We start from the raw sequence: 121,896 nt of genomic DNA on the forward strand, positions 1-121,896 counted from the left end.
GCTCTCACCTTTTGGTTACCAAAGATTGGAAAGACAAGGACTCTAACACTCTATCCAACCAACAAATATTTACTGGGCACTTCTATGCTAAAGGATATGTTAAGACCTGGAGATTGCCAGTGAAAGATAAGTTGAATGACTGGATGCAGGCTCTGGCCTCTGCTTTCTTCCCAAATCCCAGTGAAATGACAGTTACACGGATTTATGTTTTAAAGGCATAAAACCACAGGGACAAAGAATGAGAGAGGAAACAATGGCAACAAAATGTTGGAAGCAGAAGAGCAAAGGGGCAAGTGGTAAATGACTCAGCAGATCCAAGAAAGCTAAACCTTAAGCTGGTACAGGGGAAGGCTGAAATGCATCCTAGGTCATATCACAGGAAAAAAGGCTTTGGAATCATGACATCACCAAGCACATCGAGAAGTGGGGGTGAAAGCAGAAATCTAAAAAACAAACTAAAGAAAAACCCAACTGAAAGTCTATTAAGAAGCAAATGGATTCCTGGATCCCCTCCCTTGCTCATCCCCCACAAGTAGAACTTTTTTCTCTAGAGAAGGTAAGACAGAGAGTCCCTTAGCTAGGGAACACTAAGCACAGTTGAGGGTAGGGGGTACCATATTAAAAATTATATGTGTTTGTGTCCTTGGATATTAAATAATATGAAAGCAAAACAAATTTTAATTCATTATGAGTTAAAGAAAATCTCACAGGAAAAAGAATCAAAAGACAAAGAGGTAGAAAATGAGAGAAAAGAAAATTAGAGGAATAGTCCAAGAGATTAATAGAATAATAAGACTCTCATAAAGTTAGAACAGAGAATATGGAGGGAAGAAAACAAAAAATAATAATTCAGGAACATGTTTATAGAACCAAAGGATATGAGTTTTGGAGGTATGAGTTTAAAGGACCCATCAGTGCCCAGCACAATGAATCAACATGGACCAGCATCAGATATATCAGATCACTGAGGCAAAGAGAAGAGCCTCAAGATTCCAGAGAACTGAGCAGGTTTCATTATAAAGGATCAGGAATCAGAAAGGCATCAAGAAAGAAAGAAAGAAAGGCATCAGACCTTTCAAAAGCAACTTAGGGAGGTTCAAGGGAATGGAGTAAATCATTCCATATCCTGAGGAAAAATGATGCCCACTTAGAAGTATGATTCCAACTGGAGTATCAACTGGGTATGATGACTTATGAAAGACTCTTTTGGACATGAAAGACTCCTTCTGTCTCTTCTCAGGAGGCTGCTGGAGGAGAACACCATGAGTACAAGGATTTAAACCAAAGAAGCAGAGGACATGGGATCCAGGAAAGGGTGGATGCAGTCTCGAGAGAGGTGATAAGAGTCCTTATGGTGAAGGGGACATAGGCCCCTGTGCAGCAGGGCTGAGGGTTGACCAGACCAGATTACAGAAGCTAGAGGCTTCAGAAGACATCTTCAAGATGAAATTATTCGATTCGCCAAAAAGTTCATTCAGGTTTTTCACCATCTTACCCAAAGAACTTTTTGGCTAACGCAGTAAGAATGTGTCTGAATATACAGAAAAAAAAGATTCATAGTTTCAGTAAAGTTTTCAGACAAATTAGTGATAAATGTGGGCTTCCCAGGTGGCTCAATGGTAAAGAATCTGCCTGCCAATGCAGGAGACGTGGGTTTGATCCCTGGGTTGGGAAGACCCCCTGGAGGAGAAAATGGCAACCCACTCCAGTATCCTTGTTGGGAAAATCCTATGGACAGGAGAGCTTGATGGGCTACAGTCCATGGGGTCGTAAAGAGTCAGGCACGACTGAGTAACTGAGCACGCACACACATATAGGGATAAATGCACAGAAAATTGAGGAAATAGTCATAGATGAACTGTGGGGAAATAAAATGATACATAGAAAAGAAGTATGGTAAATCACAGGTGAATAATACTGCATAATTATAACAATGTGAACAATGAGTGCTGATCTAACCACAGTACCTGGTCATATTAGGAAGAAAGGACATATTAGGAGAGAGAGAATGTGTCTATGTGTGATAGGGAGAAGGGGAAGATGGGCAAGAGACCTAAATACTCATCAGACATGCTTAAAACTCAAGAGGTAGCAGACATATGCATGTCAATTAAAAAGATAATGGTAAAGGGACTTCCCATATAATGTTGAATACGATTGGTTAAAAGTTTTAAAATGTCAATTCTGGGAAGCAGGAAATGTAATGGGGGTTATAGGCCTTGTAGAACTATTTGATTCTCTCAATGATATGTTCATGTAATTTTTATGTGTTCATATAATTTTAATAAATGCTAGATTTTAAATGAGTTTTTAAAAAGAAACTTGAGTGTTTGATATCATCCCTGCCAGCACAGATGTGGGGAGCAAGCATTAAAACCAGTTAAATGTGCTGTGTATTGTTCATGGTGGTAAGGGAATTTCCAGGAAGGATTTCACTGAGTCTGTGGGTCAGAATTTCAGCTGAAGTGTGAAATAGGAAGAGCAGCTAGCAAGGCAAAGAGATGATAAGGAATGGTGGAAAAGTGTTTCAGCAAGAGGGAACAACATGCACAAAGACCCAGAGATAAGTGAGAAAGCAAAGCACAATGAAGAGGGTGAAAGGTGGCTTTGGGCATCCCCTGCAGGGCCTCAGGGGCCATGTGAGAGGACAGATTCAGTTCAGTTCAGTTCAGTTCAGTCGCTCAGTCGTGTCTGACTCTTTGCGACCCCATGAATTGCAGCACGCCAGGCCTCCCTGTCCATCACCAACTCCTGGAGTTCACTCAAACTCATGTCCATCGAGTCAGTGATGCCATCCAGCCATCTCATCCTCTGTCGTCCCCTTTTTCTCCTGCCCCCAATCCCTCCCAGCATCAGAGTCTTTTCCAATGAGTCAACTTTTCGAATGAGGTGGCCAAAGTACTGGAATTTCAGCTTCAGCATCATTCCTTCCAAAGAACACCCAGGGCTAATCTCCTTTAGAATGGACTGGTTGGATCTCCTTGCAGTCCAAGGGACTCCCAAGAGTCTTCTCCAACACCACAGTTCAAAAGCATCAATTCTTCAGCGCTCAGCTTTCTTCACAGTCCAACTCTCACATCCATACATGACAACTGGAAAAACCATAGCCTTGACTAGACGGACCTTTGTTGGCAAAGGAATGTCTCTGCTTTTCAATATGCTATCTAGGTTGGTCATAACTTTCCTTTCAAGGAGTAAGCGTCTTTTAATTTCATGGCTGCAGTCACCATCTACAGTGATTTTGGAGCCCCCAAAAATAAAGTCTGACACTGTTTCCACTGTGTCCCCATCTATTTCCCATGAAGTGATGGGACCAGATGCCATGGTCTTCGTTTTCTGAATGTTGAGTTTTAAGCCAACTTTTTCACTCTTCTCTTTCACCTTCATCAAGAGGCTTTTTAGTTCCTCTTCACTTTCTGCCATAAGGGTGGTGTCATCTGCACATCTGAGGTTATTGATATTTCTCCCGGCAATCTTGATTCCAGCTTGAGGATAGATTAAGCAGTGTTAAACAGAAGAGTGACACCTCCCTCTAGAATGTTGTCTTGGCTTCATCCAAGGAGATAGACTGAGCGGAAGCAAGACTGGAGGCTCCTCTCCAGTCCTCATTAACTGTTCCCTGTTCCTGGACACTAGCCTACATTTATTTTTAGTTCCAGGGACAGATTTGAAATTTTTCCTTCTGGTTTTTAACAAAAGTTCACAGACTTTCAACGGGCATTATTGGGAATCCCACACAGTACATAAAACTTGGCACCGTTGCCTTCCTCAAGTGGTCAACTGTAATAGAGCATGAGCTTATGGCTAGAGCTGTGCCTCCAGGTGTCTGCAAATGCTGAAGACAAAATGAAGATAAGAAATGACAGAGAGGTGGGCAGCCCTCAGGTCCCTGGGTTCCAGCATCTGGTCCACCTATCCAGAGCTTACTCAAGGAAACCAGACTCAGAAGAGATTGATGAAGGAACCAGACACTACTTCACTCATTGCTGCCAGTGGATAGCCTCTGCCAGCAAATATAATGCTGATTCTTAGCTCAGTCCATGAACTCATTGTGAAAGAGCTGCTCAAAGCACAGCATCCTTTGTTGTTCAGTTGCTCAGTTGTGTCTGACTCTTTGCGACCCCATGGACTGCAGCACTCCAGGCTTCCCTGTCCTTCACTATCTCTTGGAGTTTGACTGAACTCATATCCATTGAGTCATTGATGCCATCCAACCCTCTCGTCCTCTGATGTCCCCTTCTCCCCCTGCCCTCAAGCTTTCCCAGCATCAGGGGTTTTTCCAAAGAAAAGGTTCTGGAATAAACTCATTAACGACTGAAGGTGCACGCTATGCCCCAGTATCCACTGCTTTACCTGCATCAGGCCTGACCTCTTGCCAAGCTTCTCATTCAGCCCAAAGGCAACCACCTCCAAATCTGGGGGACTCTAGTTGTCCTCCCCAAGCACATGGATTCCTTGGAGAGTACTAACCTCAAAAGCATTGGTACTACAAGGGCTTTAGATTCTAAATTCCATGAAAGGCTGGGAGCAAAACACCTTCCCCAACTGGGGTCCCTGTCCCTGAAGGCATTGCCTGATGATGATGAGGAGAGAAGGGCTTCCAATTTCACTTTGTTTCTTACTGAGGCCCCTCCCCAGGGCAACACCCTGAGTGTTGGGGGCTGGGGTAGCTTTTCCTGTGACTTCAATTAAGCAGTAGATCTAATCTACCACTTTTAATAAGCTCAGTAATAAGCAGGATCCCGAGAGACTTCTACCTCAAACAGAAAAACATAGACAGTGGTAGTTAAGTAGAACACTGCAAGCATAAAGCAGGTAGTGGGAAGACTAAGTTGATCATGAACAATTATTAAGCATGACGCGAACACCCAAGAAAATCATGTTTAATGTTTTCAGACTATGAGCTTGGCCTGAAATGATTCTCTACTTTTAAAGAAAGGTTCTGGTATAAACTCCTAATGTCTGAAGGATTTGACTCAAAGATGTCAAAATAAACAACCTCTTTCCATGTTTGAAAGGAGTCGATAATCCCCTCCCCCATTAAACACCCCACCCCCAACCCCAACCTCGAGTGTTCCCATGAGCCTGGAGGGCCTGGGCCGATTCCAGGCGGGAGCGGTTCAGGGGTTAGAGTTAACTGCTGCTTCTGAAAGAACTTGTCCCTTCAGCCGGAAAAATGCTCTCCAAGTCTCCTCTAAAAATAGTGCTCGCTGGGATTTTCCAGTTTGACATTCCTTCAGTTCCTATGACCAAGGACAACCCGGGCCAAACCATCTGCACCCCTCATGGGGGCCTCCAGTGGAATCCCACCCTCGGTGGGACCCCAGTTTGTGGTACCTGCCACCTCCACACCCTGCTGGCACCTGATGATTCAGGGGAAGATTGGCCTGCTCAGCAGCTGCTTGGCTTCTCCCTGGCTGCCTTCCCCCCTCCCCTTCTCTTCCCAGGGCAGGCGCAGGGGAAAGGTTTTCTGGGGAACAAAGAGGAAAGTGTGGCTACAAGGGAACGGGGACACTGCCTACACTTACCTCCGATACCTGTGGCCCCCACCAGCCTGGGCTGGCTAAACTAGCCTGTGAGCCTCCAGGAGCTGCCCAGGTTAGCCAGGAGTCGAGACACATAAAGTAAATCTTTGCTGATGGCCCACCCCCCACCCACCCACGCCCGGTGCCCAAACCACATGCTGGAGCTTGGAGGTTCTCTGAAAAGAACTGTGGAAGCATAGAGGACTTCTGTCTGTCCACCACGATCCCTGCTCCTAGTAACAGCAGCTTTCATATTCCGGGGCCGTTCCTTTTCTACTCCAGCATCCACCTTCCACTTTCCAGGTGATCCAGGTGATCCTCACCTGGGAAGAGTCAGCACATGACCCAAGAATGACCAATCAGGGTTCCCTTTTACCCTAGACGGGCTCAGGGTGGGCCTGGGACCTAGGTTGAGCCAATGAGAATGCTACCCTGGGATTTTTGTCTCTAGAAAGCAGGCGTCTCCAGACTTTAATGTGCACAGGATTCACTCAAGGGGTAGATTTTCAGGACGTCCCCCAAGAGTCTGATACTTAGGCCCTAAGGTGGGGAACAGGAATCTGCTGCTACCATATATACAGGACTACAAGGCCAGTACAGTCGCCCAGGGTGAGAGAGGAAGAGAAAGCTTCGCGGAGTTACACTGCGTCTCGAAAGCTGAGGAGGAGTTCCCCAAGCAGCATGTGATCCTGCCAAATGCTTCTGCCTTCTTGCGACAATCTCCCTGCATGGCACAGACAGCCCCAAGCTCTCTTGATTTTCCTCCCATCTCTCTGGTGGCTCTCGTCAGTCATCTTTATGGGCTTAGCTCCTAGCATTCGGCGTTCCTCAGGGTGCTAGCTTCATCCTCTTTCCTATGACCTTTCTCCCACTAGAAGTCACCCTTGTGTGTCCTGAATTCCATTAGGCCAGAATGTAACTCATAATCTCACCTGCTGTGCCCCCTTCCACATTAAAAACATCCATTCCTTTATAAGGCCAAGAGGAAGAGGAAGAAGAGGACGGGAAGAAGGAAGTGGCACTCTTACCATGCTTTCTACATGCCAGATACTACTCTACTTGTTCTCACATATTAAAGCATTTAAACCTCAAAACAGCAGAGGGCTATGTCCCGCATATCAGGAACACCTTCCTGCATTCCCCGGCTGGGTCAGGTGCTCCGGCCCTGACTTCCATGGCTCCTTGCATCACAGTGTTTATAATACTGTGTTATGACTCACTGTTTACCCATCGGTCTGTGACCGTGAGCTCCGAGAGGGCAAAGGCCTCTCTGTTGTATCCTCTGCTGGCTCAGGGCCAGACGTGGGGTGGATGTGCAAAGAAGCATTTGTGGAACACAGGATTGTATTCACTGGCTGCATGACCTCAGACAAGTTGTGAACATCTGTGAGCCTCAGTCTCCTCATCTGTACCTTGTAAAGGCTCTAGCATCGTGTCTGAGACAAAGGAGGCACTCAGCAAATGTTTACTCTTTATTGTTGTCACCATCCTGAACAAGCAAGGCATTCTGGAAAGAGGACCCAGCCTGAGAAAAGGCCCTGATGGAAAGGCTGTAGAGGTTCAGAAAGGGGAGCGGTCTGGGCTCTTGTTCAGACAGAAAGGGGTCAAAAGGTATGTGAAGGGCAGGGGCAAGGGCAGATACTGCAGGCCCCTGCAGTCAGGGGAGCCATCAGAGCCGCACTGTGCTCTTTAAGCAGGGAGCTGACGTGATTGGATATGGGTGAAAATGAAGTACCAATGAATAATTCAAAGTCCTATCTCTGCTGTATCAAATGGGTACTAGAGCTTGTTATCCTGAAAAATGTACAGAGCTCTTTGAAAGAAGAAAGGTCTCAGAGGCCCCTAAGAATACTTCTCTGGATGCCTAGGGGGTCTCCAGTTCTTTGACCTGGTTCTTAGAAGGGGCATGGAGGCCTCTGGATCCACGGGCAGGAAAACAGACGGGACTTAGGTAAACGACCAGAGTGGGCAGGAAAGCATGATGGTAGGACATGCCAAGGGCAAAGTGTGGAAAGCCAGGAGACTTGGGGAGGAAGGATGAAATGTGAGCTGAGAAAAACAGAAAGAAGTGGAAAGGTTTTAGGAGTTACTATGAATGGCCTGAGGAGAAGGCAATGGCACCCCACTCCAGTACTCTTGCCTGGAAAATTCCATGGATGGAGGAGCCTGGTAGGCTGTAGTCCATGGGGTCACTGAGGGTCAGACATGACTGAGCGACTTCACTTTCACTCTTCACTTTCATGCATTGGAGAAGGAAATGTTAACCCACTCCAGTGTTCTTGCCTGGAGAATCCCAGGGATGGGGGAGCCAGGTGGGCTGCTGTCTATGGGGTCGCACAGGGTCGGACACGACTGAAGCGACTTAGCAGCAGCAGCAGCATGAATGGCCTAAATGTCATACCACCTGACTCTTCAGTCCACATACATGGGCAGACTCAAAGGTGGTTTGTTTGAATTAAATGTATTTGAAAACAGCCTCCAGAAAAGTTGTAAGTACAGAACAAAGAACTTCCCCCTACCCCAAACTATTTGAGAGTAAGTTGCCAACCTAACACTACAACACCTCAAATACTACAAACAGATGTTTTCCTGCTTTACCAAAATACAACCATCAAAACCTGAAAGTTACTCAAGATACATTACTACCATCCAACTGTCAATGACATTACTTTGCTAACAAAGGTCTGTATAGTCAAAGCTATGGTTTTTCCAGTAGTCATGTAGGGACATGAGAGCCGGACAATAAAAAAGGCTGAGGCCAAAGAATTGATGACTTTGAACTGTGGCACTGGAGAAGACTTTTGAGAGTCCCTTGCCTGATGCTGGGAAAGATTGAAGGCAGGAGGAGAAGGGGACGACAGAGGATGAGATGGCTGGATGGCATCACTGATTCAATGGACATGAGTTTGAGCAGGCTCCAGGAGATGGTGATGGACAGAGAAGCCTGGCGTGCTGCAATCCATGGGGTCACAGAGTCGGACATGATGGAGCAACTGAACTGATACTGACACTTATATTACTAATGGCGTTTACTTCTAGGGATTAGGCTTGGGTCTCCCAGGCTTGTTCTCCACTGTTACTCTTCCCCACCCCCCTCTTGTAATGAACAAATAAATCTGTGAGCAATCAAATTAAGTACTGACTGTAATGAATTATAACCCACCAAAGAAATCACATCCATTGAAAATTTTGAGGAGGCGGGGAATGCTGTTTCTTATTAAACTTTGAACTAATTTATATAAATATAGGCTCACGACTTCCTTTTTTTTTAAATGGGTTGCAATCCATTACAAATTTTGTTTTTTAATGCTCAAATTGCCCCTCAAACCTGGCCACTGGACTGCTGTTTTTTTTCTTTTGGGACACGTCTCCATTGCTCTGAGCCTTTTCTGTCTGGCATACATGTCCAAGCTCACTTATACTTTCCCTATTCCAGCCCTGACTTTTTTGGAAAAAGCTACCTCGAAAATGAATCTGGACCTGAGGTATGTTCAGTGGGCTGTTGCTGCTCCCAGGCCTGAGCTATCAGTGCAACCAGCTAGGGAATGTGTATGTATATAAACACACACACACATATGCACATACTTACATCTGTATTTGTTCTCTCTCGGCATGAAAATGAGTTCATAACACTATGTCCAACTCCAATTCAACATTCTAGTTTCCTCTTTTCATTCTTTGTAACTCCCTTCTCCGGTGGTGAGGACCCTGGCTACTCTTTCATCTGGTAATTTGCTTGATCCATGCCTCTGTGTTTATCCATCCCCACATCACTCCCTCCCCTACCCAGATGCGCCCCTACCACGCAGCCCCACGCCAGGCCACCTTCTCCTGTGGAGGCTCCCTTCACCTGCCTCAGTTTCTGACACCTCCTGTGGATGCTCTCCTCACCCCACCTGCACTGACAGCCTGAGCCAGGTCAGCTCCATGCCACCCTCCCTCTGGCAGGCTTGCTCTCCTCACCTGACTTGGGCTCTGACACTGGTGTCCCGCCCAAGCCCTGCCCTGGGCAGGTAGCTGCCTTCCTCTGCCTGCTCAGGTTAATGCTCCATACCAGGCCATTCCCTCATCCTCACCCACGGGGACACTCTCATGTTCCAAACCCAGCCTGGGGGTCACCACTCCACCCCACCCTGACCTACCAAGTTCTGCCCACCTAAAGGCTGTAGGGGCAAGTCAGTGGGGAACAGGAAGACCACAAAGACCTCAATGTTTATTTGGAGCAGAGCTGACTGTGGTGGTAGAGACGGCAGGCGTCTGTTGCTCCCAGCAGACTATAAGCCCTGCGGGGAAGGCTCACCTTGTTCCCCTCCATCACCAGCATCTTGAGTCACCCTCTCTTGCCCACGGTTCCCTGGGAGAGGGCAGTGGTAGCTGAGGAGGAGCAAGGAGGAGGCCCCAGGAGACCCCATACCTCACCATGTATTCAGGTGCCCACGCACACAGATGGTGGAGTGCTGCCTTGCCCAAGAAATCAGGCAGTTGCCCAGGTGATGGAATTTATGGTGTGCTGAAAGTGTGCCTGCCCTAAAATAGCTCTCTTGCTCACAGTCTAAACTAGCAATTTCTTTCTTTGGATTTAAGACCTGGTGTTTAGCTCGGCTGTGTGGGGAAGAGGCAGACAATTGTGTAGAGGAAGCAGGGACGGGGCAGCAATGACTCTTGGATTCTCAGTCACAACTCTGCTCTCTTCTGTGTGACCTGGACAAGTCATTTCCCTCCCTGGCCTTATTTCCCCACCTTGAAAGTTGCGATTTCTAAGACCTGTTCAAAAGCTAAGGTGTGTCTCTCACACAGCTGGTACAGGTTGGCTGTTTCAAGACGGTCTGCACACCAGGCGCTGTGCTGCATGTCCATTTCAATGCATCCAGCCTCCTTGTGAGGCAGGTGAGAATCTGCTCACCGCTTTCCAGATGAAGATGCTAAGACTCAGAGGGGTTAAGTGACTTGTCACCCAAGTCCTCCTGTCTCAGGGTTCACAGCTGAGACCGCCCAGGTGTCCAGACTGGAACTGTGGGCCGTGGTTTCCTCGTATGTCAGAGCAGCTCCAGTTCAGCTCAACGCCAGAAACACTTCTGGTTCCAAGTGTGGGCCAAATGGCTGGTCTGAGGCTGTGCTGGTGATGCTCCCCCTTAAGGACCCACAGCCAACTGTGTCTGCTGTACTCCTTTTGTGCCTAGGACCACGATGGCTGTGAGAGCCACTGGAGAAACCTACTCCCAGGGGGAAAACCTCCCAGCAGTTGTCCTAGTTATGACAAACTCACCAATCTACAGAAGCTGATCCCCCCTGGGGCAGTGAGAGGGAAAAGAAGGTGGGGCAGGAAAGAGGATACCGAGAAGCCACATGCAAAGATCACCAGCATCCAAATTCCACAAGTCATGAAAACATGGACCTTGACCCAGCCTTACAAACCCTGCATGTGGATGTTCTCAAAGGGCATTCTGTGGAACCTGGAGGTTGTCCAGAGTCATGGTCAGTTGGGAACGCCCACACTTGAGCCTTCTGAAGAGTCACACCTACCCAGTCCCCTGTGAAACAAGACTGAAAACCTGTTTCCACTGAGTTAAACCTGAGTCTTCCAGTCCTTCTTGACTGCCTATACTATGACATGGCCAGAGGACACTCTGGGAAACCTAGATCTAGGCCTTCACAGATGCAAAGAGCAACGTCAAGAGCAAGGCTGCCCGAGAGGGGCAGGGCCTGTACCCCAACTCGGGGCCGTACCAGCAGTCGCTTTACTATAGAGCAAAGCCTTGCCGCCTGCTGGCCTCCCGCAGCTCTGCTGGAACAGAGAACGGATCTGCTCAGATGGGCCTGCAGGGCGCAAAGCCACCTGATGCTAATTGGAACCTTGGAAATACCTCCTCACCACACACATATCGTCTGTATACATAGTTTAAACAGTGACACTGTTTCGTTTCCCATGGACTCCAAGGATTCACTCCAGGCCAGCATTTGTTAGATGATTCTGAGTAGGTCAGAAATGGATTCACAGTAAAATGCTGCCAAATATTTTAAGTATCAAGGACAGATGTAACATGCCACAGGCTGCTGACAGATGTGCCAAAGCACCCCCCACTCTTTAAAATAAATTACTGCCTTCAACAGGGACATAGTTTAAATTGTTAAATTCTTCCCCACACGAAACTTAAGATGCTTAAAATCTGAGGTTCACATCGTGTTTACCTTTCAAGGACTTTAGAACAGTCCCACAGAGAAGCTGATGGGGTGGTGGGTTTGTGCAGAGGCAGGCTGAGGAAGACAGTGAAGGCTGACAATCATTTAGGAATGTTAACTCAGTCCTACACCCAAAGAGGAAGCTCAGTTAAATGCTCCAGGAAAACATCTTTGACATAAATGAATAAATCATAAATGAAAAACATAAATGAAAACATCTTGTATTGCTCCTGTGATTTATCTTGAGCTGCTTGATGAGAACAATCAAGATGGAACACAAAAGTTAATTTTAACTTTACCCACATAGAAATTTCTTCACAAGATTAGAAACACTTTAAAGGTTAGGTTCTTCTTGTCTGAAATGCTGGCCAAGGTTGGGGAAAGGACCTCGTGACTTCTCAACCCTCCCACACAGCCACCCTGGTTCCCAGTTATCTGGTGGCCACCCCTGCCCCATTCCTGGCCTCTCAACCCCCTGCTGCCTCAGCAGTGTCTCCTCTCCCATCAAGCTGCGAGTCCCTCAGTCAGAGCCCAGGGAGAGACTTCTGGGCTATGCCTCAACCGGAGTCTGGCTCTGTGTACCGGCAGGAAGCAATGTCCACCCACAGTGGGAGTTTTGGCTTCTTCCTCCTGCTCCCAACAACCCTGCCACAGGCTTGTCATCTCCGTCTCCTCCTAGTCAGAACTCACCATCTGTGCCTCCCCCAGCAAGTCAGAAAGAGCATCGAGACAGCACTCCGCATCCTGGTGCTTATCTGCAGGCCTTCACAGGGGAAGGCACACAGCACCAAGTACCAAGCAGTGTCCTTGCCTTCAGAACCCAAGGCTCTGCTGTGGGATCCCATGGGAACAGGACCAGACAAGCGGCTACAGGATATCCATCCCTCCAACCTCTATTTTCTTCAGAGATGAGATGATCTTTAGACTGCTGCTGCTGCTGCTGCTAAGTCGCTTCAGCCATGTCTGACTCTGTGTGACCCCATAGATGGTAGCCCACCAGGCTCTCCCATCCCTAGTATTCTCCAGGCAGTAACACTGGAGTGGGTTGCCATTTCCTTCTCCAATGCATGAAAGTGAAAAGTGAAAGTGAAGTCGCTCAGTTGCGTCTGACCCTCAGCCTTCCAGGCTCCTCCATCCATGGGATTTTCCAGGCAAGAGTACTGGAGTGGGGTGCCATTGCCTTCTCCGATCTTTAGACTACTAACCGTGAAATCCCACAAATGGATAGGGTAGATTCTACAGGGATACAAAGGGGTTACTGGAACAACATTCACTGGAGAGTTTCCTAGAGCTATTTTCAGGGCCAACCATCACACTGAGGACCTACCACATTCCAGGCACTTGTGTGCCTCCTCTAATGTTCACAACGACTGGGAAGAAATTTTATCCCAACTTTACTATGAAGGCCTAAGAGGGGTGAAGTTCCCCAAGCCTCATTGTTTTCTTGTTCTACTTCTTGATCTGCCTAACCTGTTACTTGACTGATTCAAAAGTGATGAGACTTCCATAAAGTCAGAGGAAACACCAGGATTGGAATCTACTCGCCAACATTCTAGCTGCCTCACTGCACGTGCTGTCCCCAGTCCACAGGTGGCTGGAGAGGGAACGGGGGTGGTGGTGGTGGTGGCGGCGCGCAGTGTGTGTGAAGGCCACCAGGCAGGCAGACAGGCAGGCTGGCCTCTCCCATACATTCCAGAGTATCTGTACTGATGAAGGTCTACATCTCAGGGCCTGCCAGGAGCCCTTACCACTTGTGACCCACCAAATCACTCATACCTAAGAGGCAGAGATCCTTCCAAGGGGAGCAGCAGGCATTCCAACCTGCCTTTCTCAGCGGTAACTGACTACAGCCCCGCCCCCTCTGCATAGGTGTGCTGTGTGCTTTTCCTTTGGGTGCATTCTCTGCCATGTTTTTCCCCACCTAACAAGGACTCCTTCATCCCCGACAGGAAAGGGGAAGGGCCACAGAGGAGCGCCATGCATGCTTACGATGACGGATGAAAACACTTTCAATCGCTTTTATTTTCCCCATTTGCTTTAAAAATGAGCACAATGAATTCAAGCATAGCTCCGCTGACTGGGTTCAAATTCTGGCTCTGACCCTGGTAGCTGCCTAACCTATCCATGTTTAGTTTGATTCTAGAGGGTTTTTGTAAAGATTAAATCAATTTACATAAAACATCTAGAGGAATTACTGGCATCATCACATAAAGTAAACTCTATTTACAAACTCTACTCACAAAACTTCCTAAATTTTAGGCTAAAATATAACATGTTAATAATTTCCACAACTGCTGACAGGTGTACAGAATGATGTGATCTTTATGAAACAGAGGACGCTGAAACATTTAACAAAAACTACATTTACTTGGGGATTTCCTGGCAGCCTAGTGGTTAAGACTCTGAGCTCTCACCGGCAAGGGCCTGGGTTCGATCCCTGGCCGGGGAACTAGGATCCCACAGCACAGTTGGCCAAAACAAAAAGAAACAAGAAAAGGAAAAAAAAAAACGAGTAATGCAGTAAAGGAAGTCACATAAAATTTAAAAACAAAACAAACTACATTTACCTTTTAACGAGGAAGAGCCACAACTAGGAATTTATCCTGAAGATGCATCTCCACAGATAAAAGTAACACACGCACAAGGTTACCAGCTGCAGCATTATCTAAAAACAAAAAGACTGGAAATGTCCCAAATGCCTGTCTACAAGAGACTGGTTCAATAAACTACGGTACATCTGCATAATCAAGTACTGTGTAGCCATAAACAACAATCATAAACTGAACTGATATATATAAACAACTTTTAGGTGAAAAAGTACACATTCTATGTCCACTGAAAGGGCCTAGAGGCAACAGCATCCGTAACGTGAAGCATGCCCACAGTCTAGATCTTGGTTTCTAAATACCAACCCTCCCTAAAGGCACCAGGACTCCTTGGGAAAATGGCTGATGCCAGGCCAGGGGAAATACAAGGTGAGCTTGGAATACCTTTTTGTGGCAGAAAGTAGAAAAATGTTCAAAGAACAATGATGGGGTCAAAAGGACACAGCTCTGTCTTTGAGAGTCTACTATCCAGAATATATAAAGAACTCTTACCATTCAACAGTAAGACAAATAGTTTTAAAGTGGGCAAAGGATTTGAACAGACACCTCTCCTAAGAGGCTATGTAAATGGCCAACAAGCAGATGAAAAGATGCTCAACATCATTAGTCATTGAGATACCATTTCACTCGCTAGGAGAGCTATAGTCAAAGCAAACAAAAAACTCCCAAAAAACAAGTCTTGGCCAAGATATGGAGAAAGAACATTATACACTGATAGCAGGAATAGAAAGTGGTTCAGTTGCTATGGAAAAGTTTGGTGATTCTCTGCTAAAACAGAATTACCGATTTAGCCCTTCCACTTGTAAGTATCTGCTTAAAGAACATATGCTTACATAAAAACTCACATATGAATCTTCAAGTAGCCTTATTCATAATAACCAACAACTTGAAATAACCCAAATACGCATCAACTTATGAATGGATAAAATATGGTCTTCCATGCAAAGGCACATCATTCAGTCATAAAAAGGAGCAATACAATGTTACAACATGGATGAACTTAGAAAATGTGCTAGAATGAAAGAAACCAGATACACAAAGGCCACATGTTGGATGAGCCCACCTATGTAAACTATCCAGGACAGGCAAATCCGTAGTCAGATCTGTGGCTGCTAGGAATGGGGAGAAGGAAATGGGACTAACAAGTGTGGAGTTCCTTTTTGGGGTATTGTATATGTTCTGGAGTTTGATGATGGCAATAGGTGCATAATATAATGAATATACATACTAAAAACCCCTGAATATTCTAAAATGATGAATTGTATCTCAATAAAAGGGAAAAAAGGACACAGCTGGTTGAAGAAGTTCCCACTCAACAAATCTAGAGCAATCTGAGCATCAAAAAGAATGAGCTATTAGATTACAATAATTCGAATTAAAAAAACAAAACTGTAAATTCATAGTGAAAACAAGAAGGGTAGAGGGACGAAAACTTTTTTATAGATGAATGCCAGCTGATACAGGCAGGGAATGATGGGATAAGAAAATTACCATTTAAGAACTTCTAGTGTGGTAACTGATTTAGGAAACGATCATCAGTGGATGCTACAAATGATGTGTAAAAGGTGGCTGAGAGCCAAGATGTTCAAGGGCATCACCCCAGTTTGACAGACGTGGAGGACACACGTTCATCAAAGCGTCACCAACACAGCAGTAACCTGCTGTGCCACACCGGGGCACAGACAGCTTCACTCAGGTAGCGGTCTCACAAAAACTGTTTACCCTAAATGAAGTCACGAGGAGACACTAAGGCAAATCCAGACTGTGGGATATTCTCACAGGACAACTGGCCTGGACTCAGCTAATACATTTAGGGGTGAAATACCCTGGGGTTTAAAACTGATTTTAAATGGCTCAGGGGAAAAAAAGTGAGACAGATATAAGGAAGGAGGGAGAGAGGAAGAGGGAAAGAGAAAAAAATATGGCAAAAAGTCAATTACTGGTGAATCTATGTAAAAGAACACAGGTATTTAATATATTCCTCTTTCAACTTCTCTGTTGAAAATTTTTTTCAAAATAAAAAGTTGGGGAGAAAATTTCTGTAATCAATCAGCTTAAAAAGAACAGAAAATTCAACATGCTTAAAAGTGTAATAATCAGAAACACAATTCATCTCTAATATAAAGTATCCAATTTTCTTAAACATACTTTACTGTTGCCCATTTCAGTAAGTGAGAAACATTATGGCTCTGAAATTCCTCTATGAATCCTCAAGGTTTCTAAATAAGTTAAGCAAAAATTTCTTAGCTCAATTCTGACAATCAAAAATTTACCTAAGAGGCAAGAAACTATGCTGGACAACTCACAACCCTTGCCCTTTACCCACAGCCTGGAATTCCACATACCTCAGAATATGGCTTTAAAATGTTCTTTAATAGAATTTCTGATATTTTCAAGTGAGAGAGGTATACATTTTTAGCTACATGGTAGACACCCCAAATATGACTAGTGGACAACTCAGTGTATCTCCAGCAGGATGATTTATCATAAAGAAAGTCACCAAAAATTGTAAGCAGTCTGGATTCGTGTTTATTGAAGCCAGTAATTAGAGACATCTTCTTTTCAGCACTAGAAAGCAAGGTTCCACATGACCGCATACTGCATCCAGATAGAGTCACACCCCTGGACTAAGGCTGGTGGGGGAATATATCTGCAGTCCTAATTTTTAAGTTAAAAACACCAATAAACTTAGTATAGAGACAACAGTGAACTTTCACTTACAGCATCAACATTGTTAAGGTCATGATGTACAGAGCAGTCACTTTCAATTAACTAATAAAACACATCTTCAGTTTAAATACTGGTTTAAAAATGCCAATCCAAAAAAAAAAAAAAGTGCAAACAAAATTAAATAATTCTAGCAGCATACCCGTTGCATTTTTAGGAAAGACCAATTCATGGCCTTTATCATGGCCATATCTTTAAGGTTGGGCTTGTTTCTTTGATTTTTCCGTTTTGAAGACAAACAGCAGATGTAGCCACTACAATGTATATAAATAGTCATAAAATTATCTTTAACAGTCTACCATACAAGTGTATTCTGCAAATAAAATGAATTTTACTTTAAAAAGTAAAGGCTGTTTATTGTTTGGCCTTTGGTTCCAATGCTTGAAAACCCCCAAAATAACAAAAAATATGCCCCCTCCTCCCACCCCCGCTAAAAAGAACCCTGCAGCTCCCCAAAGTTGGTAGACTTTGGCAACCACTGAGTACATGACACTATACATCAGCTTCTTCTGATCCTAGGAGTAGCCACTTGTCCCAAGAAACTAAAAGTGATTGCCAAGAAATCCTCCTTCACAAGACAGGTGTCTTGGCATTTCTTCGGTTCTAGTACATTTTATACTGACACAAAAAGTGCTTATCAGTTTAAGTGATAAAAGTAAAGTCTTGCGTTAAAATTTAAAATCACACTGTCTCCCTCCTGGATATGTGGCCTTTCAAAGAATTTTGTTTTATTTCTGAGGTCACTTATTTTGTGCCCCCAGCCCACCCCTGCCAGATGCTAGAGAGGGATAAAGTGACCCCATCACCCGTGTGGCCGCAAGCTGTCTGGCCTCTATTGGTCATTATACCACAACTATCATTCCAAGTCCGTTTACTGTCATCACCCGGACAATCTGGTAACTGGAAGCCACAATACATTAAAAAATTAAAAACAAAAACAAAAACAAAAAAGGGGGGGAAGTGTATCTTCAACAATAAAACTGGCACGAGAAACGTATTTTTATGTTTGTCAGAAAGGTAAGTAAATACTCAGCTTTCTCCTTAACAGTGTTCAGACCTTTACAAAAAAGCAATTCAAGACAGTCTTAGAGTCTTGTTATATAACACAGGATATTAAGTTACACCCAGTACAGTTAGTGGTCAGTCAAATCTGGTATGTAAAAGTAATGATATTAGGGAAGTTATGCTCAGAAACAGTACAACAAACATTCATATAAAAAAAGTAAACTCCACAGAAGTGAACTGTGGTTTTTCCCTTGGTTTGACAACAAAGGTTCTATACATTAAATTAATGGTAGTGTTTGCATTTCAACGTTTTGTGTCATGTATAAAATTAAAAGTGCTGTTTTAAATCCACAGAAGTCACTTCCAGGATGATGGTATGACACGACAATGTGCATGAATTTGCCCTAAATGGAAACACCTGAAACACTTATTTCCATAAGAAAAAAAAATGCTAGTTTATGAAAGACATAAAACAAGAGAAATGCATCATTTCCATCCTCAATACAAAACATTCATACTAATCTGTTTATCTGATAGCACTGATCAGACCAGGGAGCTAGGACAAAACCCTTTTGCATCACTGGAACTCCATGAAGGTTTCCAATGACCTTAAGGCAGAGACAGTGTAAGCCAATTAATCAGAGTGCAATTACATTAAAACCTCCCTCATGCTTTCTGTAGCACACTGCATTATGGTAAAATGAGAGGTTGGTCACCCATTCTCTACTAATAGGCCAGCCTGTGGTCGTAAAAAAAAAAATGAAATAAAAAATGACAAAGCAGAAGCTATTCAGAAAACACAATTCAAGGTAAACTAATGTTGTAACTGCTGACTTTAAACACACCCCACAGTGACTGACTGCCCCACGATGCACATGTGTGGAGCCCAACACCTCCCACGAGGACACGGCCTGGGCCATGCACGTGAGCCCTGGGCAGCTGCCATCTTTCCCACCCCCACATCAGCTCCACCTGCCTCAGGCATCCCCACACTTAACACATCTTCCACAAGGTAAAGATGCATTCAGAACAAGTCCAATTCTTATTTTGCTTAGTGTTTAGTTTGGAAACACTTCTGATTTTTAAGTTTTAAAAATGATTTGACTTCTACTGAACACACAGTATTTACTAACATTGCTCATCTCCTCCTCCGCCTCCTGCAACGTTCAGCTTCCCCAACACTTTTCTCATTCTTCCTTCCAGTCTTTCTCTTCCCTGGACTTTCTGCTACTTAATGTGCTTCCCATGAAGAAGTGAATCTGTTAACATGCAACTGGTTGGACTAGCCACCATCTGATCAATGACTTCCCGGTCTCACTGGCTCCACCCTAAAAGAAAGTGGGCCCTCTTTCTCTCCATCTATCTTCCCTTCCACAAGAGGCCCAGCTGCACTTGCTGCCCACAAGAAAGCCACACGCCTGAGAGTCCAAGGGTTATCCATCACAGAGGGGTCTGACACACAACCTTCCTAAAGGTGCATTTCACACTCGGACAGCCACTGAAGTTTTTTTTTTTTAAGTTCATCTCCCCTGCCCCAAAAAACTGATAGCATGTGCCATATCAGAAAAATCCTGGTCTTAGAGAAGATCAATATACATAGTTATTTGGTCATTTTACATATGCACTTTTTAAGGAGGATCAGGCTTCATTTTCTGTTGAAGAGTTTGTTACCATGGAGTCTGGCTTTCGAGTCATTCTATCCAGTTCTTCCTGAACATTTGTCAACACAGTCTTTTGTCCTTAAAAAAAAAAAAAAAAAAAAAAAAAAGCAGTGATGAGAGACCAGGAAAAAAAAATTTTTTTTAAGGAACATTTAAAATAATACAGATTTCTATAATCATTTTTGGTGATAATTCCAGTAAGAACGATAAAAGTCTTTTTTTCAATGTATTGTCTATAAGGAGACAGACCGTATTTCAGCCCTTCTTTATTCCAAATGCCACAGTTCTGGGCTCCCGAACTACATTACTGTCCCCTGCCTGGGGATGCCTTTGTGCCAAACACAAAGGCCTTTCTGAAAACCCTCTGAGCCCTATGCAGTCTCATCACCATCTTCCGAGAGGTGGTATTTGAGTTTCTGGCATGCAGCAAACTACTCTCTGTGCCTCAGACAGATGTTTATGTTTTGTTTCTAATACAATGGACTCATATGGAATCCTGGAATCACCATATTTCAATAAGAATATTAGACTAAGGCTGACAATTTCAACCTTGCACAAAGTTGGTGCACACATTATTGAACACTAACTGGGGCCTAAAAATGACCCCTATTTCCTCCCAGGAAATACCAGCTTATAGCCTGGGCCAGCAGACCAGACTCCTGAGTCTCCAAGAACACAAGAGCCCCTGAAGGCCCAGGCTGACTTGAGGATACAGTGATTTCCCGAGGGCTTTGATCAGAAAATACCAATTAAGGAAAACACTGTATTAATTAATATTCCTTATAGCCAATGGAAAAGTAAAACCCTTCTGAAATGGCCTCAAGCTTCCTGAGAAAATGCATAATTTTTGAGGAAGCTGGTTCTTTTGTTTCAGAGACCTCCAAGTCATAGACTTGCCCCACCTGCCCATGTGGAAGAACAGATAAGTGGGCGGTCACAGAGATGTGTATGTGTGACAAGACAGGGAGCTTCATGGAGGAGAAATGCCTGCAGAGTTCACAGGCAGCTGATGACAAGACTAGGGGGCAGCAGAGTGAACAAAATCCTTATAAAGCAACATAAAAATTAAAAAGTAAATAAAATGTCAACAGTACACTCTAGACCATGCTTTCAATGGACAGAGCTTCTACACCTGGGCCATATGTTTAGGATCTACCTCAATCCACCCAGTACTCGGTTCCTGAGAACCAAATACACATAAATCCCACCTCAAATGTGCCAAGAAACATGCATGGTAATATGGTAATTCTGTTGTAAAGTATACTGCTCAGTATAAACCAAACACCTGTCCAGAACATCAAGGGTCTGCAGGTCAGTGGAAGCAGACACTCCTGTCTACCACCTCATCTTCCAGCACCCCTCCATCCCAGGGGTCATAAATCTTTGGGGCCCTTCAGTACCTGACTTCTTGGATGTGCTCTGCACCCCACCAGCACCAGGACTTCCAGGAGAGCCTGTTTTTTTACTCAATAGACTATTGAAGAAGCTGGCCAACACCCCTTCACTTGCTGCATTATCTAAGGAAACATTAAGGAAAAAAGCATCACACAAACTGGATGACTCAATTAAACAACAAACTATTTTTCAGCTTAGAATTATCCACCTGTGGTTATGATCTTTGATACTGAGCACATTCCTTCACTGTGATGCCTTATATACTGCTACTGCTAAGGCTGATTACATGTTAGCATAATTAATTAAGTGAAACTTGTTTATATTTCTCACCTGAACCTGTACTCGAAATCATCTCCCTGTCCATGAGGCAGAAGTTTTATAAGCCCATGACATTCCAAAGGTGCTGTGAAAAACTCTCATTCAGAATACAGGCATCAAACATGCAAGAACTAAATACAATTTGAGCGTTTTGCTAAAGCCAGTATCTTGGGGTATTATTAAGTCACTGGGATGAGGGCCAAACCAGTAAGGGATGGAGCTTGACAAAGGAAGTGACAATTCATAATTGGTAAAAATATATACCTATTAAGAAGTAAAACCAAGGATTCAAAATATACATTTTAAAATGATTTATGCTGTATTCTTCCCTGAATACAGAGAGGCCTAACCAAGGCCTTTACAAAGCCAGGCGTGAGGGCCACCAATTCCAGCGAAGGAACAGGCCTTGGTCTCTGCCAACCCATGAGCTCCCTCTCTCTAAGACAGGAAGTGGAAAAACAGCCCTTGTGGGGAAGAAAACAGCTCAGCTGCCTTAAGATTCCACCTACCAAACCCACCGACTCAGCCCCTAAAGCAGGAAAGAGGCCAAGGACCCTCCAAGGAGACAGGGTACATACTTTTGATATTCGGGTCCGGCTTCTTTACTGACGTGCCTGGGGAGGCACTGGGCACGCTGGCTGGCCCTCCCCGGCCCTGGGTTCTCGGAGAGCCAGAGGGTCCTCTTGCAGGGGATTCCTAAGTCCAAAACCAAGTCGAGTCACACACAGACATCAAAATAACAGAAAATACATATTCCCAAAACAAAGACATGCCACTGTGGGATATTTTTCATAGTCTAGGGAGATAGGTGGCAGGAATGAGAGTTTGTGCTCAGCTCAGTTTCTTTTTAGATCCCAGTTTCTCCTGAAAGAAGAAATATCAAGATAACAAAGCCTGTTCACTCCAATGCCCAGAACTCTGTATTCCTTCATCAGACATTTTCTGATTTTCTACCATGCTTCTGGCCCTGGGCTTTTAGGGGGGCAACATTCCCTCTGAAAACATAAAAGCCCACATAAATATAAGCTCTCACAAATAATGGTATAAAGCTTGGCCACCCATGACACTGGCCCTTGACCCTCAGCTTAATTTAAGGTACTTACGGAGGCTCTAGTGGGCGTGGCTGGCTGCTTGGCAAGGAGTGACTGCAAAGAGAGGGATACACCGGCCATTAACGCACGCCTGCAGAGTGCACGGGTCTGGAGAAACACTTCTGAGTATTCCACTAGAGGGCACCATTAACAACAGCCAAATCATAGGGTCTACACTATAAATGCAAACATTTTAATTGATCGATGGTGGGGAAAAAAATACTTCCAGGAACCAGTTTTTAAGCTAAAGAAGTAAAGAGAGCACAGAAGGGAGGAAAAGCTGGCAGAGGAACTATCAACTCCCTCTGCTGACCTATCTGCACCATGGGGTCTAACAACAGTCTCAGTGAAACAGGGGTGGGGCGGGGTCTGCAATCTGAACCGCCAGCTTGGCTTTACTCCCCTCACCTACAAAGTGTGTCTACTGGCTCACCTCCTTCATGCACATGGCTGTGTGGGGGCTAGGTGACATACTGGAAGTGAGGTCAGGGCATTTGGTAAACTGTTAACATGGAAAATGCTATGCCAGAAAATGTACATTTACAGACAGAACAGGCACTTAAGGACTTCCCTGGTGGTCCAGTGGTTAAGACTCTGAGCTCCCAATGCAGGATGCACAGGTTCAAATCCTGGTGAGAGAGCTAAGATCCCGCATGCCACTCAGCACAGCCAAAAAAAAACCCAGAAAGGAACAGGCACTTAATAAGGTTGTAAGCCTATCGCTGCAGGAGAATCTGCAAGGCAGGTACTTTGTACTAATCCGACAAACGAGAGGGAATGACGAGAACTGGTAACAACCCCTTTGTCGCCGCAAGCTCTTTGTGGTATCCCTTAACCGTGCCCCAGGGAGCTGGCCTTCCACTCACAAAACGCCTCTGTTCCAGCCTCACTGGACTTCTTACCTGTTGCTTCATTAGAAACACCTGCTCATCCTCCGCTGCCAACTCTTTGTCATGGACCAGCTGTGAAGTGAAGCAACACACTCATTTGCAGTCACAGGCCAAGAACACCCCAACTACTTGTCAAAATTCATGCTGAAAGGAGACTCTTGGGTTCATGTCTCAACATGGGTTTCGGGAGTCTTTGCAGAGGTAGGTTTTTCTAGCCTAGCAAAGACCCTGTTTCAAGGCCAGCCCTGGCATATGGGCAAATGATATTTTAAGTCTGGCAGGTTATAAACAATACCTCCCAGCTCAGGGTCTGCAGGTGATCTCAGGAGCAAAGGGCATCTATGAAGAGGCACTCCATCCCTCATGCCACACCAGCCAGAACCACTTACATAACACCAGATTTCATCTAAAGACTTTTTAAAGGCCCTTGGATTATTATCTATTTTTTACCCCCTAAGTGGTTCAATGTGTAAGACATCTATCTTTATAAGTTAAAAAAAAAAAAAAACACAAAACCACCTACAACTCTTAAATGATTGATTCGGGTACCTTTCTCACAGGAGGTTTCACAATAAAGTCTTCATATGCATCTTCTGGCTTGACAGTTGTGAAATTTTCATGTAAAATAGCTATTTTCTTTTCATTGTCCCAGCCTGCAGGTCTAAAGGCAAAGAGACAGAAACTGACTTGCTTCTCCTTAGATGCATTAGAGAACACTCCGCACACTCCGGGTTAGAGGACCTCCAGCTGACACCCTTTTCCCCCAAGTTCTGATACGCAGTTGCTGGGCTGGCTGGTAGTCTCTGGCAGACAAGCCAATATTCACTGCAGGTCCAGTTCCATACTGAGGTCACAGGGCCAAGGCCTGAGGAGCCAGCAAAAGATCTCTCTGACTGTACATGCTGACTGACCCACAGCAAGTGTTCAGAGCTTTTCCACAACTCCACCCAGAAGGACAAGGACACCATGAGGCCCTATTCTGACAGGGGAGAATACAGAGCAACACGGAGGCCAGGGTGAAACTGTCTCTCTTGGGATCTGGCACGGAGACCCACCCATGAGTAGTCTGAAACCTCTTCTTTCTGACAATGGTCCTCTTATGGCTTGGCTAATTTTACTGATGTGTGAATATGTACCCTGGAGCAACAGGGAGTGGTAGGACCTGCACTACCCTAGGCCCAAAACCAGAGGAACACAGGAGTTTTTGAGGATCCTAAATGGGTGCTGCCCAGCTGGACATCGCAGGGCAGGATGGTACCCAGGTTCCATTAAGTTAAGCTGCAGCCTAAGGTAAGGAGCAACTGTAAAATGCCCTACATGACATACTTTTGTCTAGGCTTCCCATTCTCCATCCAACTCTAGCTCTACAGCTCTATAACCAAGGAGGTGCTTAGTCAGAGTGCTCCCCATGAATGGCTTTGCTGACTTTACCAGCTCCTGTTGGGCAACGACCAACAGGACCCAAGGTGCCAAAGACACTGCCACGACCCATGTCACCCTCAGAAGCTCTGAGCTTCTTCTCTACTCCAGACCAGCCCTGAACACGACCAGTCTCCCTATGTCTCCTCCTCCTGAGATCTTAAGTGACTTGGGTATTGACTGACTCCAAAAGCATACCACTCACTGAGAGCTTGTGGTTTTGGTGCTGGCCTGACTGCTCTGGACAACGGTTCTCTGAAATCAGTCCACGTCTCTAAGTTTGCTGTCTGGGAATCTCCCAAGTGAAGCTCTCCCTAAATGTCAAGGAGACAGCCTGTTCAGTCCCCCGAGAGCTCTGTGCTTCCTCACCTTCAGTCTTCTCCAACACCGTCCCTCCTGCCCTTCCATTCCTTCTGGCCTGCACACTCCACTCCCCTCCCAGCATCTCCCCTCTGCTCTCCCTGTGGCATTGCCTCTACTACCCCACCAGAGACCTACCCCCTCAGCTGTGTCTCTTACAGGCCACACACAGGGACCACATCTCGTTCATTTCTGTGTCCTCAGCAAAGAACGCGGTCACCTAGGAGATGCTCAGTGTTTGCTGGATGAACTGACATTCTTTTTTAAGTCAAGAGGACATCTAAGCCTAAAAACGTACAAGGCCTCTCAGAAACCACACCTTCAACATTTATTTATGCATCCACCATACTTCTCATTCTCCAGTGAGGGAATGACACAGGTTCCAAGTCTCTGCCCAGGATGGTCGGCCCCAGTGGCTCCCAAGTGTGAAATGTCAGAAACACAACAGACATTCAGTATAGCCTAAGCCCAAGCTGATGAGATGCCAGGGAGGGCACAGGCAGTCATCCTGCCAACAGATGCCAGTACACCAGACGTTGCAACAGAAAATGTCCAGGATCCCCGAAGCGCCAATTCCCTATGCTGCCACTCCTTTTCTCAGCCAGTATTTTACCAGAATTGACAGTAAGTGGCAAAAATGTTTTGACAACTTGCTTTCAATGAAAAGAGGCAGCACACCTGACCTCACTCCACCCACTTCCTTCAGACAGGAGGCAGAACGGCAAGTAATCTGGAAAGCAGCGGAGAGGTAAAGTTGGGTGTATCTACGCCCTAGGAGGTCCAACTCCAAGAACTTTGCCAAGCAAACTGGCTGTATGAGAGAAAGAGAAGCACCTCACTTGGAAGGATAAAATGTAAAGAGCAAATGTACCATAAAGAGAAGCGTTCAAAAGCATCACTCTGCCCTCTTCTGATGTCTATGTCAGTAGCTTCTTCTGTCCCTTTTTCACTGTAATAAAACTCTGCTACACACACATGCGCACACACACACACACACACACACACACACGTACACACACGCACGCACACAGGCATCACCTGTAAAGAACTCACATAAAAACTGCTTCCTTTTCCACAACTAAGGCAGGCGTGGTAAAGTGGAAACCGTATGTTTTATGAACAATGTACTTATACAACAAGTCGAGGTTTTTCTCTTCTTTAACTGATGTGTATATCAAAGCTGCTCCATCTGATCAATCTGCTTAAGGAAAACCAATTCACTGCAGGAGGAGACAAAAACAAACACATACAAGCACAACCCTCAAAGTATTAGTCACAGGTTGCTCATTTTTGATCAATACACGACTAAGACAAAGTGTTAAAATTTTAACAACGAAAAAGGGAATAGTAGCAGAGGAAGCAAGTCAAAAGCATAGAGCATGTCGATGATAGCGGGCCACATAGGCCTTTTTTTTTTTTTTTTAAACATGTAAACTGCCATCTTCTGACCGATTAGGCTGTGTCCCAAGCAGTCAAGTTACTGGTTCTAAGGCTATAGCCTGGGAAAACCCTCAGCCCCGCCAAAGCACACAGGTTCTTTCCCAGACAGATGCCCACATGTGATCAAGTGTGCCATTAAGCATAAAAGAGATGGGCACCACCATGTTACTGGCCCTCACCACTGAGCTGGACAAGCTGAAGAGCCTGAAGGAAGCAGTGGAACCCACCTTTACCCTCCCCAGCCCAGGACGTGGGGCTACTAGATTTTCACAGAAGTAAGACTCAAAAGACTGTTGACAAAGCATCTCTCTCATTGACAGGACAAAACATAATACAGGAAACCCAGAAGCATCTAAAACACTGTCATTTGGGTAATTAACCTTTTCTAAAAACAAAAAAAAGTGAAGTTTAGAAAGATTTCCAAGATACAGTAAAGATAATTTGTAATAAAATTATCACGTATCAGCTTTCTTCTTAATATGAAAGCCTAAAAAAAAAATGAAAGCCTATCATACGTGCACCATTAAAAATAGAAAGCAATAAAAAACAGGCAGAAATTAATAAGTTTCAAATACCAACACTGTAAAATTTTAAAAACTAAAAACATGTATACAGTTTCATCCTGGCATGAGACCGTTCTGGGTTGAGGAAGCACTTCACCTCTTTGAAGATGCCCCATCCGGAGCAAGCCCGGATCAACACACAGAGGGAAGCCTGTGCCCCTGGGCCCCAGCTCAGCGCCCCAAGGATACACTGAAGGCAGAATCTCCGTAGGTGTGACTGGATGAAGTCAAAGTGCTCGTCCCTGTAATCGTGCTCCTTCTCCAGGACGCTCACTGCATCACACTGCAGGGAAGACAGAAAGAGAAGGGAGTCACCCTTCTGCCTCTCTGCCTGCTGAGGTTGGGACCACTGGCTGCTTCAGAAATAAAACTATCATAGCTTCAAAGAAGGAAGCCACAGCCCAGAGTCCACGCGTTAACTGACTAAACAGACAAGAGTGAAAAGCAACTGGAGATTTTCCCCTTCATCCTGGGCCTCAGCTTCCTCACGTGTAAAGTGGGATAAAATAGCCCTGATCATCTCACAGTTGCTCTAGGAATCAAACAAGGGCACACCAGGAAACAGGCCCCCTGGACATGACTGTGCACCGCACACTCCACAGGGCTGATTCTCACAGGGTATGCTGTGAACAGCTCATGCTACACTTGGGCAGCCTACCAGCTCTGACTAAGATCACAGAACTTCTGAACCCGAAGTGTTTTTACAGCTATTTCCTTTTCATTTCTAAGAGACACAACTTTATGTCTCTATGACTACCCTTAATTTCTATTCCTACCTCATTATTTTACAAACCCTGAATCCACTTTCTTCTTTTTCCAGGGTTGCTATGTTCTTTTCTGAAAACAAGTCCAATAGACTTTAGAGACCAAAAGCCAAAAGAATTCTGCTCTTCTGTGTTCCTTTTTCACCACTAGTTTGAGCTAAATGAACTGGTTTACACAGCCTTAAGAAAACTACTTTCAGTTCCGAGTCTGCATCCCTCAATAAAGCTGACAGTGCTCCATGAGAAGATTAACTCAAGCTATAAGTAAATGTCACATTTCTAGCAGCAAGGTAAAATGACAATATTTTCTATACTGATATATTCAGTGTACCTTAATGAATCCTGAATTAGCCCAACATCCCTTTAGGAAGACACCTAATTAGAGCTTCTCCAAGTTTTTTACAGATGGTGAGTGTTCACTGACCAAACCCAGCCAACCTTACGGCTCCCACCTTTGTGCACACCACCAGCACTGGGATCCCGAGGTTATGAGTCAGCACATTGTCACCGAGAGGCAGGGCAACATTTTCTTCATCAGGACCTGAGGTCAGAGGCCCTCTTCTTTGTGGGGAACCTTGACAACCTTCCTCAGGCTCGACATAGTCTTGAAAATCTTTCACAACTACAGGTAAAGAAGGAAAAGAAAATTACACACGCATTCACACAATAAAAAATGCACAAGCCAGCTTTAGAAGACTGAAAGAGGGCGTAATAAGCACAAAATATTTAGAGTTGTGACAAACTTCCTAACTGCATCCGACTTAACTGCAGTATTAGGGACTTAGGGGTACTGATGCAAAAATCTCAATTCTGTCAGTCTGAGCAGTGTAACCTCAGAGCGGCAAAGATAGTGCCCTGGTCATCTTCAACTGTATCCAGCTCTTAACAATTAAACAGGTTTTTAAAAATCTCCTAAGGCTTCAACAGTTCCTACTCTGAAAACAAAAAGCAAACACTTCTTTTTTTGGTCCACACGGGGAGGCTTGCAGGATCTTAGTTCCCCAATCAGGGATTGAACCCGGGTCACAGCAGTGAAAGCGCTGAGTCCCAGCTGTGGGACCACCAGGGAATTCCCAACAATTTTCTTATATGTTTTACACTTTCAAAATATTAGGATAGTTGAACTGTGTTAATTCAACAGAGACAACCACTAGAAATAGGTTGTAACTTATAAAACTTCCCAGCTTTCTCATTAGAAATAGTTAAAACCACCTGATCTACACAAAAATATGCTGTTTCCACACAGAGGAGGTGTGTCCGTGGTAAAGAGTGAGGCTGCACTTGCCCAGCACCACCTGCACCTCCTCATCGTCCTCACTCTTGTGGACTTTCACCTGTAAAAGATCCCGAGGTATGTGTCATGGACCTGTCCCTACCTCACACAAGAAGGGGTCAGCGTTACCACATTCACTCCCTGGCACACACAGCCACTATTTTGGCCAAGGATGCAACCCCACAGGAGGGCCTTCAAGCTGACAGCGGTCTATGGTTTTGGTTCAGGCAAAGCCCACAGACCTGCACCTTTTTCTTGGTGCTTCAAAGTCACATGTGAGGCCAGAGAATAAGACTACTTCGTGATTAAAGCTACTTCGAGCCAGAGGAATGGGCAGCTCTACTCTTCTACAAATAACACGAGTAAAGGACCTAAAGGGACCTTTGCTCGCATCCACAACATGCTCACTGAGAAAACACAGAGGACTAGATGAACGCAAACCTGGAGAGAGGCACACGTTCTCTTCTTCACTCACAGAACAGGTTTCAAATATTTTCAAACGATGAGTTCTAATTTACAAAGAATTTAGGTTATCATTATCCAAGCTTCTGTAATTATCTGGGAACACACTGTCTTTCACATAAATTGAAAACCACTGATTAACCCCAAAAGTGTAGATGTAATGTTTCACCTCTACAACTTCTCTTTAATTAAACTCATTCATATAAAGTCATTGCCAATATAAACAACTGACTGAAGAGATCTTCACTGCATTGCATTTTGGACAAAAACAGAGAAGGGTTTTTTGATAACTGCTGAAGGATCTTGAAGGCATCAAAAGTTCCCACTTATTTTTTAAAAATCTGCTTTATTTTAGCTTTATGCAGCCAAGACCGACACACAACAAACTGCACGTTTAAAATGTAAATTTGGTTTTTGTGGGGGAAGACCTGACTTGTGTCTTGCGGAAACTCAGTTCCCTGACCAGGGATTGAATCTGGGCCACAGCACTGAGAGCCTGAGATCCTAACTACCAGGCCACCACAGAACTCCCTAAATTTGGTATTTCTGACATTATGAATACACCCCTGAGTCAGTACCACGATCAAGATGGTGCACGTATCTATCACCCCCATAAGTTTCCTTATACCTTTTGGTAATCTGTTCTCCCCACCTCCCTAACTCCATGCAATCACTGATCCACTTTCTTTCAATACAGATTAGTTTGCGTTTTCTAGAATTATATATAAATGTAACTGAGAATATGTTCTCTTTTTAGTCTTCCTACATTTTCTCTTTAAAAGCATTTTAATAGATCTTCAAGTCAATGAAAAATACAATGGCTTAACTGGGTAGTATCTGTAACTCCCCAAGGTCACATGCAGCAGTCAAACAGGCCGCAAGACAGTGAGCACGGCAGAGCCTGGAACAGGTTACAGGTGAGCCAGGTGATTGTGGGAAGGCAGGCGGAGGTGGTCGGGGGGCAGCTCCAGCAGTCTGCTCCTTGAACCTCCACTCCCAGCATGCTGCATAAACTGTGTTGTGTTCTACACATGCCATGACATAAACATGGGTGGGAAACCCTGGGCTAGGCTCCTTATTCTCTGAAGGATTGGCTTAAGTACTGCTATCCAAAAACAACAGGGAATGCACACATGTTTTTAATAATCCAGCATTTTAAAAAAATAAGCTGGAAGGCAGAGCAGATATTCCTAACAGAGGTGATGAAAAGGAATAATAAAAATAAAGTGAGGACTGTAATCTGAATAATAATGTGTATATTTCACTTAGGGCACACAAATTTGTTGTTGTTTAGTCACTAGGTGGTGCTGACTCCGTGTGACCCCATGGACTGTAGCCCGCCAGGCTCCTCTGTCCATGGCATTCTCCAGGCAAGAATACTGGAGTGGGTTGCCATTTCCTCCTCCAGGGGATCTTCCTGACCCAGGGATCGAGCCTGCGTCTCCTGCATTGGCATGCGGATTCTTTACCACTGAGCCACCAGTGAAGCCCAAGTGCACACATACTATAGTATTAACAGTTTCTCTCCAGCAGGTGGGATGGCCAGGATTTCACAGCAGGAGCCACGCACCCACCTGGGGCGTCAGATGGAGTTGGTACAGGAAGGAGCAGCGCTCTACACTACTGCTGCCACCTCCTTCTGTTCTTTTCCCTCCTGCCTCACTGATCACCTGTTGGTTCCACAGTTCTGAGAAGACTTAAGAGACAGTACCTAACTGTTTTCCTCTACCTGATAAGCAAGGGAAGCCGCCAACACAAGGCTGGAAAGAGAAGACCAACCTACACACAAGCACCACCTTCTGGCAGCTTCAGGGACTGCTCTATCCTCCCCCATCAATCCTGCTGCCAAACAGCTGCCATGGATTCAGGACCACGGGGGACCCTAATCCGGAAACAGAGCGGCTGGCCAGGGAGCAGCGTTCCAAACTCAGCTGACTGGAGACTGAAAGCAGGATGGGCGACAGCCTTTTCTTATTCAATACAATACCTAGAGCACAATTAATCTGGAAAGTGGGAGTCCTTCAAGGAGAAGATGGGCAACCGCTTTATTAAAATGTAACCTAAAACCAGCACTAACAAAGACACTCCTTCAACGGGTAACACAAAGGCGTGAATACCATTCCAAGCATCTCAGAGGAAGGGCAGTGAAAACAAGAGAGGCCCTCAGAAGATTAACCAGAGTCATGAGGCATGGATGCGGTTCCAGAATCTCTAGCTGCCCTCCAGTGTCCCCTCCTCTTCTTCCTCACAACCAAACAGAACCGTGATACTTGGAACACACGGCCACACCGACTACATCTCCTAAGGAAATGTCTTCTTAGGAAGACCATGGGCACACGCCCTTCAGTCCTTTGCTTTTCCTACATCCGGGTGCCTGCAACACAGATGTGAAGGCTGGAGCTCTAGGTGCCAAAAGGAAGTGAACCACACCCTAGAGATGACCAAGCAGTAAGCAAAAAGGAGCCTGGGTCCTTGACCTGTCTTCCTCGAGCCGCTTTCCAGGCCTGAACTAACTAACCACCTCTGGATTTCACTTGCAGGAGCAAGTAATAAAACCCAGTCTTGTTTAGGCCACTGTTATTTTGGGGCTTGTGTCACATGCAGCTCAATCTAATCCTAAGTGACACAGACATCAATGACTAAGACCACAAAATAAATTCAGTGTGTCATGGGAACACAAGCTCCCCAGGATTGGGCACCCTGTCTGCTGTATGTATCTCCAACACCTAGAAGAGACGTGGCCCCAGGCAGACACTTGCCTTCTCTGTGAAGCAAAAATATCCTTGGCCCAATGTCTTCCTTTTTTTTTTTTTCTGTTTTAACAAACCTTTACAAGGTTTATAACTCTAAGAATCTTAAACAGGTTCAGAAACTGAAATCTCCTGTGCCATTAATCTGGGTATGATGGTAAATGTGCAGTGAAAGGAAAACAGCTCTTCAGCCTCAGAACTCTTCTCAGAAGTTGCCTTTAGGGTCTCTATTTTAGGGGAAAGATCGGCTTTATCTAAAAAAGTCAGTGTTTGAGGACAGATGCGCTGAGCTGCATAACAATCACTGCAGCACACAGGCGGGAGTCCCAGGAAACATACACACACGGCAAACTAAAGAATCACCCGTTAAATTCGTGTTAGCTAATCTGAGCCAGGGGCAAGCAGAAGTTATGACAGGAAGACACCCAGCAAGAATGTCTCTGCCAGTAAGTATGAAGGTCCCGTGTGCCATGCCCCAGCAGCCCTCATTAATTCACTAAAGGGAATGATGTCATCCTGTGGAAATAAGCCAGGCGGAGCCAAGACTGCCCTGGCCAAGACAGCGCTGCTGCCGCTGCCACAGCTCCAGCCCCTGCCCCTCCCATTTCCCTGGCAAGTGGACAGAAGCTGATGTAACTGCACAGAAGCAAAGAAAACGAAAAACAAGCTTCTGAATCACAAAAAGGAAAAACAAAACAAAAACGAACTTCCTTTAAAGTTTGTTCTCAAAAGGCCTTGGATGTCCTGAGTCTTAAAATATCCTTTCATTTTAATGACAAACAAAAAAGAACTTCCTATTTCTTACTAAAATTGTATTTGCTGGATGGCAAAATGAACTAAGGTAAGAGCTGAAAGATTTATCTTTTGCGAGGCTTCCTTTAAACCTGCAAATGAAAGGGTCCATAGGACCTCAATGATATCCAGGGCAATGGACTTGCTACAGAAATCACAATAAATCTCCACACCCATAGATGCGAACTCAGCAGACAAGGGGTAAACAAGAGGAGAAAGGCTTACAGAACCGATCACATTTTAGGGGATGAGGCAAGAACACTTATTATAAAAGAAAACCAATGACAATAAGGAATACTGATTCATGTATTTTCTTCAACTGTGACAGCTGAGACAAAGACCGTGGTGAAGACTTTTTTTTGGCCACACCACACGGCTTGTGGGATCTTCCTTCCCCGACCAGGGATGGAACCTGTATCCCCTGCAGGGGAAGCACGGAGTCCCAGCCACTGGACAGAAAGGGAATTCCTGCTTTGAAGACTTTCTGACTACTGAATCGACAAAAGCAACTCTGAAATAAATGGTGCAAACAAAACAAATACTCTATAAGGGGAGCTTTGCAGCCTCTTGATCCTGTGAAAAGGAAGGTGGTTGGAATCATCCAAAGAGACCAGGGAATTTTCCAATTAGGAAAACCCTACATTACTTACACTTCCGTTCCAGCTCCCTCATTTCTTCTGGTGGAATTTTCATTTTATCAATGTGCTCACGTAAAACACTAGCCCATTTCTGTAGTGATTCCATCACAGTCCAAGGCCTAGACATATCTGCAACAAAGATGACCAGGGTCTCCGGCAAGGATTCAGCAGAAACTGCAAATTTCAGCAGGCCTTTGTGGTATAGATCTCCATCCAGAATCCACACATTGCAGCGTGTGTGATCTAAGAAAAGAAGCGAAGTTACTGATGATGACCATCGGCACAGCTGTAAAGGAGAGTCACAGCAGGAATAAATCTGAAGAAGACAGCCATAGAATCCCACACAGAACACAAAAAAATCCTAACCAGAAGACACAACAACTCTTCATCAAGGTGCCCTGTGAACTGTCCAAACTATAAAATTTCTTTAACAAAGGACATTTTAGCTTTCAGTAAGAATCAGAAAACATGAATAAAAGCTACAAAAGTTCCCTGGACAACTGTGTCATAGTCTAAATAATCCATTCTAAGATATCAGCAATCTGTGAGGCGGCAAGCTGTGGCCAAGAGCCTGTGGTTAAACAAGCTCTTCTTCTGTCAGTCACACTAAACAGTGAGCTCACATACCACAAAGGGTGCCAAAAAACAGGACCTTTGTATTTAAATGCTGAGACAAACTCATTGCTTACATAACTAAGATATGGATTATGGGATGCCTGATGATATTAAGGAATTATGCTTATTTCTGGTATAATATAATTACATTTTCAAAAATCCTAATCTTTTAGACAAACATATGGAAGTAGTCACAGATAAAAAGAAATAACGTCTGAAATTTGCTTGAAAATAATCCAACTTGGAGTAAAAAGAGGGTGTAAAGTATAGCTGACATAACACTGACCAAGAATTGATAACCTGAAGGCAGGGGATAGATATACTGGGGCTCATCAAACTCGTCTGTGTTTTAGGTAGTTTGGTTTTCCCCAGTAAAGTTAAAAACGCATATGCACAAATGTGCAAGTGCTGACCTTTAATGAAGCATATGATTCTAAAATTATACCTACATAATCAAACCGTAGAATTCTCCAAATTAATTACATAAAAATTTTTAAATATCTTTTTCAAGATAAAAAATTTTTAAATATAAGCACGTCAAGGGAGCCATCCTATTATCAAAAATATAATTTTATTAACTTCTTCCCCAATAAATTCCAACTTACACTTTAAAAAACCTGTCTTCAAATTCGGGAAAGGTCAAAAGGAGATTCTAGGTGTCCTACTGACCTCCCAGAATCCTCCTTGTTGGAAACCATTTTGGCTGAGCAATGCGTGTGCTACCAGGAAGGACCCTGAGTCAGAGTGACTGGCCAGAGACAACCCGGAAACGAATCCTATCACCATAAAATCCGAGAATTCAAGCCATGAAATCCGAGAAGTGGCAGAGCATTTCTCCTGGGTTCCCTTACCCTCCTGTGCTCTGCCTGGTGCCCCTTCCCAATGAAGTCTCTTGCCTTTTTTTAAAAGAAAAACAAACCTATCTTCAATTAGCTACCTTTTTCTGGTATAATCAATTAATTTACAGGCTGTAAAAAATTTTACATTCATGACTTTATTTCAACAGTTTACAATAAAGATATCTACATCCAACTATGCTTTCAAAACTCTTAACACATTTCAGATAGCGGTTTTGATTTGGATTCTCTGAATGCCTTCAAAACTACTGCATTGTACCTGAAGTCTGCAGATTTTAATGCCTGCCCCTCACAAGACATAGCTCCTTTCTTCCCACTGCCCACTACATATAACTCAACCCGTGTGCATGGAGATCACACACACCACAAGTGGTGTTAAATGGATACCCCAAATCCTGAAGGCAGAGGTCCTTTGACATGTCAAGTTCTACCACAAATGAAGGACAAACCAGATCCTATATTCTCTACCTAGGTGATTGTCTGCAAAATGTATATTTATAACCCAGTCACAACACAAAATTAAAAAAAGGGAGGCTGAAAAATGTATAATTAACCACAGGTAAGGACAACTATTTCATCAAAGAGGAACCTGCAAGTAGGAAGCCTAAAAAAAATCCCATAAATGCAGAGGTCAAGAAGCTTTTAAGGCAACGTAAGGAATCTGAAATAAAACTTAACATGTACTTCAACTCAAAGGCAAGTGAACATGGTTACTTTGAGGCTGGGATGAGATATGTTTATGCCCTTTGAAATAAGCATCTGTACAAATGTACGGGGTATATACATGATGTTTCATATACTTTCAAAAAGTTACTAGATCCCTTTGCTGTTCCCCTGAAACTACCACAACACTTAATCAGTTATATCCCAATACAAAATTAAAAGTTTAAAGTTTTTTTGGGGAAAAAAAATGGGTACTAGACCTACCACTGTGTTTCAAGCACTCAGCAACACTTAACACACGCCACCTCTCATTTTGTCAACTTACAAACTAGTTTCATTGCCCAATATTACTAATGAGGAAACTGAGGAACAGAGTGAAGTCAAGTTACAACTAGTGACTACAGGAGTGGGATTCTAAACCAGTCCTGCCTGGCTACAGTGCCCAAGTTATTTCCACAATCATCAAAGACAGGAAGCAAAAGACTCAGATATGTAAGGCCCCCTAGTCTAGCTCAGGGACCCCTGAGTCCCAACCCTATTACCTACACAAACTCCAGTGGGCCTAGGCGGGCACTGGAAAGCCTCTGCTCACCTCGGACAAGGAGAGTCCTCAGAGCCTTCTACCTCTCTTTCACACTGAACACAGGGAATGTTCAGCAAGGAAACGGAAGCCAAGGAAGGAGGAGCAGGAAAAAAAGTCCCTCGAGTGTTAAGATGACCATAACATTAAGATTAAAGATTTTCTCCCTCAATTTAAATAATTCTTGGAGCTCGAAGAATTAAGGTAGAAGGAACCACCTGTGATCAGCTTCTTCATTTCGGCAATAAAGAATGAGGGACTAGAGGTGGCGGAATTTGTCCTCTTGTAAAATCACTGTTACATGGTGATTCTTACTGTTTAAATGGGTAAAGGCAATTTTAAATAAAGTAATTTAATGAAGATGTTTCATCCTTAGGCTACACATATAACTTTCCTACAAATTAAAAGACCTAGGCACTAATAATTATTTATTTTAGAGTCATTCAAGATCTAACATAAAACCTGAAAGTTTAGAAAGGAGGCAATACTGACTAATGGTAACCAAAAACCATTATTCCAATTGGACTCATAAGCAAAAAACTTTTAAATGATATCTAATCCTTATAAGAAAGCTTACCATGCACTTGTAATCATCCCAAATACCCTGAAGGTAGAAAACAATTACTATCCACATTCTACAAATGTGAATTAAAAGAGAACATTATTGCCTCTGAGTCTCTATTTTCTCCACTTGGGGAAAACAAACAGAATACACTAAACAAATATCCCCCAGGAAATCAGCATTTCTACACTGTCACCAAAAAAACTCCAAAATTCTCTTGTGAATATCTGTTAAGCTGTTACATTTTGAACTACACCAATTTCAGATTTTCCACTAGAACCAACCAGAGTAACAATGGTGCCCAGATCAGCCAGCCAAGCATTTCTCTCAAAGAAAAGTCCAAGGCACTTAAAAATTTCTTAGTTTCTTATGTTTATGTGCATCTGAAACTTTACCCTCAGTATCTCCTTTTAAGTGGGGCCACCCAGCTAACAGGCCCATTCCCCATTTTGCTACCATACTCTATACAAAGAGAAGAAGGTAAAGTCCTACAAAGACACACACACACTTCATCTATTCCCCTGTGACTAATTCTCTTAGAACCAAACAGAAAATTGAGAATGCCTGGCCATTTTGCAGGAATGGTAACCAAGGACTCAGACACCTGCATGGGTATCAATGCTTCACTCACCATCTCGGTCCTCATCGTGGACGCTGAGGTAGAGATACTCTAGGCCTCTTCCTTTTTTGCCATGCTCAGCTCCTTGAAGTTTAGTCATGAGGGTTGTTTTACCAGAACCATCTTCACCTACAAGTGATGCACGTAAGAAGACAAAGTGTACTGTTTATTCTAGGCAAGGATGGGGAGTCTGCACAATCTCTCAAGGAACTTTCATATGGAGCTTGCTACAGAGGTCTCATCTGCATTCATAAACAAAGCAGGCCCTGCTGCAAGAGTAGTCAGGGTGGGGAAGAGTGAGAAAGGTGGTAATTTCCAAGATCTCAAATGACAATCTACTGCAGCCATCCTTACCTCCCAAGGAAAGGAAGAAGGCAGGTCCACAGACCCTATCTACAATTTATAAGACACGCATATGGAAAAGTGAAAGTAAAAGGTGGGGCTAGTGTCTCACAAAATAAACTTCTGCCCCAAGAAAAGCAAATCTTCAAAATATAATCAACCTTAATGAAAAAAACTCTAACCCTGCCTCATAACCATGAATGATGGGCTGCTTTTCACTTTCAATTTTCGTGCATTTCTTTTGTAAGCACCCTGAAGGCTAGGAAACCAATGAAAATAATCACTGACCTAAGCAAAACTCTTAAAGCGCAACCTTAGTAACCACCAAGCCCCCCCTCGTCCCCCTCCACCCAGTGAAAAACTCCCCTCCCCCAGCCTCAAAAAAAAACCTTAAACATCAGAAGGAGCCACCACCAAGAAACACTGCTGGCACTCCTTGGATTTAATAATACAGAATTATGGACCAGGAAAACTGAAAGGCAATCCACAGATCCAAGTTCTCTCCGCCCCCAATGCCACTCTCACTCAGGCCCTCCGCATCCCATCTGGACTGCCAGAGTCCCCTTTCTAAACAGAGATCTGGTGCCCTGGATCCCCCAATTTGTGAAGACCCCTAAGCATTTTCCGTTACCTGCTACAGTGGTCATCAACTAAACACCATCCATTCCCCTCAAAAACAGTGGGAAAACCACCCTCCAAGTGATTCCCATGAGAATCAGACCGTAGAGGTGAAATAAAAAGCCCCCAAGAATCAAGTGGCTTCAGGAAAAAGCAGCGACTCTTCAGCCTTCCACAGTGTACCTCCACCTTACCTCATCAGTCACCTTCCACAAGGAGGCTGTGCTAGCTTCCACCCTCCTCCATCCTCGTCACCTCTGTGTTCCTGAGAATACTAACCCTCTGCGGCCCTGCATGTTGACACTCATCCTTCAAAACACCTAACTCCAAACAGCAGCAAGCCATGGCTGATGCTCCAGAATCATCTGCCTATGCCCAGGACATCTATCCCATCTCACTAGACTGCGATTCTTGGGTAGTGTCTGCGGGATGTCTGTACAGTCCTTAGATCCAACCTGGGCAGTACAGGACTCACTCAACAAATGGGTGTTGGCTGTATGAATGAACCCAGCCAACGCCTCTCTCTAAACAGAGATGCTGAGAGACCTAAGCCAGGTAACCCAGCAGTGAAGCCTGAAACAATGCAGGAAAAGTCCCTGGTGGGGACTCCGAAGCCTGCTGCCCTTTGCGGCGTTCCTCTCACCTTACACTGCTTCATCAAGATCGAGAAATGGCTCCTGTGGCATCTCCTCCCAATCCGACGACCCCCAGTTCACCGCATTCCCCCCGCCTCCTCCGCTAACCTCCTCATCCAGTCCCTCCCTTCTTTATGCCCAGTTTGGTGAACTTCGAGGCTAGGAGCGCAGGAAGTCAGGGACATTTAAAGCAAAGCTAATAATGCGGCCAAGCGACTAAGGAATGTGCCGAGAGCACTTGCCAGCATCCCTGGGCTCTCGAAAAGGGGCAGCGTCCCGACCTCGGCCGTGGTGACTCGGCCACACTAGGGCTATCCAGCCAGGGTCTCCAGGCCCTCCCGAGCAGGCAGGCGGCAGAGGAGAGGAAGGCAGGGACCAGGGAGAGGGCGCCCCGCCTAGCTCACCCCAGCTTCCCGGACAACGCCCCGCCGGCGGTGCTCACCGAAAACCAGAATGTTCTTGCCGGACGGTAGCTTGGATCTGGCGCGGGTGGACACCTCGCTCAGGATCGAGGACCTGTGGGAAAACGGCAGAGCGGTCGGCCCCGGGGCCAGCCTGAAACTGACCGGTCCGCGACTGCCCGTCAGTCCGTCCGACGGTCCGCCCCGCCCGGTCGCACCCTCCCCGGACCGGCTGCCCTAGTCCGGCCGCCCCGCAGTCTCACCACAGACTCTGGCCCTCCTCCTCCTCACTGGTCAGGTCGCCGGCGGCCGCCACCGCGGGCCCGTTGGGGCCCAGCAGCAGCTTCTTCTCCACCCCCACCGGCGCCATCTTGCCAACTGCAGCCACAAAGAGGGCCCTCCCCCGGGCTCGCCGAGGACCCGCGAGGACCCCGCCGGGCCTCCCGCGCCCGCCGCGCCCCGCGCCGCCCGCCCCGCACGGTCCGCGCCACTCGCCGGACTCCGCCGGGCTTGCGAAGTCCTCGGGCTCCTGCAGGGTCGTGAGGCCACCTCAGTGGTAGGAGGTGGGCGGTGGTCAGGCAGCTGCCTGGGCAGCCCTGCTTCGGGAGGCGGCGGTGCTAGCGGGAGCCGCCCGGGCGGAGTTCGCGCTGGCGGCCTCTGCCGGCCGAAGAGCGCAACAGCACTCCTGTTCCAGGTCTTCCGTCCAGTGGCCGCTCCGGCTGCGCTGTCCCGGGGCCGAGGCACCGGACGGAGGCGCTGAAGCGAAAAGCTTAGGCTTTGGAATGAGAATACAGGATAGCGCCGTTTATCGAGCGCTTATCGTGTGCCAAGTTATCTCACTAAATCTCGTCTAACTCTCTAAGGGTGAGGAACCTGAAGCTCAGAAATCTTGAGAAACCTGACCAACGACTCAATGCTTTCCAGCTATCTTGTGATAGCATCCTGGTACTTCAGTCTTACTCATCAGTTTTAACCTATTATATATACCATGGACTTTGCCTAATCCTAATCGAGCCACGAATTGAAAGATCGGCCTTAAACGAGACTCCCCAAATACAAATATCATGCTTTTCACCTCGTCCTTCCTTGACCCTATTAAGACCACAAGGCAGTGATTTTTACGGCAGTGAATAATACACTTTTTACGTTAATAACAGGGCTTTTTTTTTTTTTTCTGGGAGCCAGGGTTTGACACCAAAAATAGTAGGCTTTAATTTCCTTTCTTCAGGAAAAGAAAGAAAAAGGAATAGATGTGAAAGGAGAAGGGGCAGGGGAGGAAAGGGGAAGGAAGAGGGTAATGGGAAGAAAAGGAAAGAAAAAATACATTTCACCTGTCCAGTTTCACTTTAGATGTGACTGCTACCTGAGGGCTCTATGGAAGCAGAGGCATTTTACAAGGCATTTCTAAATATCACAAGGAAGTAGGATATAGCAGAAAAGCAAGGAGTATGTGGGTTTCAAATGAGTAGGACTTTGATCCTGGCTCTGCCAAAAATTAAAGGATCCAACAAATCGGCATATCATCTGCCAACCTGAATGTAAGGTTCAAACAAGAGTGAAAACTTACTGAGAATTGTACCTCTGGAAGTCTAGGAAAAGCAGAGAAAGTGTTGTAAATCATAAGGCAAGTAGTATCAGAATTTTCACTGGACAAAAGACGGAGTTGAAAACTATAGGCCAGTGAAATTCATCAGCCCTAGGTGAAATTCTCTAATGTGACCAGTTGGAAAACGAAAAGATAGCACCAGATTTAGTTCCTTTTTTTTTTTTTTTTTGCAGGAGTACCAAGTAGGAGGATGCTGCTGCAGACATAGCAAATTCAGATTTCAACAGGACATTTGCCAATGCACATCGTAGACAAGAAGAAAGTGAAATGTAGGCTGGATGATGGTATCCAGGCTTGTTAAAGACCAGGCCCAGAGGGGGCTGATGAGCAAGCCCCCCTACCCGGCCCAGAGGAGGCTGCTAGGAGCCTGCTCCAATCTCCTGCCTTGGCCCAGGCAATTCAGGGTATACCATTCGCGACTTAGATGAGAATGCAGCCACACACTCATAGAAGTTGTGGATGACCTGAAGCAGGAAAGGAGGCCTAACACACTGGATGACAAACTGAGTACAGAATAAATCTAAAACTCAACAGGGACCACTGAAGTCTTGTGGGGCTTCCCTGGTGGCTCAGATGGTAAATAATCTGCCTGCAATGCAGAAGACCCAGGTTTGATTCCTGGATTGCGAACATTCCCTGGAGAAGGAAATAGCTACCTATTCCAACATTCTTGCCTGGAGAACTCCATGGACAGAGGAACCTGGCAGGCTATAATCCATGGGATTACAAAGAGTTGGACACAACTGATTAACACATACAAACACTGAAGTCTTGTAGTGGAGTTAAAATAAGAACAAGGTAAGAATTATTTAAAAAATCATGTCTTAACTATATCAATTATAATTGGAGAGTTGGTCATGTAGAATGCCAAGCATCTTAGGTAAGGTCCATTAATCCTTTGGGGCTTCCCAGGTGGCACTAGTAGTAAAGAATCCACCTGTCAATGCAGGAGAGGCAAGAGACACAGGTTCTATCCCTGGGTTGGGAAGATCCCTGGGTCAGAAAGATCTGGAGATAGAAATGGCAACCCACTCCAGCATCCTTGCTGGGCAAATTCTATGGACAGAGGAGCCTGGCGGGCTATAGTCTATGGGGCTGCAAAGAGTTGAACATGACTGAGCACACAAGACTCACTGAATTGAGTCCAAGTTCACTTGCTCTTGTAAAACCTTTGGGCTAGCAAAGAAACTGGTCCCTATACTCTGCCAGTCAGTCCACATTTTGGGGGGGACAGTCTATAAACAAAAAGGTGCCCAGTGGTCAGTGACTAAGTTCATAAGGGGACATGGCACTGTTCGGCTGAAGCAGGAAGTAGCTAAGATTCAGCAGCATGGAAGATAAAGGATGTAGAGGGGAAATTGATGAACATTTATCATCAACTCTCTAAAGGGCTGGTATGTGGAAAAGAGATTCAACTTTTGTGGTTCTGCAGGAGGTACTCCACAAAGGCATATTTCATTTTGGCATAAGGAAGAACTGACCATCAATTATCACCCTATGAAACAGTAAATTCCAGGTTTCTGAGCATATAGGCAAAACTAAAGACAGCCACCAATGTCCAGATTGTTGTACAGCAGTTAGTTCATGCCTCTGGCAAGGAGCTATAACTGAGGTAAGCTCCAACTCCAAGGGTCTGACTTTTTGTTCCCAGTGGAACTGGTCGGGTTTGGGTTCCTAAAACCAAACAGTCCTCTAATTATGTGATCATTCTTTGGCTTTCCTTTTGATGTGTATTTATTTACTATCATATTCCATTTGAGGGGAAAAAAGCAGTTCATGTTAACCAAGTTAGCCAAAGGTTAGGATAAAATTTAAAGGTTTCCGAAGGCCATGGAAGTTACTTTAAATCAAGTGCCAGTGACTGATACAAAGCATCGTCCAGGTTACAGTGTGCCATACTCGTGGGGGTGCTTCTTTAAGCAGTGTTTGATCTTCTGGTACATAGATAATTTCCAATTAAAAAAAAACAACTATTGCCAACAAGGTTGAGGCAACAAAATATTTTCCCCATTGACCTAAAACAACATTCACACATCTTGAGAATTACACATCAAAATAGCCCAGCAGACCATTTAAATCATCTCCATAGAGCTTAGGAAATACTGACAGATAGTGGACTAAATTCACTTACACTTTAAAAGATGCAAAGAATCTTCCTAATTGTACATTATTCTTAGGCCTAAAAGAAATTTTGGATTTTAAACAGACTTTTCTGCTTATTGACCCTCTGGAATTTTCATTGTGGAACAGAAATTAACAAAAATTCTGCTTTATCTAAGTAGACATACTCATGATCTGAAAGGGTCAAAGAATACATGCTTATAGGAAAATACCCTTCAGTATTTGTAAGAATGACATCAAGCAGTGAGCCAATATGTACAGAAGCAACTGAGCTTTCAGGCCTTGATACTTGATCACTTTGCCACAGTAACAGTATTTTAAGTATAATAAAGAATATATTGGTGTAATGGAATATTTAAAAAGTAAGAAAAATAGAACTTTGAGATTTAATAGTTTGCTTTCCAACTAGAAGAAAACTAACTTAAAAGCAAACAATCAAAAATTGTTTCAAACTTTGAAAATGCAGAAGCAAATAAATATGCACCAAAAAGAAGTGAACCTGACAATAGAATTTGGAGTATTTGGGCAATTGCACAATTGCCTTTAGAAGGAGAAACATTAGTGTGTGGGAACATGATTTGAACAACTTGGAAAACTATCTAAGTTCCAGGGAGGGACTTTCACTGGGTAAAAATTCAGAAAACGAAGATCATGGCATCCAGTCCCATCACTTCATGGGAAATATATGGGGAAACAGTGGAAAGTGTCAGACTTTATTTTTTTGGGCTCCAAAATCACTGCAGATGGTGACTGCAGCCATGAAATCAAAAGACGCTTACTCCTTGGAAGGAAAATTATGACCAACCTAGATAGCATATTCAAAAGCAGAGACATTACTTTGCCAACAAAGGTCCGTCCAGTCAAGGCTATGGTTTTCCTGTGGTCATGTATGGATGAGAGTTGGACTGTGAAGAAGGCTGGCGCCGAAGAATTGATGCTTTTGAACTGTGGTGTTGGAGAAGACTCTTGAGAGTCCCTTGGACTGCAAGGACATCCAACCAGTCCATTCTGAAGGAGATCAGCCCTGGGATTTCTTTGGAGGGAATGATGCTGAAGCTGAAACGCCAGTACTTTGGCCACCTCATGCGAAGAGTTGACTCATTGGAAAAGACTCTGATGCTGGGAGGGATTAGGGGCAGGAGGAGAAGGGGACGACAGAGGATGAGATGGCTGGATGGCATCATTGACTCGATGGACATGAGTCTCAGTGAACTCCGGGAGTTGGTGATGGACAGGGAGGCCTGGCATGCTGCGATTCATGGGGTCGCAAAGAGTCGGACACGACTGAGTGACTGAACTGAACTGACTGAAAAATACTAAATCCAGTGTCTCATATATTATATAATGTCAAATAATGTTTAAAGGCCAATAATTTTTTTCTCTGACCTAGGTTGAGCTTAAGGGAAAAAAACATAATCCTAAACATATGTTTGACCTCATATGGAATTTTGTCCTACCAATCTACACATTGAAAATGTATTTGTTTTAGGGACTTCTCTGATGGTCCAGTGGTTAAGAATCTGCCTTCCAATGCATGGAACATGGGTTTGATCTCTGGTCAGGGAACTAAGATCCCACATGCTACGGGGCAACTAAGGCTGCCTGCTACAACTAGAGAGCTCTCATACCAGAACTAAAGAGAAGCCCACACATCACAACTAGCGCAGCCAAAAATACAAAATAAAAATTTTAAAATAAAATGTACTTGTTTATAATTTAAAAAAAATTTTATTTATTTGGCTGCACTGGGTCTTAGTTGCAGGGGATCTTTAGTTGCAACTTATGGGATCTAATTCCCTAACCAGGAACTGAACCCAGGATCCCTACATTGAGAGCACAGAGTCTTAGACACTGGACCACCAGGGAAGTCCTTGTAAGTTATTTTAATAGTCTGATGAGCTACAGCATCACAAAAAATAATTAAAACAGTATCCCCATTGCCACATTTCCTGTCTCATCAGAGTGTCTAAGAATATTTTAAATTTTGTATTTTTAACACACTTTTTCAAGGTGTCAAACTAAAAACTGACAAGTCTTCTTCCAATCAAGGAGCCACATGCTTGGGGCATTTGGTCAGCCTGTGGTATTTGTGAGCAAGGTCCACAGCCTTCCGTCCTTGCTGAAAGGGGAAAGACCACAAAATTAAATTCCAGTGATTTCCCATTTTTTTAACTCCATTGAAAAGGTAGTTTATTTCTTCTTTGGTAAAGTTTTTACGAATTCTTCTTTTCTCTGTAATTAATGAGAATTGTAGAATATATTAGTACTTGCTAAAAAAAGAGATCTTCTTGAGAATCAAATGAAAACTTATTCTAAGGATATGGATTACACAGTGAGAAAACTTCATGCCTGGGCTACTCATCATATGGAAATCCACTTCAAATGAAAACAAACAAACAAACAAACTCTGAGTGCCTACTATCAACCTAGATGCTATCACTGTGATCCTGCAATAATTGTAACTTAATCTTACGATAATCAAGAAACACAAAATTTTATAAACATTTGGTTGTTAACTCTTTCAACATTTCTGTGAAGACAGTTAACCACTTACCTGTCTTACAGCTACAGTCTTCCCAAAGGGCTCCATAACTTCATAGAAAAGAATATCAACACTTGTTACTTTAATTATCATGCTTGATTAATATTTTTAAAGGATTAAGGGTCTTTTTTGAAATTTGACTTAAAGAACATGTTCTTTACCTATATGAGGGCTCAGCTTGATTAAAACTCAAAAAAAAAAAAAAAAAAAACCAGGCTGCACAAGGAGGAAGTTTTATCTGGTTTTTAGGGGTAATTTCTACAACAGAAAGAATACAGAGTTGGTACCTGTAAACAAATATTTTCTAGTCATGATTACCAGGAAATAGTCTTCCTTTAAGGCTTTTAATTCATTGTTAATGCTGAGGAGGAGGAGTTTTTGTATTTCCAATTAAGGCTGCTATTCACTCTAGTAGGACCTGGAATAACTGCTGGGACAACCTTAGAAAATCTTGCCTTTGCAGGTCAGGACTGTTAGTCCATCTCTCCTAAGATAGAAGCCACAGTTCAGATCTCTTAAATCAGAAGAGAAAAATCTTAGCAGCAGAAGGCCAAGAAATCAATGAAACAATGTCTAATTATTATCAAATGGTATTGCTTAGAATGTGAGATCCATGAAGACTGGGATTTTTGTCTGTTTCACTCACCATTATGTCCCCTGTGCCTAAAATTGTGTCAGACACAAGGGAGGTGATCAATAAATATTTGTTGAAAGAAAAAAAAGTTACTACTGGTAAAAAGTGTTTTAAAACTTATCACTGGGACTTCCCTGGTGGTACAGTGGATAGGAATCCACCTGCCAGTGCAGGGGACACGGGTTCGATCTGTGGTCTGGGTAGATTCCACATGCCTCAGAGCAACTAAGCCAGTGTGCCACAACTGCTGAGCTTGTGTGCTGCAACCACTGACGCCTGTGTGCCTAGACTCTGTGTTCCACAAGAGAAGCCACCTCAATAAGAAGTCCATGCATTGCAATGGAGAGTAGCCCCCACTCTCCGCACAACTAGAGAGTGCCTGCACACAGCAACGAAGACAAAGAGCAACCAAAAATAAAATCATACATATTTAATATATTTTAAATATAAAATTAATATATATATATAAATTTTTTAAAAAGTCATCAATGAAGTTACTTCTTACTTTTGGGTCTACTGGAAAACTGTAGTTCTCTGAGAAATAGATGATTTCAATTTCACTTGCTAAATGATCTCAAAACTCATTATAACCAGAACCAGATGGGTTATTATATCATTCAGGATATTGGGTCTTGGGGTGTTCATGTAGAGCCCATCCCCACTTTACCACTGCAGTTGCCATTTCAATGACTTCTAACTTAAATTAACATCTGTGCCCAACTCCTCAAAGGTTTCTGCAGCAGAGTAGTGGGCAGCCTACAAGGGGAAACAGCTCTCTACATCACAAGGCTCCCTTCTGTGGCTTCTTTAGTGCTCTTTTTTATACTGATTGGGCCTTAGAAGAAAACAGGGGGAAGAAAATAGCAGGGAAAAGTAGGCAAGAAGCCTCAGTTTTAGACTTATTTTTCAATCCATCCTAAAAGAGCCTTGTCCCCAAGACTCTTTTAAATACTTAGATGCTGCAATGGTCCCTTCTCAAAAGAATAGTCTCAAATTTGAGTGTAACCTGTAACCAAATGAAAGGTAATGAATGTCTCTAGTATGAAAGGGATATTTATTAAGAGGGGGAAAACAGTACATCAAATATTCCTGGCCTACTTGTAAAAGAGATATGCATGCATACTAAGTCGCTTCAGTCATGTCCCATTTTTTGTGATCCCATGGACTATAGTCTTCTAGGTTCCTTTGTCCATGGGATTCTCCAAGCAAGATTACTGGAGTGGGTTGCCATGCCCTCCTCCAGGGGATCTTCCTGAACCACGTCTCCTGCCTTCGCAGGCAGGTTCTTTACCACTAGTGCCACCTGGGAAGCCCCATAAGAGATACAAGACCAATCTAATCCTCAAGATGCCTAAATTTGAAAAAAAGCAGGCCAACTTATTATTTGATTTTAACTAAGCAGTTCTAACCTACAAAAAAGATGTAGGTGTTTATGAGTTGAAAATGATTCTAACAGTATTTAGGATCCCTTTGTATAATCAATATATAGGAATAATTATGTATATTTCATGAGGTTCTGCAAATGAATACTATGAAAAATGATTATCGAATATTTTTAGTTGTTTTATATTTGCTTTTAAGACATGCTGCTGAAGAAATTCTATTGTTAATTTGATGCCAATTCCTTGTCAAAGACAAGATTTCCAACTGCAACATTTCTATGGAAAAATATGTATTTTCTAACAGTTTCTACAGAAAATATTACTTCAGAAAGTCGGCTACCCTATACTGGTATTGCACTTAATTTTAATTTATATGCAGAAATTTTAATCTTGAAAAAGACCCAGTTATAAAAAGTAAATTTGAAATTTCTTTCAAGGTTTTGGCAGTGAAAATGGCCAAACAAAAGTGAGTGGCAAAATGTTTCCTGGATGGATCAAGTCCAGACCTCTTCACAATAAATAACAGAATGACTCTATAGTTACTAGTGGCTATTAATTTCTAGGTTACTTTGACAAGTAATGTACTCAATTGCTTACTCTTATTCTGCAGGTACTAATTCCATATGAACAAAAGAATATGGTAATGTTCTTTAAGTCTCATGATAAATTTGAAATGGTGATAAACCTGAACTGTTAACCCTGTAGTTTAAAAAAAACTATAAATTAACTCATAGTTTGAGAAGTATATTAATTTTTAAGCAGGGATCTAAGCTTTATACTATTTGTCTTTTCGATTTTGATTATCTGAAGTGCTAAAATAGAAATGTGATACAGAGGAATGAACTGGGGGTTCTGAAGAAAGACAAACTTGCATTTGAATCTAAGTCTTGCCATTTGCTCACTGGCAAATTTTGGCTATTCAGGGTTTTTCCTATTGCTATGCAACCTAAAAGAAAAGAAAGTAAAGTGGAAATAAAGTAATACCTTATCTTACAATTTTATTTTATGAAATAAAGGAAATAATGTCTATAAAACACCTAATACATAATGGGTTCTTAATAAATGTTAAGTTTTCTCCTGCTCCTTCCCCAGCTAGAAAGCAAGAGATGAGCAAGTGGCATGAGGAAGGGAGGCGCGAAACCTCTTTTCTCAGGAAATATGACTCTTATCAGAGCCAAGGGTTATTATTTAGAAGCCATTAATGATGTGACTGAGAACAGTCATTGAGCTGTTCTATTTCAGGAATATATGAAATTTATATTTATTTAAAAATTAAGTATATTCACTTATTCTTCCAGGGGTAGTAGATTCACTACTGAGTTGACGTCTTCTACGTGGGGTCAGCAGAATTTCTGAAAAATACGAAAACATTTAGCCTACTTAAAGTATTAATCTGAGTAGTATCACAATTCCATTAGTATGATATTTCCTTTTTCCCCCTTCTAATGGGACTCCTTAGGTGGATTAAGAAGAATTTTTAAACCACCAGAGACTAAATCTACTCCCTGGGAACATTTTAAATCATGGTTGCTCAGAGACAGATTTTCTTTTCAACACTTTTTGTACCCTTTAGCTTTTAATATACTTAACGTTCTAGATCATAGTTCAGAAGGTACAGTCATAATTATAGTTTTTAAACTGCTGAATTAATTACTTTTGTTACAGATAAGTGATTTCCTTAGTTCACTTTTATATCTGTCTTCAGCTTCCACAATGACTTTGTGACGATCACATTGGTATGGGCAACAGTGCAAGAGCTTGCTAAAATTTCGACTATTCAGGGATTTTCCTACTGCTATGCAACCTAAAAGAAAACAAATTAAAATGATGCATAGATGTTATAAAATATTTAATAACAAATTTATGAAAGCAAATATCTTTATGATAGTAACAAGTGAAATCAGGAAGTTAATTATAAATACATCAAGAAACTCAAAGCCACATCATATGAAAAAGTAAAGACAACAAATACAAGTGTTGCCACAGAGGTGTTAACACTTATGGTGATATAGGAAAGGAGAGTCTAGCTTGGTCTAATTCTGAGCAGGAGTCACTGTCAGGGAAGATATCCAAAAGAAGTGACCCTTAGGCTCAGTCATCTTTTTTTTTTTTTTTTTTAATATTATGGAACACTTCAAATACATGAGAATGAATGGAAAAGAATAATGAACCACCATGTTTCCATCATCTAGCTTCAACTATTCTTAACTCATGACCAATCATATTTTATCTCCCTCTACCTACTCAGCTCTGCCTTCCTGTACACACTGGATTATGAAGCCTGGAAGTTGCATTTGAGTATTATTTCATATGCATTCTCAACAGATAAGAACTCTTTAAAAAGTACTTATTTTGTCTTATTTTTTTAAACAGCAAAACCCCTATCACACCTAAGAAAATTATGCTTAATGTAATCTAATATCCAGTCAATGCTCAAATTTCCCCATCATTTTAAAACTTTCTTTTTATGATCGGTTTATTTGAATCATGATTCAAACAAGGTCGACCATTACATTCAGCTGATATGTCTCTTGAGTTTCTTTTAATCTATCAATTCTCCTCTCTTCCTCTTTGTCATTTGCCTGTTGGAGACACCAGGTCATTTGTAATGTGCAGGTTCCCAAAGTTAGGGTTTTGCTGATTACATCCTAGTTGTATCCTTTAAAATGTTCCTGTGTGCCCAAGAAACTGTTAAGTAGATCTAGATGACTGATCAGATTCAGATTAACTTGTTTTTAGTAGAATTCCTCTCAGGTAGTACTGTGGACTTCTAACTGCATCGTATTAACAGACACATAAAGTCTATCTTTTTTTAAATTTTAACATTGATCAGTAGCTTCAGGTAATGTTAGCCACATCCATACATTATAAGGTACTCTATTTGCCTGTCACCTAAAGGAAAAGTTAGCCAGACAGAAAGTTGGCAGGGATGAAGACATTTTAAATACAAAGAACATTTGCAAAAGCACAGAAGAGTGAGAAAGTGTAGGGTGTTCAATCATAGGTGCCATGTGTGGCTGGAGTATAGGTATGAGAAGTGTGGGAGAAAAGTTGAGGCTGGTAAGGGTTGCCAGGGGCCAATCAACAAGAGTCTGGAGAACCATCCTAAGGATTTTTAGCTATCTTCAAGTCAATGGGAGAACTGAGGGATATTTATCAAGCAGGGATATGATATAATTTGTCTAACAGAAAGCTCAGCTGAAAAGTAAGAGAATCAGTTGAGGGATAACTTAAATAGTCCAGAAAACAAATGTGGGGATTCTGAAATACAACATTTGCTGGGAGAAGGCAGAGGTTTCTGAGGTAAAATTGATGAATAATGAGCTATTAGGGTAAAAGACGGAGAAGGCAATGGCACCCCACTCCAGCACTCTTGCCTGGAAAATCCCATGGACGGAGGAGCATGGTAGGCTGCAGTCCATGGGGTCGCTAAGAGTCGGACACGACTGAGCGACTTCACTTTCACTTTTCACTTTCATGTATTGGAGAAGGAAATGGCAACCCGCTCCAGTGTTCTTGCCTGGAGAATCCCAGGGACGGGGGAGCCTGGTGGGCTGCCGTCTATGGGGTCACACAGAGTTGGACACGACTGAAGCGACGCAGCAGCAGCAGGGTAAAAGAGACGTTTAGGACAATGCTCAATTGTGATAGATCGAATGGCAGAGTCTGGAATAAGCATGGCACATTTTGGGTAGAACAGATGTGCAGTAAAATTTTACAAGTGGAAGAAGAACAAAATTCCACACAATTTTGAAAGCCAGGCAGAGAGTTTGATTTGGTGAGTTACAGAGGAGCACTGAGGTAACATGATAAAAAGCACACGAGGAAGAGAAGTTAATAGCACTATGCATGACTTGGGGGTTGGTGAGACTTGAGACTGAAAGACTGCTGCAGAGTTGCTGGAGAAATTGAGGGATGAAGGAAAAGAGACCTGTGTGGGAAAGAAAGAAAGAACCAAATGTGATAAGACTAGAAATAGGGGGTGTAAGGAGAAAAGATAGTTATAGATGACTCAATGTTTGAAATTTGGGGGGCCAGAAGAATAGTGGCAATATTAACAAAAATGAAGACGCTGGAGGGAGGGCAGTTTAAGAGGGAGAAAGTTGTTGTATTTTGAATATATTAAACTTGAAATAACAAGATATTAAAGTGAGTATGTCCTGGATACAGGTGGAAATGGCAGAATGTGGCTATAACCCAAGGTACAAGTGAAGTGTGGAGATACAGATTTGAAAATCATTGGTAAAATGAGAGATGATACCACCAAAGTATATGTTGCAGCAGAGTTGAGTAAGTGCTGTAGATTACTTAGTGGGGGAAATATCTGCAGAAATTTGGCAGGAGGAGAAAGATCAAGGAATAACAGATGGCTCAGTAGTAAAGAATCTGCCTGCCAATGCAGGAGACAGAGACACAGGTTCGATCCCTGGTCAGGAAGATCCCCTGGAGGAGGAAATGGCACCCCACTCCAGTATTCTTGTGTAGGAAATTCCATGGACTGAGGAGCCTGGCAGGCTATAATCCTGCAAAGAGTTGGACACGACTGGTGGAAGACAGAAGAATAGTAGTATTTTGAGCCTAATGTGGAATAGCCTCAATTTTCTCCAAAGGGCAGAGTGCGACAATAAGAGTAAACAAAGAGCAAATGCTTGGATATGAAGAAGAAAGGATGGAGTAGGCACTGAGGACCCTGAAGAAAAAAGAAATAATGGGACATGGAACACTAGAAAAACTTATAAATTTACTATAAATATAAAAATAGACAGTTAATGTCTATGATTTTCAGAACATAATCCAGAATATATACCTATTTATTGACTCTGAAAATACAAAAAATGTTTACCTTACTCAGTAAAGCTAAACTTATAGATGGTGACAAAAAGAGAATTATAAGGTAATTTTTAAAAACTATTAGCTGTGTTGACGCATATGAACAAATATTGGGAACACAGGCTACTGTAGATAAAAGGTATTAATCTGCATTTTTTATGACACCCATGATTGTTATTTCTCCAAAGGGAATGAAGTTTAAAATCACACTGGTAGAACTATTACAAATTCTAGTTAACTTATGTCATATAAACTTTAATTATGAAACAATTACAATTAAAAAAATACTTACCTGAGCATCTATACCTCAACATTTTGGAACAACTGTCTGTTTCTAGAAAACTGATGACTTCTTTATTTATTATATCTGAACATAATGTAAATGGATCTGGAGAAAAAAATGCAAAATGCAAGGCATTTTTGATTAGTAAAAAGTATGTGACATTTACAAGATTTATTAATTCTGAAAATTTTTATAAACTGTAGCCCGGGACTACACATCCGTCATCCTAGTGGATAAACAGAAAGGTTCTGGATATTAACAAAAGGTGACTGAAGCACTTAGTTTAGAAAGAGAGGTAAAGGCATGGCTTGTATGTCAGAGAAAAGATATACCAATGTACATTTTTAGCTATATCACTTGAATATGTTCAACAATCAAAGAAGAAACATTTTTAGTCATACCTGTTACTGGTAAGTGTTGCTTTGTGTTTTGGGCAATAGGAGTTGGGTGTTTAAAAATATGGTCTCTAAAAGAAAATAGACACAAGATTACTATAAGTAAACACTGGTGTGTGAACAGATGTTTCTATATAAGCAGAGTTTGGCAGACAGAAGGAGCTGGCACCAGGATCTACCAAAACCCACCAAATTCTGCCAAAGTATGGTATGTAGCAGTTACATACAACCTTCTTTCTAAAAGTGGAGTTAACTATTATATATAAATAGATAATAAAGACCTACAGTATAGAATGGGAAACTAGATTTAATATCTTGGAGTAATGTATAATGGAAAAGAATCTGAAAAAGAATAGTAAGTGAATCACTGCTGTACAGCTGAAACACTGTAACTGTAACATCAACTCTATTTCAATAAAAAAAAAAAAGTGGAGTTAAGACTCCAAAGGGCAATAATTCCGATGTCAGCAGAAACATGGGGAAAAAAGAGGAAAATAGGAAAGAAGAAAAGCAAAAAAGAGGAAATAACAAATTCAGTGGGCCAGAGGGCAAGAAGGCTGGCACAAGAGCATATCTCACTAATTCCCAATTCTACATCCCTAAGAAATCAAGTTAAAATTACATGAAGAATGGTTTGGAAAAGGAAAAAGGGAATGTGATGATATAATCCATCTCCCTAACACTTGGTTTACCCTACAACCTCCCAAAACATAGCAGCATCCTCTTCAGTCTCCCTCATAGTCCAGTAACTATCAGAAGAGCAGAACACAAGACAGGTTCTAGGAAGAAAGGCTATGATTCCAGGTCCAGCCCCATAGGCTACCCATGAGGGAGAAAGAACATGTGCTGGAGAGGAGGTACAGGAACAAATGAAAAGGTGAGCCTAAACCAGATCTTAATCACACCTTACCCCCATTTATCAAATTAAACTTACAAACTGGCTTTTGCCAAATTGCTGATTGATTATCAATATGTGCATTGTTATTTCAGCTATAGACATTCAGTTTAAGTTTTCTGAGTATCCCTTCTAAAATTCAAATCTGACTATGCCATTTGATTTAAAATTGTCAATGGCTCCTTATACCTTATAAGTTAAAACAGAAAATCTTGCGTATGACGTGCCAGACCCTAGATGAACTGGCCAAGACTGTCCCATCCAAACCCCTTTCCCAAAACTTCCTACATTAGGTTCCTCCCCAAAACCACGTTTTATCATTTCTGTATCCCAGTGCTTAAGAGTATAGCACATTGTACTACATGCACACACACACACAAATGCTGAATAAGTAAATAAAAGTTAGAAACAATTATTAAATTATACCTTGACTGAGAAACAAAGTTCTTTTTTTCAGAAGTTGTTTCTTCACATAGGTTTTGTTTGCAGCTTGAATTGGCTGTACATAAAGTCTTATTTTTCCCACTCTCCCTATAACAAGCATTAACTGGATTTGCACTCCGTAACACCATCTTCACTTGATCATCATTTGTACATGCTTTAGACATGACTTTATGGGACTTAGAACCATGTAGCTTTCTAGCCTGGCTTTTATCTTTATCCTCTGCTTTGGGAACACCACCGCTGCTATCTGCATGGAGGTGTTTCAGTGTATCTTGAATATTTATGTTCACAGATGAAACATTATTCTTATAATTCTCTCCTTTTATATTTTCCTATAATATAAAAATAAGTAAATAATTTCAAAATAATAATTTGTTTTATAATCCAAATTACATTCCCTTTAAATAATGCATAAAAAGTTTATGATTGTCAATAGAATATACATTATAAAAGATGAAGTTTACATTAGGGAGAAAGGGGATAATACTTATTAAATGATTTGGGGACATTGGATAGTCAGATGGGAACATGTATCTCACAATTTACACAAAAATAAAGTCAAAATAAGTCATGTATGAATAGATTCAAGCAGTTCAAACACCTGTTGTTCAAGGGTCAACTATTACTTCTGCATTCTTTCTCTTTCTCAAACCCTTACTATATAAATGATAGATCTCATGACTCTATCCTCCATGTCTCTTATTTTTTCAGTCATTATTTCCACTTTTTAAAATATTTATTTTAAGCTGCTCTACAGTTGTGGCACCTAGGCTTCTCTGTAGTTGTAGAGACCAAGGTTCTGGAGTGCCTGGGCTCTGCCGTCTGCAGCAGGAAGGCTCTCTAGTCGTGAAGGCCAGGCTTAATGCCCCCATGGAATGTGGGATCTTAATTCCCTGACCAGGAATTGAACCTGCATCCACTGTATTGGAAGGCGGACTCTTAACCACTGGACTACCAGGGAAGTCCTTCATTTTCCCTTTTTAAAAATATTTTTTTTCTGTGTTCAAGGATGATTCCTCAAGTATTACTATTGAATTTTAAATTTAAAACCATAAAAATAAAAAGTAAATTTGTAAGAAAAATATTTTACCCTCCAACTTCTATTATTAAAAAAATTTTGAAAAAAGTTCTGTATTATTTGAAACAAAAAAGCCAACCTCATTTCCTTCTGTTTCAAGTTCTTCTATTCTGTGTAAAATTTCCTTTGCTTTCTTCCAGTAATCTTCAAGATTCTTCTCTTTCATATTTATGTCCTTTAAATGCTCTTCATTTTTATCAAAAGAATATTCTCCTAGACTTAGAGATAACTTCTCAGCTTTGAAATATGGAAAAAAAATAGTGAGTTTATCCATTACTAGAAATGCCATTTGAACACTTGAAATAAGGACAAACTCATACCCCACAACCCCTTCTCTAAATTTTGCACATCCAAACCATCTTAACTGCCTAATTGGCACTGAAACTAAGTGGAAAGAAAGTGCTTGGCAGAAGTTGAGGACCTGAAGAATCATAAAATAGACTTTACTTTTCAGAATTATAGGGAAAAAATAGCATGAAAACATGTTATACCAGGCATGTAAACATGCTCAAGTTTATGGATACTGGTTTTAAAGTATTTTTTTAACACAGTTTCCACAACTGTGGATTATAGGTTCCTTCCTATAATTTAAAATTTTTTTATGTATTGTGGCTGCAATTTTTCTTTCAAAAGACCAAACTCCTTTTCAGGGCTATTTCCTCTATGCTCCAGCCATCAATTCTTGGATGCTCCAGGTTCTCTCCTCTTGCAGGAACTTTGTGCCTCACTGTTGCGTATGCTTGAGACACTGGACCAAGACAAACTCCCTTCTTTTCACCTAATTAACTCTACATTCAGATCTCAGGTGAAAAATCACTTCCTCCCAAAGCCTGTTCTGCTCCAAGTCTAGGTCACTGTCTTTTATTACAGGTTAGGATCTGTGCTCCATCCAATCTTAACCTTTGCATTAATTTATAATAATATATTCATCTACTTCCTATTTCTCCAGTTAAACTGTTCTATGAGCACATAGACTGCTGTACCTTATCACTGTCTCCCTAAAGCCTAGCACAGTGCCTGGCAAATAAGAGGCACTCAAATATTTTTTAAATAAATAAATGAAAGTACTTTATATTATGATTTAATCCTAAGTCACCTGTAGCCCTCAGATTTAAGTCCTACAACTAAATCTGTCCACAGTGCATTAAATAAGTGAATTATCTATACTGTTGCTCCCTTCCACAGAAGTGTTTTATATGCTGTAATACTCTGGCTGTCATGTCAAAATTATATAATCTACTTTTCAAATGTAAGAAGAGGCTGGGAGCTAAAAAGCAGATGTAAATTCTCTTTCAAAAACTTTGGTAGGTATTTTTTTAAGTAATAGTAAACTTACTAATTTTTTTGCAGTTGTGAAGCACGAAAGTGGCAGCTTTGTTTAGTTCCTCACTCTGAGATTCAGTTAAGGCTTGTATCATGAGTGGAAGGCCATTGTTTTTAAAAAAGTCATACTGATTTTCCTCTGGAAAACACATCAAAAATTAAAGTAGAAAATAGTTATTTTATCTTTCTTTTGGGTGTACCATGGGGCTTACGAGATCTTGGTTCCCCAAGCAGAGATCAAACTGATAGTGAAAGTGCCAAGTCCTAACCACTGGACCATCATGGAATTCTGAGAGTTATTTTATCTTAAACTATATGCATGAGGTCATAATTCTTTCTTGTGATAATTATCAACATAGTTCAAATTTTAAAATACAGAAAAACAAAGTTTCAAAAGTATTTTCAATTTAGAAAATAATCTACTTACATAAGATACCTACGTCTCATAAGTGATAATCTGTGAAATACAGCCACAGAGTAGTGTCATATCTCATAAGAGTAAATGAACTGTCCTCACTTGGTTTAAAAAAAGGTTTAGTTGCCAATTATACCGCAATTAAAAAATAAAAATTAATAATTTTAAAGGAATGCTGCTAAGTCGCTTCAGTCATGTCTGACTCTGTACGACCCCATAGACGGCAGCCCACCAGTCTCCCCCGTCCCTGGGATTCTCCCGGCAAGAACACTGAAGTGGGTTGCCATTTCCTTCTCCAATGCATGAAAGTGAAAAGTGAAAGTGAAGTCGCTCAGTCGTGTCCAACGCTTCACGACCCCATGGACTGCAGCCTACCAGGCTCCTCCGTCCATGGGATTTGCCAGCCAAGAGTACTGGAGTTGGGTGCCATTGCCTTCTCTGTTTAAAGGTATAGTAAACCCTAAGTTATATACAGGTGAAGAGAAAGTATAGAGAAATAAATGAATGGAGAGAATGGAAAATGAGGGAAGAGAGAGCAGAAGCAGCAAGAAAGCACAAAGAAAGGGAAATGGAAACATGGGAGGAGGAGAGAAAGAAAAGTGAAGGTTGGAAAGGAGGCAAGTGAAATGGCAGGAAACTAGAGAGGGAAAAAATGAAAGGGGAAGAGAAAAAATAGGAGAGAATGATAAATAGAGAAAGAAAGATAGAACTTTTGAAGTTTTCAACAAGGGAGAACAGGATCGTATCTGTGCAGCAATGTGAGGAATAGAATGAAAAAACGGAGACAGAAGGAAGAGGACACAAGGAGGACTCTCTTGCAAAAACACTTTTGAAAGATGTTGAGGGGCTGAGGGCTTAAGTTGGGAAAGTAGCATTGGAATTCAGTAGAAAATGATAAGGAAGGATAAACAGATGTATTAATAGAACCACAGGTCTTAGTGACTGACTGAATACCATGGATGAAGAAGGATGAGGAGCAATGAATGACTAGCTGGGGGACTAGGAGAAAGGCAACAGTACTTTTAAGTTGGGGAGGAAATAACAGTGTATTTCCACTCTACTGTTTTAATTAACATGCTAAATAAATCCAGTACTTACCACAATCCTCTGTACAATGACCAAGAGTAAGTATGACACTAAATTTTTCTCCTGAATCCAGGCTGTCAAGAAGCAGCAATGCCAGAAGTTTTGAAACAATGTGGTACTTGGATAATACAACACCAAAAGTAGCTTAAAAAGGGGGAAAAAAAGAACAAGTACAAACTTACAGCTTATTCCTACCTATACATATAGTATTTTCCAGATATTACATATACTATTTTTCAGATCTTATCCTGGGAGAATGATATTATATATCTACATAGTATCTAAAATTCACATCTCATATAACATGTAATATATGACTATAAACAAATGCATTATAATAAGATGGAGGCTTATAAAGCCCTCATTAATTCCTCTTCCCATACTAAAGACATTATACTAAAGCAAATTTTTTGAAGAATGCTTTCTGCTAAGTTGTCCTGTATAGGGCTGTGAATATGAAGTAATAATACTACCTTCCCTAAAAGCTGCTTACTCTCATCTTACATACCTTGTCTTATCTAGACTGACAGTATAGACCTTCCTATGTAATCAATTCCTGCCTGTCATTGAAATACACTACTAGCTGGTCATGGTTCTATTGATGTTAATGATGCAGTGAAGCATACTTGAATCTATGCTGAGATGTGAAAAATTCAAGAAGTCTACCATTTTAAACTAAACTTCTCATGGGTTGTTTTTTTTTGCAGTTTTTAAAAACAGAGTTCAGAATCCAACAGTCCTGATAGCAACAAAAAGGTGAATTCCTCAGAGGACTATGTCGTAATCATTTTTTTATGTCTAGAGCTTACATAGAGCCTAGCACATAACTGAATTTTTAAAAAATGATCTACCATTTTTTTTCAGTTATTTATGAATTTCAAGAACTGCTTATTACAAAATTTGTGGACTATCATTCTTCAGTATTTGTACATGTGAGAAGCAGCCATGAGTTCTAGTCTGGTTCAGCCACTCAGTTGTTATGGTAGGATAAGTCCAACTCATACTTACCAGATAGAGGCATACCTTAATTCTTTATGTCATTTTTTAAAATCTATAGCCATGAGTTCTAGTCTGGTTCAGCCACTCACTAGTTGTGGTAGGATAAGTTCCTCTCATACTTATTGGATAGAGGCATACCTTAATTCTTTATCTCATTTTTTAAAATCTATAAATTGGACTTTCCATTCCCTACGTCTCCAAAATGTCCCTTGATTTCTCATCTAATCTTTTTCATTTAATGCTGCTTTGTAAGTGAAACAAAGACTTAAGGCTGACAGACTCTTCTCTTGATTCTATCATCAAATCTGAAATCAGAAGACCTAGATTTGAATCCTTAAGGACGTCATAACCTCCATGAGAAAATAAGGAGTTGGACTAGATAATTTCTAAGTTTCTCTCCCACTTATGAGAAACTAGAAGTCCAATCCATGTTTGTGTTCAATACCATTTCAACATTCACCATGCCCAATTCAAACAACACGCAACTGTGGAAAAATTACTCAGCGTTTTCACTCACGATTATCAGCAATGCATGCATCCACTGTCTTTGTCACCACCACTGCAAGTTTAGCACTGAAAGGAGTCTTGTGTGAATCAGATTCCAGCTGCACAAGAACTTGAGACAATACATCCAGTCCACCCACAGATATAAAGTATTTCTGAACATAAGCTTAAGGAAAAAAGTAGCAGAACTATTAATACTTCAAATAAGACAAGTATATGGTTTCATTAAATTAACTTGTACTAAATATAACATTAACTTGACTTTTAAAAATACTTACTTTTAAAAATCCCAAAATTAAAGAATGAAAAATCTAATCCTTACCTATGCATATACATAATCATAAGATTGATTCTATTTACTTATATAAGAAACTCATTTCAACATAGTACAACCATATGTATAGTATAGTACTTCTTTCTTGTATGTTAGACATCTCATTTCATTGATCAAGAACTGGTAAATTTTGCAAGAATGATATTAAACTCAAGTCCTACAAGAGCTATAGATTCATTTATTTAGCTTGGTATTACAACCAGCAAGCTGCCTATTTTCTGAATTCCAAAATAACTCATTCCTCAGATTGGCTAAATCAACAAAAAACAAAGTAATTTAACTGTTTCAAAAAAACCCCACATATTTCATCCATCTTATTTAAGTAAGCCTAATTCTTTTACTTCTTAGAGCATAAAAGTATAACATATTACTGAGAGTCATAACAACTATTCCAAGCAAAGATTCAATGACAGATACATTTTTTTAAAAGCCTTCAGTCTTTTGTTCCCCTGTTGAAAATGATTCTGATGGGAAAGTACCCCATGGATCTATGTATTCAATAGTCTCTATAGCCCCTATCCAAGCAGGGGACATATAATCAATGGATATATGGGCTAATGATTATAATTCTGTGATAAACCTTCTTCCCAGTCTACCCTAGAACCACAAATTGAGCCAGGATGATTTAAACACAAAAAGTACTTTTTATATTAAAATTGTTTAATAAAACACAAAGCTCTTAATCTAAAAAAAATCATGTTCAAAAATTTCTATATCTGGGAACAGACTGTTAGGAAATGTTATTTAAGGATATGTAAACATTTTCAGTTTCTCCAATTTCCCTGTGGCTTAGATAGTAAAGAATCTGCCTGCAGTGTGGGAGACCCCGGTTCTATCCCTGAGTCAGGAAGATCCCCTGGAAAAGGAAATGGCAACCCACTCCAGTATTCTTGCCTGGAAAATTCCATGGACAGAGAAGCCTGGTACGCTATAATCCTGCAAAGAGTCAGACACAACTGGTGGCAAAGAGTCGGACATGATTGACCAACTTTCATTCATTCATTCAGACATTTTCAGTATTACAGGGACTCCAAAATAGGTTTTACTAAAAAGCATTTTCAATTATATTCTATGTAATGAAAAATCAGACTTATAAGCAGAACATCCTAGTCAACACTTGTACAGAGTATTTAAAATTGTTGTTCAGTCACTAAGTCGTGTCCAACTCTTTGCGACCCCAGAGACTGCAGCATGCCATGCTTCCCTGTCCTTCACTATCTCCCAGAGTTTGCTCAAACTCATGTCTGTTGAGTTGATGATGCCTCTAATCTATTTCATACCAAACCACTGAGATTTTTATGTTCCTTCAAAATGTTCCTTCAATATGTTCCTTCAAAAATGTAAGAAAAGCTTTTCACGTAATTTAACATACATTCATGACAAAAGATACATATAGGAACATATATGTTCCTATATGTATCATTCATTTAAGTTGGTATTTAAAGAAAGAGGAAATGTCAAAGCATCATGGAAATAGGTTTCAATTTTTGAAATTATATAGAGATATGTTCCTTTGCATGTGAGCATGTGAAAGACAACTATTTGCTTTAAATATCTGAATATAGATATACCACCAGCAATGTGTGAGAAAGTTCTAGTTGTTCCACAACCTCAATATTTAATGTCACTGGCCTTTTTACTTTTAGTCATGCTAGTGAGTATATAGTGATATCTCCTTGGGGTTTTCCTGGGCACAAGTTCTTTATCAGATGTACATTTCACAAATATTTTCTCCCAGTCGATGGCTTGCCTTTTCACCTTAACAGGAACTTTTGAAAAATAAAACATTTCGATTTCAGTGAACTCCAAATGATAATTTTTTCTTTGGTGGCTCATGTTTTTTGTGTCCTAAGAAATGTGTATCTACTCCCAAATTATAAAGATTTGCTCCTGTTTTTGTCTAGAAGTTTTATAGTTTATTTCTTATATTGAGGTATATAGATCATTTAAAGTTAATTTTTGTAGATTGTGTTAATTTTGTATACCAACTTCCCTGGTGGCTCAGATGGTAAAGAATCTGTCTGCAATGCGGGAAGGTTCAATCCCTAAATTGGGAAGATTCCCTGGAGAAGGGAATGGCAACCCACTCGAGCATCCTTGCCTGGAGAATTCTATGGACAGAGGAGCCTGGCGAGCTACAGTCAATTGAGTTACAAAGAATCAAACACGATTGAGCAACTAACACTTCACTTCACTTCATACTGTGTAAGGTAAGGGTTGATATTCATATTTCACAGATAGGTAAATACTTTTACCAGCATCACTTATTTAAAATACTACATTTTCCAACACAGAGTTACCATGGCATCTTTGTAGAAAATCAACCATATATGCGTGTGTGTATGTGTGTGTGTGTCTATTTTTAGGCTCTCTATTTTGTTCCATTGATCTATACCTACACTTACACCAGTACTACACTGTTGATTACTGTATAGTACATACTGAAATCAAGAAACATAAATTCTACAATTTTGTCCTTTTTCAAATAAATTTTACTATCCTAGCCCCTTTGCATTTCCATGTAAATTTTAGAATCAGCTTGTCAATTTCTATAGAAAAGCCTGCTGAGATTTTGATAGGGAATGCTATGAATCTAGAGATGAATTTGAGAAGAGACATTATGACAAAATTGAATCTTATAATCCATGAGTATGATATCTCTACCATTAAGTTTTAATTTTTTTAATCTCAGCAATGTTTTATAGTTTTCAGCATATATATATTCCACATATTTCACTAAATATATCCCTAAGTATTTTGAGTTTTTTATATTATCATAAATGATAGTCACTTTAAGTTCCTAATTGTTTCCATATGACCTTGTATCCTGCAGCTTTGCTAAAATCACTTATTAGTTTTGTAGCTTTTTGTAGATTCTTACACAATCTGGTCACCTATGAATAAGTACTATATTTTCTTCTTTCTTTTCAATCTCTATGCCTTTTATTTCATTTTTTTGCCTTATTGCACTGACTTGGATGTCCAATTAAATAAAGACAGTGGCCATCCTTGTCTTCTTTCCAATCTTAGGAGAAAAGCATTAAGTCCTTCACCATTTAAGTGTATTAGCTATAATATTTTGTAGAGGCCCTTTATCACATTGAGAAAGTTCCCTTCTGTTCCTAGCTCACCAAAATCTTTTGTCATGAATGTATGTTAAATTACGTGAAAAGCTTTTCTTACATTTTTGAAGATCATATTGTTTTCTTTTCTAGTCTATGAATATTGTGAATTTCCTAATGTTAAACCAGCCTTGCATTACTAAAATGAATGTCACCTAATCAGAATACATTATCCTTTCTATATTTTGCTAGATTGATTTGTTAATATTTTGTTACGGATGTTTACATCTATATATATATAGGATATTGGCCTATAGTTTTCTTGTAATGCCTTTTTCAAGCTTTAGCATGGAAATGACGCTGGCCTTAAAAGTTTGTTGGGAAGTATTTTTTCTACTTCTACTTCTTGAAATAATTTATGTAGAACTCTTTTTCCTTAAATGTTTGGTAGAATTTACCAGTGAAGTCTTTATGACCTAGAATTTCTTGCGTTAAGGTTTTAAACTACAAATTCAATTTCTGTGTTAGATACTGAATACTCAGGTTATATATTTCTTCTTGAGTGAGCTTTTGTAGCTTGTCTTTCAAAGAATTTGTCCAGTTCATTTAAGTTATCTAATTTAGTGGCATAAAGCTATATTCCTCATAATTTGGGCCTTCTCTCTATTTTGTGATTAGTCTGGGTAAAGGATCCATTTTACTGATCTTTTCAAAGATCTAGTTTTTGGTTTAATTTATTTCTCTATTCTGTTTTTTTATATTTCATTGACTGCTAATCTTCTCTTTATTATTCTTTGTTATGCTTACATTGACTTTAACTTGTTTTATTATTTAGTTTCTTAGGTGGAAACTAATATAATAGATTTGGGATCTTTTTTCTTTCCTATGCAAGTCTTTCCATCAAAAATATTGTGTTTTCATCATCATTAAGTTAAAAACATTTCTAATTTCCTTTGTAATTTTTTTTGACTCATAGGTTTGTGTTTTTGTTTTGATGTGGGTTTTTAGTATTTTGTCGCTTAATTTCTAGATATCAGGAACTTTTCTAGATGTTTTATTTTTATTAATTTCTAATTTTTTCAGAGAACACTCTATGTGGGTTTTTATAGTTTTGCTATGTTTTTCTATGTATAAGATTTTAACTTATACAATAGTAAAATGCATCCAAAATGACCCAATTTACTTGGAATTCATTAATTAATTCAATAGGTTATGCTTTGAAATATAGTTCTTCAAATAAAGCCTGGAGAATAATGAATACTTACTGTTATTTGCAAGAGTGAGTCCAATAAATGAGCAAATAGGGCGAATTATCTCAGCTTTCATGCAATTTATCAGCCAGTCATTAGCATGTGTAAAAAGTGAGCAGCAAAGCATTTGATTTTCATCTGAAAGGGATAAAGACAATCATATTTTAGTATACTTGGAAAATATCAGCTTTTTATTTGTTTTTAGTCTTTTTTTGTATTTAAATATTTGAGATAATTACCATTTTGAGGATTGTTGACACAGACACACAGAGTACTACACACTGAAGACCACAACTGATAACTCTGAAAAGCACTTTCATCTGACAAATTCAACTCATATTTTGAAAGAACAGTCCTATTAGGTTAAAGAGTAAAGAAAGTAATTAATACATATGTGTTAAGGTATTAAGCTATGAATAATTAATAAGAAGAAACATATATTTACTTACTTGAACAACTGTAATAGAACTGAAATACAACCTGTTTCTCTCACAAGTGTCTGTCCAGTCCCTTAAAAAAATTGCCATGTATTAAATGAAAGATTTCTGTTTAGAAAATAATTTTGCACAAATGGAAAACAACATTTAAGCAGTACTTTTAATAAATAACTTTCAGTCATTTTAAAGTATTATAAAGTACAATACAGAATTACAGTAGGTAAAAAATATATAATCAAGATTATTATGGAAAATGTATTACTTATGCTTAGAGAATGACAGTATTCAAATTTCCTCTAAAAATCACAAAACACTTATATTGCATAGTTCTGTATTATAGTACCAAAATATGCTCCAAAATAGAAAAAAAATAATTTAAAATATTAAAAACTGAAAAAATAAAATCTAGACACATTTAAATGCATATAAAATTTCTAACAATTTGAAGATCTAAATAAAGCAACAAAAAAATAGCCTTTAGCCTGAGCAAGAGGTATACAGGAACACTCTATATACTATCTTTGCAACTTTTTGTGAAGCTAAGATTATTCCAAAATAAAACTAAAACAACAAAAGCAAAGTAAAACTTTAGCCAAGAGCTACATGAAATTTAAGGTCATTGCTGACTGATATAATGACCTTAAATATGATGATAACTGAATGGCCAATTCAATGGAAAATCAACCAAATTAATTCATTATTAAATGGGGCTTCCCTGGTGGCTCAACAGTAAAGAATCTGCCTGCCAACGCAGGAGACATGGGTTCGATCCCTGGGTCAGGAAGATCTCCTGGAGAAGGAAATGGCAATCCACTCCAGTATCCTTACCTGGGAAATCCCCTGGACAGAGGAGCCTGGTAGGCTATAGTCCATGGGGTCACAAAACAGTTGGACATGACTTAGTGTCAAAACAACAACAATTCATTAAATGCTTCTCTTCTGCTTTTAATCCCATTCCTTTTCAATGCTAGTTAAATAATACAAATCACTTTACTATTTTTTAAATTAATAAATATTAAATAATTAAAATCATGCTATATTGTCTTTAGAGCCAGTAGTTCTAAAAAGTTAGTAAGGTTTTAAAAGGCACTGACTAGAATAAAAAGATTAATACTGTCTGTTCCAATTTATTATTTTTAAAAATATTTCTATAACATAAGAGAATGTACTTACTGTTATTTGAAACCAGAACCAAAATAACATAAACAGACATTCTTTTCAAATTTGTGTTTGAATCACTGTTAGATAAGAACCAAGTTAAGTCTTCAAACAATTCTGAAGTACACAAAGTCTGCTGACAGTAAACTGAAACATGAAAATTTAATTTTAATTTCTATGTATTAGCACAAACAAGTTTTAAAATATGCTGAACAAAATATAAAATTGCCATTATGGATGGTTCTCAACCAAGTCTCATTTCACTGACATTCATCAGTCATATAACAAATTCTGACAAATTTAAGTGCTTACTCAATTAACAGACCAAAGAAGCAGTATCTTAATCAGAAGTACTTGACCTAGCTCTAAAGCACGTATTGCAATCTCATAGAATTTTCAGTGACTACATTTCAAAATTAAGCCTAACAAAAATATAAAACATGACCCAAAAATTTGAGGATAAGTAACAAAATGTAGCCCCCCAAAATTTAAGAAAATTCAGAAACCAGCTTTAGAAAAGAGGGGTAAATGATAGTTGTGCTATTTTTAAAGACTCTTCTAGATATAAAAATATCTTTCCAAAAAGCAAAAATGATACCTACCTGATAAGGAGGGGTTCTTTGGTGATAATCATGCAATAAGCAGAATTGTAAAAAATAATTTGAACACATATATCCAGTGTCTAGAACAGTTTTTAGACACTCTCAAAGGCAAAGACAATGTCTTATTTATCCCTAGTGCCTAGAGCATAACTTATTCTCAAAACAAGTGATGAAGTTAATGGATGAAAATATAAGAATATAAAGTTATTTGACAAATTGATGGTTTAGATTTAACTTCATTTCAGGTACACTACAAAAAAAACATTTTTGTCAGCCACACCCAAAACATGGAGAAGGAAATGGCAACCCATTCCAGTGTTCTTGCCTGGAGAATCCCATGGACAGAGGAGTTGGCAGGAAACAGTCCGTGGGGTCGCAAAGAGTCGGACACAACTGAGCGGCCAAGCACCCAAAACATCTTTATCCACATACAAGATGATTGTGGGTTATCTTAATATTCTGATTCAAGTACCCAAATATACAGACAGTGAACAGAATAGAAAAACTAGAAACAGACTCACTAAGTGATAGTGGCTGCATCTCAAATCAATGTGAAAAAGATCTACTTTATAATAAGAAGAGTTGGGATAGCTGGATTGCCACATAAAACTGGAACCATTCATCATCTCATACCCCAGGATGGGAAAACTTCCTCTGATTCAAAATTCAGACAAGAAAGGAAAAGAAAGATGAACTTATTTTTATAAAAATAAAAAAACTTTTGTATGGCCAAAAAAAAAGGGGGGGATAAGCATAGTAAAAGACAAAAGTAAAAAAATGTTTCCAACTATTGGCAAGAAAAAAATTATGAAAGATTTCGAAATGGATGATAACAAGTACTGAACGTCCTGTCTAGCCTTCTTTCTAGATTATTTGTGCCTTTTACTGTCTTTGGGCTATTTCATAACTCTAGAAAACTGATAGTGACACAAGTTATTCTTGTCCACAGAAATGCAAAACATATTGACCAGTAGAATGCAATTGATCTTTGACCTGCAGACACTGATTAGTTATGTACCTGTTCATAAAATTCAGCTTTCCCAAAAGTCTACAGCACTGTTTTTTGCCATTACTTTTGAAGCAGTTTTAACATCTTACTGCTTCCCTCATTAGTTAAAAAGTTAAATAAAATCTTTGGCATGCATTAATTTAAATAAAACATTTGGATAAAACTATCCAGACATGTAAAAAATTTAATTCTAAAATTATACTTCAATAGTTTGTTAAAGTAAAACTTTAAAACTTCCTGCTTAGGAAAGTGAAATAAAGTTTTCATATTTTACCATTTTGCTCTGCAACAGCTCCTAATGTATATAAGGCTGCTTCTTTTACCATACTATGTTCACTTGACTTTGCAAGATTTTTCACAAACATCAAACCACCAATTTCCCGAAAATAAAGACCTGCATTACCTGTAAAATGTGCAGACAAAACAAAGAAGATTTATTATAATTATTCTTTTAAGGACAATAAATCACATGAACACAGTAACATATAAAATAACTGAATAGAAGAGAAAGAACAATGCATATTTCGTATATCACAATACTACAAAGAATCACAAACAAAATTTCACTATCACGTCTTACTGTTTTGTTGGCAAATTGAATGAATGGTAACCAAAGCTTCCTTTTGTGAAAAAGCATTGTCCATTTGATACTTCAGACACTCCAATAATAAGTTCAGGTCAGTCTTCACTTCTAAAGAACAAAAATTTCATTATTTTAAACATTTCCTTTCAAAAACTAATCATTTAAGTTTCACCCTCAAAATACATATTTTTGTTTTTTAAATAACATGTATTACTTTTAAAAAATCTAACAAGGACTAAAAATATGTAAAAGAAAGATGCTCCTTAAATAAAACAACTTGAAATGAGCTTCTTATAATTATTTGATTTTCCCCTCACACAAAATACAGGAAAAGAAAATACAATTATTATTCTCTTTAATTAAAGCTGCTGCTGCTGCTGCTAAGTTGCTTCAGTCGTGTCCGACTCTGTGCGACCCCATAGACGGCAGCCCACCAGGCTCCCCTGTCCCTGGGATTCTCCAGGCAAGAACACCAGAGTGGGTTGCCATTTCCTTCTTCAATGCATGAAAGTGAAAGGTGAAAGTGAAGTCGCTCAGTCATGTCTGACTCTTAGCGACCCCATGGACTGCAGCCTACCAGGCTCCTCCATCCATGGGATTTTCCAGGCAAGAGTACTGGAGTGGGGTGCCATGGCCTTCTCTGGTAATTAAAGCTACTTTGGTTTAAATATTTATTTAGAATGAACTGAATGAAAGTGAAATACAGTATATTAGAATTGGTGGGATGTACTAATTGCCTGGTGGTCCAGTAGTTAAGACTTAGCACTTTCAGTGCTGGGGCCTGGGTTTGATCCCTGGTTGGAGAACTAAGATCCTACAAGCCATGAAGCATACACACCTCCAAAAAAAAAAAGGAATTTGTGGGATGCTACTAAATCAGTGTTTAGGAGAAATGTGTAATGCTAAATGTCTACATTATAAAAGAAGAAAGTCACATATTAATGATCTCAGCTTCCACCTTAAAGAAACTAGTGAAAGGGTAAGGAATAAGCAGAAGGAAGGAAATCATAAAGATCCAAGCCGAACTGCAGAGCCGGGTCTTTGAGGACATCAGTAAAACCAACAAACCCTTAGACAAACTGATCAGGAAAAAAAAGAGCAAAGATAAAAATTACCAATATCAGACTGAGACAGATGTATCAACATAGCTTCTAAAGATATTCAAAAGATAATAATGGTCATGTACAACTTCATACCTACAGATTCAATGACTTAGGTGAATGGACAAGTTGCTGCAAAGAAACAAATTGCCAAAAGTCGCCCAAGAAGAAATAAATATTATATATATATATATGAAACAGATTGAAATCATAGTTTAAAACCTTTCTATAAAGAAAACCCCAGGTTCAGATGGCTTCATCCGTAAATTCTTCCCAACATTTAAGGAAGAAATAATGTCAATTCTACACAAAGTTTTCCAAAAAGTTTCAAAAGAAATAATATTTTATAACTTATTTTAGGAAAGTATTATTTCCTCATTCTAATATTAAAACTAAGTCATTAGAAAGGAAAAAAGAAAACTACAGACCAATATCCCTCACAAACATACATGCAAAAAACGTCTAAACAATTTTAACAAGTTGAATTCAAAAATAAATTAAAATAATAATGCATCATGACCAAGTGAGTTTATCCTAGGAATGCAGGATTAGTTTATGATTTTAAAAATCAATGTAATACAGCAAACTAAAACAGAATACGTCATTCAGTATATGCAAAAAAAGCATTTGATAAAATAAAATTTCATTTCTGATCTAAAAAAAATTCAGCAAACTTGAAATAGAAGGAACCTCCTTAACCTGATGAAGTATATCTACCAAAAACCCTACAGTAAATATCATACTTAGCAGAGAAAGAATTCATTCTTTCTCCCTAAGGAACAGACAGAGATGTTTACCATTGTACTGGAGAAGCTAGCCAATGTCATTCTATTGAACATTCCATTTATCATTGCACTAGAGAGTCTAGCCAGTGCCATCAGGTAAGAAAAAAGAAAAGGCATCCAAATTGGGAAGGAAGTAATAAAACTATCAGTATTCACATACGACATGGCCTTCTATGTAGATAATCTGATGGAATCTACAAAATAGCTACCAAACTAATGAGTATAGTAAGGTTTCAGAATATCCACTAACATGCAAAAATCAGCAACATTTCTATATACCAGCAATAAATAATTGGAAACTGAAATTCAAAACCAATGCCAATTAAAATGGCATAAGAAATATGAAACACTGGAAGTTCCCTGGTGGTACGGGGGTTAAGACTCTGCTTGCATTGCAGGCGGTACAGGATTGATCCCTGGTTATGGAACTAGGATCCTGCACAAGCTGTGGCCAAAAAAGAGAAAAAGAAGTTTTACTGGCAAAAGATGTGAATTACATACACACTAAAAACTAAAAAATACTGTGAGGTATTAAAGAAGACTGAAATAAAGGAAGTGATACACCCTGTTCATGGGTCAGAAGATTAAATACTGTTAAGATGTCAGTTCTCCCCCAAATTGATCTAGAGATTCAATGCAATCCCAACAGGCTATTTTGGTACAAGTTGACAAGCTGATTTAAAAATTCACATGGAAATGCAAAGGACCTAAAATAGCCAAACAATTCTGAAAGAGAAGAGTAAAGATGGAAGACTCAACTCTCTTTAATTTCAAGACTTAATACAAACCTACAGTAATCAAGAGTATAGTGTGGCATCAACAGATAAACAGATAAATGAAACAGAATACAGTTCAAAAATAAACCCATATATAGGAGTGGCTTTTTTTTTTTTTTACAAAGGCAATGTAGAGAAGAAAGCATAGCCTTTTCAACAAATGGTGTTGGAACAACTGGATATTCATATTCAAAAAAACAATAAAACAAAACTTGAATCCATTATTCACACTGTATACAAAAACTAATTAGAACTGTAGTTCTAAATGTAAAATCTGAAACTATAAAACTTAAAAAAAAAATATATATATATATATTTGGCTGGGCCACATCTTAGTTGTGGCATGAAGGATCTCCTATCTTCTTCTGGAATGTGGAATCTTTTAGTTGGAGTATGAGGGGTCTTTTCAGGTGCAGCATGCAGGATCTTGTTAGTTGTGGCATGCAAAGTCTTAGTTGCAGCATGTAGAATCTAGTTCCCTGACCAGGGACAGAACCCAGCCCCCTACAGTGGAAGTGTGAAGTCTTAACCACTAGACCACCAGGAAAGTCCCTTCACAAATTCTCTTATCTCTGTACCTCTTATACGATCCTTAACATTACAACCGCCCTCTAGTTACTGCCATGTATCTTCAGATAAGCTCTGAAGAAGAGCAAGCTATTCATGGGAATCCCTGGTGCCTCAATGGTAAAGAATCTGCCTGTGATGCAGGAGACGTGAGTTTGATCCCTGGATCAGGAAGATCCTCTAGAGAAGCAAATGGCAACCCACTCCAATATTCTTGCCTAGGAAATCCCACAGACAGAGGAGCCTGGCAGGCTACAGTTCATGGGGTTGCAAAGAGTTGGACATGACTTTGCAACTAAACAACCACCACCAAGCTATTCATACTGTCTCCAGATTATTTCCCACCCAGACCTCAATATACTGCAATCTGGCTGAAATCTATTAAGTTTACTATTGATAAAACAAATTAAGTCCAGTGGATTCTTCAGTCATCATCTGTGACATTTAAGACTGAGCCTCTTGGGTATGAGGGTAATGAGAATGCCTTTCTCAAAGCATTCTCATAAGGCTAATTTCCAAAATACCACATTCCTGTCCCTTTACCTTTCTGCAATGTTTTTCTTAGTCTTTTTGGGGGGTGGTCCTCTTCCTCAGCCAAACCCTGATGTGATGGGGTCCATCAGGGAGTACTATTTCCCATCCTATTATATTTTAGTATTTCCTCTCTGGTTAACCTCCTCCATTTCCATGAATTAAATTTCCATTTTTCTGAAGACAGCTCTGAAATTTGCTGGTGGTCCTCTCAAGTTTCCACTGTTATTACATATACCTCCATTAAATCAACTATCATATGGTGTTCTAATTATCAGCATGCCATCTCCCATTAGAATGTCAGTTTCCTGAAGTCAGTGTGACTGGTACAGACTAGATGTTTAATAAATATTTATGTAAATTACTGAATAATTCTTTCAATTCCTGGAGCCTGTCAGATAATCTGCAGTATATTCCACAAATAGACTAAAAAACAAATCCCAGATATATGATCCATAAATTTCTCACCTTGTATTTTCTTTGTGTCCTCACTTTCCATGCTTGTCTGCATTCTTTTTCCTTATATTTCATCTATAAGATAAAGGTATTCTCTCAATTTAAATCTATTTTGAGATTTCCAGAAGTGCAGTATGCAAAGGAGTAGGAAAAGAACACGTGTGCTCAGTCGTGTCAGATTCTGCAACCCCATGGACTGTAGCCCGCCAGGCTACACTGTCCATGGGATTCTCCAGGCAAGAATACTGGATTGGGTTGCCATTTCCTTCTCCAGTAGATCTTCCTGACCCAGGGATCAAACTCACATCTCTTGAACTGGCAGGGTAGATTCTTTACCACTGAGCCACCAGGGAAGCCCCTGAAACTTACTGGATATTAGGTATACTTAAGTTCTCTGTGGCTCAGTTTCCTCATCTATAAAATAGAAATTTCCAACTTTATAGAGTTGTTACAAGAATTAAAATTGAGAACATACACGAATGCACCTCACATTCTTAAGTTCTACAGGCACTTAAGGTTCAATAGGTTTTATTAAACAAACACATGAATTATTGATTGAATCTAACTGCTCTGCTCCTCCTTCCTTATTTCCTTTTCTGTAAATATTCATCCCATCATTTCAGATTGGGCACCCATCCATGAATCAGAGGTTTAGAACACAAACACACACACACTCTTTAGATGTGCATTTCTCTTCACAAGCTTAGCTTAATACTAAAGTTTTTTTCTAACAACTTCTGCTTACTTTCAAGCTTAAATCTTTGTTTATAAATCATTCATTAGAAGAATTTTAAAAATAACTGGCAACCCTAATATGGCCTCTCACATTCTTTCCTTTAAAATGCTAAACTGATTTTTTTAGAAAAATATATCAGGGTCCAGTCAACTTCTTAGAACAATAAATCAGGACTCAAAGAATTCAAAAATTCTTATTTAACCCAATACTATGTAGCTAAAGGGAGACAATTATTCTATTGCTCATTCTTACTCTCAAAATTAAAATTCCCAACAAAAAATTTAATGATAAATATGTAAATCTTTTATAAAGTAATATACACATATTTACTGGGGGCTTCCCAGGTGGTGCTAGCAGTAAAGAACCTGCCTGCCAATCAGTTCAGTTCAGTTCAGTTCAGTTGCTCAGTCGTGTCCAGCTCTTTGCAATCCCATGGACCCTATGCCTGCCAATGCAGGAGATGTAAGAGACATGGGTTCAATCCCTGGGTCAGGAAGACCGCCTGGAAGAGGCCATTGGCAATCCACTCCAGTATTTTTGCCTGGAGAATCCCATGGACAGGGGAGCCTGGCAGGCTACAGTCCACAAGGTCACACAGAGTCGGACGTGACTAAAGTCCAACTTTAGTCACACACACGTTTACTAGTTTTGCCAGTTTTTTAACCTAAATATTCCATTAAAAAAGGAATGGGTAGGTACATCATAGTATATCCACAGGATATGATATTGTTACAAGAATATTGACATTTACTTGAAATGTTTGATAACATGGAAAAATGCTTATGTTACAATATAATAAAAAAGAGCAAGACTCAAAATTTTATCTACAGTATGACCCCAATTATCTAGAGGCAAACATAAAATTAGATGAAAAACAGCAACATATTAACACTTGTTGTCTTTAGCTGGTAGTGTTTTATTTCACTGTTTTTCACTTTTCACAGGTTTTGTAATAGAAGCTTCTAATGTTCAGCAAGTCCAATGGTAGGTCAGGCCCTTTAAACCTCTATAAACCTTATAAATATTATTATTTTTAGTCTTTACAGCAACCATGCAAGGGAGCTATAAGGATAGACGAGGAAAAAGTAACAATTTGTCCAAGTTCAAACAGCTAGTAAGTGACAGAGCTGAAATGAGAATCAAGAAAACTGAGGTAAGGGCTACACTCTTATCCCCGGTTACTGTTTCCTACATATAATTTGGAGACATGTTATAAAGAGACATACTATATATACATAAAAGTATACAGGAAAATTTTCATTCTTTTTTAAAGGTTGAGTTGCCTATGAGCAAATGGGTTAAGATTTGGAAAAAGACTAGATTAAAAAACAATCTGTTGAAAAATTAGTCTATTCAGTGGGGAAGGACAAGGTGGGATGAATTGAGAGAGTAACACTGAAACATATACATGACCATGTGTAAAACAGAAAGCTAGTGGAAAGATGCTGTAAAGCACGGGGACCTCAACCAGGTGCTCTGTGACAACCTAGAAGGGTGGGATGGAGTAGGGGTGAGAGGGAGGTTCAAAAGGGAGGACATATGTACATTTATGGCTATTGTATGACAGATTCATGCTATTGTATGACAGAAACCAACACAGCATTCTAAAGTAATTATCTTCCAATTAAAAATACTTCTGCTAAAAAAATAGTCCATTGTATCATACATGGAGGTTTTTGCTTTGTGAGAGAGTTTAAGGACTAGTTCCTTCATTTTAGTCAATCTGCTTTTTAATAAGATTTTCATTATTAAAGAGGGATATAACTTTTAAATTGAAACTGACAACACAAACTACCTTAGTCTAGTCCCCTGTCTTTTTAATACCATTTTTTAATAAATAGTTACACAGTAAAATAAGGTAAAGTTTGCCAAATATCTAGTAACATTAAAAACAAGTCATTATATTTACTTGCTACATATTTAAAAACATCCACGGCAAAGGACAAGTTATAACTTTCAAGTGATTAATAATTATAAAATTAATTTTAAAGTATAAAATACAGTATATTCCCAAGAACAAAAGCACCTGCTCCAATAAAGCATACTGTTAAGTATTTTCAGAACTTAGTGAATAGATGCAAACTGTCACGAACAAGATTTCAAAATCATTTACTGCATTCTCACAAGAGGAAAAAAGGGATTCCTCCCCCGATCACCCCCCTCACCCCCCAGGTACCAGAAAGAAACTACCCTAGTTACAGATTTCACTCAATAAATTCACCAAGCTCAAATTAAAACTTAAGTAAGTAAAGGAGCTGAAGATTACTTATTTATGTGGTCTAGAATATGTTAACATGAAAAGCTTTTTGAAATCTAAATAGCACCCCCAAAATATTAGAAAGATAAATGACATCATTCTGTGGATAAGGCTGGCAGGGGTGAAAATCCCACAATAAATGCCACCACTAAGTAGCTGACAGTGGATCCCCAGCTTGGACTCATTCGCGTGGAAACATTCCTCTAAAGCAGGCAAGGCAGGGGAGAAACGGCCAGTATGCAAGAAATGTTAAACTTTCTCTTACAATAGTTTAGGTTCAGAAATAACACTCGATTGGGTCCAGAAACAGGCTGCCAGTACCAGGAGCCATTTCACTACATCAGCACTCCCAGCCTCAGGAGCCTGGAGCCGCCGGTCTGCATCCACCCGCATCACCTTATCCCAGTTTCCAGAGGTAACTGATAGACGTCTTTCCCAAGATGGAGGGCAAACTCCACCCTGTTTCGTCAATTGGCGCTCCTTAACCCGCCCTGGCGGAGAAGACAGGAACTTCCCTGGTGGCTCAGACGGTAAAGCGTCTGCTTGCAATGCAGGGGACCTGGGTTCAATGCCTGGGTCAGGAAGATCCCCTGGAGAAGGAAATGGCAACCCACTCCGCAACCCACTCCAGTACTCTTGCCTGGAAAATTCCATGGATGGAGGAGCCTGGTAGACTGCAGTCCATGGGGTCGTAGGAGTCGGACACGACTGAGTGACTTCACTCACTCAACGCCCCCTGGCGGAGAAGGCAATGGCACCCCACTCCAGTACTCTTGCCTGGCAAATCCCATGGACCGAGGAGCCTGGTAGGCTGCAGTCCATGGGGTCGGTAGGAGTCGGACACGACTGAGCGACTTCCCTTTCACTTTTCACTTTCATGCATTGGAGAAGGAAATGGCAACCCACTCCAGTGTTCTTGCCTGGAGAATCCCAGGGACGGGGGAGCCTGGTGGGCTGCGGTCTATGGGGTCGCACAGAGTCGGACACGACTGAAGCGACTTAGCAGCAGCAGCAGCAACCCCCCCTGGCATGGCTCACCTAAATAGCTGGAGGAAACTCCTTTTGAAGAGCATAGGTGGTCCCTCGGGCCTTTCCCTCTTAGTCCAGGGTTCTCCAACTCCTGCAGTGAGCGGGGCGATGGTTAGCGACCTGAGGCCGGCCCCATCACTTGCGATTCACCCGCAGGACAGTGGGTGGGTCCGAAAATCAGTCCCTTTAACCTGCCTTCCCCCTCAGGTGATGCAGGACATAGGGACCCACACCCGACCCGAGAAACGACCTCTGCAGCAGCGCACACCTCCTTCGTGTATCAGAATAACCTGGGGAGACGCCCGGGGATTCTGAAGTACTATCAGACCGAAAACTGCCAGGGTCAAGCCTCCTAAGTGGTACGTGACACTTCTTTTTCCCTGTGGGGGCCGCAGCCGGGGAAGGCCGCCTCCTTAGAAAGGCCCCTTCCCGCCAACTCATTCCATTCCCTCTTGTGGGTCTGTTAAGGTTAGGGCGAGGTGTGCCGCACCCCAGACATTCCACAGGAGGCGACCGGCGGCTTCCCAGGAGGGGATGAGGCAGGGCCCGAAGGCGCAGAGTGGAGGCTGTGGCCTTTACCCTTAAGACGCAGCGCGTTGGGTTTCGCCCTTTCTCCCTCCACGCGTGCCTAGTTTGACGCCGGACCGTTTCCCGCCGAGAGGGCGGGAGCACTTCCGAGGGGCGGGACTTCCGGCCGTCCTGCCCCCAATCGGAGTCAAACGCCCGCAGCCGCTCACCAGCACTCCAAAGGGCCGGGGTTTAGTAACTGTGCGCCTGTTAAGTGGTGGAAAGTCACAACGTGAAACGAGGACTCCTCTAAGCTCACCGCTCTCCATGTAAAGAGCTTTCTTTCCTTAGAGGGGCGTGCGCCTCAAGAACTTAAAACTGGCTATAGAGTCGCTGAGGCCCAGCAGGTGTATGCAGACGTGGAGACTAAGACTAGGCTCTACGAGCCCCAAGCCCTGCCTTCATTCCTGTCTTCCAGTCTTCCCTCTCCCTCCCCTTTGTAGCCTGCTTTTGTTTTCTGATAAAACTATACATTTGAAATATGTGTTTTCTTTACGTTTTAGCAAATAGTGATGGGTACTAAGATCTCCACAGCTAAAATCTGCACATGCCTTAAATTCATTATTTAAGCCTAAGAAAAAAATATTTTAAGCTGTTTCTAATGTAACCCATTTCTATAAGTAACTTTGAAATAGCAAGCCAGAAATAATGAACTCAATTAGGAATGGATAACTTTTATTCTCTGAGAAAATTGTTTCCTTCCTCTCCACCTCAGCTCCCTGCCCCCGCAAAGAACAAGATTACATTATTACAAATGAGAAAAATGTTTATTAAGGAAACAATTTAACAATTCTCCCTAGCAGAACTTGACAGACTAGGGCACAACCTGAAGACAATTACAGTTTCAGTCATTAACACACTATAGGGTGCTTATTCTACAACTGAAAAGTTGCTGAAGTTTGTGACATGCCACTATAAATGTAAGTATTATTAAAAATTACAAATTGTTTGGTGATTATTTTGATAACCTCTTGAGCAGCAGCTCCTGCAAGGAAAAAGGAGAAAAGCAAATCTTTGAAAAAGAATTAAAAAAATTATATAAATATAAAAATACTCAATTCTGTAAAGAAAGCCTTTCCTTTCCAAAACCAAAGATGTTTAACAGTAATCCAAAACAGACATAACTTACTGAGTCATATCAAAACAAGGGACTATAAGCTTTTATAACTATGTTATTAAAGGAAATAAAAAATTTGTTCTATACATTCACACCTTGAAATATTATGCCATAGTTTAAAAGAAAGAAGTTTTTGAAATTATGGTGGTTTAAAAATATTGGCGAAATATATTATGCAAGAAAAAGTCAAACAGTATTATAAATTACTGCATTTTTTTAAAGACAGAAAAGATTCTCAAAGGATACCCTTCTGTTGCATTTGAATTTTACCCCGTGCATGTTTTATAATAAAAAGGGGTTAAAGGAATATTTGTAATTTGGAAAAGATCTATATTAAATACTGCTAGACGGCTATACTCAGTAACAGTCTGAGTATATAGAGATAGTAACAAGTTTTAAAGTTACTATTCAAAACAACCTGGCTTCCCAGGTACCTGCAATGCAGGAGACACAGGAGACTTGGGTTCTACCCCTGGGTCAGGAAGATCTCCTGGACAAGGAAATGGCAACCTGCTCCAGTATTATTGCCTGGAAAATTCTATGGACAGAGGAGCCTGGCAGGCTATATAGTCCATGGGGTCGCAAAGAGTCAAACACAACTGGTACGCATGCATGTTCAAAACAAAACAACAGAAAATAAAGAAACGACAACAAAAAACAACTAAGAAAACAATTTTTCATCTTTTATAATCTGAAGCTTCTGCTTTCACATTCATTCATTCAAAAAAATCAGACTCTGCTCTGTACCAGATACTGTCCTAGGCACTAGGGATACAGCAGGGAACAAAAGACAAAAATCCTTGTCCTCATGGATCTTACTTTTCAGTAGTGAGGAAGAGAGAATTTACAAACAAGTAAAATGTCAAGTGACTAAGAGCTAAGGAGAAAAAGCAAGGGGTGGGGGGGATATGAGTGCAAGAGGAGGGACTATTTTAAATCAGGGTATCAGGAATGGCTTCACAAAGAAGATAATATTTAAACAAAGACCCCAAAGAAGTGACTTGTGCAGAATAATAATAGGATGCACGTGTTGTAGACCAAAGGCATGTACCCCAAAATTTCTATGTTACGCCTTAACCCTCAATGTGACCATATTTGGAGATAGTCTTTGGGAGGTAATTAGGTAACTAAGGTCATGGGGAGGGGCCTTCTAAGAAGAGACACTAGAGAGCTTCTGTTCCATCCACCCTCAGCTTCCTGCACAGAAAAGAGGTTATGGCACACAGCAAGATGGTGACTGCCTACAAGCCATGAATAGACGAAGAGAGGCCTCACCAGAAACCAATTATACCGGCCCTGATCTCAAACTTCCAGCCTCCAAGGAGTCTTACGAAAGAGAAGATATTGTTGAGTTGGGTCATGAAAAACAGGTAGATTTTAGACATGGAAGAAAGAGGGAGATTTAGGGCAAATGGGTCCGAAGAGGGGTAAAGATTCAAAGGGCATGTCTAGGGGGAAAGCAAGTAACTTGAAAAAAACAAGGAAAGAAAGGCTGGGTAAAACCAGAACACAGAATGAAGGACTCTGGATTTGTTTTCTGAGGACTACTATAGTGTATATGTGTGTACTGGCAGGTCAGAAGGTTAGTTAAGTGAGAGAAACAATCAGAGCTATGCCTTAGAAAGGCTAATTAATGCTTCAGGACAGCAGTGGGAGAGATGGAAAGCAGGGAAATCAACTGTGCTACACTGACCTCCCTAGTTAAAACAGCTAGGAAAACAAAACTTCACAACTGTAGTGAAGACAGAAAAGATTTCTCATCTCTGGAACTTACCCCCTAAGAATGCAGCAATGGTGTGTGGTTCAGCAGCTCCGTATCGGCAACTACAGGAAAGGATGGAGACAGGAACACAATTAGCCATATGACACAACAGTACTGTCTCTTATATTCCCTAAAAAAAATACTCACAATTCATGGACATAATCGTCTTTCACCATTACAGATAATCCATATTCCTGAAGGAAGCTAGTGAGACAAGACTTCAACTTTCCTATATCTTCTTCAACTTGATAGTTAGACACTCCTAAAATATATATATATATATATAAATTATTTTTCATTGAAATAAATACATGATTCAAAATTGTTGACTGCCTCTTCTATTTAATCCAGTGTTAGCTGTTTAGTCAAAACTATAAATCTGAAATAAGAACAAAAATAATGGAAAGTATGAGACCAATATTTGCAACTATCACAAACCTGTATCAATCAAAGAAACCATCTAAAAACCTATTAAAAATTTGAATTTGACAAATCTGCTTTGTTCAGGGGTCTATACCCAGTATCTAGAAGACTATCTGACACATAGTTGGTACTCAATGATTTTTTGATAGAACTAAATAAATGAGAAAGTAATGTCCTATACACACACACACACACACACACACACATCCTTTATAAAAATTCTGGTGTTTATTACCCTTTCCAGGAGATTAAATGACACTAAGGACATAAAGCTATAATAATGAGTTAACACTTATGGAGCATTAATAGACGCTGGACATTGTTTTAAATACCATCTATATATTACTTCATTTAATCCTCACAACAACCCTGTGAAATAGACACTATTATTATCTTCATTTTACAGATGGGAAAACTGAGGCACAGAGAGATTGGGTTATTTGTCTGAGTTACTTAGCTCACAAGTAGCAAAACTGCGATATGAGCCCAGGCAGTTCTTAATGATCAAACTATGATGTCTCCAAAGGGAACCTGTTATTATTACTTGGAAGGAAAAATGTCATTGCCATAATATCCAGGTACTGTTAAATTCCTCTAGTTTAGTTTTTAACCCCTCTAGTTTAAAAACTATCATTATTCCTTGTCCTCAAAATAGTAGCATCTACCCTTTATTGGGGACATTTCATGCAAAGATGGGCTCGATAAAGGACAGATATGGTATGGACCTAACAGAAGCAGAAGATATTAAGAAGAGGTGGCAAGAATACACAGAAGAACTGTACAAAAAAGATCTTCATGACCCAGATAATCACGATGGTGTGATTCCTCATCTAGAGCCAGACATCCTGGAATGTGAAGTCAAGTGGGCCTTAGAAAGCATCACTACGAACAAAGCTAGTGGAGGTGACGAAATTCCAGTTGAGCTATTTCAAATTCTGAAAGATGATGCTGTGAAAGTGCTGCACTCAATATGCCAGCAAATTTGGAAGACTCAGCAGTAGCCACAGAACTGGAAAAGGTCAGTTTTCATTCCAGTCCCAAAGAAAGGCAATGCCAAAGAATGCTCAAACTACCTCACAATTGCACTCATCTCACATGCTAGTAAAGTAATGCTCAAAATTCTCCAAGCCAGGCTTCAGCAATACGTGAACCATGAACTTCCTGATGTTCAAGCTGGTTTTCGAAAAGGCAGAGGAACCAGAGATCAAATTGCCAACATCCGCTGGATCATGGAAAAAGCGAGTGTTCCAGAAAAACATCTATTTCTGTTTTATTGACTATGCCAAAGCCTTTGACTGTGTGGATCACAATAAACTGTGGAAAATTCTGAAAGACATGGGAATACCAGACCACCTGACCTGCCTCTTGAGAAATCTGTATGCAGGTCAGGAAGCAACAGTTAGAACTGGACATGGAACAACAGACTGGTTCCAAATAGGAAAAGGAGTACGTCAAGGCTGTATATTGTCACCCTGCTTATTTAACTTATATGCAGAGTACATCATGAGAAACGCTGGACTGGAAGAAACACAAGCTGGAATCAAGATTGCCGGGAGAAATATCAATAACCTCAGATACGCAGATGACACCACACTTATGGCAGAAAGTGAAGTGGAACTAAAATGCCTCTTGATGAAAGTGAAAGTGGAGAGTGAAAAAGTTGGCTTAAAGTTCAACATTCAGAAAACGAAGATCATGGCATCTGGTCCCATCACTTCATGGGAAATAGATGGGGAAACAGTGGAAACAGTGTCAGACTTTATTTTTTTGGGCTCCAAAATCACTGCAGATGATGACTGCAGCCATGAAATTAAAAGACGCTTACTCCTTGGAAGGAAAGTTATGATCAACTTAGATAGCATATTCAAAAGCAGAGACATTCCTTTGCCAACAAAGATCCATCTAGTCAAGGCTATGGTTTTTCCTGTGGTCATGTATGGCTTGAGAGTTGGACTGTGAAGAAGGCTGAGCACCAAAGAATTGATGCTTTTGAAGTGTGGTGTTGGAGAAGACTCTTGAGAGTCCCTTGGACTGCAAGGACATCCAACCAGTCCATTCTGAAGGAGATCAGCCCTGGGATTTCTTTGGAGGGAATGATGCTAAAGCTGAAACACCAGTACTTTGGCCACCTCATCAAAGAGTTGACTCATTGGAAAAGACTCTGATGCTGGGAGGGATTGGGGGCAGGAGAAGGGGACGACAGAGGATGAGATGGCTGGATGGCATCACTGACTCGATGGATGTGAGTCTGAGTGAACTCCGGGAGTTGGTGATGGACAGGGAGGCCTGGCGTGCTGCGATTCATGGGGTCGCGAAGAGTTGGACACGACTGAGCGATTGAACTGAACTGAACTGAACCCTTTATTAAGTACTTATAAAAAGCTAGGCAGTGTGTTATGTGATTTTCATACATCATGTACCTAACCCTAACAATCTAACAAGAGTATTATTATCACCATTCCATACTGAGAGAACTGAGACTTGGAAGGAAATAGTGACTCACCCAAGATCAAGAAGACAAGAAGTGATGTGAACCTAGGTTTAACTCCAAAGTCTGTGCTCTATATAATAGCTAATTTCCCAAGATGGCTCCCCAATGAACACCTCTTCATGCCCTCATGTGGTCCCCCTTCCACTAAGCTGACTCTGTGAAGCCAACAGGACATTAGTGATGCTTGAAAGCCAAGTCATAAAAAGCTTTGTGCCATCGACCTGAGTCTTTTGGAATTGTTAACTCTGGGGAAGGCAGCCACTATGTAAGAAATCTCGAACTGCCATGCTGAATGGAAGCCCCATTGAGCCACAGGGTTATAGATGTCTGAGCAGCCCCCAGAAGTTCCAGATACCCTGGCTGAAGTGCCACACATGTCAGTGAGTATGTCTTCATGGATGACCCCAGCCCCAGGTGTCCTGCACCTCCGTTCTTGGATGTCTCCGGCCCCAGGTGTCCTGCACCTCCATTCTTGGATGACTCCAGCCCTAGGCATCATGCATCTCCATGGGAATCCCCTTTCCCCAGGGAGAACTATCTAACTGAGCCTAGCCAATCCTCAAAGTCACAGACACAATAATGGATTGTTTTAAACTACTAAATTTGGGGATGGTCTGTTATGCAGAAGATAACAAAAAATACATTCTAAGCAAACAATACAAATAAAGCTGTATATTTATTTGCTGTTTTATTCTTTTTCCTTTTCTGGTAAGCTTGCTCATTAACATTATAACTCGTTGGGTATACTGCATCAGTTGGGGCAACAGGCTTTATGACACACCCAGAATGTGCTGCTATGCAATAATCCTGCACAATTAAAACTATCATCTTAATAAAGATGTCCTGGACAACTGAAGACCTTGGAGCATATGCCAATTCCCCAATTACTACATTTATAGATAACAAAAAATAGATACTGAGCAAAGAAACATCTTCCGAGTTCTGAGTTCAGAAGTCACTAGCATACTTCTTGTGATTTTCCCATTCTACCAAATCAAACTCAGTGTGAATCTTAGAAGTCAACTATAGAAACTAGCAGGAAAAAGTTTTATCCTATATGCAACCAACCAACAGTCCCCTGCAATAGTTCAGAATCAAATACTGTTTGCAGTTGGTTACACTTGGCCTCACTGAGATGAACCATGTGTAAACTGTTTACAGTGTGAATTCAAGCATCGTACTACTGTCAACACCGCAAAAGCCCTTTAAGATTTCATTCCATTTAAGTATTTATTTAAGATTTTATTGGGAACTCCCTGACAGTCCAATGGCTAGGATTTGGAACTTTCACTGCTCTGGCCTGGGTTCAATCCTTCATCAGGGAACTAAGATCCCGCAAGCCATGCTGTGAAGCCAAAAAAAAATATTTTCACTGTATTTGATAATTTAATTGCTATCCTTACCTGGATATCTACCATGCTGTTTATGAAATCTATCAACAGCCCGTAACATTAAGTATAATACTATCTCGTTATCTGGATTGTCCATGCTGGAAACTGAAAGGAAAAACATTTCAGTATAATTTGGGTAATTCATGATTTAAAAACAAGGAAAAACTGAATTTACTATATACTCAAGTTTCAGAATACAAGGTAATTCTATCACAAAATTTAAATATTTTGTAATGATAAAATAGAAAATGATACATAATAGTAAAATAAAGGGAAATATATTATTAAAATAAAACCCAGTGGTATTATGGATAGTTAGTTATGGCCACATAATCTCTAATAAAGTAGTAAAATGCTAAATTTAGCTCTTCTACATACAACACAACTTACTCAGTGACCTAAATATGATTATATATATGTACATTAAGTTTTATAGGTTTTGCTGGTGGCTCAGATGATAAAGAATCCACCTGCAATGTGGGAGACGTTGGTTCAATCCCTGGGTTGGGAAGACCCCTTGGAGGAGGGTGTGGTAACACACTCCAGTATTTTGCCCCATGGCAGAGGATCTGGTGGTCTATAGTCCATGGGGTCGCAAAGAATCAGACACGACTGAGTGACTAAGCACCACACAGCACATTGAGTTTTATATTTTGAAATTACGACCACTTGGACAGGCTGACAGAGTAAAATTTAGAGTATAAATATTTATATTATCCTTTATATTATCACCATACACTCTATTATACATACTGTCATACAATATGTATAAAATATCATATCCTTAAAATTAATAACCTAGCATCAAAAGGTTATTACTCACTAATTTCATCCTTGTTAATTGTATCCAAGCTGTATTCTTCAGCTAAGGATCGACATCTCACCACTCGAAGAAATGCTGAATTACTGCCTGAACACAGGAAAGGCATGATGGAAGTAAATGGTTAAGATACACTAATATCCTGATTAAGAACAGAAAATTTTGTGTATCCTCTTTACAGACATAGAAATATGAAGAAGTGGCTCTAATGGTTAGCAGAAATGGCACTACAACACAAGCCATCTTAAATTCATGTTCTTGGCATTACATTCAGTTCAGCACTGAGTACGTGGGTGACGGCACCTGTCTGAGCCTCAGTTTTCATTTGTAAAACAGAAATAATATTTTTTAACTTTGAGTTGTTCTGTGGATCAGAATTCCAACTGTATGAAGTATATACCTAGCCGAAAGCCTGACAAGGCTCAATGAATAGTAATTTTTATTATTATTCTGGATAAGCAGTCCTGAAGGAGAGTGGTATATATAGTGTGCTCTGGGTATAAGTTAAGGCTTTAAAAACAAAAAACTTTGTATTATGAGAATTTTCAAATGCATTCCAGTAGAGAGACCAAAATACTACCCAAATACCTTCAAATACTCTCAAATACCCAATATCCAGCTTTTAATCTGGTATCATATAATGTAGTAGAACAAACACTAATGCATAAACAAGGTGCAAGATTAGTGGTGGAACAAAACATTAAATCTAAGCCTAAACAAACATTGCTGAAGAATCTTAAAATGGATAATTTGGATACATATATTTTAAGAATGGGTAACATACAAAACATGCTTTTCCAGAAACGAGAGGTCATAGCTACGGGGAAAAACTCTCAGGTGGCATATGAAACAGACTTTATTATTCTTAAATTAACTCTTAAATACTCTGGGCCTACTAAAGAGTTATCAAAGAGACCCCAGGAGCCTAGCCACTCTGAAACTAAATGGCAAAATTCCTAATTCTAACAGTCTGATCAAATACTGATCAAAATTAGTATTTAAACCAATCTTGTCAATGTACATGTGACTCAAGACTTCATACCCAAACTCTTTAGATAAGACTTTTCCAAGTTATTTAAAATTAATAAGCCAAAAACAATTCTGCACTACTGATAATTTTCAAGGTATCAATACAGATATGACCTATCTCTGATCAGTCTTAGAATACTCTCTCCTTTCATTATGAGAGAGAGAAAAAAACCTTACCCAATAATTACCTATATTGATACCACTGAGACCATGGAAAAATGTTAATTTCAACCATTTAAAGTTGCTGGGAACATTTCCCATGTCACATTTTTTATCAAACAAAATAACGAAATTTAAGTCAAGGTGACTTACAGAGTAATTTTAATTCTTTCTCTGAAATGGACTCTGGTGCCTGTAAAGAGATAAATGCAGATTTTGCTCCAGTGTAAAAGAAGATCAACAGAGGGTGCAGCACAAAGCCAGTCACTATGACCGGCCTTCTCATTAGGCAGGCAAGTGAAAGACCCTCTGCAGAAGGTCTGAGCCAGTGCCACACCCTCTCTCTGAGCCCTTCCTGGCTGGGTTTATGCAATGCAATCCGGCCCATGTGGAGCTGTACTGTCTATCAAAGGCACTGTGCCCAGCAGCTTACCTGGCCTATAGACTGAAGCAATTTGGCAACATGATTACCCACAGCAGCAGCATCTTTCTTTGCTTTTTCACGGTAACTGGAAAAGAACAACAAAAAGCTACTATTAAAAAAAAAAAAGCTACTATTAACAAATATTTAAACTGCCAGATTTAAATATCACCATGAAGCAAACAAAAAAATGTCTTTTCCTTTCATGAAAAAAATACTGATCTGGCAATGTATGAAATGTGAAAATGCCATGGAAATGCCACCAGTAGCACCTGTTAGTGGCTGGTGATGGACTCTGGGACTTCACCTAATACCTAGTATCTCTGAGTAATTAACAGCACCTAACTTAAAACCTGCCCTCCTGGAGAAGTCCATGATCCATGCTTCTCTGATAGAGGACCTAACAAAATATGCTACAAAAGAACATGCTTAAAAAAAAATAATAAAAAAATTTAAAAAAGAACATGCTTAAGCTCCCTCGTGGCTCAGATGATAAAGAGTCTGCCTGCAATGCGGGAGACCCGGGTTCAATCCCTGGGTTGGGAAAATACCCTGGAGAAGGAAATGGCAATCCACTCAGTATTCTTGCCTGGAGAATTCCTGGCAGGCTACAGTCCATGCAGTTGCAAAGAGTCAGACATGACTGAGCGACTTCACTTTTTCAATCTCCTTGGTCAAGTCCAAGGAAAGTTAAACCCTTTAAAACTGACCATCTAACAAATCCATGTAAAACTTGAGATGGTCACCCTCTAGAGATAATCAGTGTTAAGCTGATCACCTCTGATATGAGGTCATACTTCTTTCTCTCAACTGACTTTTCCCAAGTTTTAAGTAGTTGAACTTTTAGGCTAGGGCAACAAAGATTTGTTAAGAGAATGACTGAGATGAAGAGTACAATCTGTCTATGGAATAAAGACCTTCTCTGTGTGACATTATCTGGCCCTTGAAGAAGCCAGGCCAGTGGCCCTGCATTTATCCTCAGCATACCCAAAGATACACAAGGGTAATATCTATTGAGACCCATCCTTATGACAGTGGATAGCACATGTCTGTCTACAGTCATGAACTCTTTAAACTATGAAACATTAATGACAAAAAAGTTATCAAAAACTAGAGTCTTGAAAGCTTTAAATTACAGATAAAAGAGGACAGAGCCATGGTTATGAGTACAGATCTGGGTTTCATGAATTCAAATCCTGGTTTTACCATTTACCAGTTGTCCTGCCCTGAATAAATTACCTCTTCTATGCCTTAGTTTCCTCACCTGTAAAACTGGGACAATAACAGTATCTCTCTCATAGGATTTTTGTGAATATTAAATTAGTTAATACATAGACCAGTTCATTGCACAGAATTAAGTGTTCAAATGTTGGGTTTATCTTGAAATATGAAAGAAAAAGTCTGACGCCCAGAAACTAAGTGGGAACTCTCTATACTTTCTGCCCAATTTTGCTGTGAACCTAAAATTATTCTTAAAAATAAAATAAATTTTATTTTAAAATAAATCTGCCCTGTAAGTTTTTTAGCTTATTTTTAAAGCAATGAGATTATAACAAACTTTCATTTGATTTCTGATTTCTGGTAGACTGATAAAACATGTTCCTCTCTAATAGATTGATTTTTCTCTTACATAGCTTAAAGACAGGTGACTTACACATTTTGAAGTTTTATATATTTGCCTGAATCTGCAATCATATCAGGAATTGTGCCTCGAACAGGTAGATTTCCTTGACCCTCTTTGGCCACAAATTCCTTTAAGGCACGAGCTAAAATCCAAAATGTCGGAGTCTAAAACAAAGAAAAAAAAAATTAATGTTAAGTGACATTTCAATTTGACCTGAAGGTTAAGGGTTGCTAATTTTACTTTTTTGTTGTTACCTGTTTGGTGATATTTATGCAGCGATCATCATTAAATATATCTTCAATACTGCTTGGGATCTAATAAAGGAACACAAAAACATTAACCTATACTAAGAATTTGCCCACCTTTATTTTCACTGTAATCTTCCAAATAAGTTCAAATACAAACTTCTGATTTGTTTGGACTTTTATTCAGAAGTATCACCAAATGGAGATTTGTTGGGGAAAGAGAGAACGGAAGAAAATCCCCTCCTGCCCACTCCTGTTAGCATTTAAAGACCGACCTATTTTCTTACATCATATATGGAGTAAAGAAGGAGCCTAAGTAAATCTTTTTATAGTTATATTTGAAACGAAGAAAACAGACAAGCTAGATTTGTAATCCTTCATGTTTTTTCAGCTTATAAATAATCTGAAACCCATATACCCTATCTAGTGATGGTAGAAGAAGACAAGCACTCTGAAAAGAGCAAGATAGTTAAATTAAGAACTTCTAATGCAAGCAAGAACATCATATGTTATAAAAACTATAAAAATTGTAGGCTTTGGTTCTACTGTTATGTGGAAAAAAGAAATTTCTTACTGGTAACTCTCTGCTTCCACTCCCCTCTAGAGTCTTTTATCCTCAAAAGAGCCAGAATAACTTTTTTAGAAATATAAATCAGGTCACTTCATTCCTCTGCTCAAAACACTTCAGCGGCCTTCATTGCCTTTATGATGGGGCCCTTTCTGCCTCTCCAAACTTAAACTCCTCCCACCACTTTCCCCCTTGTTCACTTCATTCCAATCACAGTGGCTTTCATACCCATCCTTGAACAAATGCCAGGTGTCATCCCACTTCTGGGCCTTTGTACTTGTACTTCCTCAGCCTGAAGAGCTCTTCTTCCAGACCTCTGCATGTCACACTTCACTTAGGCTTCTGCTTCAACACATCTCCTTCAAAGTCTCCCTGGTCCCTCCCGATCCCAGACCTCCTCCTTCCCCTCATGCTCTACTCCTTTGTTCTGCTCTAATTTTGTTCACAGCACCTAGTACATTTGTCTGTTTGCTTAGCTCACTGTCCCCCAACCACAGAACCTTGTTTTTTTTCAATTGGGGTAAATTATACATTCAGTGAAATGCACAAATCTTAAATGACAATTTGATGCTTTCTTGTAACTATACATATACTTTTAACCATCACTCCAATTGAGACATTAGAAAATTTTTATCACCCCAGAAAACTGTGTGATTCACACAGCAAATATTTTTAATCACTCAGCAACACAACCTCACTGTCTCCAGAAAGTTTGTAATGACACCTTAAGTGCTTTCCTAACTTGAAAGGTAGCGTTTTTTGCTATTTTAAACTATAAGAAAATTCTAACTACCAATTTTGTTATTCCAAAGTTCCCCCAAAATTTCACTGGTCAGACTTCAACAATAAAGTCCTCCAAGTAATCTTTAGGGTATATGATGTCATTAAGAACATCTTCCAATGTATTCAAATAATTACTGTTAAAAGCAAATGCAAAAAAATAAAAGCAAATGCAGAGTTAAGATTTAACTTTTCAGGCAACACTATTTGGACCAGCAAAATAACACCTTCATTATATAATTCCTACCCCTAAACCCTTACTACTCACAAATCATGTACTTCAAACAATTAATTTATGTAAATCACTGCATAAATATTATATGCTGAAGCACTGACATCCATTTTAACATGGACAATACAGAACCTAATAAAAGAAGATTAAAGCTGTATTATAAAATTAATTTCTAACCAACTATACAATTTAAGAAATATTAAATTAAAACTAAAATCAACTATTTCACCTATGAGGACTTTAGAAAACACCTTTCACTGGTGAATACTTCAGTAGCTCTTAATACCTGAGTTGTATTTAGTGCTGTATTCACATTTTTAATAGCTTCTTCAAAATTCTCTTCATCTTCTGGAGTCCCATTTTCATTCTTTAAAATTCCTATTAAAATAGAAACTAATTAGCAAAGAACAGCCCTTTTCTTTTCATTCCTTCTCTTTCCCCAACATTAAGGAAATAACCTTGTCAGATTCAGAAGGGAGGATTGGATACTGAACCTTAAGAAGAAATACAGCTTATTATTATTCATTCTTAAAATTACACAAGGAATGGTTCCTTAACCTCCCCTGAGGAAAATAAAATACAAGCTCATGATGGCATCATCCAACAAAAGTGCTGACAGAAATCCAATAACATTAGCTTCAAGCAATCTTTAAACTTTATATGAGGTTTAATCAAATCCCAGATTACCTTGTCTAATCAAATCTCTGAAGTCTTCTTTTTCTTTATATGTTTTAGGTATTCGTCCATTGGTCTAAATTGGGTTAAATAAATTTAAATATAGTTGCAAAAACTCAAGATATGGAAATTAAAAGTCCAGTTTCCTCCCAATTTCCCCATCCACATGAGATTGCATCAGCAAATCGATACCTCAGTGAAACCAGCTGACTTGATAGAAAACAAAAAGTGTGGGTCATTTCTCTACATTCACTCCTCACTGCCAGTTTCAGAATGACATTTGTTCAAATTTCATTTTGTTAATAAAAATGTCAGTATCAAAAGAGAAAATGCTAGATTCAAACTGAAAAACACCCACTTTTCCTATAATCCCATAAGGAAAAAATATCAGTCTCCCATCCCCTCCAATGAAATTCTTTATAATAAACTGAAAAAATACAGTCACATATGGAATGTCCTTTCTCAAGAAAGAAAATACTGGGACTTCCCTGCTGGTCTAGTGGTTAAGAATCCGCCTTCCAATGCAGGGGACGTGGGTTCGATCCCTGGTCAGGGAACTAAGATTCCACATGACATGGGACAACTAAGCCCACGCCACAACTAGAGAAGCCTGTGCACAAGCAACAAGAAGATCTGTGTGCCAACAAAGATCCCACATGCCACAACTAAGACCCAACATGGTCAAATAAATAAATAAATCTTAGGGAAAAAAAAGAAAGAAAGGACATACTTCACTATACCACTGTGCTAAGTATTTAGCTACGATCACAATCCATGGAGTGTGGCTATGGTCCTAAAAATAAAACAATCAAAGAAAATATCAGTATTAGTTAAGATTTATTTTTCACTACACCGTATCATTTTCAACAAATTCAACAATATTTTATTCAATTATTCCACCATGTTTGCATCTCTCAGTATATGTGGAATAATGAATGGAGGAAAAATGAGCTGGGTTAATAAAAATTGCTTAACAAAGCTTTTCGAAGCAGTGTCCAATTTAATCCTAGTAAGGCAGGTATATACTACGACTGTTCCTTTTAACATTCAGAAAACAGTCTCAGAGACTGCCACTCAGAAATAAAGCTCAAGTAGAGCTTCCCTGATAGCTCAGTTGGTAAAGAATTCGCCTGCAATGCAGGAGACCCTGGTTCGACTCCTGGGTTGGGAAGATCCCCTGGAGAAGGGGTAGGCTATCCACTCCAGTATTCTGGCCTAGAGAATTCCATGGACTGTATAGTCCACGGGGTCGCAAAGAGTCAAGACACGACTGAGCGACTTTCACCTTCACATCTTGATTTCAGACATCAAGCCTAGACTAAGGACAAGGGATCTTTTCTGTGTTTGCTGATGAACCAAATACCTGCACTTTAATTAACCTGTAGGTAGGAAAATACATATATATGTCTTAAATTACATGGCCTGTTATAAATATCATTATTTCTATAATGAAATATGCAGTTGCCTTGGTAATTCTCAAACTCTAAAAATAAGTTTCAACAGGAGTCAATTTCAACAAACACCCACCCCACATTCAAACTATTTTAAAAAGTACATCTCTTTGTTTAGGAGAAAAGAACCATGAAGAGGGCTTCTGGTACATGTCAGTGTCCAATCCCGTGGTTAGGGCTCCCTGCTTCCACTGCAGGGGCACAGATTCAATCCTTGGCCAGAGAACTAAGATCCTACGGGCTGCATGGCAGGCAAATACACACACACACACACACACACACACACACACAAAGTCCAATTTCTCAACCTGAGTGTTGATTACACAGATATGATCAGTTAGTGTACTTTTCTTCAATAAAAAAGTTTTTAAATTTGGGGGAAAGATAGATTTATTTAAAATAAATTAGGTACAATGTTGTTACTGTGTGACCTGTGTGACCTGGATGAGGTTTATATTTTCTTTGTAATTCAAAAACCTTAGGTTAAAAAAAAAAGTTTTCAGTATACTTATAAATGAAAAGTGACACACATCACCAACCTTTTTTTCCATATGATCCAAATCATAAGACTGAAAATGTTCTCTCAGTTCAGGAAATGGCTTATCCAGTCGTAGATCTTCTAAGGCATTATCTGGATGAGATTCTATTACTGTGAACCAAATAATCCCCAAAGATAAACTTATTTCCTTAGCAATATTGCTGGCAACATATATATCACAGGAACTTAGGAAATCTGTAATTTTTAAATGGACACAGGGCCTACAGCTTTTTCTCATTGTTTTGTTCATTACTGAGTTAAATTTACATATAAACTTATATTTTACTAAATGCACAAATCATAAGCGGACTACAGTATTAATAAAAATAAAACAAAGATTCCTTTAGCGCAGAATTTTCTTGTTATTATAATCGGAAAAGATGAAAATGTGTTCAGATAGCACCCAAAAACCTACCCTTCCTCCTCCTATGGTTTTCAACAGACAGCATCACCATCTACCTATACCTCTTCCTTAGGAATGTGATGGTCTTCCTTGACTTCAAGCTTCCATGGCCCAGTTATCAGTCATTCCCCACATCCTAATGTCACTTCGTACACAGCCCTCCATAGAGTAGAGTACAGGGAAGTGTGTAATTTCAGTGAGTGTTTAGAGGGAGGCTCAGTTCTGTCACTTGTTAGCTGTGTGACCTTAGGCAAATAACTTAATCTCTCTATGCCTCAGCATCCTTATCTATAAAAAGCAGATACAATAGTATCGACTTTATAAGGATCTGGAAAAGAGTAAATGAAATAACCCACATAAAGGCCAGCATACAGCTAGCAAGCTTAACCTTCATTATCATCTCTCCCCTCTTCCCTATCCTTATAACATCTGCCCTCAGTCAAGGACGCTCTCTCTATCTTTGTCTCTCTCTCTTTCTCAGACCTAGACCACTGAAAATCTAAAAGCAATCCTTGCCTCCAACCTTTGTCCCTCCAAATCCATTCATTCTCCACCGGGCTTCAGAGTGACCCATTTAAAACAAAATGTTTACCTTATCACTCTTTTCACAACTCTTAAATGACCCTGCCCCACTGCCAAAAGCTTATCCCCAAAAGCCACTCCCCAGCTTCCCAAGCAGACATCACTCTTCAGTGATACTATCACTGCACTAACAGACGACCTGGCTCACAGCAATGTATGAGTCCTGAGTGAAAATCTTATGATGATTTAAGATCAAAATTGTTTAAGTAAGGAACCTGAGTTGATGCAAGCCTGCCTTTGAATGACTTTAGTCTCCTACTAACACAGTTTGCTTGGAACAGTAGTTAGTCAAATGCCTTGATTGTTGTGTGGAATTACACCTGAACTGGGGGAGCCTGAGGCCTATATAAGAATAGAATAGAAAACTGGTGGGGAAAAGGTAGTGTAACCTCTCTGTATCAATGTGACCCACATACCTTGGCTCTTGCCTGTGCCAGCCATATATGCCCTATGTAGGTTAAGAGGCAAAAAAAGCTAGGTACTTGCAGAGCTGCCAGGCCTCCTAATAACATGAAAAAGCTGTACCTATTTTATCTCCTGCTTTGTATCCTTCTATAATGCTTAGTAAAGGAAACAGGAAGAGTAAAGCCTTTCTGATTCTGATTAGCACTTTGAACCTGTAACCAGAGTTGTGCTGCTATAAATTAACTTTGTGATTTCAAACTGACTTTCTAAATTATCAAGTTCCTAAAATTATAGCTAAAACAACCAACAGGAAGCCCCATATGTGCAACAATTTTACCTGGATGTTCTTTTATAATGATCCTCATATAACCAACTAGTCCATATGTCCTACAGATCAAAAGAGGGATTTGGGAATTCCAGAGGACATCTGCTAAACGTAGTAATGTACTGTAAAAGAAGGCATAATAGACAAGAACATAAGCAAATGGATAGATGCCCAACATGAAAATGCCTTAAAATGAAGCAACTTCCTCACTAAATAATAAATGCAAAGACATAACTTTTGCATTCATATAAACAGCATATTTACATAAAGATAGGCTGAAAAGCAAGCAAGTCCACAAGGCAGCAGTTTCAAAGTAAGTATATCTTTTGGACTAGAGAGATATGAAAGCCTTGTCTTTCGTATTAGGGAGAATGTTACTAAAAAACAGTTCTATAATAAAGAAGAAGATATTTATAAAACCTATTTATCTACCCCCAAGCACTCCCTATAATTGTTTTTTTCCCCCACTAAAAAAATAACCAATGTTCAATTTAACTGTTCTAAGTTTCACATCTCAGTGTTTTTCTCTTCCCTATGTTTTTAATGCTGGAGATTTTAATTAGACCACTTCTAATTAAAGGTTTCTATGGAATTGAAGAATTTAAAAACCACAGACTCTGCAGAGAAAACAAAACTATGCAAATCTAATAAGACGTTAAAATAAAAACAAATTAACTTAAAAAATTTACCTTTCAGAAAGCTGAGTTGCAACCACAATGGTAAACCTACAGAAAAATGAAGGATCATTGTCTAGAAGGTTTTCTGGACTCTAAATAGGACACGGGAAAGAAAATCCAACAATTTCACAATTATATTAAACATGACAGAAATGGTTAAGCTTTTTTAGAACAAGTGAGGCAAATGCTAGACTCCAATGTTAAAATAATTCAACTTTTAACATAAAAATACAAAGATTAAAATTCTAAATACCTAGGGCTCTGAATTACTAAAAAATTATATTTCTGTACAGAAATAATAACATATATACCTCTTCCACAAAACTCCCAGAGACATCGTTATTTAATTCTTGTAAGAATTCCATGGCAGCTTGAGCTCGGTTCTTTAAAAAACAAAGCATTTGACTTCAATTAGAAAAAAATTTGGTTAAAATGTAACCCCCTAATTTACAGATCAGGCAAACAGACTGTAAAACAACCCAAATTCCATGCATAGATATGAAAAGTCTGCCTTTCATAGTGTTTAAAAACTGAGACTAAACCATAATATTATTTAAAACAGAGCTAAACCATCATAATTCAGAATTCTTACATGACTACATAATTTGCACTCTACTTTTCTGATTAGGCAAATGACCAGAAAACTCTGGGTAGCAGGCAGGGATATTCTAAGTCATGTTTGGACTTATGCTAACCTTCCACATTTACAATCCTGTATAAGAGAGATCAGTCTTTAAGGAAACTACATACACAATACTATATAATACATTACGTAGTACACAATACTACACTAAGTTGACCAATATGGTTCTGTAAGATTTTTAATATGAAATACAAAAATAAGACACATTCTGACTAACTCTTGGTAAAAAATCTTAACCCAAATACCCCAACTTCTGACCATTAACATTACTTAGTATTTAGCTTTAATACAGGATACAGTATAAAACTTCTAAGTTCTTAAATTACCAAGCACATAAATCTTTATAAGATCAGAAAGAAATGAACTAATTTTTTTCTCAGAGAAATAAGAAGATCTTTTTAAAAAACAGGTTATAATGATTTTAATACAATTTAACAGTTAACCTCTTTCAAAGTAAAGCTTTTCAAGCAATCAAGACATAGTGACATCACTAGGTGTTCAAATACAACTATATTCTATTACAAACTGATTTTTTACCTTGCCAATACTGCTTCTCTGAAGGAAAAAACTAAAATAGAATGAAAAAAAATTTTAATGGTTTCTTTGACTATAAAGGGAAGGTTATGTGTAATACCTGGTGCACTTCATTCATAGTTTAAAACAAAGTATATTTTAATTTTAGAGTGTAATAGACTTCCTAGAGGAAGAAAGCTGAGTGAAAACTTATAACAACATTCTTTATCTTGGGCTTCCCAGGTGGCTCAATGAGTAAAGAATATGCCTGCAGGGCAGGAGACTCAGGAGACAAGGGTTCAATCCCTGGGTTGCAAGACAGGCTAATAAATCAATGTTTCCCAAAGTGTTTGCCCTGGAGGAAAGGGTTCCCTGGCTTTCAAAAGTTTGGGAAACACCATGCATTATATCCTCTCTTGGAAATTAACAGCATATATAATACACAATATTAAAATCTTATACTAAGGAAATACTTTACAATTCGACCACGGAATCCATATGCCCATTTAACAGCTATAAACGTTCCCTAGAACCAAAGCTCCACAGACCCACCCTTGGGAAATGCTAGACTGCTCTTGCAGATAACTATAACAGATTTACTCAGGCTTTCTCCCACACATACCCTTATCATGTCCGGAGGCCCATATCTGAGTCTGCTTCTCAGAGTCAGGGTACTCTACCCAAAGAAAGGATAACCAAGCCCAATATGAACCAAAATCTGATTTCCCTTGTATTTACTCATTGTTGTTGATTTTTGACAAATATGAGAGAACCCAGACTCTAAGCTCCTGAAAAGGGAAGCTTGAAATCCAAATTCGGGAATGCCCTGACAGTCTATATATGATCATCTTTAAAGAATGATATACAGGCCAACTTTAAAATGGCATTTTTATAGAGACAATGTAGTGTAGGAAGAGAGATACCTGGACCAAGCTTAGAAGACACCACAAATAAAAGGCAGTTTTTATTATTCTTATAATCCCAAAATATAATTATTGTTAATTACATACTAATACCTAGGAATCAATGCAAGGACTTAGGAAGGATACAGATTTCACAAATTAAGGAATAATGACTACTCTTTGCATTAATAACAACAATAAAGACAGTAATGATGGCTGTCTTTTACTAACAGCCTATTTGCCAGACAGCTTGCTAGCACTTTACCTATATTAACTCACTCCATCCTTGCCGTAATCCTAAACACAGCGTAATCCTAAACACAGCGTTGACTTGACTTTCCACCTGAGTCAAGTCACCCTGACTGAGAGGTGAAGCTGGGGTTTAGGCCTTGCTTTCGCATGACAATGCACTGCCTTCTCTAAAGAATGTATTTGAAAAGAATAGAACATACTTATTTCCAGCATCTTCTCCGCTGACCTGATTTCCATCAATAATTGTAAATGAACCAATGCCTGGGAAACAAAACAGAGTCCATCAAGAACATATGTTTCTGGTTAAAAACCTTAAAGAAGTAAATTTACAACCACAAAACTATCATACCTGGTAGCACCAAATTTTTAAGGATTTCAGTTCCTGTGGCTGTTGCGTTTATTAGGCAAACATGAGCAGATTCTAGAGCCTCCTGGCCGTGATCACCCCACAACCTACAAAAGAAGACACAAATTTAACATTTTAAAAACTTCCATGAAAATACAACTTTATTTGAATGGTGATCATTAAAGTGTTCTTGCATCGAATAACTGATGTGAGCCGCATGGCACACACGTGAGACAGGATCAGCAGGAGGTGTTATGGGAATCACACAGCTGAGTAACCTGAACTTAAGCCTGTCGTGGTTAAAGGGGGGGGTCAAATTAGAATTGGACACTTGGTCTTTCAGCTCTTAGTTCATTACTCTTTTCAAGTCAGATAACTTACAGAACAGAAAGTCTTTATATTCATTAACATTAGAGAAGTACCTTAGATTTAAAACCTATTATTCTCTATTATTATTAAAACCTATTATTCTCAGAAGGCTGAGTGCCGAAGAATTGATGCTTTTGAACTGCGGTGTTGGAGAAGACTCTTGAGTGTCCCTTGGACTGCAAGGAGATCCAACCAGTCCATCCTAAAGAAAATCAGTCCTGAACATTCATTGGAAGGGCTAATGCTGAAGCTGAAGCTCCAATACTTTGGCCACCTGTAAAGAGCCAACTCATTAGAAAAGACCCTGATGCTGGGAAAGATTGAAGGCAGGAGAAGGGAACGACAGAGAATGAAATGGTTGGATGGCATCACCGACTCAATGGACATGAGTTTGAGCAAGCTCCAGGAGATGGTGAAGGACAGAGAAGCCTAGTGTGCTGCAGTCCATGGGGTCGCAAAGAGTCAGACACGACTCAGTGACTGAACAACAACAACATTCTCTATTTTGGGCTTCCCAGGTGGCTCAATTGGTAAAGAATATACCTGCAGGGCAGGAGACTCAGGAGACACGGGTTCGGTCCCTGGGTCGCAAAGATTCCTGTAAGAGTACATAGCAACCCACTCCAGTATTCTTGCCTGGAGAATCCCATGGACAGAGGAGCCTGGAGGGTTACAGTCCACAGGGTCACAAAGAGTCGGACACAACTGAAGCAACTGAAGCGACTGAGCACACATGCATCCTCTATTTTATTTCTCCTGAAGTTACAGGGATCCAGTATAATTTAAGATCTTGACATAATACTGATCCACCATGACATGTTCAAGAGTGAGAAAAGCTTTACCAAGAAAACTGAAGTACCATCTGAAAAGCCTTCACACTGACTTCTACAGGAGTGCTTTAAAATGTTATTCCCAATTCTAACAGCATGACTCGTAAATGCATACATTAACAAACAGAAAGATGTAATAAAGATTAGAAATGTGTTATAACCTGAAATACATGTTACATCTTGTCACACCAGCATATCATTAACGGGGCAAGATATGTGATCAAACAGGCATCATGACAGCTGAGCTAACATGGTTACCTTTGCCCAGAAAGTCTAATGTGTCTTTTCTTGTCAGTATAGGAAACACAGAGGAAGCCCAAATCATTAGAAAAATATCATAGCCTGGAGGACTGAGAGACTTTAAGCTGCTTCCAGTCCATTGTCTAAAGCATATCCTCTCCTATTATGCAGCCTGTACGTCCTCCAGAGTAAATCACAACTGTAACTGCCTCATCTGGCGTTTTATTTGCTGAACATCCATCTCTCCATTCCACTCTAAGTTCCATAAGGGCACAAACCACTCCCTACGTTCACCACTGAAACCCCAGTGCTTGATACAGTGCCTTGCCCAGGATAAATAATCATTGAATAGCTGTCAAATGCATGGAGGATGAGTCTAGAAGAACCAGACAGACTGGAAACCTCTGTTTTTTCCCTATGAAAGTAGGGCACACAGAAGACACTTGGCATATTCGGTTGATGGATACTTGGGTAGTTGGAGAAAGAGCCTAAGAGAATATTGGTGCATCTCTAGGTAATATAGTTCAAGAAATGGCCCAAACAAAAATCAATCCTCTCCATTCTCTTGGCTGGCTAAGGAAGGCAGGGCCTGCTGACTGCTAGCTGGTGGCACAATCTTGCTTGTATCTGCTTCCCTCTGACACTTCAAAATCAATAAACAGTTCTCACTGTTTGTTCCTTAAATGGACTGGATTCAGCAAAAACTCTCTTTTGTCACAGTTACTTAGTAATCTAAAATATTTTATCAGCTCTGTCATGTATGGTTACCTCTGCTTCAAAACACAAGGATCTCCATGAATTTACAAGAGAACACAAGTTGGTTACAAAGTCTCTACCATCTTGCTTCTTTCCCCAGAAACTTTCCTTTCCCTTTCCCCAGGGAGCAGACCTTATCAGCTTTGGAAAAGCCAGAAGGCTTGAGTTTACATCCTGGTTCAAACACATGGGATACTCAGGGCAGGTTATCAAACTTTTAAGAGTCAGTTTTTCCATCTATAAAGGAGACAGAATATCTGCCTTCAAGACTGCTCTCACAATTGAGTGCATAAAGCCCCTAACAACAGCACTAAGCCAGAGGTGCAAACGAGTTCCGGTCCTTAGGGACATACTGTAACTTCTGGCTAGTGGGTATTCAGAAAGGAGGGAGGCCATATGGTTGTGCTATTTCTGCTGCCTTTGGTGGTGGTTTAGTCTCTAAGTCATGTCCAACTCTTTTGTGACCCCAGAGACGACAGCCCGCCAGGATCCTCTGTCCGTGGGACTTCCCAGGCAAGAATACTGGAGTGGGTTGTCATTTCCTTCTCCAGGGGATCTTCCCAATGCAGGGATGAAACCCACATCTCCTGCATTGTAGAGGGTCTCCTGCATTGCAGGTGAATGTTTTACGGCTGAGCCACCATGGAAGCCCTTTAACCACACAGAAAATGCTCAATAAATAAGGAATGGGGAGTGTTAGGAGACAAGGCATGGGAGAGGAAGTAGTCAACGACTAGCCCGATGGCTTAGATCTACAGTCCATTAAGTAGATATCCATTAGTCCATTAGCCACATGTGGCTACTGGGCACTAGAAATAAGGCTAGTCCAATTTGAGATGCGCCAAAAGTGTAAAATGTTGGATTCTGAGGACAGAATGAAAAAATTATAAAATATCTCTAATAACTTTTTATACTGATTATGCGTTGAAATAGTAATATTTTGCACATACTGGGTTAAACAAAATAAACTGAAGTATTAAAATTATTTTCACCTGTTTGTCCTTTTTTAATGTGACTACAAATATAAATATTATGTTATATATACACATATATACATGTGTTATATATACACATAGCTGTAACTACGTATGTGGTTCACATGAGACTGGCATTATATTTCTACTGGACAGCGCCGGTTTAGAACAATACCTAACATTCGGTGCTGCCCTCGGCGGCCGAGATGGGGTAGTCCCGAGCCCCTCATTCTGCAAAGCCAGGAGCACAGCGAGGCGGAACCGGCAGCCGCCGCGGTGACGCTGGGGGCGGTGCACCTCGACCTGCACACCGCGTGGCGAGCGGGCAGGCGCGCCGCCCGGGGGAGGCGAGTGCCGGCCCTCGAGAAGCACCGGGGCCGCAGGCCGGAACCCTGAGCACGGGACGCACGGCCCGGCCCAGCCCGGCGGGAGGCCCGAGAGAGGCCCAACCCCGCAGCCCGCTCGTTTAGGCCCGGCCCGGACGCAGAGGAACCCGCTGGCCCGCCCGAATCGGTGAGCCCTGGCTCACCTCAGCTGCCGGTCGTACTTCTGCTCCTTAAGCAGCTTCCCCGGCTGCGCCATGGCCGCGCCCGCCCCACGGAGAACCGCCGGGCCACTACCGAAAACTGCCACCGCCTCCTCGAGCGCGCAGGCGCACTGAGCGCGCCTTTGCCGCTGCCTTCTCCTGCGCGCGGCCGGCAGGGGGCGCCTCCACTGCACTGCGCACGCGTCGCCTGTACACCCGGGAGTCTGCGGCCACAGCTCAGAAACGGGTCTGGTGACCAAGGGTAAGGTGGTCGCGCCTTACCCGTGCAGCAGTCCTTCTGGTCGACCAATCCATGACTTTGTACTCTCGGTAGTTGTGGGGAACCTGGGCTTTGGAATCAGGCAGATTTAGATTTTCACCACTCACTGGTTTAGAAATATGCTCTTTACCTCTCAAATCCTGTTTTTTCCCTCTGTATCATGGGGATAAATGAGCCTCCGTCACAGAGTTCTGTTAACCTTAAGTGAGATTTTGAACACACAGGACTCACAAAAAAATCCTATTGGAAGAAGAACTTTCATTATTATGTTATTATTCACCCATTTCTTCCATCCTCTCAAGCAAGAAGCCCACAGTGAGCGCCTGGTTGTGGTTGGAGTGTTTCCAACCACAAAGCTAGCTGCTCCTGGCTGCAGGTGCAAAGAAGAATAAGTCCGGGACTCGGTTCTTGGGAAGTTCACTGTTCCAAGAAGAGAGAGACAGTAAACGAGTACTCCCTAGACAATATGACCCTCCTTCACTGACCTAGAGCCAGACATCCTGGAATGTGAAGTCAAGTGGGCCTTAGAAAGCATCACTACGAACAAAGCTAGTGGAGGTGATGGAATTCCAGTTGAGCTATTTCAAATCCTGAAATATGATGCTGTGAAAGTGCTGCACTCAATATGCCAGCAAATTTGGAAAACTCAGCAGTGGCCACAGGACTGGAAAAGGTCAGTTTTCATTCCAATCCCAAAGAAAGGCAATGCCAAAGAATGCTCAAACTACCGCACAATTGCACTCATCTCACACGCTAGTAAAGTCATGCTCAAAATTCTCCAAGCCAGGCTTCAGCAATATGTGAACCGTGAACTTCCTAATGTTCAAGCTGGTTTTAGAAAAGGCAGAGGAACCAGAGATCAAATTGCCAACATCCGATGGATCATGGAAAAACCAAGAGAGTTCCAGAAAAACATCTATTTCTGCTTTATTGACTATGCCAAAGCCTTTGACTGTGTGGATCACAATAAACTGTGGAAAATTCTGAAAGAGATGGGAATACCAGACCACCTGATCTGCCTCTTGAGAAATTTGTATGCAGGTCAGGAAGCAACAGTTAAAACTGGTCATGGAACAACAGACTGGTTCCAAACAGGAAAAGGAGTTCGTCAAGGCTGTATATTGTCACCCTGTTTATTTAACTTATATGCAGAGTACATCATGAGAAACGCTGGACTGGAAGAAACACAAGCTGGAATCAAGATTGCCGGGAGAAATATCAATAACCTCAGATATGCAGATGACACCACCCTTATGGCAGAAAGTGAAGAGGAACTCAAAAGCCTCTTGATAAAAGTGAAAGTGGAGAGTGAAAAAGTTGGCTTAAAGCTCAACATTCAGAAAACGAAGATCATGGCATCCGGTCCCACCACTTCATGGGAAATAGATGGGGAAACAGTGGAAACATTGTCAGACTTTATTTTTCTGGGCTCCAAAATCACTACAGATGGTGACTGCAGCCATGAAATTAAAAGACGCTTACTCCTTGGAAGGAAAGTTATGATCAACTTAGATAGCATATTCAAAAGCAGAGACGTTACTTTCCTAACAAAGGTCTGTCTAGTCAAGCCTGTGGTTTTTCCTGTGGTCATGTATGGATGTGAGAGTTGGACTGTGAAGAAGGCTGAGTGCCAAAGAATTGATGCTTTTGAACTGTGGTGTTGGAAAAGACTCTTGAGAGTCCCTTGGACTGCAGGGAGATCCAACCAGTCCATTCTGAAGGAGATCAGCCCTGGGATTTCTTTGGAAGGAATGATGCTAAAGCTGAAACTCCAGTACTTTGGCCACCTCATGCGAAGAGTTGACTCATTGGAAAAGACTCTGATGCTGGGAGGGATTGGGGGCAGGAGGAGAAGGGGATGACAGAGGATGAGATGGCTGGATGGCATCACTGACTCGATGGATGTGAGTCTGAGTGAACTCCGAGAGTTGGTGATGGACAGGGAGGCCTTGCGTGCTGCAATTCATGGGGTCACAAAGAGTCAGACATGACTGAGCGACTGATCTGATCTGATCTGATAGGTAGAGGGAAGTTGAGGACCTGAGAGGTAAGCAGAGGAACTCCACTTACTTCCCCTCTTCCAGGAATGTTTCACATGATGTGGGCAAGATAGAATGTTTTAAGCAGAAAGAACAGCAGGTGTCATCCCTGGGAGGCAGATAAGGCATGACAGGCTGAGGCACTAAAGGAAGTTTGGTGTGATGTAGAGTTAGGTGAAGGGTAGGGAGTGGTCACTCAGGTGGTTCAGTGGTGAAGAATCCGCCAGCCAATGCAGGAGATCTGGATTCAACCCCTGGGTTGAGAAGATCCCTTGGAGAAGGAAATGGCAACCCATTCCAGTATCCTTGCCTGGGAAATACCATGGACAGAGGAGCCTGGCGGGGCTACAGACCACTGGGTCGCAGAAGAGTTGTACATGACTTAGCAATTAAACAACAATAAGGAGTGCTCAGAGGAAGTTTCAGAGGTGGTAGGAGCCAGGTTGTGAAGACTGAGCACATAAAATCAAGGAGGAATTTAAAGCTCTGCACTTCCTGAAAAGAACCATCCCTGTGGGGATGGCTGCCAAGGAACAGGGCTACTCCATGAGGAAGGTGGGGAGAGAGGGGTCTAGGGGGACATGAGGATTCCTTCCTATTTCACAGACACTACATGCATCTTCAGGTTAATGGTTACCTCAAATAAGGTGAAAGTGAGCACAGATCTCCACCCCAACCCACCCTGGGGTGGGAACTGAGTAAGGGGCATAGTTTGACAGTAACGATGCAGCAATGATGGATAAAATTCCCTCTGGGTGCTGTCACCAGGATCAGGTTGGGGAACGCCCTCTTGTGACTTCCCTGGCCCCTGCATAGCACCATGGAACACAACCGATGGGAAACGGAGGCAGGAGACTCTCCCAGCTTGTCATATGCTTTTTCTGTCACATGTCCTCCAATTGGACAGGTGAAATATAATAGATAATAAAATACACCCAGGGAATGTGGGAAGGTCAAAAGATGACAGGTGAGAGTTCAGTGCAATCATGGACTGCATGAATAGAAACATCCCCAAGTTTGGCGGAGGGGAGTCATACTGCCTATGAAGATATACATGATTTTGAAAAAGGTTTGTATTGGTGGCAACCTGTAAAAGAAGATACTTCAGTGTATTAATTTCCTGGAGTTGCTATAACAAAGTTCCACAAACTGGTACAAACTACAGAAATGCATTGCCTAACAGTTGTGAAAGCTGGAAGTTCAAAATTAAAGTGTGTGCAGTGCGTTCCCTCTGAACTTAAAGGGAAGAACCTAGCCTGGCCTTCCTAGCTTCTGGTGGTTGGCTAGTAATCCTTGGCTCACAGCCATATGTGGCACTTCAGTCTCCACCTGTATCATCATATGTTATTCTCTCCTCATATCTCTGTATTTCTTCTCTTCTAAGTCACATTGGATTAGGGCCCACCCTAAAAACTTTTTTGGAAAGATTTATTTATGGCTGCACTGGCTCTTTGTTGCTGCTTGCAAGCTTTCTCTAGTTGCATCTACTCTCTAGATAAGATGCATGAGCTTCTCATTGCAATGGTTTCTCTTGTTGTGGAGAACAGGCTCTAGGTGCACGGGCTTAGTTTTCCCTTGGAATGTGGCATCTTCCTGGTCCCGGGATTGAACCCATGTCCCCTGCAATGGCAGACAAATTCTTCACCACTGAGCCATCAGGGAAACCCATGACCTCATCTTAACTTGATTAAGTCTTCAAAAACCATGTCTCCAAATAAGATTACACTCAAAGGTCCTAGACATTAGAACTTTAACAGCTTTCGGCGGGGGATCTAATTCAAGCCAGCGTGTAAAGGTGCTGAGCTGGAGCCATGGAGGCTGACCCAATACAAGCCCCACCACCTGGGCACTCAGGGCTCCTCACAAGTTTTTCCTTTTGTAGAAGACAGGCAATCGAAGATATCAGATCAGGAAAGCATGGCTTTATTGATTAAGACCATTGGTTTTTTAAGGGTGATCCTGGACCAGCGGTATCAACATCACCTGGGAATTTGTTAGGAAGGCAAATTCTCAGGTCCTATTCCAGACCTGCTGAAACAGAAACTCTGGGGTGAGGCCTAAGAAACTTTTAATAAGACTCCTGGTGACTCTGATTTAGGCTCAAGTTTGAGAACCACTGACCTAGGCCAATCTCCCACTGAACAGGTGGGAGAACTGAGCCCTAAAACCCACACACCACCCCCATTTACTGTGACTCGTGAGCCAGGTGGACCCTTGACACACACCACCATTTTGTGCTCACTGTATTCACCGATGCAATAGATACTACTATTCACCCCATTTTATACCCAAGAGAGTAGAGGCTTGGAGAGGTGAGTAAAATTCCAAATTCTCACAGCTATTTAAAAGTGGCACAGGGATCAGAAACACACTACAGATCTGGCCAGACCCCAGTTCACGTCTATTGTGTTACCCATCCTGGTTGGTCTCAGCTGGAGGAGGCCAGATCCTTGAGCTGCCAGGAAGAGTGGGCCTAGCTCTGCCCTTGTTGTTCAGTCGCTCAGTCGTGTCCAGCTCTTTGCGACCCCATGGACTGCAGCACACCAGGCTTCCCTGTCCTTCACCATCTCCCTGAGTTTGCTCAAACTCATGTCTGTTGAGTCAGTGATGCCATCCAACCATCTCATCCTCTGTCGCCCCCTTCTCCTCTTGCCCTCAGTGTTTCCCAGCATCAGGGTCTGCCCTAGAAGAGCTTATAATCTGTGGGAAACCAGCCAGGAGGAATGAATCCCAATGTAGGACACACTCCCAGGGTGCTGTGTTGGGTCTTAGTTGACTCGTGCAAGCTCTTTCATTTTGTACACCGAATCTCTAGTTTGTGACGTGCAGGCTCACTGGTTGCATGCTCAGGCTTAGCTGCTCCATGGTTTGCAGGATCTTAGTTCCCCAGCCAGGGATCAAACCCATGTCCCCTCCATTGCAAGGTGGATTCTGAACCACTGGATCACCAGGGAAGTATGCCTTCTACATTTTAAAATGTCTTACCTGCAATGTGTTTATCACCTGATTTGGTTAATCCACTTTCTCAGGGAAATCGTCAGCCACCCACACAAAGATGTATACATAAGGCTGTCCACTGCAGTACGCTTACAATAGTGAAAAATGGAAAAATCCACATACTAGAGTATTGTGCAGTTATTGTCAAGTTCTCCAGGACTGGTGAAGCAGGGAAATGCTTACCATAGGGCATTAAGTGACAAATACCTGGTCACAAAACTCCACATATGGTTCTGATTGTTTTTTAAGCACTACTAATATATATTGTCTTTCCAGGTAGTGCTAGTGGCAAAGAACTTGCCTGCCAATGCAGGAGGCACAGGCAACATGGGTTCAACCCACTGGGTCAGGAAGATCCCCTGGAGGAGGAAATGGCAACCCATGCCAGTATTCTTGCCTGGAGAATCCCATGGACACAGGAGCCTGATGGGCTACAGTCCATAGGGTCTCAAAGAGTCAGATATGACTGAGTGACTGAGTGCAATACGTACTGAAAAAGCCTGGCAGGATGGTCACTTCAGTGTTCACAGTGGTGATTCTTGGGTGGTAATATGACCAGTGAATTTTCTTTACTATGCTTTTCTGATCCTCCCAAATTTTCTATAATAAATAGGTGCCACTACTGTAATTGGAAAATGAATATTTGGGGGTTTAAATTTCCCAAAAAAGCTAAGGAAAAGGGGAAAGAACAGAGGTCTGAGGAGTACATACTCTGTTCTAGGAGTCTTACAGATATGCTCACCCGACCATCCTATTAGCCCCCTTGACTCTCTGTTCCCATCTGACAGATCAGAAAACAGGCTGAGAGGTGAAGTAACTCGCCCCAGATCACACAGCTAGTGATGCTGGGAGCCAGGACCAGGTCTGTCTGAGTTCACAGCCCAGATTCATTCCACTTGTGAGTGCACACATACACATACTTGTTGTTGTTATTCAGTCACTCAGTCGTGTCTGACTCTTTGCGAGCCCATGGACTGCAGCACACCAGGCTTCCCTGTCCTTCACCATCTCCAGGAATTTGCTCAAACTCATGTCCACTGAGTCAGTGATGCCATTCCAACCATCTCATCCTCTGTCACCCCTTTCTCTTGCCTTCAATCTTTCCTAGTATCAGGGCCTTTTCCAATGAGTCAGCTCTTCGCATCAGGTGGCCAAAGTATTGGAGCTTCAGCTTCAGCATCAGTCCTTCCAATGAATATTTAGGTTGATTTCCTTTTGGATTGACTGGTTGGATCTCCTTGCTGTCCAAGGGACTCTCAAGAGTCTTCTCCAGCACCACAGTTGGGAGGCATCAGTTCTTCAGGGCTCAGCCTTTTTTATTGTCCAGCTCTCACATCTGTACATGACTACTGGAAAAACCATAGCTTTGACTATATGGACCTTTGGAGGCAAAGGAATGTCTCTGCTTTTTAATACACTAAGTTTGTCATTGCTTTTCTTCCAAGGAGTAAGCATCTTTTAATTTCATGGCTGCAGTCACCATCCACAGTGATTTTGGAGCCCAAGAAACTAAAGTCTCACTGTTTCCATTGTTTCTATATACTTGGAGTGGAAATTTTTTGGAAAAAAAAAAAAAAACCTGAGAAGCTATAATTTTCATCTTAGAGTCTCTAGGTCGCAGGGCTTCCAGTCTGGCCTGTTGGCCCTGGGCACAACACACAGTGAAGAGCAGGCATGATTCTGCCTGTTGGTGCAGCACTGGACAACTACTGTCTCAACTGAAACTCACAGGGATCCCATGAGTTTGGGTAGGGCAGGGATGATGCCCTAATCACCTCGTTACTGTAGAGCAAAGACACCTGTATCTTTGAGAGGGGAAGTGAGATCTGGTCAAGGTCAGGATGAATGAGGTGTGGCTGTACAATCCTCCCCCAGCCCTTCATCATAGCTCTCACATCCCTACACTTCCTCTCCCCCAGAAAGAGCAAAATCCAGGAGGCCACTGACACCAATGAGACCAAAGAATAAACTCCAGACCAGTGAAATCAATTCTTTTTTTTTTTTCGATTCCACTTTTCTTTAATTTTTTTTTTTTTTTTGGCTGAGTTGTATGGCATATGGGATCTTAGTTCCCTGACCAGGGATCGAACCCACGCCCCCTGCATTGGGAGTGCAGTCTTAACCACTAGACTGCCAGGGAAGTCCCCAGTTCCATTTTAAAGACAGCATGTAATTGAGACAGAATGTGCCTGAATGGGGGCACAGTCTTTCCCAAGTTGACCTGAGGAAACTGAGGCTTCACCTCAGACAGGCAGACTCCATCATCTCCTCTCACCTACCTGAGTTCCCAGCTCTCCAGCACCTAGAGAAAACTGCTAAAGACTGGATGCAGGAAGGAAAGAATTGGATCAACTTTTATTTGGTTGTTAAAGAGGCAATATTTTAATTCTTTCTGAAGGAGTGAGCAGTAAAGGGTGTCCCTCCCATTCCCATTCTGCACCCTCTCCCACCCTTCCAGGCTCCCAGACTCCACCCAGGAACAAACACTCTCCCTGGCTTCTCTTCAGTCACTGTGGAGGAAGTCTTACCTGTCTACACAAATGACAATCAAATTTCAAACCCACTTCCTCCCCCCTCCTGGTGATTTTAGACATGTTGAATAAGGGACTCAGCAGCCCCGGGTTTTTATCCTAGCTCTGCCACTCACTGTGCACCCCAACTTAAGTCCTCTGAGCCCTGCTTTCCTCATCTACAAAGTGGGGCTACTGTGAGAATGAAGCTCAATCCAATGCTATAAAAGTAATTCCATTTTTTTTTTTAGTACTATAAATATGGAAATGTCTGGGTCACAGTGAGGGGGAAGTAGGTCAATGAAGTAGACACATTTGGGCCCAACCCCAGGCCCTGAGAGTGTTGCAGCTCCCCCAGGAGAAAGGTGGCTGGCTCTTCTGGGAGATGAACAGAAGCAGTCTTGGGGGCTACCCTCTGCATGTCTGTTATGATCCTCTGCCCCCTGTCTTAGAATCAGATTTTTATTAAGGACGCTTTCCAGCTCCAGGGTCAAGGAGAGGTGTCTAGGCAGTGCTGGGAGGTCACTGACTGACCTTGGCCCAGCCAACCAGTTGTCACTTAATCTCCACAACTCTACTCGGGGACCTGAGGGGTTCAGGGCCTAAGAGAGGGAAACCAAGACAGCCACAGAGATATAGGGGAGCCTGGCAGACAAGATGGCAGATTCCCTCACAAGGTCAGCCAACAACACGGTGTGAAATAGTTTCCCTCTGGTAGAGGTCAGACCAGCGGAGATTTCACAAATGGTCCTTCAACTCTGGTTGGGTACAAATCCCTGGGTGGGATCATTTGTCTCTCCTTCCATCCACCCATCTGTTTGTCTTCCCAAAAGTGCCTGCTGAGGCCTAGCCAGAGACAAGCCCTATCCTTGGCATAAGGCCACATCCTCAGATGAATCAGATTGGGCCGGCTGGAGCCAGTGGGGGAAAGACAGAGGACATCCCAGGTGGAGGGCGCAGCAAGGACCAGGGCTTGTGGATGGGAAAATGTTGGGCCAAGGCAGATACTGAGATTGAGTGCAGGGTGGAGGCCCTGAGCTCCCAGCAGGTGTGCCGAAGGTCATGGGGAGGCAAGGAAAGGAGGGACAAACAGTGAGCTATAAAGAAATAGGCAGAGAGACCTGGACAGTGGAGGAAGAAAGGAAGAGAAGCAGAGGGTGGAGGTAGGGCCTCATACTTAGTTCCATGGCGGGAGCCAGCTGGTGTTCTGTGGGTCTGTCTTTTTAAGTATTTATTTGGCTGCGCCAAGTTTTCATTGCGGCGCGTGGGATCCTTAGTTGTGGCATGTGGAATCTAGTTCCCTGACCAGGGATCCATCGAACCCTGGCCCCCTGCATTGGGAGTGCAGAGTCTCAGCTTCTGGACCACCAGGGAAGTTCCCTGGGGTCTGTCTGTCTTAATGCCCAGTGGTTAAAGCCCAAACTCCCCACTCCCATTTTAAGACCCTGGTTCTGCCTAAGCCCTCCTCCTACCCCAGGGCTCCCAGACCCCCACAACCACAGGACTCCTTTGCCCCCACCCCCCACCCCGACACCAAGGGGAAGTAGGAAAGAGCACAAGAATCCAGGAGTGAGACAAATTCAGAGTAAAGCCCTCACTTTCTAGCTAGAAGATCTGCAGCAAGAAGTTACTTCACCTCTCTGGGCCTCAGTCTCCTGCTCTGTGCGATCAGGCTAATGGAAGTATACCACCCATTGTTGTAGGAAAGCTGAGAGGGTTAGGAAAGAGGAATGATCCAAAGCTTGGCCCAGCACCTGGATCCTTCACCAAACAGGGGAAACTCCACTCGTGGACACTTGATGGTCAGTGCAATTTGCAGTTTCAAGGGGTCCCAGTCCAAGAGGACTCGGGGCCCAGAGCCCAGGTCTCCGGTGGTGGGATTTACCGCCCAGAGACAAGCCTGGGGGACGGATGGGGTGTGGAGAAACGGAGGCGGCCCTCATGATGGGTGGCTTCTCCTGCCCCAGAGGCTGTACACGTGCTGGAGGGAAGGAGGAACAGTGCTCGGCCAGGGTCAGGGTGGGGGTGGGGTTTAGGTCCCCTTGACACCCCCCACACAGCCCGCATCTCAACTCAGGGTTCAACTGGCTTGCGGGGTGGGTGGGAGAGGGCAGGGCGGGGCAGGGCCGGCCTCTCTCGCCCTACTAGGGGGTGGGGGGGGCGGGTCCCCTGGGAACCGCTCCTCCCGCCTGCCGCCGCTTTAAGAGGCTGCTCCGCAGCAGCGAGCGGGGCCGGAGCCGCAGCCCGAGCGAGCAGAACTGAGCCGAGCCGGCAGGTGACGGCAGCGGCATGACCGGCCACCACGGCTGGGGCTACGGCCAGAACGACGGTAGGCACAGACCCCAGCCAGCCCCCATCCACTGGGACTCGCCCCTGACCCTCCCACCCAGCGGGACCTGCAAGCCCCCTATCCTCCAGGCGAGACGGGGACCCTTCTCCCATCCAGCCCCCAGAGCCCGGCCCACCCGCCGGGTCAGAGCCCTGGCTCCCCCGCACCTGGCGCAAAGTGCGCGCCGCTCTCCGTCCGGCCCCGCCGCCAGCGAGCCACCCGCGGCCAAGCGCGTCCTGCCTCCTCCTCCGCGCAGCCCCTGACGACCCAGCTCGCTGGGACCTGGGCCGGACACTCACTCACTCATCCCCCGCTGGAGTGCGCAGCGGGTGGAGGTAGCCCAGGGCAGCTGGGGGCGGGCTGAACGCAGCGCGCTGCGCGGTGTATGTGAGGGGAGCGCGCACGGCTGGTGTGCAGTGACCTCCCCGGAGCTGGGCTCCGCGTGGGCAAGGGCGCGGTGTCCCCGGCAGAGTTTGCCCGTCGAAGTGTCCAAGCTTTCGAGTCGGCAGGTATGTGAAGGAAGGGAGCATCTAAGGGCGCATGGATGTGTCTGCGTGTCTGCCTCTGGCAGGGTGTCTGAGCACGTCCCGGTGTGAGACAAGGGAGCCGGTGGCCCACATCAGCCTCCTGGTCTGACCCGGAGAATAGCTCCTCGATCCTGCCTCAGTTTCCTCCTTAAGACGCAGAGGAAGAGAGAAGAGGCAGACGGTGAGAGCCAGACCGCTTCAGTGTGGGTATTCGGCAGGGCAGTTCCTTTGAGGCTATTTCTTACCACGCTGGGGTGGGGATGTGGGATAAGGGTTCTTAGCTTTCCCCGAGGAACCAAGATCCAGAGGAAACCCAGGCAAGGCAGGTGGGGGTGGGGAGAAAGGGAGTGCTTCTGGGAGGAACACCCCCATCCCTACTTATCTACAGAGAGGCAGGCATTCTGTGAAGGGTGGATGGGGGTCCTGGGTACCAAGTCTGGGGGTCTGGAGGTTACAATTGGGCCAGAGAAAGTTAGGGAGGTGCTGTGGGGTCTTTGCCTCCACTCTGAGGTCCCAAGCACACAGGAGCATATTTTGAAGGGGAAAACCCTGTTTGGACATGTGAAAGCTAGAAAGAGATTTTCAGAAAAAGGCAAGAGAGATACGCAGAGATGCAGAGAGAGGCAGAGAAGGGGCAGGTTGACAGAACCCTCCTAGAAGATTCTTTCCCCCCACGCCCAGCTTCTGCTCCCAGCCAGCTTCTGGATGCCTTCCCCAGAGTCAAAGTCCCCTGACTCTAGCCTTCTTGCTAGTCCTGACCGCCAGCACTGAATGTCCAGTGTTGCATTAGGTCTGCCATGTAGCTGGCCTCCCTGAAGCTGCTGTGCCTCACCCAGTCCTGGGTCACCCAGCCTAGGGACAGTGAGGGCGGGAAGGACAGAGGATGGAGGTGCTGGCATGTGGCGTGCTCACAGGACTTCAAAAATAACCCACAGTGGGTCTGGGCCACGCTTCTGAGTCATCCGCTGGGGACACAGCTCTGTCGGCACCTGCTGCTGTTTTCTCAGGAAAACTTAAGAAGCCAAAAACAGGGAGAAGCACCAGCCGGCAATGGCTCTAAAAATAGGCTGCATCTCAGGATGTTCCCCAGGGAGATGCCGAGCCTCTCGGCTGCAGATGGAATCTCTGGGAGGCAGGTGGTGGGTGCTCGTGGGTGTGCACACAGGTGTGCATGTGTGTGCACGAGCATGTGTTTTGCTGTAGTCTCTTAGTGCAGACCCGGGTTTGCAACAGGGGGTATCTCTGTGTGAGGATGCCTATGTGTGTGTCAGAGATACTTGGAAGGGCTGCACACTTGTACACATGTGTTACTGGGCCTGCCCGCTCTGGATGCGGTGAGCTCAGGCCACTGTGCACATATGTGTGCACACATGAAAATCTCCCTGGACCTGCACATGCCCAAGGAGGGCAGCTGGGGGGCAAGGCATGCACACACTGTGTGTTTACTCCTGTACCCAAGTGTGCATGCACACGTGCACAAGTGACCCTCAGTGCCCTCATCTGTGAAATGGGAATCACACTTGTCTCTACTTGACAAGGCTATTAAGAGAAGCAAATGCATGTCATAGAGCCAAAGTGAAGTTGATGTGAGCTTTTGTTATCGTTATTATGAATACCGACTGGAACTTGGTCAGATGCAAGAAGAGGCCAGACACCCGGTAGGGTAGGGTCAGGGACCTCGAGGCCCTGGGGACCTCTCTAAACATATGCTGGGTGTTGGGGAGGACCTGCTACCCCAAACTGCCCCTGAGCCTGTAGCTTTTGTGTGCTTCCTTCCGCTTGTTAGCTCTCTGGATCTCCTATCAGCTATGAGTAGAGAGCTTTGGGGAGCCCATTTCACAGACAAGAAGATGGAAGCTAAGAGGGAAAGTGGCAGAGCTGGGAGTGATGCTCCAGACCACGCGACTCCATAGCAGAGGCTGACCTCTGAAAGGATATAGCACGGAGACCATCCCCCACACATGCCCTCGTCTGCAGCCCTGAGATCCGGGCTGGCCTGAATCTTTGCCTTCTCCCCGCCATCTGCAGGCCCCTCACACTGGCACAAGCTGTATCCCATTGCCCAGGGAGACCGCCAGTCACCAATCAATATCGTATCTAGCCAGGCTGTGTACTCACCCAGCCTGAAGCCACTGGAGATTTCCTATGAGTCCTGCATATCCCTCAGCATCGCCAACAATGGCCACTCTGTCCAAGTGGACTTCAGTGACAGCGATGACCGAACTGGTAAGTGGTCCCTGCCAGCCGCTGGCACTCTTCTCCCTGGGATCCTAACCTGATTGGGGCAGGCTCAAAAAGGGCAGAACGCTATGCTGGGAAAGGAAGGCTCCACTTTTCACCAGCTGTGAAGCCTCAGTCTCCTGATGCATAAAATGGGGGGCATTAAGACCCTGTTTCCCTCCCTGGGGTCACAGAGAGAAAAAATGAAAAACCTGGAGTGATGTCTGTAGTGCTGGCATGTAGTAGATGCACAAGAAATACTAATTCTTTTTCTTCTCTTTCATTCAGTTCTTGAGGTCGGGTTTGTTTCCACTCCCTGCCCCATCACTGACCTGCTGTGTGACCTAAGGCCAAACCCTCCTCTGTGTGTGATCTGGTTAAGCCCAGCAGAAAGAGAATGGAGCTAAAATGTTCTGCGTGCCAGGCCACTTGTTAAGGTCATAGGCAGTTGGTTTATTCCTCTTAAGAACCTGCCTCTAAGATGGGCTAGCCAAAACTTAGTAAGCTGGGGAGGGCCAGAACCTGCCTGGTCCTACCCCGAAGTCTCCAGCCCACCTATAGCCTCAAATCCCAACTATCTTGGACCAAAGGGAGCCCAGTGGGAACTTGTGGCAGCTCCTTCCAGGGTCTCTTTGCCCTGGGATTAGAGGGTTTCTCCATGATAAATTCCTAGACAGAAGGCTTGGGAGTGCTCCTTAGTATAAGGATTTTTGTCCTTATGACCAGGCCTGTGAGGGGTCGAGTGGGACAAGGAGGGAACCTGCTAAAGTTTCTTACATAAGGAAGTGACTGGTACTCTGCCCCTCATTCTCCTACGCCTACCCCTGCCCCCCATACATGCAATGAAAGTACTCAGGGGAACTCAAGTTTCAAATAGAAGATCAAAAGGCAGACAAGAGGAGGAAAGCCAGATGGGAATGATCTTATTTGCTTAGTCCCGAGTTCTCTGGTAGGCTAGGAAAAAAGGGAAAGAGGATCAGTTATAATTCTTGCTGCAGAAGGGAGGAAATCCAGCAGATCCTCAGAAGAGAGACACAGCATTCCTGGTACTGAATTCTAAGTAAAAGACTCTCGCCCAGAACTTTGGGGAGGGACATGGGGCTCTTGATGACATTGTTGTTGTTGTTTAGTCACTAAGTCGTGTCCAACTCTTAGCGACCCTGTGGAATGTAGCCTGCCAGGCTCCTCTGTCCTTTGGGATTTCCCAGGCAAGAATACTGGAGTGGGTTGCCATTTTTTTCTCCAGGGAATCTTCCCAACCAGGGATCAAATCTGCATCCCCTGCACTGGCAGATTCTCTACCGCTAAGCTACCAGGGAGGCACCTAAGATCACAGTTTGTGAAGGAGTAGTTTTCAAGTGACTGGACCTTCCGAATAACCTTCAGAGGGCACTGAGGGCTCGATTCAGACATAAGTAGCTCAGTGAAGGCCACTCTTGGTAGGGAAGGCCCAAGGGCGCATTCCTCTGGACTACGGATCCAGGGGCTCACTTTCTAGCCTGGCTGGGGTTCCCTCCCTTAATAGAATGCCCAGGCCTGAGGGGTTAGGGGCCCAGTGGAAAGAAAATAGGCTTAGGAGTGAGAGAGCTGGGGCTCTGCCACTTCCCAGCTGTGTGACCTTGGGCAAGAGACCTACCTTTTCGAGCCTCTGTGCCACATCTGGCCAGGGGGGTAACAATGTGTCCCCCTCTAGGCCACTGTGGGGGTTGATGTCTGCAGAGTGCCTGAACACATAGTAAGTACACCGAGAATGGCAGTGTGTTCTGTGGTCAGGATGCAGAGAGCAGGCGAGGAAGCCAAGCTCAAGGGTTAGGGAGGGAGGTCACTCTCTAAGAGGTTACACTATGGAGTCCCAGGTGGGGCATGCTCAGAAGAGTGAGCCTCCACAGTCTATATCAGAAGCTCAGTCTGTAGGCCCTCCCCAGGATGGAGGCATCCTCATTGGGCCTCAACCCAGAGCCACCACCTTCAGGCTCAGTTAACCACCCAGCATTGCCATGGACAGACCTGCTGCTCAGGTGAGGCGGGACAGTGAGACGGGGCCTCTGGGCTGTCCCATTATCCTCCTCCTCGAGGGGCCCACAAGGGTCAGGGCCCTGCCCTGGTCACCCATTCTGGAGGGGCCTAGTGGAACTCTGAGCCCAGGGCCGTCACCTGATCCAGGAGCTCACATTCAGGCCTGGTGGGGGCTCCCTCCACTGCTAGATCTATTTCAGCTAGAAATTCAATCAGTCCCAGGAGGCCTTGTGTGTGGCCTCTGCTCACTGGGTATCAGAGTAGGAAAGTCACAAAACCAGCATAAATTGGCCCTGCCAAAGAGGCCATGAGGGCGGGACTCTGGTCAAGACAGGGGCCTGACCCTTGGAGTGGGGATCCTCAGGAGCTGGCCTCTGGACATCAGGTCCTAGGGACCCACCAGGTTCTGGGCAGGCAACACAGCCTGGTAATTAGGGCCTTGGGCTCTGGACTTACATGAAGTAGATATAGGCTTGTATCTTAGCTCAGTGCCTTGCTGTGTGTGACCTTGGGCAAAGACCTTGCCCTCTCTGTCTCTCGGTTCCTCCTTTATACAATAGGAATAATAAAAAGTTCTGTCCTGAGTTACCATGAAGATTAAAGAAGAGAATCCTTCTGACCCAGCTCTGAGTCAGGGCTGCAGGCATGGGACGTCTACTGTTAGTGGTGAAGGGGGTCTAAGAAGCAACATCCCAGCTTCCACTGGAAAGTGGGCAGGAGTGGGGAGGACAGCCTGATGGAAGGATGTACCCTGTCAGTACCAGACTCCTCTGCCACCTACAGGCCTCCAGGATTTCTGCCCTGGCCCAGTCAAGGGCATAGAGAACTGCGTGGGGACTGATCCAAGTCCACTTAGCCCCAGGAATGTTCCAAATGAAAAGCTTATCTCCCTTCTCCCTCCCTGATGCTAGTACTGCCGCCTTCAGGCAGTGTGGGGTCTCTTATGGCTATTGCTACAGGTCCCCCTTCTCCCGCAGTGGTGTCTGGGGGCCCCCTGGATGGGCCCTACCGGCTTAAGCAGTTCCATTTCCACTGGGGCAAGAAGCACAGTGTGGGCTCGGAGCACACGGTGGATGGCAAGTCATTCCCCAGCGAGGTAAGACCCTCCTCTGCCTGATGGGGGAGGGAATGGGGTACTGGGGAGTCAGGGGTTTGCTAGGTGCCCAGTGTGGGGCACTGGAGGGAGTGAAGTCCCCTAAGGGACTTCCACGCACCCTCAGCACAGGGTCTTCCACCTGAAGTTGGCCCACTGTTGTGCTGATCTGTGTGTCCAGAAGGAATTTTCTGAAGGGCAGATCCAGTCCTATCACAGCCTTGCAACAACCCTTCAAGGATTAAGCCTGGCATTCTAAGGGCCTGCATGACCTGGCTTTGCCTGGCCTCATCTCACCTTGACCTTTTCTCATACTGACCTGCATGTAATGAATCCCTGCCCACACCTGGCTCTTTAATGTTGCTGTTGTTATTGTTTAGTCACTAAGTCTTGTCCTACTCTTTTGCAACCCCATCGACTATAGTTTGCCAGCCTCCTCTGTCCATGGGATTCTCCAGGCAAGAATACTGGAGTGGGTTGCCATTTCCTTCTCCAGGGGATCTCCTGGACCCAGGGATCGAACCCACATCTCCTGTGTCTCCTGCATTGACAGGCAGATTCTTTACCACTGAGCCACCTGGGAAGCTTGGCTCTTTCATACCTCTAGGCATTTACCTATGCTGTTCTTTCTGCCTGAAATACCTTTCCCGGAGAGTTCCATTGGGTAACCCTCTTCTGATTCTTTGGCCTCAGCTGCAGGATCCACTTCCTCAGGGAGGTGTCACGTTAGATGGTCATTATCTATTTCACAGTTCATGGAGGGCAGGGCCTGAGCTCTTTGGTCCCTTGGGGCTCAGGAAAGGGTCAGACCTAGAACAGGGTTAATGCTGTCTTTGACCCATGGCGCCCACAGGAGCCCCTCCTGCAGGGGGCCAGGAGTCCTGTGGGAGTGAGGGAAACCTAGCCCTGAGCTCTCACGGAGCCTGGGAGGCACTGAGCACTGGCCTGGCCCGTTGTTGCCCTGTAGCTGCACCTGGTTCATTGGAACGCCAAGAAGTACAGCACATTTGGGGAGGCGGCCTCGGCGCCCGATGGCCTGGCTGTGGTCGGTGTCTTCCTGGAGGTGAGGGGGTTACCTGGGGCCCAGAAGGCCATGGGAGGCCTGGTGCCACCCCTAGTCCCAGAACATAGTGAATTCTGGGCTCACGCTGCCTTCTCTCTGACAGACAGGGGACGAGCACCCCAGCATGAACCGTCTGACAGATGCGCTCTACATGGTTCGGTTTAAGGTGAGACCAGGGGTCAGTGCCCTTGATCCAGAGCAGCCTGGGAAGGGAGGGAGAACCGGGCTAGATCATGGAGTGGGCCCTCCCATTCCTCCATCCCGCAGCAGACCCTTGCAGAGGTGAAGGGTGCAGGTCCGCAGCTGTGGGGTGCTGCAACTGACTCCTCATCATCAGGGTCCATGGCCCTGCTGCGTGCCCAGAGTGCCATCTGTTTGGGTATAGGATTCATACAATGATTATCACATTAATGGTCCTCCAACAGGCAGCACCACTAAGGTTTGTCAAGGGCAAAGGAGAGAACATGGTGCCCTGAGAGCTTTAGGAGCCACAGCTTTCTAATGCAAAAGGATGGGTGATGGCCTCTGGGATCACAGACATTTGCCCACAGTTTGCATCAGTGGGCCATATAAGCCTAAATCCTATTGACAGAAATGGGTGGGAGGGTGCTGCTCTCATCCTGGTGGGAGGTCTATGCTGATTCCTGGGTCCCCCACTCTGGCCCAGGGCACCAAGGCCCAGTTCAGCTGCTTCAACCCCAAGTGCCTCCTGCCTGCCAGCCGGCACTACTGGACCTACCCCGGGTCCCTGACGACACCACCACTGAGCGAGAGCGTCACCTGGATCGTGCTCCGGGAGCCCATCCGTATCTCTGAGAGGCAGGTGAGTCCTCCCAGAGGAGCAGACGGAGGGGGGTGACATTCAGGCACACCTGGACAGCATGACCGTAGCAGCCCACAGCCTGCGGTCCCACCGTCAAGGTTCCTATTTTTTGCTAATAAATGTTCAGATTCTTGGGTGGGGGCCAGCTTGGTTGTTAGTCATTAGGACCTGGACACAGGCTAGAAGGAGCGATCCCTGGATCCTGGGACCGCCCCTAGCGTGCTAGAACCTGAATGCTGCATTTGCGGACGATTCTTAGCTAGAGCGAAGATTGGGACTGGAGCTACACGAGCAGGACCCAGGTTCAGAGGCTCTTTAGTGAATAAGTCACTGAGCTTGGGGGTCCCAAACATGAAATGAGTGGGGAGAAGTAGGGACAAGCCCTAGGGACAGGAGGACAGAGGGGCAGAGCTGGCTGGGCAGGGTATGCTAGATGATGTGTCTGGGGTCAGAGGGGACCACAGCTCCCCCACTCTGCCCTGAGCATCTCTTCTGCCTTAAGATGGAGAAATTCCGGAGCCTGCTTTTCACCTCAGAGGAGGATGAGAGGATCCACATGGTGAACAACTTCCGGCCACCACAGCCACTGAAGGGCCGTGTGGTCAAGGCCTCCTTCCGGGCCTGAGCTGTCTACCTGCCCAGCCAGTCACCGGGGCACAATCTTCCCAAGGGCTTCCATGTCAGCAGACACCAAACCATCCGAGGCTCCCTGCCTGGGGTTGCTGTGGACCCTCCTTCAGTTGCCTTGCTCCTTGGCCACGCTGGAGGCTTCTTGACAGGACCCTCAAGTCAGGGGACACCTTTCAGCAGCCCTGGGGACAGGAAGGGACCTAAGCTGAGTGTGGTCCAAGCCTGAGGCCGCCTCTGCTCTCCAAGACCCAAAGGCCCCTGGGAACCTCCTCTTGTCTTCCCCACTGGCAGTGGCAGCAGCCCTACCCCGAGCTCACACTGTGACGGATGAGACCAAACTCTCTGGGGCAAGCAGCTGGCACTCCTGGAAAGACTCAAGCAATAATTAGAAGAGTGGGCAGAGCTGCCCTCTCAGCATTACCTCTTCTGCGGGCCTCCGCCATGCACGCACCTCACTGCCAGGCCCTTAAAACTGGGACTCAGCCTGCTGCAGGTGACGTGGCCTTCTCCCTCCAGCCACCTGCTGCCATAGGCAGGCACTGGCTACAGCTTATGTAGTATCTCCCTTCATCCCCACCCAGCCACCAAAGCCACCTACATGACAATCCCTCCATGCACTGATTAATAAATTCAATCATACATGCAACAAATACCCATTGAGTGCCTGTGTTCTATCAAGTACCGTTCTGGACACCGGAGAGGCCATGGTGATGAGTCAAGCATGGGATGTTGAGAGGGCCACGGGCACTGAACTCAGACTGTGATATCTTCATCTGGTGAAGGGATTAAATTCCAACCAGTGTTCCAAGGCAGAGAGATGGGAACAGTGTGTTTGAGCAGAAAGAGCAGGGGTGCCAGCTCCCAGATGAGAGCCCAGGGTATCTGTGGAGTGGAGAAACACCAGTGGGGTTGGAGCCCTGGGGGAGGGCCTGGGACTCTCTCCAAGACTAGTGCAGTCAGGAAGGATCTGGAGTAAAGGGAGGGTGAGGCCAGATGTGCAAAGGTGGAGATCCCTGGGGAGTGTTGGGAGGCAGGCAGGAGTGGCAGTAGGGGGAGATGGTGGCCAGCGGCCAGGAGAAAGAATACAGGGCGGTGGAGGCTGGGAGCAGGGGGCTGAATAAGAGAGATTTAGACAGCATTTAGCTATCAATGAGGGAGTGGGATGGGAGGAGTACAGAGTATGTCCTTGGGTAGAGAGAAGTGACAGGAAAGCCTGGGCAAGAGGGGACCAGGAGGGACACACAGCTTTTGTGGGGCCCTGGAGAGGAGTGCTAGGAAGGAGTGGGGTGTTGGGATCTGAGCCAAGAAGAGAGGTAGAGGGGAGGGAGGTTTGGAGCATCTTCATTCAAAGTGGTAGGTGAGGCCGAGGGGCT

The 121,896-nt window shown here is 42.3% G+C and overlaps 4 protein-coding genes across 22 annotated transcripts; 1 reads left to right on the forward strand and 3 right to left on the reverse strand.

Moving 5' to 3' along the window:
- Nucleotides 1-16,817: 16,817 nt before the first annotated feature.
- Nucleotides 16,818-40,176, reverse strand: DYNC1LI2 (dynein cytoplasmic 1 light intermediate chain 2). Its single transcript, XM_006072095.4, has 13 exons — nucleotides 40,015-40,176; nucleotides 39,793-39,866; nucleotides 37,768-37,884; nucleotides 33,872-34,102; nucleotides 28,397-28,566; nucleotides 27,370-27,463; nucleotides 26,231-26,366; nucleotides 23,948-24,059; nucleotides 23,411-23,470; nucleotides 22,521-22,562; nucleotides 21,996-22,113; nucleotides 21,105-21,221; nucleotides 16,818-19,782 (listed from the first exon to the last, which is right to left on the reverse strand). The coding sequence occupies exons 1-13, from the start codon at nucleotides 40,119-40,121 to the stop codon at nucleotides 19,682-19,684; spliced, it is 1,479 nt and encodes a 492-aa protein (XP_006072157.2). The 5' UTR covers nucleotides 40,122-40,176; the 3' UTR covers nucleotides 16,818-19,681.
- A 5,170-nt stretch (nucleotides 40,177-45,346) lies between these two features.
- Nucleotides 45,347-78,123, reverse strand: TERB1 (telomere repeat binding bouquet formation protein 1). Of its 16 annotated transcripts, none has more exons than XM_044932002.2 (19): nucleotides 77,540-78,123; nucleotides 76,970-77,051; nucleotides 72,951-73,013; nucleotides 68,721-68,831; nucleotides 68,415-68,543; nucleotides 66,545-66,676; nucleotides 65,384-65,444; nucleotides 65,174-65,289; nucleotides 64,950-65,072; nucleotides 60,302-60,454; nucleotides 58,798-58,929; nucleotides 57,298-57,423; nucleotides 56,041-56,198; nucleotides 54,866-55,215; nucleotides 53,551-53,615; nucleotides 53,159-53,254; nucleotides 49,691-49,840; nucleotides 49,323-49,388; nucleotides 45,347-45,710 (listed from the first exon to the last, which is right to left on the reverse strand). In XM_044932002.2, the coding sequence occupies exons 3-19, from the start codon at nucleotides 72,991-72,993 to the stop codon at nucleotides 45,523-45,525; spliced, it is 2,199 nt and encodes a 732-aa protein (XP_044787937.1). In that variant the 5' UTR covers nucleotides 72,994-73,013; nucleotides 76,970-77,051; nucleotides 77,540-78,123; the 3' UTR covers nucleotides 45,347-45,522. The 16 variants fall into 16 exon arrangements, 15 of the variants coding, with proteins under 15 accessions (XP_044787937.1, XP_044787941.1, XP_044787938.1 ...); XM_044932006.2 differs by lacking the exon at nucleotides 72,951-73,013 and adding an exon at nucleotides 46,033-46,070 and having other exon boundaries at nucleotides 45,347-45,597; nucleotides 77,451-78,123; XM_044932003.2 differs by lacking the exon at nucleotides 77,540-78,123 and adding an exon at nucleotides 77,229-77,524.
- A 152-nt stretch (nucleotides 78,124-78,275) lies between these two features.
- NAE1 (NEDD8 activating enzyme E1 subunit 1) lies at nucleotides 78,276-102,155 on the reverse strand. Its single transcript, XM_006072094.3, has 20 exons — nucleotides 102,000-102,155; nucleotides 98,305-98,408; nucleotides 98,156-98,216; nucleotides 96,826-96,856; nucleotides 95,957-96,028; nucleotides 95,658-95,737; nucleotides 94,981-95,090; nucleotides 93,255-93,364; nucleotides 91,995-92,057; nucleotides 91,277-91,340; nucleotides 90,876-90,967; nucleotides 89,019-89,078; nucleotides 88,795-88,928; nucleotides 87,153-87,228; nucleotides 86,873-86,912; nucleotides 85,535-85,621; nucleotides 84,724-84,816; nucleotides 80,554-80,668; nucleotides 80,419-80,468; nucleotides 78,276-78,512 (listed from the first exon to the last, which is right to left on the reverse strand). The coding sequence occupies exons 1-20, from the start codon at nucleotides 102,050-102,052 to the stop codon at nucleotides 78,403-78,405; spliced, it is 1,605 nt and encodes a 534-aa protein (XP_006072156.1). The 5' UTR covers nucleotides 102,053-102,155; the 3' UTR covers nucleotides 78,276-78,402.
- A 9,849-nt stretch (nucleotides 102,156-112,004) lies between these two features.
- CA7 (carbonic anhydrase 7) lies at nucleotides 112,005-121,173 on the forward strand. 4 transcript variants are annotated; one of them, XM_025268798.3, is made up of 7 exons: nucleotides 112,005-112,151; nucleotides 114,707-114,904; nucleotides 117,874-118,010; nucleotides 118,975-119,070; nucleotides 119,174-119,236; nucleotides 119,738-119,893; nucleotides 120,396-121,173. In XM_025268798.3, the coding sequence occupies exons 1-7, from the start codon at nucleotides 112,112-112,114 to the stop codon at nucleotides 120,516-120,518; spliced, it is 813 nt and encodes a 270-aa protein (XP_025124583.3). In that variant the 5' UTR covers nucleotides 112,005-112,111; the 3' UTR covers nucleotides 120,519-121,173. The 4 variants fall into 4 exon arrangements, with proteins under 4 accessions (XP_025124583.3, XP_006072153.4, XP_044787953.2 ...); XM_006072091.4 differs by having other exon boundaries at nucleotides 117,892-118,010; XM_044932018.2 differs by lacking the exon at nucleotides 118,975-119,070.
- The last annotated feature ends 723 nt before the right edge of the window (nucleotides 121,174-121,896 follow it).

Source organism: Bubalus bubalis, chromosome 18 (genome assembly GCF_019923935.1).
Source record: "Bubalus bubalis isolate 160015118507 breed Murrah chromosome 18, NDDB_SH_1, whole genome shotgun sequence".
Taxonomy (NCBI): Eukaryota; Metazoa; Chordata; class Mammalia; order Artiodactyla; family Bovidae; genus Bubalus; species Bubalus bubalis.

What these genes read in the sequence shown, in the direction of transcription:
- DYNC1LI2 (XM_006072095.4), bottom strand. Translation starts at nt 40,121, where the DNA reads ATGGCGCCGGTGGGGGTGGAGAAGAAGCTGCTGCTGGGCCCCAACGGG. An exon ending in TGCTGGTGGTGTGCACAAAG is followed by an intron (nt 27,464 to 28,396) that starts GTGGGAGCCGTA and finishes TCTTCCCTGCAG; the next exon opens with TGTGATGCAGTGAGCGTCCT. An exon ending in GAGCACATCCAAGAAGTCAG is followed by an intron (nt 19,783 to 21,104) that starts GTACTGAAGGGC and finishes TTTTTTTTTAAG; the next exon opens with GACAAAAGACTGTGTTGACA.
- TERB1 (XM_044932001.2), bottom strand. An exon ending in TCATTGTACAGAGGATTGTG is followed by an intron (nt 57,424 to 58,797) that starts GTAAGTACTGGA and finishes TGTGTTTTCCAG; the next exon opens with AGGAAAATCAGTATGACTTT. An exon ending in TCACAACTGCAAAAAAATTA is followed by an intron (nt 56,199 to 57,297) that starts GTAAGTTTACTA and finishes CATATTTCAAAG; the next exon opens with CTGAGAAGTTATCTCTAAGT.
- NAE1 (XM_006072094.3), bottom strand. Translation starts at nt 102,052, where the DNA reads ATGGCGCAGCCGGGGAAGCTGCTTAAGGAGCAGAAGTACGACCGGCAG. An exon ending in GGAGAAGATGCTGGAAATAA is followed by an intron (nt 96,857 to 98,155) that starts GTATGTTCTATT and finishes ATTCTATTTTAG; the next exon opens with TTTTTTCCTTCAGAGAAGCA. An exon ending in CAGAGATTTGATTAGACAAG is followed by an intron (nt 90,968 to 91,276) that starts GTAATCTGGGAT and finishes CTATTTTAATAG; the next exon opens with GAATTTTAAAGAATGAAAAT.
- CA7 (XM_025268798.3), top strand. Translation starts at nt 112,112, where the DNA reads ATGACCGGCCACCACGGCTGGGGCTACGGCCAGAACGACG. An exon ending in GCAAGTCATTCCCCAGCGAG is followed by an intron (nt 118,011 to 118,974) that starts GTAAGACCCTCC and finishes GTTGCCCTGTAG; the next exon opens with CTGCACCTGGTTCATTGGAA. An exon ending in TCCGTATCTCTGAGAGGCAG is followed by an intron (nt 119,894 to 120,395) that starts GTGAGTCCTCCC and finishes TTCTGCCTTAAG; the next exon opens with ATGGAGAAATTCCGGAGCCT.